This window comes from Aplidium turbinatum, chromosome 18 (genome assembly GCF_918807975.1).
Source record: "Aplidium turbinatum chromosome 18, kaAplTurb1.1, whole genome shotgun sequence".
Classification (NCBI taxonomy): Eukaryota; Metazoa; Chordata; class Ascidiacea; order Aplousobranchia; family Polyclinidae; genus Aplidium; species Aplidium turbinatum.
The window spans coordinates 5,408,002-5,552,180 of NC_137489.1; the positions used below are offsets into that span (position 1 = coordinate 5,408,002).

Here is a 144,179-nt window from a genome sequence, read left to right on the forward strand (position 1 = left end):
AAATTACGTGTAGCTGGGCGATCAAAACCTAGCGGCGCAGAAAACTGTGAAGGGGGCAAAGCATTACTGCTAATGGCGGCCCCGTGACCTGTACGCTCTGGGGTAGGAGCTCGGTTGTAATTCGCAGACCTTGGCTCTACAGCATTCGGAAGACCCTTAGCCGCGGCCCCGAGACCTCCTGAAACAGCTGGAAAACGTGTGGATTGCCCTGGTCCACTCAGAGGTTGAACGGGCGTTTGGAAAAGGTTATGTAAATTAAACTGTGATTGATGTTCATTTCTGGAATGCCTAGAAGAGCCCTTCTTAGAGCTACGCCGAGAGCCCACCTCTGATCGATATTCAGCTAAAACTACCTCTTTACGTTGTTCAGCCCTCAACTGAGCGTCTTTGAGTGCGAACTCAGCAGCTCTCGCGGCTGCCTCAGCTCGAATAGCCTCAGCTCTCGCGGCAGCCTCAGTTCGTATGGCCTCAGCTTTCGCGGCAGCCTCAGCAGCTCTCGCTTCGGCCTCAGCTTGTATCTGGAGCTCCTCTCGTCTTAGCTGCAGGTTAATTTGTGCCACTATCCGAGACGAAGTCCTAGACATCCCAGTGCTTACATTTGAGGCGCTATCCTCAGGATGTATGTCAGCATCCAACCTATCTGAGAACACACTTTCTTTTTGTTCAAAGTTATTTTTTAACGAGTTAAATTCGGGATCTACCCTATCACGAAGTTCTGCCAAGATTGCAGAGTTAAAAATTTTACTCAAGAGAGCATGGAAATGCCGTAATTCCTCTTCAAAAGTAGATAACTTAGATCTAAAAATTAACAGTTCCTGCTTATCACTCAAAGAACCTAGGGCTACAGAAAGTTTCCCAATTTGAGTCAAAATATCCCGTCTAAGATGCCGGGCCTCTCGAACTGACTTAGCCTCATCGTTAATGGGTCCCTCCCCAGAATGGCCTGCCCGACCGCAAAGAACATCATCAGGCTTAAACTCAGTCGAGTCGACGGCGGTCGAGTCCCTGTCATCACCGAGTGTAGACATATTAAATGTTGGGACTAAATTAACAATTAAAAAAATTAAGTTACACAAACACACAAATTTATTAGGCTACAGTAGTTATAAAAAACTTAACTGCAAAGACCGTAAAAAATACAAAAAAGAATTTAAATGCACGATACCGTAGCTGTACGGGTATGAAGTCCTAAAGTCCACAAAACTTGCTTGGATTCTTCCACTTGAATCTACAAGCACAGATGGATTGTCTTTAATCTTCTTTCTTGCCAATGAATGTCAAAGTTATTTTTCTTCTGTACCAAACTGAGAAGAATTGTCTTTACTTTTCTTTGCTTCTGTAAGAGTGTAGACTACCAACCAACAAATCTTCTTTTATTATTTCTTGTACTTCTAAGTAGTTCTTCTGCACTAGCTGACAACAAACACGTCGTTTATTTTTATGCCTTCAAGTGCTTCTTGGCCTACCAGCTAACAAATTCGTTTTTTATTTTTCTTGCTTTAATTTCTTCTTGACCTACCAACTGACAAGAACTCGTCTTTTATTTTTTATGGTCACAGCGGTAAACCATAATTCTTCGTGGGAAAATTGTAACATAAAGTTCCCGGATCCGTTTGTCTGTACGTAATGACCGAAAAATAAACACACCTTCGAAACGTCTATTCAAAGTGTATTCCAGTAAAATTAGCCCGCGGCTATCGAAATCGAAATGCAATGCCTACACCTCTAAAACTGTCACTACGATACAGATTACTTGGATAAAAGACGGAGAATTTGTCCAGCTAGCAAGCACCAAATAAACCAGTTAAATGTGCGACCGACTTCCAACAAACAACTTCGAGAATGAATCAGAAAAATTTGTGATAACTCAAAGGCACGAGAGCAGTTCGTGACGCAATATTTCATGTCCAAACAGGTCTCAAACTGAAACAGGTTTAAACCGGTCTGACACGAGTCTTACGGACGATGGTGCAATTTTGGCTCATGTTTTAGGAATTTCCATGACGTAATATTCAGTAGACCTGAACGGTTTCTACATGACGTTTGACCAGGCGAACAACCGTCTGTAACACCAGCTGCACTGCAAACTTTCTGCAATTTTGAAAAGAACGGCATGTTTCACGTGCTACAAACTACCGCCTTGGTAGTTTCATAAGAATAAGGCAATCGCTATGAGCCTTCACATCCCCTTCTCTAGATATCCCTGGTATCTTTTTCGTGCCTGGACGCGTTAATGACGAAAAATAAAATCCGAAATTATTTACAAAAGATTAGGCTAACCTAACAATAATATCGATTGCTTGTGCTGTACTTTTATGTTTGTAGATATTAACAGCAAACGCAATACTCCATAATCAACACGACACGTCGCAAAAGGGGATGAGAGCTTCATCAACACCATCAGGACATCATCATCTACCAGCTCATCCATTCCATCACCCACCAGGACAAGAAACAATAACTTACACTGGATATCAAACCTCAATCGTCTTAGGCTACTGTGTGATGTGCAGTCTAACCATAGAAAGAGCTCAACACCTGCTCTCCTGGGCCACATTGAAACGGGCTTTTGCCTGAGGATGGGTTTCTTTTATGTCCGGTTTTCTTTCTCCATCCTTTTATTATTATTATTATGACTGCTCATCCACATCAATATTGGAACTGGCAAATTCAATCCACAACACTTTTCATTAGGCTGTCATTCAATACTACATGTGTGCTTCTCTGTTTTTGTTTTATTTTTTGCTATTTGTTTTTTTGGGTTTTGTGGCCATGCTAACTACTGATATATAGCCTACTAAATAATTTTTCATTCAGGCACGTTTTAAACCTTTCAAGGTTTTGCCATCTTTTCCCGTTCGTTAACGTGCTGGTAGGTTTATATCGATTTTTGTAGTTAGTATCTTTTTCGTCCCGGACGCGTTAATGACGAAAAATAAAATGATTGATTGATTGAATAACTTCTTGACTAAAAAAAGTAAAAATTTGGCAACTCTTTGACTGCTTTTGCACAATGACGTCATGACTCATGACCATTGGCAATGGCTGGAGCGAAGAAATTCCATTTCTTTTCTCTCGTTTTCAGCAAATAGGCCTGGTGCTGTGTAGAGTGGATACTTGCTTGCTGCTTTTTATCTACCGAAATCATATTCAATCTACTGCGAACGCACGTGGCATCAATTCAAAAGATCATCTAGTCTAGTGTGAAGATACAATAAAAAGTACAAAACATGTGCGATCAAACTTGCTTTCCTTGCGTGAAACATTGGAGAAATGTTGAACATGACGTGCTGTTCTGTACCACAACGTTTCATGGACTTGCTGTTATGAATAGTGAGTATGTAGGCATGCTACAAATGTTTTTGGGTAGCGGTATGAGAACTGCAGTGAAACCACAAATGTACAGACCATCTTAGTGTCACTTACTGAGTTCAATATTGTTGTAATTGGATACAAACTAGCTGCTGTATCAACACATTGATTTTAGGTTCAGAAATATCACTTTTTCTGCATTTATAACTTTACAAAATAAGCAGATCAAAGACTGGAGTCAAAAGAAGGTTTCCAATGCAACTTGAATGATGTTTTGCGTTAGACTTCTGAAAACTGATGAAGCATTTTACTGACTTGTTGCTAAGAATAGTTTGCTGCTGTTCACCACATGGTTTGTGTGGGCTAATGAATATTTTCATGACAGATCGCCTTCAACAAGAAATTGGTGGATATCAAAGAGAGGAAAATTTCTATTGGAATCATTCTGCAGTGAGTGGAAGATAAACTTTTCAACTGTTTGTGTCTAGCTCTGCTTTGTTATTTATTTGTTGAAAAACTTATATAGGCTATATAATTATGTTAAAGGTGGTTGATACCATTTGTTCATGTTTTGTATTGGTACCGTATTTCTTTTGCAACAGGAATGATGTTACTATGCGTTATTCTTCTGAATATTATAAAGCTTCTTTGATAACTGACCCTGTTGCTGCTTTTAGAAAAAATCTTGATTTTTTATTTACAGGTTTTTCAATTTTCATATCAGATTAGTCGCACTGAGCTAGTTGAGCACTCTCTTTTGATACCGTACTGCGATTCAGTTATTATGAATCTGGAAAAGATTAATTTTGGTTTTTCTTTGAAAAACATTGCAATTCCAAGTAAAGATCAGTACTTGAAGATGATTATAATATTTAGGCAGTGGCTATTTGACCGGCGCCGGTCTTTGAATCTGAAACACTATTTGACCGGTCATGACGTCACAATACAGTCACTTTTTTCCTTTTCTCTTTCAAAGCAAAAGAAAAGAAGCACCTATATAAATTCTAATTCGATCATTTTATTCAACTCGTTACGTGGCGCGTGCGTTACGTCGCAGGCTCATATACTAGAGGGACTGAGTTCGATACTACCCGGAAGCGTTCCTTATTCTATTATTTTTTTTTTTTTAACTAAATTTTGACCCGAAGTGCATTTTTGTAGTTAATTTTTAATTTGAGTTGTCTACAGCCCAATTTTTTATGTCTTTTCAAATGTGAGTAATAAAGTTAGAGTTTTTTTAATTTGCTGGAATTTGAGAATTTCTCTGGGTAATTTTCCGTTTGGGGCCGTGCTAACGATAGCCTACTACATAATTTGGTGCTCTTCCACAAGACGCCCTGTTGGTCAACCAGACAAAATGATGACGTCACACATTGGAATGGACTATTATGAAGGAGGAAGTGCGGGGTGGAAACGGAACGAAATACACCAGAAGGAAATTGTCTCCCATTCATTCATTTCTTGTTCAATTTCAACAAATTTGCTATTGTTGGAAAGCACAAGCATAGATCTAACCAACTAAATTAGTACCAAGTCCCAAAATACTACTAGCTCCATCTGGTGGCCACCTAAACTTGACCAAATTCAAACCATCACCAAAACTTCATTTTAAATGATAAACAATCTAAATCAAATCTAATTAAAAGAACATGTTACTGTTTGTTGAAGTGCTAACTTTCATTGTTATATCTTATTCAATATGCGCGCAATCGTGGCCACCTAAACTTGACCAAATTCAAACCATTATCAAAAGTTTATTTGGAACGATAAGAACATTAAACGACAGCCAATTAAAAGAACATGTTACTGTTTATTGAAGTGCTAACTTTCATTGTTATATCTTATTCAATATGCGCGCAATCGTTGTTCGAAGACAGCCCCCCAACGAAGCTTTTGCCCAATGCATTTCAATGGCGAATCGATCGTCTTCCAGTTCACGCCCTGCATGTTCACGATAATTAATTGTCTCCCATTTATTCATTTCTTGCTCAATTTAAACAGATTTGCTATCGTTGAAAAGCACAAGCATAGATCTAACCAACTAAATTAATACCAAGTCCCAAAATACTACTAGCTCCATCTGGTGGCCACCTAAACTTGACCAAATTCAAACCATCACCAAAACTTCATTTTAAATGATAAACAATCTAAATCAAATCCAATTAAAAGAACATGTTACTGTTTATTAAAGTGGTAACTTTCATTGTTATATCTCATTCAATATGCGCGCAATCGTTGTTCGAAGACAGCTCCCCAACGAAGCTTTTGCCCAATGCATTTCAATGGCGAATCGATCGTCTTCCAGTTCACGCCCTGCATGTTCACGATAATTAATTGTCTCCCATTTATTCATTTCTTGCTCAATTTCAACAGATTTGCTATCGTTGAAAAGAACAAGCATAGATCTAACCAACTAAATTAATACCAAGTCCCAAAATACTACTAGCTCCATCTGGTGGCTACCTAAACTTGACCAAATTCAAACCATTATCAAAAGTTTATTTGCAATGATAAAAACATTAAACGACAACCAATTAAAAGAACTTGTTACTGTTTATTGAAGGGCTAACTTTCATTTTGACACCTTATTTAATATATGAGCAATCGTTGTTCGAAGACAGCCCCCCAACGAAGCTTTTGCCCAATGCATTTCAATGGCGAATCGATCCTCTTCCAGTTCACGCCCTGCATGTTCACGATAATTAATTGTCTCCCATTTATTCATTTCTTGCTCAATTTCAACAGATTTGCTATCGTTGAAAAGCACAAGCATAGATCTAACCAACTAAGTTAATACCAAGTCCCAAAATACTACTAGCTTCATCTGGTGGCCACCTAAACTTGACCAAATTCAAACCATTATCAAAAGTTTATTTGCAATGATAAAAACATTAAACGACAAACAATTAAAAGAACATGTTACTGTTTATTGAAGTGATAACTTTCATTTTTATACCTTATTTAATATATGAGCAATCGTTGTTCGAAGACAGCCCCCCAACGAAGCTTTTGCCCAATGCATTTCAATGGCGAATCGATCCTCTTCCAGTTCACGCCCTGCGTGATCAATGGTGAATCGATCGTCTTCCAGTTCACGCCCTGCATGTTCACGATAATTAATTGTCTCCCATTTATTCATTTCTAGCTCAATTTCAACAGATTTGCTATCGTTGAAAAGCACAAGCAGGGATCTAACCAACTAAGTTATAACCAAGTCCCAAAATACTACTAGCTCCATCTGGTGGCCACCTAAACTTGACCAAATTCAAACCATTATCAAAAGTTTATTTGGAATGATAAGAACATTAAACGACAGCCAATTAAAAGAACATGTTACTGTTTATTGAAGTGCTAACTTTCATTGTTATATCTTATTCAATATGCGCGCAATCGTTGTTCGAAGACAGCCCCCCAACGAAGCTTTTGCCCAATGCATTTCAATGGCGAATCGATCCTCTTCCAGTTCAAGCCCTGCATGTTCACGATAATTAATTGTCTCCCATTCATTCATTTCTTGCTCAATTTCAACAGATTTGCTATCGTTGAAAAGCACAAGCATAGATCTAACCAACTAAGTTAATACCAAGTCCCAAAATGCTAATAGCTCCATCTAGTGGCCACCTAAACTTGACCACATGCAAACCATCACCAAAACTTCATTTTAAATGATAAACAATTTAAATTAAATCCAATTAAAAGAACATGTTACTGTTTATTGAAGTGCTAACTTTCATTTTTGTATCTTATTCAATATGCGCGCAATCGTTGTTCGAAGACAGCCCCCCAACGAAGCTTTTGCCCAATGCATTTCAATGGCGAATCGATCGTCTTCCAGTTCACGCCCTGCATGTTCACGATAATTAATTGCCTCCCATTTATTCATTTTTTGCTCAATTTCAACAGATTTGCTATCGTTAAAAAGCACAAGCATAGATCTAACCAACTAAATTAATACCAAGTCCCAAAATACTACTAGCTCCATCTGGTGGCCACCTAAACTTGACCAAATTCAAACCATTATCAAAAGTTTATTTGGAAGGATAGGAACATTAAACGACAGCCATTTAAAAGAACATGTTACTGTTTATTGAAGTGCTAACTTTCATTTTTGTATCTTATTCAATATGCGCGCAATCGTTGTTCGAAGACAGCCCCCCAACGAAGCTTTTGCCCAATGCATTTCAATAGCGAATCGATCCTCTTCCAGTTCACGCCCTGCATGTTCACGATAATTAATTGTCTCCCATTTATTCATTTTTTGCTCAATTTCAACAGATTTGCTATCGTTAAAAAGCACAAGCATAGATCTAACCAACTAAATTAATACCAAGTCCCAAAATACTACTAGCTCTATCTGGTGGCCACCTAAACTTGACCAAATTTAAACCATCACCAAAACTTCATTTTAAATGATAAACAATCTAAATCAAATCCAGTTAAAAGAACATGTTACTGTTTATTAAAGTGGTAACTTTCATTGTTATATCTTATTTAATATGCGCGCAATCGTTGTTCGAAGACAGCCCCCCAACGAAGCTTTTGCCCAATGCATTTCAATGGCGAATCGATCCTCTTCCAGTTCACGCCCTGCATGTTCACGATAATTAATTGTCTCCCATTTATTCATTTCTTGCTCAATTTCAACAGATTTGCTATCGTTGAAAAGCACAAGCATAGATCTAACCAACTAAATTAATACCAAGTCCCAAAATACTACTAGCTCCATCTGGTGGCCACCTAAACTTGACCAAATTCAAACCATCACCAAAACTTCATTTTAAATGATAAACAATCTAAATTAAATCCAATTAAAAGAACATGTTACTGTTGATTGAAGTGCTAACTTTCATTGTTATATCTTATTTAATATGCGCGCAATCGTTGTTCGAAGACAGCCCCCCAACGAAGATTTTGCCCAATGCATTTCAATCGCGAATCGATCCTCTTCCAGTTCACGCCCTGCGTGTTCACGATAATTAATTGTCTCCCACTTATTCATTTCTTGCTCAATTTCAACAGATTTGCTATCGTTGAAAAGCACAAGAATAGATCTAACCAACTAAATTAATACTAAGTCCCAAAATACTACTAGCTCCATCTGGTGGCCACCTAAACTTGACCAAATTCAAACCATTATCAAAAGTTTATTTGCAATGATAAAAACATTAAACGACAAACAATTAAAAGAACATGTTACTGTTTATTGAAGTGCTAACTTTCATTTTTATACCTTATTTAATATATGAGCAATCGTTGTTCGAAGACAGCCCCCCAACGAAGCTTTTGCCCAATGCATTTCAATGGCGAATCGATCCTCTTCCAGTTCACGCCCTGCGTGATCAATGGTGAATCGATCGTCTTCCAGTTCACGCCCTGCATGTTCACGATAATTAATTGTCTCCCATTTATTCATTTCTAGCTCAATTTCAACAGATTTGCTATCGTTGAAAAGCACAAGCATAGATCTAACCAACTAAGTTATAACCAAGTCCCAAAATACTACTAGCTCCATCTGGTGGCCACCTAAACTTGACCAAAATCAAACCATTATCAAAAGTTTATTTGCAATGATAAAAACATTAAACGACAACCAATTAAAAGAACATGTTACTGTTTATTGAAGTGCTAACTTTCATTTTTATACCCTAATTAATATATGAGCAATCGTTGTTCGAAGACAGTCCCCCAACGAAGCTTTTGCCCAATGCATTTCAATGGCGAATCGTTCGTCTTCCAGTTCACGCCCTGCGTGATCAATAGCGAATCGATCGTCTTCCAGTTCAAGCCCTGCATGTTCACGATAATTAATTGTCTCCCATTCATTCATTTCTTGCTCAATTTCAACAGATTTGCTATCGTTGAAAAGCACAAGCATAGATCTAACCAACTAAGTTAATACCAAGTCCCAAAATGCTAATAGCTCCATCTAGTGGCCACCTAAACTTGACCACATGCAAACCATCACCAAAACTTCATTTTAAATGATAAACAATCTAAATTAAATCCAATTAAAAGAACATGTTACTGTTTATTGAAGGGCTAACTTTCATTTTTGTATCTTATTCAATATGCGCGCAATCGTTGTTCGAAGACAGCCCCCCAACGAAGCTTTTGCCCAATGCATTTCAATGGCGAATCGATCGTCTTCCAGTTCACGCCCTGCATGTTCACGATAATTAATTGTCTCCCATTTATTCATTTTTTGCTCAATTTCAACAGATTTGCTATCGTTAAAAAGCACAAGCATAGATCTAACCAACTAAATTAATACCAAGTCCCAAAATACTACTAGCTCCATCTGGTGGCCACCTAAACTTGACCAAATTCAAACCATTATCAAAAGTTTATTTGCAATGATAAAAACATTAAACGACAACCAATTAAAAGAACTTGTTACTGTTTATTGAAGGGCTAACTTTCATTTTGACACCTTATTTAATATATGAGCAATCGTTGTTCGAAGACAGCCCCCCAACGAAGCTTTTGCCCAATGCATTTCAATGGCGAATCGATCCTCTTCCAGTTCACGCCCTGCATGTTCACGATAATTAATTGTCTCCCATTTATTCATTTCTTGCTCAATTTCAACAGATTTGCTATCGTTGAAAAGCACAAGCATAGATCTAACCAACTAAGTTAATACCAAGTCCCAAAATACTACTAGCTTCATCTGGTGGCCACCTAAACTTGACCAAATTCAAACCATTATCAAAAGTTTATTTGCAATGATAAAAACATTAAACGACAAACAATTAAAAGAACATGTTACTGTTTATTGAAGTGATAACTTTCATTTTTATACCTTATTTAATATATGAGCAATCGTTGTTCGAAGACAGCCCCCCAACGAAGCTTTTGCCCAATGCATTTCAATGGCGAATCGATCCTCTTCCAGTTCACGCCCTGCGTGATCAATGGTGAATCGATCGTCTTCCAGTTCACGCCCTGCATGTTCACGATAATTAATTGTCTCCCATTTATTCATTTCTAGCTCAATTTCAACAGATTTGCTATCGTTGAAAAGCACAAGCAGGGATCTAACCAACTAAGTTATAACCAAGTCCCAAAATACTACTAGCTCCATCTGGTGGCCACCTAAACTTGACCAAATTCAAACCATTATCAAAAGTTTATTTGGAATGATAAGAACATTAAACGACAGCCAATTAAAAGAACATGTTACTGTTTATTGAAGTGCTAACTTTCATTGTTATATCTTATTCAATATGCGCGCAATCGTTGTTCGAAGACAGCCCCCCAACGAAGCTTTTGCCCAATGCATTTCAATGGCGAATCGATCCTCTTCCAGTTCAAGCCCTGCATGTTCACGATAATTAATTGTCTCCCATTCATTCATTTCTTGCTCAATTTCAACAGATTTGCTATCGTTGAAAAGCACAAGCATAGATCTAACCAACTAAGTTAATACCAAGTCCCAAAATGCTAATAGCTCCATCTAGTGGCCACCTAAACTTGACCACATGCAAACCATCACCAAAACTTCATTTTAAATGATAAACAATTTAAATTAAATCCAATTAAAAGAACATGTTACTGTTTATTGAAGTGCTAACTTTCATTTTTGTATCTTATTCAATATGCGCGCAATCGTTGTTCGAAGACAGCCCCCCAACGAAGCTTTTGCCCAATGCATTTCAATGGCGAATCGATCGTCTTCCAGTTCACGCCCTGCATGTTCACGATAATTAATTGCCTCCCATTTATTCATTTTTTGCTCAATTTCAACAGATTTGCTATCGTTAAAAAGCACAAGCATAGATCTAACCAACTAAATTAATACCAAGTCCCAAAATACTACTAGCTCCATCTGGTGGCCACCTAAACTTGACCAAATTCAAACCATTATCAAAAGTTTATTTGGAAGGATAGGAACATTAAACGACAGCCATTTAAAAGAACATGTTACTGTTTATTGAAGTGCTAACTTTCATTTTTGTATCTTATTCAATATGCGCGCAATCGTTGTTCGAAGACAGCCCCCCAACGAAGCTTTTGCCCAATGCATTTCAATAGCGAATCGATCCTCTTCCAGTTCACGCCCTGCATGTTCACGATAATTAATTGTCTCCCATTTATTCATTTTTTGCTCAATTTCAACAGATTTGCTATCGTTAAAAAGCACAAGCATAGATCTAACCAACTAAATTAATACCAAGTCCCAAAATACTACTAGCTCTATCTGGTGGCCACCTAAACTTGACCAAATTTAAACCATCACCAAAACTTCATTTTAAATGATAAACAATCTAAATCAAATCCAGTTAAAAGAACATGTTACTGTTTATTAAAGTGGTAACTTTCATTGTTATATCTTATTTAATATGCGCGCAATCGTTGTTCGAAGACAGCCCCCCAACGAAGCTTTTGCCCAATGCATTTCAATGGCGAATCGATCCTCTTCCAGTTCACGCCCTGCATGTTCACGATAATTAATTGTCTCCCATTTATTCATTTCTTGCTCAATTTCAACAGATTTGCTATCGTTGAAAAGCACAAGCATAGATCTAACCAACTAAATTAATACCAAGTCCCAAAATACTACTAGCTCCATCTGGTGGCCACCTAAACTTGACCAAATTCAAACCATCACCAAAACTTCATTTTAAATGATAAACAATCTAAATTAAATCCAATTAAAAGAACATGTTACTGTTGATTGAAGTGCTAACTTTCATTGTTATATCTTATTTAATATGCGCGCAATCGTTGTTTGAAGACAGCCCCCCAACGAAGATTTTGCCCAATGCATTTCAATCGCGAATCGATCCTCTTCCAGTTCACGCCCTGCGTGTTCACGATAATTAATTGTCTCCCACTTATTCATTTCTTGCTCAATTTCAACAGATTTGCTATCGTTGAAAAGCACAAGAATAGATCTAACCAACTAAATTAATACTAAGTCCCAAAATACTACTAGCTCCATCTGGTGGCCACCTAAACTTGACCAAATTCAAACCATTATCAAAAGTTTATTTGCAATGATAAAAACATTAAACGACAAACAATTAAAAGAACATGTTACTGTTTATTGAAGTGCTAACTTTCATTTTTATACCTTATTTAATATATGAGCAATCGTTGTTCGAAGACAGCCCCCCAACGAAGCTTTTGCCCAATGCATTTCAATGGCGAATCGATCCTCTTCCAGTTCACGCCCTGCGTGATCAATGGTGAATCGATCGTCTTCCAGTTCACGCCCTGCATGTTCACGATAATTAATTGTCTCCCATTTATTCATTTCTAGCTCAATTTCAACAGATTTGCTATCGTTGAAAAGCACAAGCATAGATCTAACCAACTAAGTTATAACCAAGTCCCAAAATACTACTAGCTCCATCTGGTGGCCACCTAAACTTGACCAAAATCAAACCATTATCAAAAGTTTATTTGCAATGATAAAAACATTAAACGACAACCAATTAAAAGAACATGTTACTGTTTATTGAAGTGCTAACTTTCATTTTTATACCCTAATTAATATATGAGCAATCGTTGTTCGAAGACAGTCCCCCAACGAAGCTTTTGCCCAATGCATTTCAATGGCGAATCGTTCGTCTTCCAGTTCACGCCCTGCGTGATCAATAGCGAATCGATCGTCTTCCAGTTCAAGCCCTGCATGTTCACGATAATTAATTGTCTCCCATTCATTCATTTCTTGCTCAATTTCAACAGATTTGCTATCGTTGAAAAGCACAAGCATAGATCTAACCAACTAAGTTAATACCAAGTCCCAAAATGCTAATAGCTCCATCTAGTGGCCACCTAAACTTGACCACATGCAAACCATCACCAAAACTTCATTTTAAATGATAAACAATCTAAATTAAATCCAATTAAAAGAACATGTTACTGTTTATTGAAGGGCTAACTTTCATTTTTGTATCTTATTCAATATGCGCGCAATCGTTGTTCGAAGACAGCCCCCCAACGAAGCTTTTGCCCAATGCATTTAAATGGCGAATCGATCGTCTTCCAGTTCACGCCCTGCATGTTCACGATAATTAATTGTCTCCCATTTATTCATTTTTTGCTCAATTTCAACAGATTTGCTATCGTTAAAAAGCACAAGCATAGATCTAACCAACTAAATTAATACCAAGTCCCAAAATACTACTAGCTCCATCTGGTGGCCACCTAAACTTGACCAAATTCAAACCATTATCAAAAGTTTATTTGGAAGGATAGGAACATTAAACGACAGCCATTTAAAAGAACATGTTACTGTTTATTGAAGTGATAACTTTCATTTTTGTATCTTATTCAATATGCGCGCAATCGTTGTTCGAAGACAGCCCCCCAACAAAGCTTTTGCCCAATGCATTTCAATAGCGAATCGATCCTCTTCCAGTTCACGCCCTGCATGTTCACGATAATTAATTGTCTCCCATTTATTCATTTTTTGCTCAATTTCAACAGATTTGCTATCGTTAAAAAGCACAAGCATAGATCTAACCAACTAAATTAATACCAAGTCCCAAAATACTACTAGCTCCATCTGGTGGCCACCTAAACTTGACCAAATTCAAACCATTATCAAAAGTTTATTTGGAAGGATAGGAACATTAAACGACAGCCATTTAAAAGAACATGTTACTGTTTATTGAAGTGCTAACTTTCATTTTTGTATCTTATTCAATATGCGCGCAATCGTTGTTCGAAGACAGCCCCCCAACGAAGCTTTTGCACAATGCATTTCAATTACGAATCGATCGTCTTTCTGGATTCACATTGCGTGATCGCGATAATTAATTGTGTCCCATTTATATTGAAAAAATGCTAAAGTCATAGAAAGTATTAGGATCAGGCACACAAATAGCCTAGTTGGTGGTGTGATGGCTTGTCCGAATCAAGTAATGTAACAAACACTGATCAATAGGAAAGCGATGTGTGCTCTAGAGCGGTGTAGAACTTTGATCCTTTGGGAGGTCGTGGAAGAATTCTTGTCACTCGGCCCTCAGTCGACATCTATTGGAAAAGCTCGGTTGAGGAAGCAAGTGATGTCAGCTCCAAGTGCAGGAGCCAGAAAATTGTTCCTATTTGGATGGAGAAACCTCTGCAAATAATAAAAAGCAACAACAACCAGCGAGACAGTGGGTGCGGATACTTATGTTTTGTTCAATGCTTAGCCAAGAAATTTTTTCGCAACACATAGGCTAAGCCTAATAAACCTAGGCTTAAATATGGATCAAAGGTAAGTAACGAAACCGTAATGAAATGACTTGGGCTTGCATTCTCGTGTTCTTTCATTACCACACGAAGTCTTTTTCCCAAAGGCATCCGTGTGTGTAAACAAAATGATTCATAGGTCCAAACCTTAAACGTTAACACACAAAAATCATGTTACAAACGTAAGTTAAAAAAATTATTTTGTTTCATGTGACATTGCACTTTTTTTAGCCTAGTTTGTTTGTTATAGAATAAATATCACAAAGTAGGCTATGTGGGCAGCAACTCTTTTTTATCATTAGTTAGCCCTGAAAAGGGCTGTTTTTTTTTTTTTTTGGCAAATGGACGATGTGGCGGCTACAGTAAGGGGTAGGACTCCCTTATGGCGCGGAGAACTTCCGGAAAATGTCGTCCCCGTGGAAACTGATGTCGCCACATAAATTCATCAAGATACTCAGGTATCATGGGCCTTGTGGTGCCACCCATTCTTTTAAATTTCCGTTTACAATTCAGCCACAGGTTTTCAATGTGGTTCGTATGAACCCCTGTGGCCGAAACATAATGATGGTGATGGTTGACCGTTTGGTGGCGATATCCAAGATCTAAAAAATACGAAAGCAACTTTAAATAAATTTCAGCCTAAAATGCTTGCTGCAACGGTTTCCAAATAGAAATAACAAAAACATGTTAAATTGTTAAATTTATTTTTAATGGATGCATAATTGTTTTGGCATGAGCCATCGTGCTTTTTGAAAAGGAGCTGTGCAGTTAAGTGGCGAGGTCAGTTGATTTTTTTTTCTGCTCCCAAAGTAACTTTAAATGGTTAATTGTTGTTAACAGTTTCTACACTATGAATAAGTTGTATCAAGTGGGACCTGGCATGACAGTTTAAGCCAAATGGTTGGGTCTGATGCTATCACAACAGAAAAGTACACATTGTACTGTGATATGTCTTCAGACAAGCTAAACACAAACTGGTGGTTGAATGACCAATGGGACTGTGCAAGCAATCACTTTTGGGACATATTCCTACGTTATTTTAAGGCTGAAAGAAATTTTTTTCACTTAAAAAGTATTTTTCACTAGGGATGTAGATAAGAGCTACTGCTTTATTTTGTACAATCTTGAAAAGCCTTATTACACTACACTTTGCTATAGATCATGGCAAAAGTATATACCTTTTTAGATTTCAATTCATTGAACCTTTAAAGTGTCTTATTTTATCATGTCTGAAAAGAAAAGCGGGTCTATTTATTGATGAAAACCAAGAAAACAAGTTCTGCTTCTTTTCTCTTGAGTCTCTTTCATTCCATCATACCCTTGACAATCAATTGATGTATCTAGAAAAGTGTCTCCTGGGACATAACCCCTTGTCCCATTGATCATGTATGTAAGCAACCTATGGGACAGTTGTCTGACACTTTTTAATGATGAAAAAAAAACAATAAAGAATATTAGCCTACAGTCATCACTGTTTTGATTTCATGTTAAGAAACAATGACTAAACTTTGCAATAAAATTGCTTTAGTTCATGATTTGCTTTAAAATAACGTTTTTTTAGAAATAATGTCATATTCGTCCCATAGGTGCCACATCTCCCCTACACATTTTTACTCTCAGTACACCTAGTCTACACAAATGTTTAATCTACATGCATTTTATGTACTTCATCCAATCCATTTAATGTTTAACATAATCTACGTTAAGTGTTTACATGTTAGTGTAGCCTATGTCATTTTAAAATAGAACTACAAGAAACACTCACTAGACAAGTTAGAGTATGCACCCCATTCATCGGAATGAATCTCTGTTCCTGGTGCGATGTGGCGTAGAATTTCTGCCTCCAGTGTAGCCCTGTCCCGCCGCGGTACCATTACAATGAAGCATTCTCTAATAGCACAATTTTACTAGGGATATCTACAGGCATTGAGGTGCAAAAGAACGTGCCCTAAGGAGGGTAGGTTAAATAAAAGTGTTGTCAAATATTCCTTCAAATCCCAAGCCCAAGTGATATTGCTCACCTGCTCGAACGTAGTTGACTAGGCGTAGGCCTAGTTGTAGGGGGTAAACATGCACATAATATATAACTTACTTTGTTGTGGTGTCAATCCCGCCGAAGATCCACTGCTGTGGCACTGGGCGCCCTTGTGAATCTCCTGGTTTTCGTCTGGCCACCAAGGACTCATCGATAGCGACGATGTGGCCAGGTCCACCGATTTGATGCTGATTCCTCAACAAATCCTCCGAACAGACCTGTACGTTATCAACAAATGGCAAATATTCGTGTTCATCAATAGTGATGGTGTGGCATGAAGCCACATAGTAGCCTATGCTTTTCGTACAAGCACGAATGTTTGTAGTTCCAAAAGCGTTTGTGTTTGAATGTTTTGCTTGGAGACCCAGGGCCTATGAGAGGGGGATACTGAGGGTACGGCGTACCCTTGAGGGCCCAGGCCTGTGATTGTTGGGAGGCCCAAAATTGTGATTTTATACTTTACGCGAAAACATGATGGTTAAAACCACCCTAAACGACTAAATTCAAGCATAAAAGTTGTTATCATTTAGTCCTGGGGGGCCCGTAATGTAGCAAAAAGGCCCGGAGAAGTAATTGAGTGCATTGCGCGCAAATTAGGGGCCCAAAGTGGTGATTTAATGCTTTACGTGCAAAAATGTTCCATTTTAAAGCACCCAAAATTAAATCGTAAAAGTTGGTTTTTCTCCTGTTCGGTTAGGACATAGGGAAGCAAAAGCAGGGTTGAGAAAAACTCGGGCTTTTCTTAAAAAGCTCGGGTGTTTTTGGGCTTTTTTGTGTTTTTTTAAAATTATTTGAAAAAGGTAGTTTCACGCTTATTTCACTTCAAAATGAATTTAGAAGTTGGAGCAAGAGCCGAAGTGAATACTTTCGGAGCAGGAACGGAACCGAGTCAAAAAAAAGTAACTTCGTTCACCTCTGCTAGGCATGTGGTGAATACAAAAGTTAATGAAGAAAGCTTATTGGTCAGACGATTAATTTGATGATGTTTTGACAAGATGTTACGTTTGAGCCTTGGTAGAGAGCTTGACTTGTTGTACCGCAGATACATATAACACTCAGTAACGTTAGTGGATTTAACATTTTTTATTAAACACACAAAAAAACAAGAAAAAACTACTAAATCCAACGTTTTCGACACCAAATCATAGTGTCCTCATCAGGACTAATTATAGGCTACATCTAAGAGAAATAAATGAATGAATTTGAAAATTTTGCATTAAAGCTGTAAGCTACAAGCGACACCTCTCAACAGCACCGGCATCAACAACTGACACACGAATTCAATGCAGGATAGCTTACGCAATTGGCGAGGAATAATTGGCGAGGAACAGATCACATGATAGGCTATGTACAACACAAAACACTAAATAATAGTTTTATTGCAGCCTGATGCTATTATTGCGCACAGATGACCAATTTTGCAGTAAAATGTTGAAATGCATTGGGCAAAAGCTTCGTTGGGGGGCTGTCTTCGAACAACGATTGCGCGCATATTGAATAAGATACAAAAATGAAAGTTAGCACTTCAATAAACAGTAACATGTTCTTTTAATTGGATTTAATTTAGATTGTTTATCATTTAAAATGAAGTTTTGGTGATGGTTTGCATGTGGTCAAGTTTAGGTGGCCACTAGATGGAGCTATTAGCATTTTGGGACTTGGTATTAACTTAGTTGGTTAGATCTATGCTTGTGCTTTTCAACGATAGCAAATCTGTTGAAATTGAGCAAGAAATGAATGAATGGGAGACAATTAATTATCGTGAACATGCAGGGCTTGAACTGGAAGACGATCGATTCGCTATTGATCACGCAGGGCGTGAACTGGAAGACGAACGATTCGCCATTGAAATGCATTGGGCAAAAGCTTCGTTGGGGGACTGTCTTCGAACAACGATTGCTCATATATTAATTAAGGTATAAAAATGAAAGTTAGCACTTCAATAAACAGTAACATGTTCTTTTAATTGGTTGTCGTTTAATGTTTTTATCATTGCAAATAAACTTTTGATAATGGTTTGATTTTGGTCAAGTTTAGGTGGCCACCAGATGGAGCTAGTAGTATTTTGGGACTTGGTTATAACTTAGTTGGTTAGATCCCTGCTTGTGCTTTTCAACGATAGCAAATCTGTTGAAATTGAGCAAGAAATGAATAAATGGGAGACAATTAATTATCGTGAACATGCAGGGCGTGAACTGGAAGACGATCGATTCACCATTGATCACGCAGGGCGTGAACTGGAAGAGGATCGATTCGCCATTGAAATGCATTGGGCAAAAGCTTCGTTGGGGGGCTGTCTTCGAACAACGATTGCTCATATATTAAATAAGGTATAAAAATGAAAGTTATCACTTCAATAAACAGTAACAAGTTCTTTTAATTGGTTGTCGTTTAATGTTTTTATCATTGCAAATAAACTTTTGATAATGGTTTGAATTTGGTCAAGTTTAGGTGGCCACCAGATGGAGCTAGTAGTATTTTGGGACTTGGTATTAATTTAGTTGGTTAGATCTATGCTTGTGCTTTTTAACGATAGCAAATCTGTTAAAATTGAGCAAGAAATGAATAAATGGGAGACAATTAATTATCGTGATCATGCAGGGCGTGAATTGGAAGACGATCGATTCGCCATTGAAATGCATTGGGCAAAAGCTTCGTTAGGGGGCTGTCTTCGAACAACGATTGCGCGCATATTGAATAAGATATAACAATGAAAGTTAGCACTTCAATAAACAGTAACATGTTCTTTTAATTAGATTTGATTTAGATTGTTTATCATTTAAAATGAAGTTTTGGTGATGGTTTGAATTTGGTCAAGTTTAGGTGGCCACCAGATGGAGCTAGTAGTATTTTGGGACTTGGTATTAATTTAGTTGGTTAGATCTATGCTTGTGCTTTCCAACAATAGCAAATTTGTTGAAATTGAACAAGAAATGAATGAATGGGAGACAATTTCCTTCTGGTGTATTTCGTTCCATTTCCACCCCGCACTTCCTCCTTCATAATAGTCCATTCCAATGTGTGACGTCATCATTTTGTCTGGTTGACCAACAGGGCGTCTTGTGGAAGAGCACCCATAATTTTTCATTCAGGCATGTTTTAAACCTTTCAAGGTTTTGCCACCTTTTCCCGTTCATTAACGTGCTGGTAGGTCTATATCGATTTTTGTAGTTAGTATCTTTTTCGTCCCGGACGCGTAAGTGACGAAAAATAAAATGTTTGATTGATTGATGTGACCGTGTTTGCCGAACGAAGCATTACATTTTTGCTCTCAACAACAAGTAGTTATATACAATGTTTCTTTTAAAAAAATGGTAATGGCATGTAAATGTAATGCAACTCAAATTAAAAATTGACTACAAAAGTGCACTTTGGGTCAAAATGTAGTTAAAAAATAAAAATAAATAAAAAAAAGAAACGCTGCCGGGTAGTATCGAACTCAGTCCCTCTAGTATAGGAGCCTGCGACGTAACGCACGCGCCACGTAACGAGTTGTATAAAATGATCGAATTAGAAGTTATATACGCGCTTCTCGTCTTTTGCTTTGAAAGAGAAAAAGAAAAAAAGTGACTGTATAATGACGTCATGACGGTCAAATAGTGTTTCAGATTCAAAGACCGGCGCCGGTCAAATAGCCACTGCCTAATATTTAGGCCAAATATCTTATCAGGAATTACCAATTTATTGCTTTTGCATGTTTTTCAGGGATGCAACCTAATTCGTACCATGAACAATTCGTACCGTCAGTTCGTACCTTGAAAAGATCGAGAGAAAAAAATTAAACAAAGTCGCTGATCGCAGTTTCCGCAAACATTTTAAAATTTTCCACAAACAAACATAAACTCTTAGGACCATTACCAGAAATTTTAAAATGTTTGCGGAAACTCCGATCAACCTTAACCCTTTTAAAATGTTTGCGGAAACTGTGATCAGCGACTTCGGCAAACTCTTAAGATCATTACTGGAAATTTTAAAATGTTTGCTGAAACTGCGGAAAAATGGAAACTGCGATCAGCGATGTTCTATTTTTTCTCTCGATCTTTTCAGTTTGTTTGTTAGCAGAAACACCCTAAACCCAAACCCTTTTAAAATGTTTGCGAAAACTCCGATCAACTTTAACCCTAACCCTTTTAAAATGTTTGCGGAAACTGCAATCAGCGACTTCAGCAAACTCTTAGGATCATTACCGGAAATTTTAAAATGTTTGCGGAAAAATGGAAACTGCGATCAGCGATGTTCTATTTTTTTCTCTCGATCTTTTCAGTTTGTTTGTTTGCGGATACCGATACCTAACCGATACTCTGATACCCTAACCCTTTTAAATGTTTGCGGAAACTGCGATCAGCGACTTCGGTTTTTTTTATTTTTTCTCTCGATCTTTTCAAGGTACGAACTGACGGTACGAATTGTTCATGGTACGAATTAGGTTGCACCCGTTTTTCAGTACCTTCTGATGATCCTTATTTACAGTCATGTCCATATTAATTAACTCAAGCAGGAAAAAGCATACAATTTCAGTTATTCAACGTTTTTATTTATTTTACACAATACATTTCAAAACCCGGTGTTAATAACTTGTGTGACCACCTCGAATTCTTAAGCACCTCTTTCACACGCTTTGGCATCGATTCAACAAGCCTTTTGCAGTTTTTTTGGATTTCTGGGTCTTTATACCATACTTGAATAATGGCCTCTATGAGTTTGGTTTTTGTGGTGCAATCGAGTTTTTGCAAACGAGGTTTCAAAATTGACCAAAGGTTTTCTATTGGGTTGAGATCAGGAGAATTTCCAGGCCAATCTAGAACGTTTATCTTAAGTTGATGAAAAACCCTCTTCATTTGCTTGGATGAATGGCATGAAGCAAGATTTTGCTGAAATACCCCCCACCTTCAGGAAATGCCCTTTGCATGTCATGAGTTAAGGTTCGTGTTATCAATTCAGAGTATCGAGCTGAGTTCATTATTACCTCAGTTCATCCTCATTGAGGGAATGATGAACTCAGCTCGATACCGTACTCTAAATTGATAACACGAACCTTAACTCATGACATGCAAAGGGCATTTCCTAAAGGTGGGGGGTATTTTGGCAAGATCTTGCTCCATGCCATACATCCAAGCAAATGAAGAGAGTTTTTCATCAACTTAAGATAAACGTTCTAGATTGGCCTGGAAACTGGATCCACATCTTTTTGGCGCTGACAGTTAGGCGCTGGTCTAATAGGCGCGCACACTGTGGCGTCTGGATATTTAGGTGCGGAGCACTGTGGCGCCCGGTAATTTAAGTGCTATTCCTAGTGAGGTCTGTAGATTGTATCAGCTTGGCAGGGAGGGGTGTAGGGCAATGCTTTTCACACAAAATATTATATTGAACAGAAAAATATATTGTTTTGTTAAATGTAGTTCACCTAACGGATCATCAGAAGGTCTTATTCAAATAGAATATTTAATTCGCTCTGCTTTGCCTTTTTGCAAGGCATTGAGCACTTTTTGTAGTATTAATAGTTTTCATTGTTTTATTGTTTTGTTAATGTGTGTGCGTTGTTGGTCATGGCTTCAGTGAGTGAAGTTGCTTAAACCGGCAATGCTTTTTCACACAAAATGTTTTTTTGAATGCTTTTTCCGAAACCGGCAATGCTTTTTCACACAAAATGTTATATTGAACAGAAAAATACGTTGTTTTGTTAATGCATGTGCGACTGTGCGTTGTTGGTCATGGCTTCAGTGAGCAAAGCTGCTTAAACCGCAATGCTTTTTCACACAAAACATTATATTTTTTAAGCAAAAAGTTTACGTAATTTAGTCTACAGTCTTTTTGCTCGAGAAATTCCAAAGTAAGGGGTTGCCTAGTCAGTTTTGACTGCCAATTCCAATGAGTAAAAGAAAAAAAAATTCACTGCGTCCCCATCTTTAAGAAGTCCTCATCTGATAACTGCACCGCCAAAATATATATTTTTTTAATTAGCCAAAAAAGGACCGGCAAATACTATGGATCTGCCATCATTTACATTTTTTTGCTTGAAATAGGCTACCTTTTAACCTTGGACGTAAGGATACTTCCTTGGTCATCATGGCAAAAATCCCAACGCGTGTGTATACGACTATACGTCCGTGGTCGCAAAAGAGTTAACTAAAAATAAACTCAATACTGTTCGGATGCTTGAATATTTTATTGATAAAGCTTTCACCAACGCAAACTTGGACTAACAACAAATAAAACAATAATAAATCAATAATACAACAATATATTTTTCTGTTCAATATAACATTTTGTGTGAAAAGCATTGTCGGTTTAAGCAGCTTCACTCATGGAAGCCATGATATAATTTTCTGGCAAGCTGCCATGCTGATACAATCTACAGACTTTACTAGGAATAGCACTTAAATGACCGGGCGCCACAGTGCTCCGCACCTAAATATCCAGACGCCACAGTGTGCGCGCCTATTAGACCAGTGCCTAAAAGACTTGCTCCCTGGAAACTCACCTGACCGCAACCCTATAGAAAACCTTTGGTCAATTTTGAAGTCTCGTTTGCAAAAACTCAATTGCACCAAAAAAACCAAACTCATAAAGGCCATTATTCAAGTATGGTATAGAGACCCAGAAATTCAAAAAAACTGCAAAAGGCTTGTTAAATCGATGCCAAAGCGTGTGAAAGAGGTGCTGAAGAATCGAGGTGGTCACACAAGTTATTAACACCGGGTTTTGAAATGTATTGTGTAAAATAAATAATAAAAACGTTGAATACTAACTGAAATTGTATGCTTTTTCCTGCTTGAGTCAATTAATATGGACACGACTGTAAGTGAAACAGGCTGTTAAGGGTTCTGATAGTAATTATTAATAACTATATTTGATTTAAGATTGGTCACACACACACAGGCCTCGAAATTCGTTTTTGTTGACGGCGGACAAACGTGTCCGGTCTGAGCAGCTATCTCGGCGGACAAATTAAGTTTCACGGCGGACACACCAGTTTTAACGTCGATCGTCATGCTTAGTCACTTTATCTTTATATTTCTTTGCCATTTGAGAAGTATAGCTGTAGCCTACGGTTTAGAAGGCTTTAGATTTCAGCGAAATCACTCTAAAAGGCTTTCATCAGACCAACGGCGTGCGCTTGAAGAGTCAAAGCGCCGTGTAGCTGCTTGATACACCGCATAACTGATTAACTTCCACTGAACGAGGTCGTGTGGCTTCTTGAGTACGAGTCGGAAAACTTCTACACTAACGCTACTATTTTCTGCTGTGCAAAGTAGCCTATCACTAGGCTTTTTTAGGTTTGTTTTTGCGTGTCATGTGAGCGAAAGTGAATTTTCCCTGGGCTTTTTCATACTGTAATACCACAACTTAACAAATTTTGCTGCATCTTGCCGTAATAGCCTACTCGCATTTCTAATTTTGTAACCAGGGTCATTCCATGTCAACTCAACAGGGTGTGCAAGCTCGACCCTCTTAGATTTTCTTGAAATTCACACTTAAGTTTCATATTGATGTATAATGAACACAAAAAAAATTTCAGCTCATTATCTCAAGACGTTTAGAAATTACAGCCCTTCAAAGTCACCAAGGTCCCTCAAAATGCGTTCGCATGTAAATTTTCCTCCATGTTTGGGTCTTCACAAGTTTTCATGTAAAGCATTTACAAATCTGAAATTTGGTATTCTGATTAAGAAGCAGCCCTAGTTTTCATATCTACCATCGAAATTGCTAATTTCAAATTAGTTTTAGATATAGAACCTTTCAAAAATTGAAATTTTTTACATTTGAAAAAATTACATCAATTTTTGATATCCGCTATCTCCCAAACCAATAGTCCCAGAACTACCATTTTGCATATTATTATTTTATACTAGTTGGTAATTAACCCCCATGAGACTTACACTAAAAAAATGTGAAATTATTGAAGTTTGGAGGGTGCAAAGATGAAGCGCGAGCAAAAAAGCGCAAAATGCGCCATCTTGTGGTTAATATTTGACCCTGTGGACAGTCATTCAGGAAGTTGAAACTTTCAGAAAAAAATCTTCTTTGCCTAAGCTATAAACAGTTCAAGTTTCAAATATGTAACCCAACTCCTTCAATAGTAAATGCAGCTGTGAAATCATGAGTTTGACCATCACATGCAAAAATCTTGGGGGTGTGAGGTAGTTACAGCTTACTTGGTAAACATAAAAATGTTTTGAATTTTGCTGAGGACACCCTTTTAAATTGTGAAGTTGTCAGAAAAAATAACTCCTTCAAAACATTTTTGACTTTGAAATTGATTTAGGGGTGACCCTCTCCCCCTGAAGTTCTGCGCCCTCCCCCAAAATACCAAATCTTTATATCTCAAAAACTGCTGGAGCTAGAGATACAGTTTTTGTGTCAAAAGATGCAGAAAACATGATTTCCTATCTGCTTTCTGAACAGTGATTGTGTCTATCTTGAGTAGAAAAGCAGTTATTTCAAAAAAAAATTGTTTTGGGTATTCTAGCACAAAACAGCTCTGAACAAGTATTGTGGTCCAAGCTATTCAATAGCTTTCTGAACAGTGATTGTGTCTATCTTGAGTAGAAAAGCAGTTATTTCAAAAAACCTGTTTCGGGTATTCCAGCACAAAGCAGCGCTGAAGAAGTATTTTGGTCCAAGTTATTCAATGCACAAAGTTCATAAACTAACTTGTATAGCTGGTTAGTTTCAAGGTAAAAATGAAACTAAACAAACAAGCAAGCAAACAAAGAAAAAAAAGTCAAATGAATCAGTAATAGGTCACAACTCGCAGCTATAACTAAGTCAAAACAGGAGAGTTGTATTGTTTCATGTTTTTGTGAATCTCTGCTATTTACTGTTGACTTTTTAAGATCATAGCATGCATAACCATCACAACGGGTAGATGGCTTTTCCGTGTTTCAGCATAATTATCTTTAAATGCCTTGCTCAATAGCACATTGAGCTGGTAACAGTAAAATAAAGCAGCACTAACACAACAAAGCAAGTATGGTACTGTAGTTAGCAAAGCACATTCAACAGTATGAGGCAAAGAATATTGCACAGCAAAATAATATAACTCCATAAGTGTACAGGATATATTTGTCACAGGACATCCCCAGCCAGGAATAAAAAAAAACAAATTAACACTGAGATTTGCAAGTCAGAACATCTTACATAAGATTTAAACACTGGAAGTAAAGTAACGGACACAAAAGATTGTGGCAAGTCATTACAATTCATTTGCAGTGTGATGGCAAAATAATCATAATTCGATCATAGTCCATTGTGTTTAATCTGTACTGTCTGCCACCATGCCCTTGCAACTGTAGAGGACTAATTATACACAAAATATCCAGGAATGGAACCCAGTACTCATTCGTGAGTTGTGAGAGCATCTTCTGATGTGATGCTGCTACTACCTATTCCTGATTCATTTGGTTTTTTTTCTTTGTTTGCTTGCTTGTTTGTTTAGTTTCATTTTTACCTTGAAACTAACCAGCTATACAAGTTAGTTTATGAACTTTGTGCATTGAATAACTTGGACCAAAATACTTCTTCAGCGCTGCTTTGTGCTGGAATACCCAAAACAGGCTTTTTGAAATAACTGCTTTTCTACTCAAGATAGACACAATCACTGTTCAGAAAGCAGATAGGAAATCATGTTTTCTGCATCTTTTGACACAAAACTGTATCTCTAGCTCCAGCAGTTTTTGAGATATGAAGATTTGGTATTTTGGGGGAGGGCGCAGAACTTCAGGGGGAGAGGGCCACCCCTAAATCAATTTCAAAGTCAAAAATGTTTTGAAGGAGTTATTTTTTCTGACAACTTCACAATTTAAAAGGGTGTCCTCAGCAAAATTCAAAACATTTTCATGTTTGCCAAGTATGCTGTAACTACCTCACACCCCCAAGACTTTTGCATGTGATGGTCAAACTCATGATTTCACAGCTGCATTTACTATTGAAGGAGTTGGGTTACATATTTGAAACTTGAACTGTTTATAGCTTAGGCAAAGAAGATTTTTTTCTGAAAGTTTCAACTTCCTGAATGACTGTCCACAGGGTCAAATATTAACCACAAGATGGCGCATTTTGCGCTTTTTTGCTCGCGCTTCATCTTTGCACCCTCCAAACTTCAATAATTTCACATTTTTTTAGTGTAAGTCTCATGGGGGTTAATTACCAACTAGTATAGAATAATAATATGCAAAATGGTAGTTTTGGGACTATTGGTTTGGGAGATAGCGGACATCAAAAATTGATGTAATTTTTTCAAATGTAAAAAATTTCAATTTTTGAAAGGTTCTATATCTAAAACTAATTTGAAATTAGCAATTTCGATGGTAGATATGAAAACTAGGGCTGCTTCTTAATCAGAATACCAAATTTCAGATTTGTAAATGCTTTACATGAAAACTTGTGAAGACCCAAACATGGAGGAAAATTTACATGCGAACGCATTTTGAGGGACCTTGGTGACTTTGAAGGGCTGTAATTTCTAAACGTCTTGAGATAATGAGCTGAAATTTTTTTTGTGTTCATTATACATCAATATGAAACTTTAGTGTGAATTTCAAGAAAATCTAAGAGGGTCGAGCTTGCACTTTTCCAAAATCCTGTTGAGTTGACATGGAATGACCCACCAACCTTTCCTTATCAATATTACTCGGAGATCAAAGCCAAATATTGTGACATAAGACTTGAACTAAGTTACGCGTGATTAGTGTAGAAGTACCGGTACTCTACCGGTAATCCCATTGATTCTTAGCGAAGAATTCATCTTTGTTACGATGATTCAATGTCATCAATCGTTGAAGCAACGTAAAAATCAAAAGTTTTCCTGCTTGAATGGAAGCTAAGGGATACAGTATGGTAGCCTATTTACATTTTCTAGATGCGCGCTAGAATGCGCGGGAAATTGTATTCTCGCAACAATTGTTCGTGCTATGCGATGACGATTAGAATCGCCAGTTTCTGTGTTATTTCTCGGCGGACAAATATGACCGATCTAAAGGGCACTTCCCGCGGACATCACATGCTTTGACGGCGGACATGTCCGAGTTGTCCGCCGTGACTTTTGAGGCCTGGTCACAGATATCAGTTTGCTTGCTAAAAAAACTTAACGATTTGGCTCGTCCTACTTTTTGCTTTGTACTTCAGACAAAGTTAAATACCTACTGGCATTTTTAAAAAAAATGGATCTCTGTTACATCAACAATTCACAATTGCTGTAGCAAAGAATTTTAATTTTTCATTTTCTGCAAAATGTGTGATACTGTGCAGGGTGGATTGCTTGCTGCTTTTTAATCGACCGAAACCATATTCAATCTACTGCGAAGGTATGTGGCATCAATTCAAAAGATTATCCAGTGTGAAGATAGAATGAAAAGTGGGAAACATGTGCGATCAAACTTGCTCATTAGATACCTTGCATGGTAAATCGAAAAAATGCAGATTGCAGAGCACGGCATTTTATGGACTTTTTGGTATAAATAGTGAGTATTCCTGGTTATTAGAACTGCATAGACCATCTTAGTGGTGCCATTCGATACAAACTAGCTGCTGTATCAACACATTGACTTGGCTTCTTTTAGCTTCGGAAATATCACTTTTCTGCATTTATATATAACTTTACAAAGTAAGCAGATTAAAGACTGGTATCAAAAATGTGTTTTCATTGCAACTTGAATGATGTTTTGCGTTAGACTTCTGAAAAACCTGATGAAGTTTTTTGCTGACTTGTTGCCAACAATAGATTGATGCTGTCCACCCATGTTTTGTGTGGGCTGATGAATCTTTTTATTACTACAGGTCGGTTGTCGCATTCGACAAGAAATTGAACTTTTTACAGTGAGTGGAAGATAAACTTTTCAACTGTCCATGTTTAGCTATGCTTTGTGTTATGCTATCGAAAAACTTTTGTTAACAGTGGTTGGAAGAATATTTTCAAGTTTTATGTTGGTTGATCTTTTGCAACAGGAATGATGTTACTATGCGTTATTCTTCTGAATATTATGAAGCTTCTTTGATAACTGACCTTGTTGCTGCTTTTAGAAACAATCTTAATCTGTTTACTTTCAATTTTCAACTGTTTGAGTTTTGTCTTCAATATTATTTTGGCTTTATACAAATTTTTTTAAAGATTTGGTTTGTTTCACTTTTTGCCTTGTGCTTTAGATAAAGTTCAGTGTAGGCTATTTTAGTTTCTTGCTTTGAAGTTGAATAATTTTTTGCTTTTGAAATGAAAAAATTGTTTGGCAACTCTGTCAAAGCAACAATGTCATCATGACAATTTGCAATTACTGTAGCAAAGATTTTGCATTTTCTTGTAAAATGTGATGCTGTGCAGGGTGGATTGCTTGCTACGTTTAAATCGACTAAAGGCATATTCAATCTAGGGTTATCACATCTGGGATCAATTCAGAAAATCATCTAGTGTGAAAATGAAAGGAAAAGTTTCAAAACTCGCTCATGCCTTGTGTGGAACATTGGAGAAATACAGAGAATGGCATTTTATGGTCCTTTTGGTATAAATAGTGAGTATTTATGGTTATTAGAACTACACAGACCACCTTAGTGGTGCCCATTGAGTTCAATATTATTTCAATTGGATACAAACTAGCTGCTGTATCAACACGTTGACTTGGCTTGTTTTAGCTTAAATAGTAACATCACTTTTTCTTCACTTATATATAACTGTACAAAATAAGCAGATCAAAAACAGGAATAAAAAGTATGTTTTCAATGCAACTTGAATGATGTTTTGCGTTAGACTTCTGAAAACTGATGAAGCTTTTTACTGACTTGTTGCCAACAATAGATTGCTGCTGTTCGATGTCCACCCATGTTTTGTGTGGACTGATGAATATTTTCATGACAGGTCGCATTCGACAAGAAATTGATGGATATCAAGAAAAGGACAATTTTTTATTTGAATCATTTTACAGTGAGTGGAAAATTAACTTTTCAATTGTTGGTGTCTGGCTCTGCTTAAGTTGATAGCATTCGTTCAAGTTTTATATTGGTAGATTTTTGCAACAGGAATGATGTTACTATGCGTTATTCTTCTGAATGTTATGAAGCTTCTTTGATAACTGACCTTGTTGCTGCTTTTAGAAACAATCTTGATTTTTTTATATACGGGTTTTTCAATTTTTGTATAAGATTTGTCACAGCTATCAGTTTGGGTTACTAAAAAAATTAACGATTCATTTAGTTCGTCCCACTTTTTACTTCGTACTTCAGACAAAGTTAAATATTTTCTGGCATTTAAAAAAATGGAACTCTGTTATAGCAACAATTCACAATTGCTGTAGCTAAGAATTTCAATTTCTCACTTTCTGCAAAATGTTGTGATACTGTGCAGGGTGAATACTTGCTTGCTGCTTTCTAATCGACCGAAACCCTATTCAATTTACTGCGAACGCACGTGGCATCAATTGAAAAGATCATCCCGTGTGAAGATAGAATGAAAAGTGCGAAACACATGCGATCAAACTTGCTCATTAGATACCTTGCGTGGGAGATCGGAGAAATGCAGAGCACGGCATTTTATGGACGTTTTGGTATAAATAGTGAGTATTTATGGTTATTAGAACTTTACAAGCCATCTTATTGGTGCCCATTGAGTTCAATATTGTTTTAGTTGGATACAAATTAGCTGCTGTATCAATACATTGACTTGGCTTGTTTTAGCTTCAGAAATATCACTTTTTCTGCATGTATAACTTCACAAAATAAGCAGAACAAAGACAGAGATGAAAAGTATGTTTCCAATGCAACTTGAATGATGTTTTGCGTTAGACTTCTGAAAACTGATGAAGGTTTTTACTGACTTGTTGCCAACAATAGATTGATGTTGTCCAATGTCCACCCCATGTTTTGTGTTGACTGATGAATCTTTTTATGACAGGTCGCATTCCACAAAAAATTGATGGATATCAAGAAAATGACGATTTTCTATTTGAATCATTCTACAGTAAGTAGAAATTTACCTTTTCAACTGTCCATGTCTACTGTCTAGCTCTGCTTTGTTATATATTATTATCGAAAAACTTATGCTAAAAGAAGTTGATAGCATTTGTTCAAGTTTTATATTGTTAGATTTTTGCAACAGGAATGATGTTACTATGCGTTATTCTTCTGAATATTATGAAGCTTCTTTGATAATTGACCCTGTTGCTGTGTTTAGAAACAATCTTGATGTGTTTACATACAGTTCTTTCAATTTTCATACTGTTTGAGATTTGTCTTCAATATTACTTTGGCTTTCTAAAAAAACTTTTTTAAAGATTTGGTTTGTCTCATTTTTTGCCTTGTGCTTTAGATGAAGATCAGTGTAGGCATAGGCGCCGACTTTTCAAAAAACCTTGGGGGGCGAGAAAGGTGATGACGTCATAACCATATTACTCAATTAAAATAGTCTTTGTTTAAGCTTACTGTCTTGTCTATATTGACACCTAGGTCGCAAACCGAATTTATTAGAGCCGCTGCTTGAAACGATTCAAAGTTTTACGCATGCAGTACGCCTTATCGTAAACATTTTGATATTGTTAGCTCATAATTGGAACAGTTGGAAAACAAGCCGATTCATTTCCTTTTCGTGCGAGTGAATAACAACGATCAAGACAGTGAAGTTATCGAAATAAAACGCAAAAAATCATGATTTCAAGCAGAGTGGAAACCCGCTATCGGTTTTATTTACCTCGTTTCGCTCGTTCTGCTAATTACTTACCTTCAAAGCGTTAACAACGGCGAACTATTTTCTCTTCTGTTATTTTATCGTATGTCTTAATAGTCTATTATTGAATACCGGTAGTGCAGTTCTCTCATAGTTGTTGATGTATATGAAAATATATACATCAATACAGTGCTTATTGAAGCAAAACACGGATGACAGTTTTGAAAAATGCATTTTTTCTTCAAGCTGTATTCACGTAATTGTTCGTTGTGTCGTAGTTTCAACTCGATAAAGTTTGCTAACATCAATTTCATGTTTGAAGTCACAGAAAATCTCACGGACGTTTGGATAACTCGTGAAATGAGAATGAACATTCAACCTCGCATTCGCTTTTTCGCTACCACGCATTTTGACTTTAAAGTTGCTCCTCACGCGCGGGAAGATAAGCACTGTGACTGTGAGCATTGAGCATGCGCAATTTGCGCATCTCAGTAGTAATTCACGTTCCAGAGAAAGCCATGCGATCAGCTGCTGTTTTGCGGGCAAGAGCAACGTAGGCTGTTTTTCGCTTTTGGTATTCTTTTGTCCGTTTAAAATAAATGATGTAAATCTACTTCGCCAAGTATTTTATCTTTGAAACACCACTTGTAATTGCCATTTTTGTTGCCCCTCAACCATAAATTTACTGGGGGCGCCGCCCCCCGGCCCCCCCGGAAGTCGGCGCGTATGAGTGTAGGCTATTTTAGTTTCTTACTTTGAAGTTAAATAATTTTTTGCTTTTGAAATGAAAAAATTGATTGGCAACTCTGTCAAAGCAACAATGTCATCATGGCAATTAGCAATTATTGTAGCAAAGGTTTTTCATTTTCTTGTAAAATGTTGTGATGCTGTGCAGAATGGTTTGCTAGCTACGTTTAAATCGGCTAAAGATATATTCAATCTACGGTTATCACACCTGGGATCAATTGTGAAGATGAAAGGAAAAGTGTAAAAAATGTGCAATCAAACTCGCTCATACCTTGCGTGGGACATTGGAGAAATACAGAGAACGGCATTCTGTGGACTTTTTGGTATAAATAGTGAGTATTTATTATTTATGGTTATTAGAACTACACAGATCGTTTTAGTGGTGCCCATTGAGTTCAATGTTGTTTTAATTGGATACAAACTAGCTGCTACATCAACATTCAACACATTGACTTGGCTTGTTTTAGCTTAAATAGTAATTTCACTTTGTCTTCACTTATAACTTTACAAAATAAGCAGAACAAAGACAGGGATGAAAAGTATGTTTTCAATGCAACTTGAATGATGTTTTGCGTTAGACTTCTGAAAACTGATGAAGGTTTTTACTGACTTGTTGCCAACAATAGATTGCTGCTGTCCAGTGCCCACCCATTTTTTGTGTGGACCGATGAATATTTTCATGACAGGTCGCATTCGACAAGAAATTGATGGATATCAAGAAAAGGACAATTTCTATTTGAATCATTTTACAGTGAGTGGAAAATTAACTTTTCAACTGTTGGTGTCTGGCTCTGCTTAAGTTGATAGCATTCGTTCAAGTTTTATATTGGTAGATTTTTGCAACAGGAATGATGTTACTATGCGTTATTCTTCTGAATGTTATGAAGCTTCTTTGATAACTGACCTTGTTGCTGCTTTTAGAAACAATCTTGATTTTTTTATATACGGGTTTTTCAATTTTTGTATAAGATTTGTCACAGCTATCAGTTTGGGTTACTAGAAAAACTTAATGATTCATTTACTTCGTCCCGCTTTTTGCCTCGTACTTCAGACAAAGTTAAATATTTTCTGGCATTTAAAAAAATGGAACTCTGTTATAGCAACAATTCACAATTGCTGTAGCTAAGAATTTCTCATTTTCTGCAAAATGTTGTGATACTGTGCAGGGTGGATAATTGCTTGCTGCTTTCTAATCGACCGAAACCCTATTCAATTTACTGCGAACGCACGTGGCATCAATTGAAAAGGTCATCCCGTGTGAAAATAGAATGAAAAGTGCGAAACATGTGCGATCAAACTTGCTCATTAGATACCTTGCGTGGGAGATCGGAGAAATGCAGAGCACGGCATTTTATGGACGTTTTGGTATAAATAGTGAGTATTTATGGTTATTAGAACTCTACAAGCCATCTTATTGGTGCCCATTGAGTTCAATATTGTTTTAATTGGATACAAACTAGCTGCTGTATCAATACATTGACTTGGCTTGTTTTAGCTTCAGAAATATCTGCATTTATAACTTTACAAAATAAGCAGATCAAAGACAGAGATGAGAAGTATGTTTTCAATGCAACTTGAATGATGTTTTGCGTTAGACTTCTGAAAATTGATGAAGCATATTACTGACTTGTTGCCAACAACAGATTGATGCTGTCCAATGCCCACCCCATGTTTTGTGTGGGCTGATGAATCTTTTCAATACAGATGGTATACCACAAGAATTGCATGATTATCAAGAAAATGACGATTTCTAGTTGAAACTTTCTACAATGGGTGGAAGATAAACTTTTTAACTGTCCATGTGTGCTTTGTGTTATATTATCGAAAAACGTACCGTATGTTAAAAGTGGTTGAAATCAAATTAGTTGATTTTTTGCAACAAGAATGATGTTATTATGCGTTATTTTTCTGAATTAACTACTGTACTATTTTTGATGTAGATAGCGTCTGCATGCGCGAAAAGTCCCTGGAAATAATGATTCTATCTTCTGGTTGATTAAAATGTGTTGAAAGACGTGTGCCTTTGATACGACTCACGCAATAAATTTCGCCAAACCCCCAACGACATGTTAGTGTTATATTACTTTTCTCGTGTTAGAATCAGTTGAACATTTTAGCATTTGTAGAATGATGATTCCAGCCTCGTTATTTACTTAATTCTAACCTGCTTTGAACCTGGATTCGATATCGGTACCTGCTGAACTACACTGCTGCAACTACACTCTTGCCACATTAATAAGTGTTTTATTTTGGTCAAAATAGTTCTGCACTAGAGTCGTTTGGGACTTTGCCCAAATTAATATCGCTCAGTGGATTAATTAAAATTACAGTATTCGAATAAATTTAATAAAAACACATGACGACGTTTTAATGAAATTACCTGTACTCAAACTAAGGTGTTGGTAACTTTAAGGAATTAATTATTACATTGCAACCGGGACGCAAGTTTCAAAAATGTACCATTAAAAAATCCGTAATTACCAAGCAAAGTTCGAAGGGGAAGAAAAAGAGCATAGCAGTGGTGGGAATCAAACCCACGTCAATGCAGTGACTATCATCGCCCTAACCCTCTGCACCAAGTGAGGCAGTGGTAACCGATGAATTAATTTAGCTATTTGCTATTTTCCTTTGTTGCTCAAAGGGGATTTTTTAATGGTACCTTTTAAAAAGTTGCAACCGGGACTGCCACACTTTTAATTTTTATGGAGATTAAAAATATTTACACCAATTTAGAGTCTTAATCAGCGGTTCCCAACCTGGGGTCTATGAAAAAGCATCTGGGGGTCCATGATTACCTTGATGAATTTTGAAAAAAAAAAAAAAAGCGATCTGTTTACTTTCATTTCTCTCATTAAATTTGCTTACGTTGAAAAAGTTTCGGCATGGCACTTTGGGTCACCTTAATATTCAAATACTGCTGACAGTTCTTGAACAATTCATTCATTTTCTTATTTGAGCATTGAGCAACTGTTTAACGTGATATTTGCCGCAGGAGTCATAGCGGCAATGCAGAATGAAACAGTACAGTAGTTGAGTAGCATAATTATTACAATAGTACAGTATGTTAATTTCGAGTTGCAGGCAAAATTTAGGTAGGGGTCCGCCGAATTGAGAATAATTTGTCTACAGGGGTCCGTGACAACAAAAAGGTTGGGAACCACTGGTCTAAATCATTAAAAGTTTTATATCGCACGGTGAAAATAACTAACAAAATACAACAACTAATGCAGCGGCGAAAATCATGACATGTCATTTAGTATCAAGGCGCCACCACTGTTCAAGGCCTATTCTAAATCTTGTAGAGTTTCAGTTTTGTGAAGTTTATTTAAAACAATTTGTGCCGTGAAAAGTTTCTCTTTGGGTGTGGCGTTCAAGTCACGTGCGGAATAAAAGTTTATTACCAACGCAGCCGATCTTGAACGCATTCTCGTTAGCAGAAAGATAAACTCGTATTTCAATTCAACTCACAGGCCAACCAGCCAGTAAATTCTACTTTCAATTGGTTTAACATTTAAAGACGTATACGCACAGAAAAAAGAATCGGTGTGTTGGTTCCCAGGCAGCAAAATGAGTCGTTTTTAAATACGTTGAATCAATGTGAGCCCGTTTGTCAAAAATTACTATTTTGTCAGCTAGTTACTTCATAGAAGTAATACTGAAAGAATTCCTTTCCACTGGATTATTACTGCAGCCTGTTTTATCACAAAAGTATATTGTCGATATCAATTCCTTCAAAATAACATTGCTCCTCCACTGGCCAAGAAAGTTCAGTAGCAATTGGTACGGCTTTGAGACTACAATAATTTTTTATCTACATTATCAACAGTGAAGCGTGATTATGCATGCCATCTAGAGGAAGTAATCTGGTGTACGCCTGGTCACATGCGGCTCTCCACGGCGAGGAGCAGGGTCGAATTGTAAGCTGGAAAGACAACAAATTGATTAGTTGACCCTTTACTTCAATATAAACCAAAAACATCCTAGCTGTGGCTAGTGAGTAGTGATACAACGCTATATACAGGAAATACTTGAATTTCGCCCGACTGAATTCCTAAGTTGCAATCAATAAATCGAAGCAGATTGGTAAGAAAAAGCACCTCAAGATAAATCACGGTTGTGGAAAGGATTTAGCAAGCGCAAATATTTTTTGCTAAACTGTTATGGTTTAGGAACATGGTTGAAAGCCATACGATAAACAATAAACGTAGGCTTCATGTTCTCTCACATCGGACATATTAAATATCAACAGAAACCAAATACCGTACGGAACCTCACTTTGACAACATGAATCCAGCCAAATCGGCTTCAGTTATTTTAAACCAGTAAGATTACAATCGTAAAAAGAGGAGTTACGCCTGCTAACTTCAATCGGTTGTTAGTAATGATATTTCTTTTATTTATATATTAAATATATTTTTAAAGGCAATTTCTGGACCATGACATGAACAGCACAGTCTATAACTGCCCGTTTACCATGGCAGAGGCACACAAGTGTTTGTGTCGGTGTCTCACCATACAGCCTTGCAAAGCAACCTACATACGATTCAAGCAGCGCAACTTACAAAGAATATCTCAGTGTATCGTCCAACTCCATTAGAGCCGCCTGGTTCCCGCATCGATAGCAGTAGTTGGGTGCGCTGAATATGGTTACCACGTTACGATCGTGACTCCAGTTGTATCCCTAAACAAAGTTCCAACATGTAATCACAATCCAGCTCCAGAAACAACTGCGTTGAATGTCAATAAATAACGTTTGCAATGTAAGAAAAAAACTATGATACATTGTCTTTGAGATATCTGCAAGCACTGCAGATATTTTTAACACATGACAATTCGTAGTCATGGGGCTGTGAAGTTTGTACAGAACTGCCGACGAAGGATACGCGACAAACCATAGCACGAGTACGATTTGATTGCCATGGTGTCCAACAATATGCGGAAAGACCAAGTAGGATCATGCGTTCGAAGAGGGCTACATTGTTCAACAAATCATTTTCAGTTTAAAATAAGCTGTCAGCTACATAGCCGTGTGGTGGGAACCCTGGAACGGCACTCGAAAGCGCACCAGTTAGACACCGCTTATGAGCACGCGGCTGTGTCTTTGGCAGGACACTTAAAGGGAAACATGAAGGTGGACACAAAGATTGGCTTCCTTGCCTTTCCGTACACTAATCTTCAAACACTGAACTTACGCCTGGATACGACAAAAAAGAGCTTGAAATAAACACCTTTACATTTTTGCAGCAACCAGTAGTTTTTGTGTCGGATAAATGATGAATTTTCCTTTACAAGAATGACAATGATAAAGCTAGTAACTCTCACTTCGGGTGAGGAAAAAAATTCAAAATTAAAAACACTTGGGACAAGGCGCCAGGGAAATTTCAGGATAGGGTCAAAGCGGAAATTTAAAGAACCATGACGCACCAGCATAAAAAACCGCCGTAACTCGAAAAGAATTGGTTGTTAACGTGTATATTTAATATATGACACAAAAGTCAATATTAATACATATATATAGATTAAACTTCCAAAGACCCATTTCCGCTAGCAGATCTTGCCAGTGTAAAGGAGGCTGGGATTACTCCTACTTCCGTGATAGTAGAGCTTGCAGAATTGAAGTAACGTATTTATGGATCGTCTTACAACAAGTACAATAGTACATGATTATTGATTATACAATAAGTACACTCATAAACCAAGCTTGTGTCAAGAATCCCACGCAATCAATGTCACACCACGGCTTCTCATGAATCAGCATTTCAGCTGATGCAATATATTGGCAATCGACACGCACCTTTCTAACTGACGCAATCTACAATCAATATCTATTCTTTGCTTGCTGCTCAATGTCAGGAAGTACGACTTAACAAGCAAAAAAAAGAATTTAAAATTTGTCGTCTTCAGGGCAACACACCTTGGAGTATGAGGTCACCGCACTGGAATACTATGCTTCGAATTATTTTGAAAAAGGCTGACGCAAAAACTACGTTGATACAATGAAGGAAACAGTCGTTTCTTCACAACAACTACTTGCTAACTAGTGAGTTGTGACGCCTTTCCGGTTTCTATGGCACAAGTTCACTTGTCCATGGGACAAGTGGTGATATGATACGTAGTTTATCCGGTTGGTTGTGCTGAGAAGTTAATTTGAAGAGTTGATTGGTGGTAAAAATTTGATTATTGCGAGTAGAATGTTGCACATAGCTCGAAGCTGCATGATGTTTTCGTCTGACTCCCACCTCTGACGTCATTACATTTAGGTTTATTTTATTCTGACGTTAGCTCCTGAAGAGAGTCAGACAAAGACCTGCAGCTTCGAGCTATGTCCAGTGCAACATTCTACTCGCAAGAAAACTTGTTAGAAAAGTCCCTGCCTCGAGCCAAGAGGATACGGTAGCTTGTTGGTTGTTAATTATACGGTAGGTTGTTAATTATACGTCATCGTACCAATCGTTATGGCGAAGCTGAAGATTTTGAGTTCAGTACAAACCAAGTGACTACAACATACAGTGCCGATACGATGTTGTATGAATACAATAGTAGATTCTGCAGCAAACAAATTCGATATTCAGCTTATTAGATTGATGTATGTTGGTTACTTGAAAAGGGCATGAACATGAGTAATGAGTATGGCCGAAAACGTTTGTAATTTTTAGTTGATTTTCATGTTATTATGTTAAATGCCGTCTGGTTGTTAGGTTTTATTTGTCTATGGTTAAAAAAATCACCTCTCTACAAAAATTGTATTATTAGATTGGACTGGAAATACCTGACGTCTTCCACAATTAGTAAAAAGCAGTTCAGTTATGTTAAAAAGAAAACAGCCTTAATTCTTACCAGCTTTCATAGTTTTTGTTTTATAGAAAAAAACAAAAAAAACGCCATCAGCCTCACCTCCATAACCAGCTGATGGGCTCGAGATATGAGAGTCAGACTGTTGTGGTGGTTGAACGTCTCAGAAATGTCCTGGCCAAAAGTGTATCCAGCCCCACGGGGAGAAATGCCCCAACCGCCTCTGTCGTCTGGGTCGGACCAAAGAAGGTCGCACATTGGGCCCTGGGTGTAACAAAATCAATAAGCTTTAATTCATCACAAACTTATAATATTTCGATTTGGTTCTGCAGACTGAACATGTTTTTAGTAAAGTTGCATTTTTGTGTTGATGTGCGCTGCAAAACAGAAGTACACAAAAAGTACACGTTTTCACTGGCAGAAAAACACGCATTAGAAAAACATCACATAAAAGAGCAAGCTTTTAAAAGGACGCACTGAAAACACTTTCAGGTTCTGTCCTCGTGCTACTTACTTCATGTGGGACTTCTTGGAGCCGGTCAAGAGCCCGAATGTGATCAAGAGTGTCAATAGAAGGTGACAGCCCTCCATGCAAGCAGAAGATCTGGAGATGCAATTGCAAAGGTCATAATACTAGTCTACAGTTCATACTATGGATGATGATGATGCATATGATTCACATAAACGAAGACATGGAACATTCTACACGCTAAAAATTGAGCAACGCACACAAGACGATTCATCGACTTATATCGCTTGAACAAAAATATATCGATAGTTACGGTTTACCCGGAACACTGACATGTCAAACTTAGGATCTAGAGACAATCAAGCTTGTAACAGCACGTACAAGAAAAGTAAAAACCTTGGCTTCAAAAACCCTTTTTTTACTTGCAAGAGCTAAAAAACAGAAGCGTGAAGTTGGCAATTGAAAACTATGTTCAATGAAGACAACTCATAAACATCATACAAATTCGGAATGTATATTATTCACCAACGTCTGCAGACGTTAAATCAATGTAAAACCGGTTGATTTGATGTCTGGTAACATGCGTGCACACCTGGCTGTCCACAAGAGCAGTCAAAGGAAGATAGTCGAATAAATCAGTGAAGTATTTCCACACGTTGGCGTTTCCATATTTTCTGAGACACTCGTCATAAAAGCCATAAACTTGTGTGATTTGACGTGACTCGTGGTTGCCTCTCAGGATTGTAATTCTGTGTCTGTAGCGCACCTACAAAGATGGAATGCACAATTAAATATTTGCTTAATTGCTAGGCACAGCACACATTGAGCAAAGGTTTATTCTACCGGATTTCTGACAAATAATTTTTTTAGTTTCGGTGAGCAAAATGTAGTAAGACATGTTTCGTTTCAAGCTGCGATTCTTGAAGTTGCAATATTCAAATCTGAATCAAAAACATCGCGTATGAATCATCATAAAATTAAAGTCATGGCAACTACTACGGCCTGAAAAAGTCGTTGTGGATTTTGTGGCATAACCAATGCATGTATTTATAACTTTTATACACAAACAAAAGTACACAAAGAATTTTATTAATATTTTACATTTAATTGAATTCTCTATCGCAGATAGCAAACATGGCACCAATAACAGACTGTGCAAACTCAATGTAGATGTGCAATGCAAGTTACATTATCACTTCAATGAAAACTTTATTTGAAGTGTATAAGTGATAAGCTGATAAATCAAACAAGATAGTGTCACCTTCAATGCTACAAGAAGAGTAACTGTTTCAACTGAATAATATCCACGATCAACATAATCTCCCATAAACAAGTAGTTAGTGTCAGGAGATTTTCCACCAATTCGAAATAATTCCATTAAATCGTGAAACTGTCCGTGAACATCTCCACAAACTGTCACTGGGCATTTGACTTCTTGTACATTTGATTCTCCTTGAAGAATTTCTCGTGCCTAAAACACATGCAGTAATATCATCACACTACAGCAAATGAATTGACAGTAATACACAGATGATACAATTCAATACTTTGAACCATCAGTTAACAATTTAGATTAAACAAAAACATACAGAAAATAGAAGAATAAAAGACAGAAACATGGTTGTTTTGCAAAATGTGAAGATAAACTTGCCAGTCAGTAACATGCATGGCAATATGAACCAATTACATCAACTAGTAATTGAGGAAAAGATTGAGAAGAGAACATAAAATGGTCACCTAATTTAAAAACTAGAATGAACACTTATGGAGTTTACTTATAAATCTAAACTAACTACAGTATATAAGGCTGCCCATTCCTCAATTTAAGAATGACACCATTTAATTGATTACAATTGTGTCTTGCAAAAAATTTCACACTTGTTAAATGTCAAATTTCACACACAAAAGTTTACTTTTGACTGACCACATAATTTTAAAAATGCAGACAAAAATCTCTTGATTCTTAAAAGATTTAAAAAAATATAATGCTGACCTTATCACAAACGGTCTTTACTTGGCTTTCTGTGAGTTGTTTACAATCAAACAGCTGTTCAACCCATTCATCCAAATCTTTGTTTGTTGGTTGAGGAGTTGTGTTTGTAACTTCCATTTTAGTATATTGCCTACAATTAAAACAACCTTGAAGAAAATATGAGAACAATGATTAGGCATTGCAGACAAGCAAGAGCAGATACAATGCTTGGCATTCAATCAAGTTACTCTGGTTGTGTTTAGCTGTTAAAACTGTACTTTTCTTGACAGAGTAGGCTATATGGTAATAACTTGGACAATTGGACATGTTTGCAACAATTTGAAAAGAACTGGTCATACTACGCTCAGCAGCAGCAACTCAACAAGAAACTTATCTTCTCATAAATATGTGGTACCATTCAAATTTTTTCAAATGTCTGGCGTCTGCTTTCATGTACTATAACAGGAGTGTGCAATGTGCGGCCCGTGGGCCAAATGCGACCCGCAAAGATGTGCCAATTTTGAATTGTGTGCGGCCCGCAAAACGTGTTTATAATTCAGTTTAGTCTAGTTAGGGGTGTTCAATTTCGATTATTTGAATATTCGAAATTAAATTTGTTTTCGATTTCCGAATTTCGATTTCGAATATCACAACTATTCACCAAACTGCAAAATGAGATTTTATCGAAAAAAGAACACAAAATAATGTCTACAGCTCCAGGCCCATGTTAGTGTTTATGAACACAAGCTGATCGACATGGTCACCCGTCAGTCGGGATCTCAGCTTCGTGACGGTCAGGTTTGAAAACGATCGCTCCGCTGGAGCCGAGGTCGCTGGGATCCCAAACACTTCGAGTTCATTTTCACAGCGAGCGATTCAATGCAGAGTGCGGAGGTTTCGACCGAAAGCGACATCGAGTAGCTAAACGCTAAACGCACGCTCCGTCTACGTAGCAAATTATGTTGTTTTTGGGTGTATTCAACATCTGATGACATTGAATCGACACAAAATGGTAGATTTTTGCTATGTCCCAGGCAACAAAATCAGTCATTTTTACATTGATTCAACGTCTGCAGACATTAAATCAATGTAAAAATGACAGATTTTGTTGTCTGGTGTTAGATTGTAGCATCGCAACTCGTTCATAGTGATTATTTATCGCGAAGCTGTTGCGGTTTGCATTCAAAAAGTGTTTTTCTGCTGCCGATCGCTAGTTCATCTATTGTTTTATGTATCAATATTCAATACAGCATAAAAAGTTGCCCCCACACAGAAATATGCGCGGAGGCCTGGCACCCACGCAGGCCTGTAGCCAGCCGGGGGCTAGAGGGGCCTCGCCCCCCCTGAAAAAAATGTTGCCCCCCTTGGCAAAATCTCAACATTCTCAAGCAACAGCTACAATTATAATGATTTTGCCCATTTAAATTTTTTCGGCCCCCTCCCTAAAAAAAAGTTGCCCCCCTGCTCTGCGGTCTGGCTACGGCCCTGCCCCACGACTTAGGCGCCTATGGATTCGGTAAAAAATGGATAAAACTGCGACAAAGCTCAGCCTACACTTTCTGCTATTGCACAACCTAGCTATCTTCATTCTTGAGAGAAATTTGTGAAATTTGGCATTAAAAATGCCAACCTAGCATCCCTGGTGCAGGACTGGCCGTTGGACCCGCGGGAACGTGTGATAGTCACGTGATCGACGATGCGCATGCGTCGAAGTCTTTTTTCGCTTGCAAAATGCGACAAGACAAATTTCGCGCCACTCGCGTTACTTTCAATCGCGTTCAGCCGAAAGGGCTGCTATAATTTCGAATATGTCCAATACGAAAAACGAATTTCGAATATCACCTTAATCGAAATCGAATCGAAAGTCGAAATTGAACACCCCTAAGTCTAGTACGTGTGAACAATTCATTGTGGAGTGGATTATTGTAGATTTCGCACCTTCTGTTAACCATTTTAGAAGTCTCCCACCAGCCACCGCTAATCCATTGTATTTAATTATTTGGAACGTAAAAATGTATGGTCACATAAAAGGCATTATGAACAAAGTACGACTTTGGAAAGCTCACGTACAGACAGGAAATCTTTTCCACTTTCCAACTTTAAGAGACTATGGAATGCATCCTGAGAAGAAAACTGAATTTGCTGACCAACTTGAAAAATTGTTGTATGAATTTTTGGCTCGTTTCAAGGACTTCAAATCTCATGAACATTTGTTTGGTATATTCGCTTCGCCATTCAACACAGACATTAACAAAGCACCAGAAGATATAACTTGAACTGATTGATCTTCAAGAGAAAACGGATTTGAACTATTTAGAAATGAATCTTGGCGATTTTTACCGAAAACATTTCAACTAAGATGACTTTCCACATTTGAAAAATCCATGGCTTTAAAAATGGCACTTTTTGGCTCAACGTATTTGTGCGAACATTTTTTTCTAAAACCGGCGTCATGAAATCTCCCTATTGATCGGTTCTGACAGACGAACACTTGGAAAATAGACTTCGAATTGCGATCACTTCCATTGATGTAAATTTGGAAAAAGCCGTCGAAAAAAGAAGCCAGCTGCAAACGTCTCACTGAGCTCGTTTAAAGACGGTGTGACAATAAATTTGAATAGCAGTTTTCTTCAGAAATTTATGCGTCCTAACTTATTATTTCTGGAAGGAAATAACCCCTAGTATAAGAATAATATGAATCACAAAAACTACTCTTTTGTGCCTGCAACTACTAGAAATCATATGTTAAATAAATGTGCGGCCCGCGGTTTCACCCAGTTATTCATATCTGGCCCTCTTGTAACAAAGGTTGCACACCCCTGTACTATAAGGTTCAGAAGAAATCATTTTATACATGGCACAATGTTTTCCTACACAACATGGTGGAAAATTTAGAATGAAATCACATTAAACCAAACTGTTTAAAAAGAGACCAAGGGATAAAATGCAACCAGTAGATAATAGCAATAGATGTGAGCAATTCATTAGTCAAATAATCTAACAACTTGCAATCATGAATTTAGGCGAAAACGTTTACTTAAACAATTATGTATCTTGACCGGTTTTCCACATAGGCCATCGCTCTCAGTTTGTTTGAAACTAGAAATTATCTCTGCTGTATGGAAACTTATACCAACGATGGCCCAGTGGATAAATCATTAACAACAATTTTGACGTAAAATTTTATATACTAAGTCAACAGTGGTCCACAAAATAGACTGTTGTAACAAAGAATTTACACAGTGAGGATACTGGTTGGTTAATCAAACATGCAATTGGCTGAACAAACTTTCCTTGTTCAGCAGAGTAGTGTTCTACTGATTATCAACAAACTTATCAACAATCTTCACACACTATCTGTAGTAAGTCCAACAAAACTGGGTTGTTAACTAAGTTTGGTTTACCTTGACTGGATGCTAACTACTAAAGTTGTTTACATCAACTCTTCTAAACGCAAAGGAACATTGGTCCAGTCTGTGCTGGACTGCTGGGGCTCAAAATCTAATGTACAATAGTTTGGATGCCATTTCAGAAATAACCGGTTTGCAGACAACCGTTTCAACACGGACGTTCTCAAAAATCCTGTTTCTGTGCTGCTTCTGTTTATCTACCATTTACCCTCTGTTATTTACTATGTTTAGGCTGCCATATGGCGAATGACATAAATGCCATTAATTACCTAATCTGTAATAAAGCTGCTAGAATTTCTTCTAAGATAACAGCTAATGTTCACTCCCAACACTAAATCACCCCAACAATCTTTTGTAAATAAACAGAAGCACTATCGAAACAAAGTGTTTGAGAACGTCCACACTAAAATCATCTCCAATACAAGTTATCCCTGAAACAGCGATCACTAAATCGGCTGCGTTGAATCAGACCATTCTACAAAATCTATTTCATTAAATGAGCCGTATCATAACCCAAAACTGACATCAGAATACTCTTTGATAGAACTTTATTGAGAAATGTTGTGAAAGTCTCAATCTAAAACAATCCTGCAAGACTTGAAAAATTTTGCACAAATAAGTAGTCACATGCAGCTTAACTCAATAGGCTATTAGACGAGTCAATATACGGAAAAAAGGCACCTAACCCCAAAAAAATTGATACAAAAGGTTTTTCAACGGATTCTGTTACCAATGGGCATTGGGCATACTAAATAACATACTAAAAGTCTACCAAAATCGGACCCCCAGAAAGGGGTCATTTTCAAGGAAATGTACGGCATATTTCTAAATAATTTTGCGTATTGGGTAAATGGTGGTATTCAAGTTTTTATTGTTCTTGTGTTTGTGACATCATAATCACATGAATGCGTGCATAGTCGCATCACAATGCAAGCAAAGTTATCGTTGTTAAAGTCGAAAAGATTTATTCCACCAGCACTTATAAAAGAAGTACCGGTACTAGGGACTCTGAGGGTCTGTTCAATACCAAGACTGATTGCCTTTTCTGCGGAAATAATGTTCATGATGGAAGTGAAGACTATAGTTATGTGAAAACTGATATCTTCGTAAAGGCAATTTTGGATTGCAGTGAAAACCGCCATAATGAGTGGTCTTTGAAAGTCAAAGGTAGAATTGAATACTATTGTGGTGATCTACATGCTGCAGACTGCGTATATCACAAAATATGTAGCCGCCATTTCAGGTGTAGCCGTGATGTCCCCTTGCAGTTTCAGACTAATCGCGATTCAAAGCGTAGGAAAGCTGGAAGGCCAAAGAATGAGGATCAAAAGCAAGCCTTCACAAAGATGTGTGCGTACCTAGCCATGAATGATGAAGAACAGCTGACTGTTTCTGATCTAAGGTGTAAAATGACAGAGTATTTATCTGAGGACGGTTCCCTCCCTTATGGCAATCAATACCTAAAAAGTCACCTGAAGAAACGGTATGGAAACTCCATAATTATTGCAGAAGGAAAAGGTTTAGAGGACATAGTGACGCTGAGAGAGAAAACGGGAAGCATTCTCAGGTCATACTTCGCAAGCACAAACCAAGAAGGTGATGAAGAGTCACAGAAGAGAGCATTACTTGAAGCAGCTGCCAGGCTCATAAAGAGTGACATCAAGACAAATGTGCCATCCGTTAACGACCAGTACCCAACTACAGAGACACTTAAAATCCAGGCGGCTCTCGATTATATTCCAAAATCACTCTACGTTGTGTTCAATGCCTTGTTTGTAGGTAAAGGCACACAGCGAAAAGTTGCTATTATTGGTCATGCAATCATACAGGCAGTCCGACCACGAGCTGTTATTACCCCTTTGCAAATTGGCCTTTCAGTGCAACTGCACCATCTAAATCGATCGCGGTTTCTTTTGGATAGCTTGTGTCAGATGGGGTTCTGCTCTTCGTATGGCGAAATGCAGAGGTTTGAAATGAATGCCGCAAATTGTTCTGCACCAAACATGCTTGGTAAGGATATTGATGTGTTGGACGACAACTTGCTATTCGCAGCAGACAATGTAGATCATAACATTCTCACAATTGATGGGAAAGGAACGTTTCGCGGGATGGGCATGATAGCCGCCTTGACACCAGGACAGGAAACAGGCCAGATTATCCCAAGGCACGAAACGTTAAAACTGAACATTGTAGAGACGTCCAAGGTTGCGATAATTGAGCATCGTTTTGCAAAACATATTCGACAAGACATCACATTCAGAGAACTTCCGATTCTCACTGCATGTGCCAACATGGTTGATCTGCTTTGGGAGTTGTCATTCAACTTCAAGCAGGCCACGCCAGGCTGGCAGGGGGTGATGCACACTATTTATCAGGGAAAGGAACACCCAGGCCAGTCTTTAGTAAGGTATCTGCCAATGATAGACATGTACTCCGGGGACAAGACAGTATAAGCAGGCCTCGAAATTCACGGCGGACACGGCGGTCATGTCCGCCGTCACAGCATGTGATGTCCGCGGGAAGTACCATCTAGATCGGTCATATTTGTCCGCGGGGAAATAGCACATGAACTAGCGATACAAATCGTCGTTGCATAGCACGAACAATTGTTGCGAGGATATAATTTCCCGCGCGGCGCGCATCTAGAAAATGTGAATACTGTATCCCTTAGCTTCCATTCAAGCAGGAAAACTTTCGATTTTTACGTTGTTTCAACGATTGATGACATTGAATTAGCGTAACAAAGATAGGCTAAATTCTTCGCTAAGAATCGATGGGAGTACCGCTACTTCTACACTAATCAGCGCAACTTAGTTCAAGTTTTACGTCACAATGTCTGGTTTTGATCTCCGAGTAATATTGATAAGGCAAGGTTGGTTACAAAATTAGATTCCGGTTATACGAGTAATCTATTGCAGCAAGATGCAGCAAATTTGTCAAGTTTTGGTATTACAGCAAGAAAGAAATGGCCCAGGGAAAATTCACTTTCGCTCACATAACACGCAAAAATAAACTTAGCAGAAAATAGAAGCGTTAGTGTAGAAGTTTTCCGACTAGTGCCAAGAGCATTGTGACGCAAGAATCCACACGACCTCGCAGGTGGAAGTTAATCAGTTATGTAGCGTATTGAGCAGCTACACGGCGCTTTGACTGTTCAAGCGCACGTCGTTGCTCTAATGAAAGCTTTTCAGAGTGACTTCACTGAAATTTTAAAAAGCCTTCTAAACCGCAGCTACAGTTCTCAAATGGTGAAGAATTATGAAGATAAAGTGATTAAGCACAACGATCGACGCTAAACTGGTGTGTCCGCCGTGAGACTTAATTTGTCCGCCGAGATAGCTGCTCAGACCGGACACGTTTGTCCGCCGTCAACAAAAACGAATTTCGAGGCCTGATAAGGGCCTTTATTTCAGGTCAGACAAGTCCAAAGCTGATGGCAGTACCAAAGTATACAACATCAACCGTTTGAAAAAAATCTTTGGACATGACATGTGTTCTGAGTTGATATTTATCCATGCCATGACTGGTTGTGACACTACGTCTCGGATATTCGGTGTTTGCAAAAATACTGCTTTTCGGAAACTTGTGCATGGAGATCCTGTTCTTCGGTCTTGTGCTAAAGCATTCACTGCCCCAAACCAGACCACAGAGATAATCGATGACCTTGGGTGCCAAGTTTCAAGTTTCAATAAGTAATGGCTGTCTTCTTTGATGGCCAGAGCACAGATTCCCTTGCGACAATGCGATACAACACCTTCAGCAAGAAAGTTGTCTCTGCTTCATCATTTGTACCGCCCGAGAGTCTGCCACCAACTGAATCTGCTACCCAATTTCACTGTCGTCGAGTTTACTACCAGATAATGGTCTGGATGGGAAAAGCAGAGAGTATGGATGTCATGAATTGGGGGTGGAACCTGCAAAAGAATCGGCTCATCCCACTTATGTCAAAAATGAGGGCTGCTCCAGACAGTCTCTTGAAGGTCATTCATTGCAACTGCTCCACTGCCTGTAAGACACTCCGCTGCTCCTGTAGAGGATACGGATTACCATGTACCGCTGCATGTGGACCATGCAAACTGCAAGAATGTGACAATCCACATAACAAGTTTCTTCTAGACGAGTCGGAAGATGATGAATAGAGACAGACAGCCGTAGGCAATAAGACAACAAACCGGTAGATCACCCTGGTTTACGATTTACCTTTGTAGCCTACTGTTGTAATTCCTATAATTTTCTGAATGTGTCTGTGTCCAGACTTTAATGGTACGCCATTCTTTTGAACAGATTAATTCCCTGTATTCATCTGCTGTAGGAGGCCAAGTATGAGCCTCCTGTTGGTTGCAGTTTTTCTTAGATGCTTGTATTGATAGTACCTGTGATGCCGCATGTAATATGCTGTTATGATAATTCCATCTTATTAGGCGAGATTGGAGATACTACGGACGGATTTTCGAGTGTTTTGTTTTCGAAAAAACGTTTTATTTTAAACTTTACTGGAAACCGTTTTGCACCAATACATATGGAATTTATTCAGATGAAAAGTGAGGAGTTGTCTCTGAAAATTTTACCACTATTCAGCTTATCAAGCTGCCAAAAGTATAGAAACTGGAATGTTGGAAAACCACTTTTCTCAAGCTTGTGTTACATAATGGAAGTCAAGATGACTTTGTTTGCGGTTTATCTCAAGCCTCAAGTGAATTTGCTAATATTGTGCTCTGCTCTGTCTGATGTTGGCCTATCGCTGCGTCCGAAATGTCCCCGGGCTCCTCCAGGTCGTATATTATATACAAATCATACGATTCTCAGTAGATAATCAGTCTATCGTAATTTAACCTACTTAATTCGATTGATTGACCCCGAAAACCTAGGGATAGACACCTAAACCGCCTTTCTAGCTTAAATAGCAATTGAGATATAGGCAATATAACATCTCGGCGGCCATCTTGGACGCCATCTTGAAAATGACCCCTTTCTGGAGGTCTGATATTGGTAGACTTTTAGTATGTTATTTAGTAGGCCCATAGGTAACAGAATCCGTTGAAAAACCTTTTGTATCAATTTTTTTGGGGTTCAACCTTATATTGACTCGTCTATATTGAGTATTGATGTTTGGTGTTTTGTATCCAAAAATTACAAGTTTACTTTGTCAATATGAGTATAAGATACACAACATTCTAATTGAGTGCGAGACGATTCACTGCGACCAACCTGTTCCAGGGAGGTCTCACTACAGGGTATATTTCCCCGTAAGAATATTAAACCGAATAGCGCATTGACCTCTGTGCCAAGCAAAAAATCATATTTTTTTAAAAATGTAGAATACTAACTACTAACACCTGTTTTACCCTGATGCTGCGAGTTTGCTGTGGTAATAGTGATTTGTACTAGCTTTTGGAACACAGTTCCATAGCACAAGCTACAGCAGACAGTTGTGTGGTAAAGAATCAGATCCAAGTTTGTTCGGTTTATATGGCCACATCCCTTTTTTGTCAACAAAATTTCGTTTAGACACATTCTCAAATCTTAAAACATTTGACAAACTTATTGTAAATAAACTTTATTCACAATTAAAATTACATAGATAAAAATCAAGTTGAATGACATCAAACCAAGGTTCTATCGATCTCCTCAAACAAGTTCTGTTTCAACATGCTTAGCATGATCATCAGAGGATATGGCAACAATATACGACAATTATAGCCACTGCAAAAATTTATTCCCATACTAGTTGTTCATTTATAGCTGGCAATTCTTTGTTTACGAACATAACATAACTTCTGATTTGGCATAACTTTTAAATTGCATACACGAAAAGTGACTGCAAGAGTAAGGTTTAGTTGGGTGAAGTTCAGAGAACGTCGAGAGTTGTTACATGGTAGAAGATTTCTGTTGAAAATGAAAGGAAAAACTTATATAGTTGTACTAGTTGCGTGAGATCTGCAATGCTGTATGGAAGTGAGACATGGTGCTCACGGGAAAACGAATTGGCAATTTTAAGAAGAACTGAGAGAGCGATGGTGAGGGCAATTGTGGTGTGAACTGTGAAGCTGATGGACAAAAGGAATACCAAAGAACTTATGAACTTGCTTGGGTTGAATGAGAATGTTGATAGTTAGCGAAGGCGAATGAAGTGAGGTGGTATGGGCAATTGGGCATGTTTTGAGAAGGGATGAAGATGGGTGCAACCTATTCCATCCTCTGAACACTTTGTCTCCCGAAAAGATCAAGAAAAAAAATACAATGGAGCCGAAGCTGCTGATCAGAGTTGCCACAAACATTTCAAAATTTTTGACCACTGAAATAATAGTTGATATGTGGACTGATACTCTTTGAGCATTTTTATTATTGTTTCAAATGTTTTCAATATTAAATGTTTCTCATTGACTTGGCTAAGAGTGGCTGCTTGACTTAAAGACCGACATGGTCAATTGGTCACTTTGCAGTTCCCTTTTGTGGTTTACTTACTTGAACGATAAGGTGTACATGTACATTAATTGTTTTTCATTGTGTTTGTCATGCACACGCATGCTGTATGATTTAATGTTTCCCAGAGATGTACGTATACACTGCAAATTCTACGCCGCAGACTTGCGGCCACATTTTTTTGGATAGTTGTCGCTTGAGCCTACGCCGTAAAGTTTTTGCGGTTTTTTAGCGCATAGCATCAATGCATACTTTTTAATGTCTTAGTTGTTGTTTGCATTTTTTTTATCAAACTTTCCAAATTTTGAATAAGTTGAAAAAATGTTTTCAATGGGCAAAGACCTATTGAAACCAAAATGCAGCAAAATGTCAGATGCACACTTTCAGATGCTTGTGTTTCTTCGTGGAAATTCAAAATAAAACTTGTTTGTTTCGAATGGTTCATACCGTGTGAATGTTTGGCACCTAGCAAACAAAATTAGTTTACGCTTGTGTATGCGCTGACGCCGCCAATTTTTTTACAAGTTACGCTGACGCATACGGCGTATGGTTTTTCGAACGTTTGCGTTTGCGCTGACGGCGTCAATATTTTTTGTATGTGCGTACATCACTGATGTTTCCTGAGATTGAGATATCAGGTCTATTACATTTAAATTTTCTGAGCATTGTAACAAATTCCAGGAGGTGTAAAGCTCACAGATAAGTCACGCTGTTAGGCTATGTGTTGTAAGATGCAAAATAATCGAATTGTGGAAGCAATAAACAGTGGTCTTAATCCGAATTAACTACTAAACTGCACATTGTTTTAGTTAGTTTTCTAAAATCCTGTTTTGCCAGTTGGTTAAAAACTGGACATTGGCTTACTGTTTATGTTTTTGTTCTTTCGCTATTCGCTATATTGCATGACAGCCCCTATGAATGACTTTTGCTTATTGTGACGTAGCCTACCGTAACAGGAAAGAAGCAAGACAGTGCGAGCAATTGCATTGGAATTTTCTAGCTGTAGTAGCATTGACAACACAACGTAGGCTAATGACAGTGTTTTATACCTAAACTAGAGGCTATGTAACAGTTCACCGATTTTTCTTGCATATATTTTAAAACTTTAAGGATCATCACCGGTCAATACACAAACCGAATTAAGATTCCATTACAAATGATCATAAACTGCCACGTACTGGAATGATCTAATTCACTTCCAACTATCAAATTCAATGATGAAATCAAGGTGAAAATTTAAAAATGTTTGCGCAAACTCCGATCAGCAACTTAGGCTTTGTTCCTGGGGTTTTTTTTCGATCATTCATCGGTCATTGACCAATTTTTTAGCAAAATGTCCGAAAAAAATATAGTTAATTTGGTCAAAATGTCCGAAAAAAATATATAGTCAATTGACTATATATGACCAAAAATGACCGAATTTTTTCAAGTCATTTCGGACAAATGACTGAAAAGTCTCAGCAAAAAAAAACCCAGCTTTGTTCCATTTTTTCTCTTGATCTTTTCAGGGGATGAAATTCAGGGGCGAAGTGTTCAGGGGACAGAATAGGTTGCATCCGATGAAGATGATGTTTTGAGAAGAATGCTGGAGTTGAGAATCGTAGAAAACAAGTAAGACCCAAGAAAACATGGAAAAGGCAAGCCGAGGAGGAAAGCAGCCTCACAAGAGAGGACGCGTTAAACAGATCGATGTGGAGGCAGGATGTGAAGACAATTGTGGCACTTGGAAGTGAATCTGGCCACCCTTGGTAACGGGAAGATCACCGAATTAAAACTGGACTACTACTACTACACGCAATCCAGACATTATAGTAACTTCTGAACTGATGTAAATTTGCTACATCATCATGTGCCATCTCCAAGACAAAGGTTGGTAGTCTATTGTTTCAACATGTTAAGTTCTTCCGCTACTCTTTTTGCTTTTCCGATGCTTAACAAGTCAGCTCACTGTTTTACATTATCTCCTAAACTTTGTCTCGTTTTCCCTTGAACCTCTTTCCTTCCACCATACCTTCAACAACCAATTGATATATAACTGTCCTGCTGATCCTCTTAAAATATGTCCCGCGAATTTTATCAGATGTTTTGCTGAATCGTTTGCCCATCTATCCTGCACTCCAATTCTTTTTCTATAATTTTTTTAATATTTTTCTGTAGCATTGGAGCTGAAAAGCATTACGTTTTTTGGTTAATTTCTTCGTTGTTGGTCCAACTTTCACATCCAGATGATATAACTGGAATGATATAGGCTATACTGTAACAAGATAATAGTGAACGGTAAGTTTTAAATGTAAATCTATTGCATGTATTTTTTTTAAAATTCTTTACATTTCTAAAATGAAAAAAAAATTCGCAAAGCAAGCGTTTACAATAAAAACATTTTTTTAATACTTTTGCAATATCACACAAAACTAAAAGTAAAAACATATTCAAAAAATAATAATTTGCTATATGACTAAAACTTGTAAGCATGTTAATTGACAGCTGCCCACACTTTTTTCTTATCTACAAGTAAACAACAACATAACACACTGTTGTAGTCATTGTGCTACATGTAAAAATAATAAAATCACCATAGATATAAAAACTTTGAAATGGAATGGCTAGCCTACGATATTTCAATGTAGACATAACCATTTTCTCATAATTGATATTGAAAACCAGTATCGTACCGGTACCGTAGCCAACATCTAAGCTATTTTACTGGTACATCTATAAAAATTGCTAGAAATTAGAATGTAAATTAGCAACATAATCGATGTGTAAAGTTACTTCTGGACTTTTCATGGTAAGAAATTTCAATCCAAGGCAAATCACATTTCTGACTTTCAAATTTTGACTATTTTAAACTTTGAATCTGTTTAAATTTGTTAATTTGTAAAATTCAAAATACAGTAATATACTTCCTGCCGAAGACGTTCGTGTGTCAAAAGATTAAACTCAATCTCACAACTTCAAAATCGAAAACAGCAAACAGGATATAATCATGTAACTTTTAATCCGCACTTCAATTCGCTCAAATGTCACAGCCAAATGAAACAACGAAAATAGGAGAGACGCCTTTCATATTAGCTATTTTCACATCCATTCAAGTGCTCTCTTTGACGTCATGATTTCTATTTTACAAAATATTGTACACAAAATCAGTTATTTGTCAAAATTCTGCTGCATAATTTGCTGCTGCAAAATTCAACCAGTTATTTGCAAAAAGGTGCTGCACTTGTCGCCAGCAGTGGCCGAGTGGTTAGCGCGTTGGGCTCGCAGTCGAGTTGTTTCTCTGGGCAAGAAACTTTACGATAATTGCCTCTACCCAGTGATCGATTTCGAGTAATGGGTAGTACCAAAGTTAAGTCGTAAGTAGAGTAGACAACCGGAAACAGACATTACAGTCGGCTGCAGCGTGGGTCAGGTGTACGTCGGAAGGCGTACACCGATGCATAGCGCTCAAGTCCGCTTTCCCGCAATGCAGGATAAAGATAATAAAACGAAACAAAAAACTTGTCAGAAGGAGAGGTCAGAAGAGTGATTAAATCGTGCCTTCAGGCAGACTAATATTTCAGAAATTGAAAAAGTAACTGCTTTGTAAAACCTTAAACTTTGAAGGTTTAGCAACAAAAACACCGTAATACAGTAGAATTCGCCTATAACGGCTTCGTTTATAACGTCAATTCGCCTATTACGTCACATTTCGCTCGGTCCCGGCAGAATTCCTATCTTTTACGTACATTGTAGTTCGGCTATAACAGCATCGCCCATAACGTCAATTCACATGTAACAGCATCCTTTATTGGTCCCCAGACGTCTTTTGTTCGTTTATAACGTTACTTTAAGCCATCACCTTTACCATGAACGGTCAGTCTTTTAATCCAACTAGCGCTGCTGCTTGCAAAATGTCTTCCCTTTATTTTTCCACGTCGTTCGCAGCAGGGACTTTAATTAACTGAATTAACTTTTTTCCAGCGTGAAAAACTATCACATGTAAAAAGCAGCTCTATAGCTGACCTTTAAACAACTCAAAGCAACAGTTGTACGTGCAGTAGGCTACTGTATAGCCTATAAACTAATTAACTGAATTAACTTTTTTTTCCAATTTCTTTGTTTACTGTACTTTCTGCGTGACTTTTGTCAGTTTGGTGGTACACAGTAAACCTGACTGGATTATAGGCTACACCTTTTTCTTTAATCAAAATACAGTTTTGGAATAGTTTGCGGTACCGGTAGTTCGTGTATAACGTCAATTCGGCTATAACGTCAGTTTTTGCAATCCCCTAGAGGTGCCGTTATAGGCGAATTCTACTGTAAAACAATGATTCAATAACTTTTTATAAATTATACCATACACTCAAAATTTGCATATCGAAAGGAATAAAAAAAAGGAGGCGAAAGATCTCACGAAGACACCAAGTCAACTTCCATTTATTAAAATAGATATTAAACGTTCGTATTCTCAGAGCTGAAACTTTTGGTTTGCGAAATAAATGATAAAGCTTCAAAATCGTTCAGTTCATTCATTCATAGCTTGTCACGCCAGTGTCGGAGCCAGGTAAGAGCATTGTTTGTGATGTTTTTGAGGTCGTTGTCATCACATGAAGGGCTAATAAGGGGGCAGTTGGTGAGGATGTGCATCGTCTGATTGTGTAGGCCACAATCACACGTTGGATCAGGAGTCATCTTCCATCGGAAAAGGTTGCTTTTATTTCTCCCGACTCCGCAGCGGGCTCTATTTAGGCAGAACCACTCTCTTATCTCAAGGGTGGAAGTTTGTTGAAGATTTTCGGGAGGACTTGGGGTGGCAGGATGTTGTGTCCTATCGGGCTCAGAAGTCCACATTTCTAATCGTGCAGCTGCCGCGCTTGTGCGTTCCAATGGACTGACTTTGATAAAGCTCTTGCGTGACTTGAGTATCGTTCAGTGATCATAAGCTAATTTCGGCAGTTTGCACAATGCTACAATAATAGCATGCACCAATACTTGACACACTAGATAGATGGATGGTCATTTATTTTTGTTTGGATGCGAAACAAAACGAACATAAAACAAAAACGAACAGTGTGCATCCAACAAAGAGTGCGAAACATCGTAGCCCTAAAAAGGGGGAGGAATTAGTCGTCGAGTCTGCACTCTCTCATTCAAACAGTCATATGAAAGCAAGTAGGCCTATTGCATTTTTAAATAGCAAATTGACACAAAAAAGAAGAACAGAATAAAAACAAATACACACACGAACGCAAGAAATGCAAAAAAAAATAATAATAATGATATTGGACATGAAGTCTGGTAGTTGATGTCGCTGCTATAGCTCTTGATTCTTGAAGTGTTTTTTGCAAGCTTTACTTAGCCCACATTTTAAACTTTTTTGGTAGGCTATAATTGGGTATTTGTCTGTTGAGTGTTAAGTATAAAGCGAATTGGAGCTTGAGCGTTGGATGCAGGGTTAGTTGTACCTAAACTAGTACCTACGGGATGCGCAACTACGCCCCTAATGATCATTTTTGACGCCAACTGACGGACGGTACACTTACACATGGCAGTGATGGCACATTTGACAGCACTCAGCTCTGTCATCGCTTGTCAATCGTTTCACGTACAACCAGTGGCGGCTCGTGGCCTTTGGTGATGGGGGTGCTGCAAATGTTGACGGTAAGTATGACGTCATAATATGGCACGAACAGTCGAGCGCCGAAGGCGCGAGCTTCCTAGGGGGGTCTGGGGGCATGCCCCCCCAGAAAATTTTGCACTTTTATATGCTCTAAAATGCCATTGCTGGTGTTTTCAGGACAAAAAATAAAAATTTAGAGCAGTTGAAAATGTGGACTTTTAAAACTTTGAAACAAAAAAATTGCTTTTTCTGAAAGGTTGGTACAAAATAGGAAATCTGAAGTAGGCCTAATAGATGGGAACATTTTGCTCATAATATGAATATCAATCAATCATTTTATTGTTTGTCATTAACACGTCCGGGACGAAAAAGATACTACTAACTACAATAGTCGATATAGACCTACCAGCACGTTAACGAACGGGAAAAGATGGCAAAACCTTGAAAGGTTTAAAACGTGCCTGAATGAAAAATTATGTAGTAGGCTATATATCAGTAGTTAGCACGGCCACAAAACCCAAAAAACAAATAGCAAAAAATAAAACAAAAACAGAGAGAAGCACACATGTAGTAACAACGTAATGAAAAGTGTTGTGGATTGAATTTGTCAGTTCCAAGATTGATGTGGATGAGCAATGAGCAGTAATCATAATAATAATAGGATGGAGAAAGAAAACCGAACATAAAAGAAACCCATCCTCACTCCTCAGGCAAAAGCTCATTTCGATGTGGCCCAGGAGAGCAGGTGTTGAGCTCTTTCTATGGTCAGACTGCACTATGGTGATTAAGGTTTGAGATCCAGTTTAAGTTATTGTTTCTTGTCCTGGTGGGTGAAGATGGAATGGATGAGCTGCTGGTAGATAAGATGATGATGTCCTGATGGTGTTGATGAAGCTCTCATCCCCTTTTGCGACGTGTCGTGTTGATTATGGAGTGTTGCGTTTGCTGTTAATATCTACAAACATAAAAGTGCAGCACAAGCAGTCGACGTTATTGTTAGGTAGGCCTAATCTTTTGTAAATTATTTCGGATTTCCACTAAAATCTTCACAAGAATGCAAGAAAGTCTTTCTACATTGTCTTTCTATTGCGTATCCGTTTTGTTTGCTTAAATTTTGTTTTAGATTGTGGACAAAAAGTGACTTTGTATCAGTCTTTCTAATTGAAGAAGGAAATTCGTTCCATGTTTTCGCACCTGTGAATTCTATTGAATGTTGAGTTACAAGCGTTTTTGAGAAGTATGGAATGTTTAGAGAATCATTATCATGGTTTCTTGTACACAGGCAGTGAACCTCTTTGACACATTTAAAACGATTGGAGAAGCAATCTGGTAGTAAATTGTTGTGAAATTTAAACACGAAAACACTAATTTCCAGTTTGAACAATTGCTCAATTGATATCGGATCTTGCTACAACTACCATTGTTGGGACAAAAAATACGATGAATTCAAAACAGATTTTTTCTCCTAATTTACAAGTAAAAAGGAAGTGTCCAACAGGAGAGTGACAATCTAGCCTATATAATATACATTGGTTAAAATTATTTGCAATATCATATATATAATATGCATATAAGCACTGTTTTGTAAATAGTTACCAGTTTTAACAAATTAGATAGGCATAGGCTATTATAGGCCTAACCCAAAACATAAAAAGATTAATTAATCAGTACGATACTTAACTTTAGGATGGCTTCTGAAGATTTGATTATGTGTGTCTGTGAATAAATAAATACAAAACTGTTGCCATTGATTGTTCAGACATTTCTTTTCCCAAATTGGTGTTTTGCATCGTTGACGAGTTGAACACTCCGTTTAGTGAGGGACTCAGTCAAGGCCATGGATGATCCAGCAAAGTTTTTCTTTCGCTGAAATACAAGATTTCTTGTGGTTTGTCTGACAAATTATTTTATGATGGGTTATTTTATTACTATGAATAACAAATAAACAAAAGACACAAAGTTCCTACAGTGCATGCTGCACATGCACTATGCAGGCTATAATTAGGGTGCATACAAAGGTAAACAGTGGGATAAACTACAAAACATAAGTTACTTACAAATAAACTGCTCCATGTCAACTGGAACCAAGCTTATTTATAGACAAAATCCATTCTTCTTGCTTACTTTTGAGCAAAATGATGACTTTGTCGTTAATGTCTGGGTAACGAAGAATTTTTTCTCTGTTGAAATGACGGCAAGAGCATTTAATGATTGGAGCCTTTCTTGATTGATGGTACTCAGAAAAGTTTTGATTCTTTTTAATGTCGAAAAGCAGCGTTCAGGCTCTGCTGTGGTCATAGGAATAATTAGGAGGATTTTTAACAGTTTGGAAATTTCACTGAGAGCATCTCTGAATAAATGTCAACAATTCAAATAACGCGGAATATTCATGCATGTCCAATCTGCTGTAGAATACTGCAAGTTCAGTTTCAAACTTTTCTTTTTCTATGATGGAATATGCTTCCACAGTTACTGCCACCTCATGTATGGGCAGTTTATTTTTAAAGCTATTGAAGCTTCTCTTGTTGAACAATTTTGCAGTTACTAATTGTTTGGTGAACCAATATCTAGCCATTATGTCAACACATATGCAGTCACACACCTCCTTCGCTTCAGCCATAAGTGTTTTTGAAGAATTCTCACAGTACGGTACTTTTGAGTTTCTTATCACGAAAATTGCACTTTTGAAATTGCTTATATATTCATGTACTTTGAACACATCAATATCTCGAGATTGCATTTGGTTGAAAATCACTTCAACATGAGACATTATTTGATAAAAAAGCTGCAACCAAAAGAGGAATTTTTTGTTGGTAAGGTAATGCAAAATACCTGTTGCTTCTGAAATGGTATGATCAGTAGTTGATGTAGACTGTAGTGTATTTCATCAAGGCAGGATTTTAAGGGTTCCAAATGTTCATGAACTTTATTAACTGTTCGTAGGATGAAAGTTCACATTGACAGCACCACGTTGCAGCCTCCCATGTCATAACCTATCCTTCTACCAGTCTACAGCTTGCTGCACAACTAGACTAGCACTTATAAACCATCAACACACAGCCTGAAAATAACAACGCTATGTGGAATTAATGTAAATATGGCAGACCCTGCTCAGCAAAAAGCTGATAAAAATCTAGCCAATTTAGAAGTTGCGTTGTTCTTACAGTTACACCCCTAGATCTTTGACCTTAACTTATTATCGCAAGTAAACAAAGAACCTAGCTTAAATTCAATTTAGGAAGAACAATAATGATAACCTAACTGTGACTAGGTCCTAGTCTAAGCTCAATCAAGATAATCTAGTCTAAGCTTTATCTTTTTGTGCAGAAAGCAAAGCATATCAGTCTAACCATGTAACAGCATCAGTCACAGCCACCTAACATTGTGCTTGAAAACGATGAAGTATACTTGCAACAATAGTTAGCCTGACCAGCAACTGCAAAATTTGCAGTTCGGTATCGTCGAGTTTTAAAGCAACCTCAGCTAAAAATGACGTCACGACTCCTGTTTGTTCTTCTTTTATAAAATCACAACTGCAGAGCTTGCAGTTCAGAGCTTCCAAATATAAAACTTGAAAAATCATAATACTTTTTAAAATCCAGAAATTATGAAACTTCTAGTCGATAGGATCTATAGAGAAAATGAAAAAAAACGTGAAATTAATAAAAAAAATAAAATTCTGAAATGTGCAGGGGGTGCTGCAGTTTTGCAGTTTCTATAGACGAGCCGCCACTGCGTACAACGACTTTGAGCACTTCACAAAGACTTTTTAGGTCAAAACAGGAACTCAATTGCAGCAATTATGGGATTTATGTAGCAACATGTTTACTTTGCCATGAACAATATGTTGGACAAACTGTTAATAAATTTTTAGTTCGCTGGTCAGGCCATCGTGCAACTTGGAACACTTTCGATTTTTCGTCTAATAATGGCAGGGCCGCGTTATTAAAACATTTTGCTGTATTTCATGATCTAAGAACTGAACCACAACTTTCCCAATGCTACAATGTCACATTTGTTGAACAACCCAATATTGATAATCTAGATGCTTGTGAAGATAAATGGATTCATGCCAAAATAAATATCCAAAAATTAATTTTGCTACAAGTTTAACTTTTTGACGCTCCACTAGGCTATATTTTTTCAATATTTTACTGCCTTAATATTCACTGCCGTCTTTGTCTACTCTTGTTTTCCACAACGCTACATTTAATTATTTATCGCTCTGCTTAGTTTGTTTATCGCTGTCTTTGACTGCCGTGTTTCGCATATAATTTATTTTCTTAGCTGTAATTTACCACGACGCTACATTTGCAGGCTTTGCTCACCGCTCTTTCATCAATTCTCGTTGATCTATTTGATAAGTAGGCCTACTTTACCGCCGGTGTAGCAGTCCAAGAGTTACTGCATGCCAAAAGTTACAAGAGTTGCCAAATATTTCATTTAAATTTTGTCTTGAAAAATAATTAAATGTTTAACCTCTCAAAAGGTCAGATCAGGGATATCTATAACTACGGGATTGGAAACTCTATCCAGTGCTATACATCAGTAGGGTCATCACATTACTACGATTACAGAAAGATTAACAAAATAAAATACTGACTAAAAGATATGCAAAATTCGATTTTACAATAATAATACAAAATGTACACTCACATTAAAACTTAATCGATTGTAAAAGTACATTTACGCTGCTAGAAAAAAAATGATGAATCCAAAAATGAAAGAATGCAACGAGTCCAAAAACCGCCTACTGTCGTTCTTTAGCATTTTGGTAAGGCCTACTGCAAATCGGATCAGAAGTAAATGAGGAGTGTTCAGCAATCAGTGAAATATGCTGTTGTATCATCAACTTGTTCACAGACCAATCCAGTACGAAACCAATTCGTTTACGATGTCATCAGAACTTAAACCAATAGCCATTCTGGAAATTTTTTAAGCACCAAACAAAATAAGCTTACATCATGACTGCACTAATGGAATACAAACAAATGAACAAACCAGGCAAGCGTAGTCCTTACAATTTACAGCAGGTGACTTGATTGTTACACTTTTGGTTGTTCGTTAACCTACTACTTGCTGCCCTTTGAGGTGATCAATTTATGTGATTATTTATCAAAGCAGCGCCCAAAGAAAAGTGACCCTACTGGTGTATAAAATGGTTTTGAGTTCCACATAGTTTCCAATCCCGTAGTTATAGATATGCCTGGGTCAGATTAATAATTATAAGTATTTTGTAATGTTAACAGAAAAGCTTGCATTCGTTTGAGAGCAATGAATTCATTACACTTAGGTGAAACAATTTTCGCTTTTCTATCGATTGTGAAAACGCCGGGCACCGCTGGTAACTTTTGGACTGACAGTAACTTCCAGAGTGCAAGTCTGCAACGTCGCAGAAGCAGTCCAAAAGTTACTGCTATTGTAAGTGGGTGTGCTTTTTCGAAATTCTTTTGGGAAAACTTGTAAATGGACTGAAACTTCACTTGGTCAGTAGATTAAACCCTCTGCAAGTATGCGAAAGATGAATCTCAAGGATAAATATTCTCACCACGAAACCATAATTCTAGACTTTAAGTTTCGTGCCACGTGTTTTCGATGAGAGTCCAACGGAAATTCATTGGAATCTCAAAGTGTTCAACACTTTCGTAAAAGCTAAAGCCTTCCCCTCGTGTGAGACTGTGATAGCCTACTCACTGAAGGTTGATGGCGTTTTGACTACCGGTTGGCCTACATGTAGCCTAAGTTACATTATATTTCTTCAAAACGGTAGTTATGAGAAACCAGACCAAAAATTGGCTCAGTGCTTCATTCACTGGAAAACTTTGGTTTTAACTTTTATGAAATAGGCCTACATAAAATATAGTCAAAGACTATGTTCGTCAACTACAACTCAAGACCAGCAGTTAACAAGTCATCAGCCTTCAAATGCAAACTTTGCACGATGTATTAAGGCCTGTAGCCTATTAAATGCCACCGATTCACGTAGGCCTATAGCCACGATTTAGGGTCGAATGTACCAACAGTGATTAAACTGTATTTAACTTAACTTTGAAATGTTTGTAGCGATGATCAATTAAATTATTTGTTTCAACAGAGCCATATAGCCTACAACGAGTCAATAAAACACTCATAATACTACATTGTGAATCGTAGGTTGCATTATAGCACAATCAGGATGACAGCAAAAGACTATAGGCTAAGTGGTCATCTAGTCAATCACCTCCCCATGCAAATTTATTTGCCAACGCACGTTAGGCACGGACACAACTTCAAATGGTATAATACAAACAAATCAGGTTAAAATGATAGCCTACGTAAATTGTTAGGTTACAAATTAAAATTTCATTCCAAAACAGCAACAATTTCTGGTACAAAACTCATCTTTCAACTTATTTTTACTTCATTCCCAATTACGTTTCTGCTGTAAATCATGTTGTTAAGATGCAATGGTAGATAAGTCTTTAAGTTCAACATGTTTCCAATGTTGAAATCATTTATACAAATCTGAAAACCCTGTTTTAGTAACTTCTGGACTGGCAGTAACTTTCAGACTGCGTATACGCGGTCCAGAAGTTACGGTAACTTTCAGACCGCAGTAACTCCTGGACCGTTACACCGGCTTGGTTTAGGTTTTAGACATGGCGATCTGTGTACATAAAATTGTATATAGGTCGCCATGGTTTTAGGTATTCAGCATTTTTTCAGTATTTACGCTCATGTTTTGACATTATTGCGTCACTGTAGGCGGTAGGCCTATTGTTATTTAAGATATTATAACTTGTAGCGTGAACGATGCTATTATGGCGACGTCCACGCTTGTAGGCTTTAACTGCCCTTTATGAGAACTGACGATGCACTATAGCAAGTGCGAAATATATTTTCTGTTATATCTACTTGACAACTGATCCAAGGTTGTGAAAAATCATATGTTTATGGGTTTTTTACAACAATGATTTCAATACATTTCAAAGGTAAATGGTGTCAAATTTTTTTAAACATCCTGTCACGTATTATAAACTGGTTTTATGATATCTAAAACAAATTGCAAAAACATTGGACTGCATATGGTTAAAATGTAATAATTTTTATACAAACAATTGCTGTACTAAAGTCCCAATATGGAGAAAAGAATTTACAAGTTTATTGCAAAGTGTTTTTTGCCAGTTTTTTTTTTGGCTGGTAGCCTAAAACTGAAACAACCTTGATTGAAAGAAATGGTGTCACGCAGTAGCGCACCCAAAAAAAAATTAGGGGGGGGGGCTAATTCAGAAATGTCGGCCATGTGATTAGTGACAGTGACAATAGGCCAATGCCCATCCCTTTGATTAATAATTAGGCACTCACGGCCCACAACCCACCGGCTGGGGGTTATTTTATCGTAGAACTTTACATATTTCTTGATTTTACAATTGTTTTTTAATAACGTAACTGAAGATGCAAGTCATTTACACATGCAAAATGTTGGAAATAAAAACAGAGAAGATGTCAGTCACTTGTATATTGCAAAACGTTAATCATCATTGTGCTTATATGGTAACTGCAGGCTTTGTAAATAGCTTAGAAAAGCAATGGCTTTTATCGCGACAACGTCGTATCTTCAGTTGGCGCCTCGTATTTGTAGCTTCGCATCTTGGTTGGATGTTATACGTAGGCTATGTATAGATGATAGCCTACTGCTACTGTACATGTGTGAAGAAAGTTTTGAAGTTTCCCGGTAGTTTGTTAATAAAAAATTTGAACATAAATTTGCCTATTTCTAGTTTATAAGTGGAATTTACATTAATTACCGTATAGCATTATCTTGATAAGGTATATCTGTATTTTATGTGTTCGGCAAAAAATTACGTCAACCAAGAGCATGTCCTTTTGTTTGGCGTTTGTAAGTTAGTTTATGTTTTCTTTGGTAAAAATTTTATCATGGTCATAGATTTAACCAAGAAAAACGTAGCCTAAGAGGTAAAGAAAAAACTAATGTAGGCTAGTTCACGAAAACGAGAGAATAAAAAGAGTAAGGGAACGTTCAAATATTACGTAACGCTTTTTTTCCGAATTTTTGACCCCCCCCCCCTCCCCCATGTAACGCCAACGTAACGCTTTTTTCAATCCCCCCCTCCCCCATGTAACGCTTTTTCACTACGAATTCAGCACAAAAAACTACCATTTCGTACTCGAAAGCGTTACGTAACGTTTTGCTTGAACCCCCTCCCCCCCGATGTGACGCTAACGTAACGCTTAGCATAAACCCCCCTCCCCCTCGAAGGCGTTACGTAATATTTGAACGTTCCCTAACTAACAATTAAGAAAGTGGCATTTTTATTCTCTCATTTGTTGCAACCACTTTATGTTTTCCCTACTGTTTACGTTTTTCTTTGTTAAACCGATGAGCATTGAGCATGTCAAAATTTTACACAAGAGTTCAGTCATGGAAGTTCCATGCATCAAATTTCCGCTTGGAGGTGTTGTATGCAAAAACGCAAATAGTAGCCTACTGTAAATGTAAAATGGTAAATACGGTACCAAATGAATCAACAATTTTAATTCAAGTCCCCTTATTTACCAATTTTTAAATAGCAATAGGTAGGATTTTTTCATTTACCTTATTTTATATCACTAAAAATTTATCAACAGCTAGCCTAATTGTTGTACTGTAATCTATAGGCTATCGGCTGCACAAGACAAATAAAGGAAAGTTTACTGGTATATGAGTGCGCAAAAACTGCAAATGTACGGTACTGTAGGCTACCATAGAGTGTAAACAAATGTGAAATGCACAGCATACCACAGACATGTAAAACGTACACACAAACAATTGTAAATGAGAGCAACAAGCATTGTTGACATTCAAGCATTAAATTAATGTAAATCAATGCAGTAAATCGTATACTAGACAGGAATCCCTTATTAGGCTACTATAAAGGTAAAGCAACGTGGTGATTTTTTCTACTTGTGGTAGGCAAGGCACCACATTAGGGTACTTTCATCCATCTTGCCAAAGTGCTCAAACTGCCGGAGCGGTGAGCTATGCGCAATTCAACGGCAAGATGTCCGCTAGCAAAATGCTCAATTAGCGAACCAAGAGTATTACATTACTGCAGACAGAATGCCTCTGTTTCAACCTTAAGGTCTCCTCAGTTCAGTTTATTTTTTGTTTTGTTGGCAAAAAAGAAGAAAAAATATACAAAAACACATTAAACACAAATAATTCGCACAACAAGGATAGCAGCGAAAGACCTAAAGGTCACCAAAGTCAGCTGCCACCCAAACATTTAAACAAAAGACCCAAAATTAAGAACATTAACACATATAGCACAATACCAGCACTTTACATAATACATTAACAGTGGAATAATAACACAGGGCAACATAAAAAAAAAACTGTGCAGAGAAATAAGCAGATGATATGTAATCATTGTAAAAATTCTTTAATAAACATTTAAATTTAAAAGCATTATAAGTGCAGTACACTAAACAGGAATGCCTTATTGCAACAGAAAGTTGTAAGTAAAGAAAAGTTGTAGTTGTAAGTACCACAGTGTGATGATTTTTTTATTTGTGGTAGGAAAGGTACCACATTTGGGTACTTTCACCCATCTTGCTAAAGTGCTCAAACTGCCGGAGCGGTGATTTAGCCTATTTGTAATGCAGCGGCAAGATGTCTTCTCGATTGGTAAACCAAGAGCATTACATAATTGCAAGCAGTACGTAACGCTTATAAAAACAATCTCTTTTTTGTTGTGGTTGCAACGACAAAACATACACTGCTTGTCATAGTACTGTTATTTTGCATTCATCAAATGCTGGCATCTGCACAACAATCTAACCTCTTAGTCTAATTTATTAAGTTAAGAATCGATTTCGCTATAGTAATAGCATCTTCAGCTAGCACATGTAAAAAAGAAAATTTAAAAATAGTTATAGTTAAGAATTTTAAGGCAGTGGCTATTTGACCGGCTCCGGTCTTTTAATCTGAAACACTATTTTGCCGGTCATGACGTATTCCTTTTCAAAGCAAAGACGAGAGAAGAAAAAAGTGCCTAGCCTATATAACTTCTAAATTCAATTGTTATTCAACTGAGTCAGTGGCGCGTGCGATGTTTCTCGGGCTGGTATCCCCAAGGGTATGAGTTAGATACTACCCAGAAGCGTTTCATTTCAAACTAAAATTGCCTGCAAAAAAAACACTGCCTAAAAGTTAACTGAACATTGATGAAACCATTTTTTAAAGAAGTATTGTAACTTTTTACAGCCACCAAACTAACTTGTTGAAAGCAAAAATGTAATGCGTCGTTCGGCAAACACGGTCACATCCTCTTATGACAAACGGAAAGTTACCCAGAGAAATTCTCAAATTCCAGCAAAATAAAACTTCTAATTTTACGTTTAAAAAATAACAAATCTTTTTCCAGTTACCAGTGGTACCGTACCTGATGTTTTTTGGATTTTCAGCACAAGTGCCAAAGTCTACTCCATTATTTAAATGGTAACAACAGTAACTGAAAATATACACAAAGACTATAATTATTTATTAATTAATACACAAACTATCAACTTGTACCAAACTAGCGATTTTGGCTACCAACAGATCGGCCTTCAATCAAATTTTAAACTGAACATTGTCATGGCCTCTGTATAAAAGTCACCATGGTCTATTCCTTTAATTTTATATTGTAACATCAATTTTATTGGCATTTATTTCTGTACAATATTTTCCACCGCCAACTGGTGGACACTGGACAGGTGAGATGACACTTAAACTTTAAAAATACATCCTGCAGAGTTTATTGAGTAGCTGTGAAATGTCGCAGCTGGAAAAAATTGCACATTGTTTCAAATTACGAAGTAGGAAAGCGATATTTCTATTTTAAAAAGAGAAGTGCCATAGTGTTGGCTGAGCGAGATGTCTGTTGAAAGCGATTCCACCAGATCACGCGACTCAGATGATGCTTTAAAACACCAAGACCTTTTCTATGACCAAGCATCACCAGAGGTGCAGTACCAAACATAATGTTGATTGGTTAAATATATTTCGCATAAAGTGTCATTTGATGTAGTTGATACGTAATAATACATTGATTTATGTTGATTGTTACATGAGGCTCTTAACTGGTATAGAGTCTTAACTTTTTGTAATTTATTTACAAACTTCAGCATTGGTTACAAGAGTTTGACAGCAATCCTACAATCATGATCTTCAAATGTTTATTGAAATGTGATATTAAAATATATTCAGCTTTAAAAGTTGGGCTTGTTGATGTGCAGTAATACAACATTTGGTGAAAGGAAAGCAGCCAGTATTATCACAAAAGTATATTGTCGATATCAATTCCTTCAAAATAACATTGTTTCACCACTGGCCCCAAAAAGTTCAGTAGCAATTGGTACGGCTTTGAGACTACAATAATTTTTTATCTACATTATCAACAGTGAAGCGTGATTATGCATGCCATCTAGAGGAAGTAATCTGGTGTACGTCTGGTCACATCCGGCTCTCCACGGCGAGGAGCAGGGTCAAATAACAAGCTGAAAAGACAACAAATTGATTAGTTGACCCTTTACTTCAATATAAATTATAAACCAAAAACATCCTAGCTATGGCTAGTGATACAAGGCTCTATATAAGTACTGTAATGCTTGAATTTTGCCCAACGGAATTCTTAAGTTGCAATCAATAAATCGAAGCGGATTGATAAGAAAAAGCACCTCAAGATATGGTATTATTTAGCACAGTTATGGAAAGGATTTAGCAAGCGCAAATATTTTTTGCTAAACTGTTATGGTTTAGGAACATGGTTGAAAGCCATACGATAAACAATAAACATAGGCTTTATGTTCTCTCACATTAGACATATTAAATATCAACAGAAACCAAATACCTCACTTTGACAACACGAATCAGCCAAATCGGCTCCAGCTATTTTAAACCAGTAAGAATACAATCGTAAAAAGAGGAACTGCGCTTGCAAACTTCAATCGGTTGTTCCATTATAAGCAAATGGAAATTATATTAAGCTATTATATTCATTATAACATGCAAATAAACAACAAACTTACACTTAAGGCTACTAATGTTTCTTTTATTTATATATTAAATATATTTTTAAAGGCAATTTCTGGTCTATAAGATCAGCAGCACAGTCTATAATTGCCCGTTTACCATGGCAGCAGCACACAAGTGTCGGCGTCTCACCATACAGCCTTGCAAAGCAACCTACATACGATTCAAGCAGCGCAACTTACAAAGAATATCTCAGTGTATCGTCCAACTCCATTAGAGCCGCCTGGTTCCCGCACCGATAGCAGTAGTTGGGTGCGCTGAATATGGTTACCACGTTACGATCGTGACTCCAGTTGTATCCCTAAACAAAGTTCAAACATGTCATCACAATCCAGCTCCAGAAACAACTGGGTGGAGTGTCAATAAACAACGTTTGCAGTGTAAGAAAAAAACTATGATGCAATATCTTTGAGATATCTGCAAGCACTGCAGATATTTTTAACACATGACAATTCGTATTCACGGGTTTGTGCAGAACTGCCGACGCAGGATACGCGATAAACCATTGCACGAGTACGATGCGGAAAGACCAAGTAGGATCATTCGTTCGGTGAGGGCTACATTGCTCAACGGATCACTTTTAGATTAAAATAAGCTGTCAGCTGCATAGCCGTGTGGTGAGAGCCCTGAAACGGCACTCGAAAAGAGCGCCAGTTAGACACCGCTCATGAGCACGCGGCTGTGTCTTTGGAAGGACACTTAAAGGGATACATGAATAATGAAGGTGGACACGAAGAATGGCTTCTTTGCCTTTCCGTACACTAATCTTCAAACACTGAACTTACGCCTGGATACGACAAAAAAGAGCTTGAAATAAACACCTTTGAAGCTTTGCAATAGTCTCAGTTACATTTTTACAGCAACCAGTAGTTTTTGTGTCGGATAAATGATGAATTTGCCTTTATAAGAATGATAAAGATAAAACAAGTAACTCTCACTTCGGGTAAGGAAAAAAAATCAAAATTAAAAAAAAGTTGGGACAAGTCACCAATGAAATTTCAGGACAGGGTCAAAGTGGAAATTTAAAGAACGATTACGCGCCAGTATAAAAACAGTCGTAAATCGAAAAGAATTGGTTGTTAACGTGTATATATGACACACAAGTCAATATTAAAACATATACATATAATAGAATAAACTTTCCAAAGACCCATTTCCGCTAGCAGATCTTGGCAGTGTAAAGGAGGCTGGGATTACTCCTACTTCTGTGATAGCAGAGCTTGCAGAATTGAAGTAACGTATTTATGAATCATCTTAACAAGTACATGATTACACACTAAGTACACTCGTAAACCAAGCTTGTATCAAGAATCCCACGCAATCGAAGTCACGCCACGGCTTCTCATGAATCAGCATTTCAGCTGATGCAATATATTGGCAATCGACACGCACCTTTCTAACTGACCCAATCTACAACCAATATCTATTCTTTGCTTGCTGCTCAATGTCAGGAAGTATGACTTGTTGAGCAAAAAAAAGGATTTAAAATTTGTCGTCTTCAGGGCAACACACCTTGTTGTATGAGGTCACCGCACTGGAATACTATGCTTCGAATTATTTTGAAAACGGCTGATGCAAAAACTACATTGATACAATGAAGGAAACAGTCGCTTCTTCACAACAACTACTTGCTAACTAGTGAGTTGTGACGCCTTTCCGGTTTCTGCGGAGCAAGTTCACTTGTCCAGGGGACAAGTGGTGATATGATACGTAGTTTATCCGGTTGGTTGTGCTGAGGAGTTAATTTGAAGAAATGATTGGTGGTAAAAATATGATTACTGCGAGTAGAATGTTGCACATAGCTCGAAGTTGCATGATGTTTTCGTCTGACTCCCACCTCTGACGTCATTACATTTAGGTTTATTCTGATGTTAGCTCCTAAAGAGAGTCAAACAAAGACCTGCAGCTTCGAGCTATGTCCAGTAGGGTGCGGCTGGTGCCCTATGATTTTCAAAACTGGAATCGATTGACCCCTACTTTTTTGGTGGGGAGGTTAGGGGTATAAAACAATCTGTTAAAATTTCAGGAAAAATAAACAATGTTTAGGGGTAGCAGGTCACCCCCAAACTTTTTAACCCCCTCGATGGCCCCGATAATCACGATTTTACAGTATCTACAGTTATACTTGGGCTAGAGAGTTGATTTATAGCTCAAAATGACCAGAAACCTCATATTTATATTAGTCTTTCTAACATTATATAGGTCTATATCCTTGAGAAATAAAGATAATGAGAAAAAACTACTTTTCTCTTGTACGACAAGAATTATTTGGCATTAATGGTATATAATATACATAAAATTTATTTAAAAAACTTGTTCTATAACCGTGTAAGTGTGTAACTAATACCTACTTTTAAAATAATTGCTAACTATTGTAATTTGCATATTTAATTTCAACAGAAACAAACATTCCACACATTGCAAGGTAAAGCAGTAAGGTAGTATTGCATTAATTTATAATGCTAGAAACCACGATGCTGATTTCAGATTTTTCTTTCTTTGATTTGGTAGCTGATATCTGGCATTCTCAACCTCTTGCAGGATATCTTGATGACGATCTTCTCTCTCTGCTGCCCCAAAAAATCATGGCATAGCATTACCCCTCTCTCGGCGGCATCGTTGACCACATGAAGACTTTGTACAATAGTATTAGCTTTCTTGTACTGCTCATCTTTTGTTACACTGGACATTGTCCAGTGTAACATTCTAGTCGTAAGAAAACTTGTTAGGAAAGTCCCTGCCTCGAGCCAAAAGAATACGGTAGCTGGTTGTTAATTATTATAAGTCGTCGTACCAATCGTTATGGCGAAGCTCAAGATCTTGAGTTCAGTACAAACTAAGCGATTACAACATACAGTACAATTAGATGATTCCCCAGCAAACCAACTCGACAGCTTATTAGATTGGACTGCAAATACCTGACGTCTTCCACAGTTAGTAAAAAGCAGTTCAGTTGTGTTAAAAAGAAAACAGCTGTAATTGTTATTGTTTTACAGAAGAAAAAAAAACGCCATCAGCTCACCTCCATAATCAGCTGATGGGCTCGAGATATGAGAGTCAGACTGTTGTGGTGGTTGAACGCCTCAGAAATGTCCTGGCCAAAGGTGTATCCAGCCCCACGGGGAGAGATGCCCCAACCGCCCCTGTCGTCTGGGTCAGACCAAAGAAGGTCGCACATTGGACCCTGGGTGTATAAGCAAGTCCATAAGCTTTAATTTATAACAAACTTAAAATATTCCGATTTGGTTCTGTAGACTGAACAGAGAACGTGTTTAGTAAAGTTGCATTTTTGTTTTGATGTAGGCCTACGTTGCAAAACAGAGGTACACGCAGTGCTGTATTCGAGGGTATACGCAGCATACTCTGTTTTTTCGAGCAACTAATAGTATACCCTCTGGTTTTCCAAAGAGAGTGCCTAATTGCCTATGCTATCCTTACTGATTCCTAATGTATGAATTATCCATGTTATCCATTGAACTTCAGTCTCGAAGGGGGAGACTCAGGTAAGTTGGCTCTCTCTAAATAATTTTTTAAGTACAATCGTTATTGTGACGTATCATACGCATACCGAGAAAATGCCGTGGAAACTACCTTATCACCAGGTTGGGAGGCTCTAGCAAGCAGTATGAACATGTGAGCACGATTTTTGTATGAAAAATTAGGATTTAAAATTTTTGGATTTTAGAATTTTTTAGATGTCGTGTGGGTTTTTTCTTACTATATAAGAAAGGTTATTATTTTGTGAGTGCAACGCTAGGGTAGTTATTCAGGCTCACTTAGACGGTGAAGCCGTTGTTAGAAGCTCGATAGTTTGACATCAATTTTTGTTTTTACATTTTTTTATTTTTTACAATATGGCTGCCATGCAGGGAAATTGGCCCATTTCATGGGTGGGTAGTAGTGGGTACGTTGGCCAACTTGCCTTCATGAGGTATTACATAGAATGATAATGGACTAATTAATACGATGACTTATTTTTTCAAGATTGAAGTATCAAGTATCCAAAGTAAGTAAATCGCGGCTTTACATCAGCATTAAGCGATCACCCTAATTCATTTCCTAACATCGTTTTTATGCCACAGATTGCGACAACTTATTCCTAACCCATATTGTAATAATAGAATAATGGTAAGTAATTAAATCAAGAAAACCAATCGCGGAAATGTATCTCAGCAGGTGTATGAAGAGGGCTAAAGATGTTGAGGAATGGTGTGAGTCAAAGAAAAAAATGCAACCACTTCTCAAGCGACGGTCTAAAACGTACCCCGCTTCGGAGATACATTAAAAACTGTTCCGACATTGGTACCCATGCAAAATGGGGTTTGTACTGCAAACAAGGTCCTACCAATCAGTATCGTTAGGAATATGAAGACATGCCGTTTTGACTACATGGCATTTGATACAGCCTTCATTATTTTCGAAAGTTTATTTGATGTAGGGGAGATGTGGGACCAATGCACCAATTTCTACTTTTTTTGGTCTGTATGATATAATTTATTTTAGCATGCATTGCATTGAAAGTTTCACAGTATGTACAGTTTACCGATATGCATCACATACGCAAAGAACAATCACATTGATATATTTTTTCAACATTTTTTAAGCATTTGAAATTTTCTGTGAAAGTGGTGCATTGGTCCCACAATACACTACCTCAAGGGACCTATGCACCAGTTACTCAAAAGAAAATAAAATTACTAAAAACAAATCTAGTGCACCTCCCCATGACCCACATTTGATTTTCACTGTTTTTGTAAATTTACAACAAAAATTATGTATAAAAAAGCAACTACTTTCGCCTCTCTCTTGGACTATTTTCTGGTCAGTGGGCACACCTTTAAATGCACAATTAAATATCATAAAACGACAAATCAATAGAAAAATTCCAGATTCCAGATAGACGTTTGGTCTGTGCCACAGGTGAAGGTGGTAGCAGCACACAAACAAAGTGTTTGTAAGCTACAGACGCTAAGTCTTCTTGTTGGGGATACACAAAACAGTTTTTAACTTTTTCAGACCTTTTCAAAACTTCACATCATAGTCATTATCAGAAGCAGCCCCAGCAATAACTTTAGCTATAAAGTTCTTAAATTTGTTTGGCGATCCATATACCCACGCAACGGCAAAGGCGTCAATTTCAATTGTGTTAGGAACAGTGCTATTTGTTTCTGGCGCCGTATTTTCCTCAGATTCTGAGGTAAAAGCCTCAGAAACATCGCCATCTAACTACAATGGTATTTCAATATCACTCTTAGAGCTCGATAGAGTGTGGGACTTTAAATGTTGGCATTTTCTATGAAACAACATGACAATTTCAATAGTGGGACCTGTGCACCACTGGTGCATAAGTTCCGGCAAGCACTGGTGCATAGGTCCCTTCTCGGTCATTTTTGTAATTTTTACATGGCACAAAACAATCTGTCAAGTCCGATTTGACTGAAAACAATACATTCACTGAAACAATACAAGTTGTATTTGGCTGTATCTGTACGAAATTGTGAAATACAAGTTTGTACTATCAGTGCAAATTCATTGAAATTAGCTTTCTCGTTGAATGTTGCCATGTTTAGCCCTATGTAATGAAAAAGGTTTTACTAATGTTAAAACAAATGGATGTATTACCAGGTGTACATGTTCCTGTTGTGTGACGGATGACAGTGGAAGTGCAAACTGAAGCTGTATGCTGCCATGAGGTGGAAGCAGAGCGCATGCAAGCCTTGCTCAACGAGAATGGAAGCATGAATTGTGTTACCCAACATCCAGGGTTTGAAGCAGTGTGTCTCAACCCATGGATACTCGAGACTGCCCATAGCGCTTACATGCAACAGTATAGACCAGGAGCACAGCGAGGACCCCGATGCAGGTTCGCTACCTAAATGGAGCCTATCAACATTATTAGCATACTATTAAAAAGCAATGCTGTTTTGAATGTGAACGAGTTACTGTAGCAACTAGCAAGAGTAAATATAACCAAAAGTTGTTTTTACAGATGCTATAAGCACATTTCCTACAGACAGTTTGTTCGGTGGATCTGGGGTTATCTTGGTAGATCAAGCCGTGCGCCTCCTGACGTCATTTCGGCCATTAGATCGAAGTTTCCAAGTGACAAAAACGAATACGTTGGGTTTAAGTAGGCTATACAGAAAAGTTTGGGTGTTCATCAGGACAATTATCGTTTCTAGCACTAGTTGCTACGTTCATCTGATGAAATTGAAAGTAAAATTAACAACAAACAAGATGGTTAAGTATCCTGATTTAAAATAAAGTCACAATACAAAGTCTGCTTTGAGAAAAGCTTAACGCGAATCAATTCATTCAGAGCATTGTTAGAAGAATGCAAATGAGACTTTGCACTAATGCCGACATAAGCTAATGGTCAGCTACTGATTGATATTGCTAACTTGCAACCTGCAAAAATGATAGAAGGAAATTTGCGTCATGGAGAAGCAGAGGTGAGAAGAATTTGTAAACGCTTTGACATTGATGAAATACATTCAATCCAAGGGAGACTTTAATGAAAAAGTTGAAATTGTGCCCAATAATTTGAAGTCTGTTTTGACAGCTATTTCAACTTTACCTTGTTCGACAGCAGAATGTGAACGTGGTTTCAGTTTAATGAACAATATTATCACAGGTATAAGAGCATCCTTGCTCATTGATAATGTGAGCTGATTGATGTTTATTAATTGCTGTGGACCACCTGTGGCTCAATTTACCGCTAAAAATATGTAAGATCCTGGCCGCTAAACCACCGATCAGCTAAGGATACTAGATCCCAAATTTGTAAAGAGGGTAAAGATGTAGATTCCTCTCGGCAGGCTGTTTGGAATGTGTTCATAAAAAAATAAAGAATTTGGTACCTCTCGTCCAATTTTGATGTTGATAATTTAAGTTATGGTAGAATAAAGATGAGTATTTTGCAAGTTGTGTAGGCTATTATTTATCATTTTAGCAAATCTGACAGTATACTCTGTGCTTTTTTTACGAATACAGCACTGGGTACACGTTTCCACAAACAGAAAAACACGCCTTAGAAAAACATCACATAAAGGGGCAAGCTTTTAAAAGGACGCACTGAAAGCACCTTCAGGTCCTGTCCTCTTGCTACTTACTTCATGTGGAATTTCTTGGAGCCGGTCAAGAGCCCGAATGTGATCAAGAGTGTCAATAGAAGGTGACAGCCCTCCATGCAAGCAGAAGATCTGGAGATGCAATTGCAAAGGTCATAATACTGGCCTACAGTTCATGCTATGGATGATGATGATGCATATTATGATTCACATAAACAGAGACATGGAACATTCTACACGCTAAAAATTGAGCAACGCACACAAGACGATTGACCAACTTATATCGCTTGAACAAAAATATATTGATCGTAACGGTTTTCCAACAGGGCCTATGAGAGGGGGTACGGAGGGTACGGCGTACCCTTGAAGGCCCAGGCCTGTGTTTGTTGAGGGGCCCAAAAATGTGGTTTTATAGTTTACGCGCAAAAATGTTTGGTGAAAACCATCTTAAACGACTGATTTCAAGCATAAAAGTTGTTATTCTTTAGTCCTGCGGGCCCGTAATCTAGCAAACGGGCCCAGAAAGGTAATCGAGTGCCTTTCGAGCATATTAGGGGCCCAAAGTGGTAATTTGAAGCTTTACGCGCAAAAATGTTCTGTTAAAAGCACCCTAAATTAAATCATAAAAGTTAGTTATTCTCCTATCCTGGAGGGGGGGGGAGGGGCATAGTGTAGCAAAAGCAGGTTTGAGAAAAACCCAGGCAAAAAGCCCAGGTGTTTTTTTATTGTGTTTTTTAAAAACTATTTGACAGAGGTAGTTTCACGCTTATTTCACTTCAAAATGAATTTCGGAGTTAGAGCAGGAGCCGGAGAATACTTTCGGAGCAGGACCGGAGTCAAAAAAAGTGACTTCTCTCGTTCACCTCTGCTAGTGCTAGGCATGTGGTGAATGCAAAAGTTAATGAAGAAAGGTTAGGATTGGTCAGATGATTAACTTGATTATGTTTTAACAGGATGTTATGTTTGAGCCTTGGTAGAGAGCTTGGCTTGTACCGTACTACTGTAGATACATATAACTCAGTAACGTTAATGGATTTAACATTAAACACACAAAAAACTAGCCTACTAAATCCAACGTTTTTGACATGACATACCGGTAGTGACCTCTTCAGAAATAATTATAAGCTACATCTAAGAGAAATATAAAATGAATTTAAAAATTTTACATTAAAGATGTACAATAAGCGACCCCTCTCAACAGCACCATAAACAACTGACACACGAATTCAATGCAGGATACACAAATTGGCGAGGGAGTAGAGACAGATCACATGATATGCACAACACAAAATAATAGTTTTATTGCAGCCTGATACTATTATTGCGCACAGATGTCCAATTTTGCAGTAAAATGTTGTGTGGTGTGCAATACGCCTAAGCAAACATTACACTTTTTGCCCAAGACAAAGGGGGCCAGGAATGACTCTACGTACCCATTGTGAAAATTTCTCTCAGAGGCCCTGTTTTCCAAGAACACCGACGTCTGGCATGCCAAACTTAGGATAGAGACAATCAGGCTTGTAACAGCACGAACAAGAAAAGTAAAAACCTTGGCTTCAAAAACCCTTTTTTTACTTGCAAGAGCTAAAAAAACAGTAGCGTGAAGTTGGCAATTGAAAACTATGTTCAATGAAGACAACTAACTCAGCATACACATCATACAAATTTGGAATGTATATTATTATTCACCAATGTCTGCAGACATTAAATCAATGTAAAACCGGTTGATTTGAGGTCTGGTAACATGCGTGCACACCTGGCTGTCCACTAGAGCAGTCAAAGGAAAATAGTCGAATAAATCAGTGAAGTATTTCCACACGTTGGCGTTTCCATATTTTCTGAGACACTCGTCATAAAAGCCATAAACTTGTGTTTGTTGACGTGCCTCGTGGTTGCCTCTAAGGATTGTAATTCTGTGTCTGTAGCGCACCTACCAAGGTGGAATGCAAAGATAATATTTCCTTAATTGCCAGGCACAGCACACATTGAGCAAAGGTTTACTCTACTGAATATGTGACAAATAATTTTAGTTTCTGTGAGCAAAATGTAGTAAGACATGTTGTTGCGATTCTTCAAGTTGCAATATTAAAAAAGGTAAAGGGGGGTCCCATACTTGATTCAAGTGTCGGGTATGAGAAGATAAGGTTTTCATTGTACTAAGCCTTCGGCACTAAGGAGAGTAGGGTGGCCAGTTCCTTTCTCTCGGCCGCCTTTACTTCAGCAACTACGCCCACCCAATTTATTACACCCTGGGTAGAGGTGAGCGGTGTTTTCAACAACCAGCTGAAGCCGGGAGTCGAACCAGGTTTGCATAATTGGAAAGCCAACGCCTTATCCGTTGCGCCATCCCACCGCAGTTGCAATATTACCTGAATCAAAAACTTCTCATATATATAAATCATCATAGAATTAAAGTCATGGCAACTATTATGGCCTGAAAAAGTCATTGTGGATTTTGTGGCATAACCAATGTACGTTTTTATAACTTTTATATATACGGTACACAAACAAAGTAGCCTACACAAAGAATTTTATTAATATTTTACATTTGATTGAATTGTCCATCGCAAATAACAAACATGGCACCAATAACAGGTGCAAACTCAATGTAGATGTGCAATGCAAATTACATTAGGCTACTACTTCAATAAAAATAAAAACCGTATTTTAAGTGTAACAAGTGATAAGCTGATAAATCAAACAAGATAGCGGCACCTTCAATGCTACAAGAAGAGTAACTGTTTCAACTGAATAATATCCGCGATCAACATAATCTCCCATAAACAAGTAGTTGGTATCAGGAGGTTTTCCACCAATTCGAAATAATTCCATTAAATCGTGAAACTGTCCGTGAACATCTCCACAAACTGTCACTGGGCATTTGACTTCTTGTACATTTGATTCTCCTTGAAGAATTTCTCGTGCCTAAACCACATGCAGTAATGTCACGCGATAGCAAATGAATTGACAGTAATACACAGATGATAGTGGCGGCTGCTGGTGAGTCCTAGAAATGGGGATGCTGTGGCGGTGAGTCCTAGAAATGGGGATGCTGCTGGTGAGTCCTAGAAATGGGGATGCTGCGGCCGGGCTTCGCCCGTCCGCCAAAGGCAAATACAACAGCAAGGGGGAGTCTCCTTCAGAAAATTACATTTGATTTTGTGCATCCTGAGCATATTTTAGCTCTAAATTGTGATAAAAGTTTAATGTAAAACTTGGCTTATAAGTTTTGCAAATGTTTAATATTCTGAAAGATACGATCAACAAACATATATGTGAATAACACATTCTTAATAATTAAAAGAGAAAATGCTTGTTTTTTGTTTTTTTTTCATTACCTACTCGACAAAAAGTTCTCCCGTGGCCTGTTTCTAAACAGCACAAGCACATATTTCCTAGCACGCAGAGTTTCCAAATATAATTTACACTTATAACAGTCAGCAATTATATATATATAATAAACAGAGAACATAAAATACATTTTGGGCAGAAGAAACGCTAAGATATTTGAGAAACTATTTGTGAAAGCCTTTATGGGAGTGCTGCAGCACCGCAGCACATATTATAGTTAGCGAGCCGCCTCTGATAGGCCTACAATTCAATACTTTGAACCATCAGTTAACAATTTAGATTAAAGTGCCTCTGACAGAAAAATAAATTTGCGAAATTTACCTAAGATACCAAAAAGGTGACACTAACAAACTTCCCTGACCAGAAAATTGTAAAAAATATCAACAGGCTACTAAGTTACACGCTTGCAAACTTTCGTTGACATCGGCGAATCTGACACTCATTCTATTGCGAAAATAAAAACGGCAACATCGCTGTGACGTCACCGTAAGCTGGAAGGATACAATCTGTGGTGACTGGTGACTTTGTTAGGTATAGTACGGCTACTGCAAAACGTGAATGTGTGGCGCTCTGTTGGTCTAAAGCATGTGCAAATTAAGAATTACCGAAATAGAAAAGTTAACTTACTATTACTACCAGGTTTTGATCAAATAGGTTGAGTTTATTTTTATCAAACAGCATCTCAATTCAATTGAAATTGCAGTTTCATAGGGCTACAATTTTGATACTTTTTTATTTGTCCTAATCTGTCTATAGCCATTTGCAGTGTAACAACAGTATCTCACAAACAGTAGGCTACCTTTAATTTATGGTTGAGGCAATGCTTAAAAATTGTTGTTCATGTGTATTGTTGTATTTAAAAATATCTATCCCAAATTTCCTTGCCAACTGAAAGTATTAAATGCAATAATTCTCATTGTTCAGATGCTTCTCATGTTGCCTCAATAGACTCTTTCTATAATATTATAACTGATGCTCTCAAAGCAGCTTCTGATAAAATCTTTGTTGGTGTAAAGAAGAAATGTAACATATTTTCTGTTCCTGGTTGGAATAATCATGTTAAGCAAGCTCATGCTACTGCCAGAGAAAGTTACATCATGTAGGTGAAAAATGGGAAACAGTGAAATGGTTAACTATATGAGTTGATGCAGAGCAAACGAAAGGAGTTTAAAAAAGCCTTTTGCCGTTGTAATCATGCCTCTGAACAACATAGAGCAAATGTGCTTGCCTCAGCACTCAACTTGGACAGCTCACATAAGTCATTTTGGCAGGAAGTAAAAAAGTCTACTTGCAAAAAAAGTTTTCTTCCTGTAAATGTTGGTGGAGCACAAAGGTCCTGAAGCAATTGCTGAGATGTGAAAACATCATTACAGCTCCTTGCTAAATTCTAGCAAAACCAACACTGAAAAAGAATTTGTTAACTCATGTATTTCTTCTAGGGATAAATATTACAACTTTTGTTGCAACATGGACACAATTGGTTCCTTGCTTGTCAAACTGCCATAAACCGCGCTGCTGGTGCTGACAAAATTTCAGCTGAACATATTATGCTGATTATTTGTTTTTATATTAGTGTACTTTTTAATATATATGTGTCTTAGTCATGGCAATGTACCAAATTCTTGCTTGAACACTGTGTTAGTCCCGATTGTAAAGAATTTGAATGGCGACATTCAAGATTCAGGTAACTATAGACTTATTGCTCTAGCCACAGTAATCTCAAAACTGTTTGAACGTTTTATGTGAATCATCTATTGCCTTTCTGGAATACCAGTGACAATCAATTTGGGTTTAAGTCTGGTCATAGTACTGAAATGAGTGTTTTTTAATAAAACAACCAGTGTCCTCTTATATCAGTCATGACACTCCTGTATATTCTGTCTTTTTGGATGCTTCAAAAGCCTTCGACAAAGTCAATCATCATTTATTGTTTAAAACGCTTATCACACGTAACGTGCCTACTGCCTATCTATTTTGTTCGCTTATTGGAATACTGGTGACCTTTGTGCCTTTATAGTAAAAAAACTATGCAAGTGAGGTGGGATGGTCACCTGTGCCAATCATTTACTGTGTCCAGCGGAGTCTGACAAGGTGGGGTGTTAAGCCCCTATCTTTTTGCCGTATATATATATTGATCAGCTTTCTTATCTCAATAAAACAAAAGTTGGTTGCTATGTTGGCAACTCTTGTCTAAATCATATTATGTTTCCTGATGACATTTGCTGCATCTCGCCTAGTTTGTGTGGCTTACAAAATTTGTTAGATGTTTGCCACAAGTATGCTGTTGAACATGAAATTACTTTCAATTCTAAAAAGTTATTTGGTATGTCATTCTACCCAAAAAACTTTTATCTTTTACGTGCTCCTCTGCTACATCTAGGTAAATCTGAAATTGTGTTCACAGACTTTGTAAAATATCTGGGTGTATTTATTGATAGTTCTCAGATGAAAATTATATTTCAAGGCAAGTACGCTCTCAGTACTGTGCTGCAAATAATGCAAAATCTCAATTTTTCTAAATGCTCACCCGCTGTAAAAAACAGTTTATTTCGTTCTTATTGTATGTCGTTTTACTTATCCCAGTTGTGGAACAAGTTTAGATCTTCTAGTATAAAACGATTACGTGTTGCTTACAATGACTCTTTCAGAATATTGCACAATTTGCCTCGTTAGGTCAGTGCCCGTGAATATCAAGTAATGAATAATGTAACTACGTTTGATGCTTTATTGAGGAAAAAACATGTTTTTGTTTATTAACCGATTGCATACACTCCTCAAATCGCTTTATATCAGACATGATGTCATCTGATTATTTTTATCGTTCTGAATGCTTTCAATTCTTCCAACGCTCATTATATGTAAATTTGTGACAGTAGATAGCCTATTTAGTGAGCTTTTAAACCGACGGCATCCAAGGTGGCTCTCTGTGATCTTTGTGCATTTTCAGTTTGTGTATTACAGTATTTCGTTGTTTTGTTTTCGATGTGGACAGCTTTGTCTGACGCAAATAAATTATAAATAAATATGTGACAGTGTCAGTGACAAAGACCGTGTGGTTTCTTTTTACGCTTTCCCACAAAACAAGGTGCTGAGAAGAAAATGGTAGAAGTTTTCTTCAAGTGTTCGACAGTAGGATGGGCCATACAAAACTAGTCATATATGTTCTCTTCACTTCACTGAAGATGATTTTGTTAATACCACTCAAGTAAAAATGGGCTTGAGTAAACTTTACATTTTGAAGGAATCTGCCATAGGCTACCATCTATAACAGCAAAGATGCAACCAGTTGCTGATGATGATTTCAGCACTTCTAAACAACAACGTTTACAAAAACGTACCCTTGTACAGGTAAACTAGGCTTTTACATGTATAGACTCTGCTATGTACGTACTGAGGGCACATTATGAGAGAGAGAGAGAGAGAGAACTTTTATTTATTATGAATAGTGATGATGAATTAAATATGAATGATGATTCGTACAATTTCTTCATTTTTCACTTCAAGTATATTTTAGGTTTTGTAGGATCGTATCCAGTACAGTTTTATTAAACTGTAAAAACAACAGATCTTTGAAAAAAGCAACCGCTTGTACCAACTCCGACTAAACTGTGATCCAGCAATCACATCTAGGAAACGTATGTTTCAACCGTCGCTAAGAACGCCGACTTACAATGACGTAATACCACCAAAGTCGTCCCAGAGCAATGAAATATGGAGTTTCGCCTGTGGTGGCGCTGCGGAGCCGTCGTTTGATGTAAATTACGCCCTAACCAGTCGAGCTACGAGGTTAAGGTTAAAAAGTTTGCTAAGTATGATTCTGCGCAAGGAAATGCTTTAAAAAGTTACTATACTTGGATCCAACCTGTCAGGGGCACTTTAAACATACAGGAAATTGCTGAATAAAAGACAGAAAGGTGGTTGTTTTGCAAAATGTAAGGAAAAACTTGCCAGTCAGTAACTTGGATGGCAATAAGAACCTATTACATCAACTTGTAATTAAGGAACAGATTAAGAGAACATAAAATGGTCACCTAATTTAAAAACTGGACAAGAACACTTATGGAATTTACTCATAAATCTAAACTAACTATATAAGGCTGCCAATCCCCAATTTAAGAATGACACCATTTAATTGATTACAATTGTGTCTTGAAAAATTTTTACACTTGTCAAAAGTTTAATTTTGACTGACCACATAATTTTAAAAATGCAGACAAAAATCTCTTGATTCTTAAAAGATTTAAAAAATATAATGCTGACCTTATCACAAACGGTCTTTACTTGACTTTCTGTGAGTTGTTTACAATCAAACAGCTGTTCAACCCATTCATCCAAATCTTTGTTTGCTGGTTGAGGAGTTGTGTTTGTAACTTCCATTTTAATATATTGCCTACAATTAAAATAACCTTGAAGAAAATATGAGAACAATGATTAGGCATTGTAGACAAACAAGAGCAGATACAATGCTGGGCATTCAATCAAGTTACTCTGGTTGTGTTAATTTAGCTGTTAAACTGTACTTTCCTTGACAGAGTAGGCTATGGTAATAACTTGGACATGTTTGCAACAATTTGAAATGAACTGGTGATACTACGCTCAGCAACAACTCTAGTGATAAGAAACTTATGTTCTCATAACTTAAATATGCCATTCAAATTTTTTCAAATGTCTGCTTTCCTGTTTAAGTTTCAGAAGAAATCATTTTATACATGGCACAAAATGTTTTCCTACGCAAAATGGTGGAAAATTTAGGAAGAAATCACATTTCAAAAAAATGTTTAAAAACATGCCAAGGGATAAAATGCAACCAGTAGATAGAGCAAGAGATGTGAGCAATTCATTAGTCAAATAATCTAACAACTTGTAATCATGAATTTAGGCAAAAACGTTTACTTTCACAATTATGTTTCTTGACCGGTTTTCCACATAGGCCATCGCTCTCAGTTTGTTTGAAACTAGAAATTATCTCTGCTGTATGGAAACTTATACCAACGATGGCCCAGTGGATAAATCATTAACAACAATTTTGACGTAAAATTTTATATACTAAGTCAACAGTGGTCCACAAACTAGACTGTTGTAACAAAGAATTTACACAGTGACGATACTGGTTGGTTAATCAAACATGAAATTGGTTGAACAAACTTTCCTTGTTCAGCAAAGTAGTGTTCTAGCATGGACTTCTTAATAGTAGGATCTGGACTGGAAACCGAATTTCTGATGTGACCAAACAGAGGCCAAAGGTTCATCGCACACATAGCCGTACGAGACCAAACCATTTGGGGAGGGGGGGGCAGAACATAAATTTGCCCAAATCTGCACGCTTTTATAGAAATTGCCCAAATATAATGTACCGTATGCGGTGCATGATAACAGTGAAAAACTAACATAACAAGATCACCAGCTAGCTAGAATTTCTTACCAAAGTAATCAAGATAGAACAACTGAATTCATCTTTGAAGATACCTTGCTTGTGCATTGCTCGATGATTCTGCACTTTGGCATGGTAGGTAGGAGTAACAAATATTGTTTTACACACCACAAATAAAAAACAACCCCACTTAAATATTCTGTATAAAAAGTATAAGGTAGGCCACTGGTTAAAATTAGACCTATATAGACCAAGTGCACTGATTAATAGACCTTGAAGTTGAAACAATGGAGCCTGTCTGCAGTTATATGATTGCACAAATCATATCAGAAAAATCAGCAACAGGAAATATATTAGTACTTACCAAAATGTATTATACAGCTACCGCAAAATGACTTCGGACCTTTTTACCAAAATTTACGCCAGGTTGGTAGCTGTGCGTTTTACATCAGATCATACCACTAACAATAAGGATTGTGACTAACAATGCAAAGATTGTGAAAAATGTGAAGAAGGTTATATTATAATAATGCAATATGACAAATTATTAAGAAAGGTCGATAGTTTTTATTAAAAAATTTTCATTGTATACAAAATGCTTGTTTTTCTTGAAAATTTAGAAAGGTCCGAAGTCATTTTGCGGTAGCTGTATTGTTGTTTGTACTTACTGCAGGAATACGTACAAGAATCCTTTAATGAGAATTACAGGCAAGAAAATATACCCACCTAATTTTCTAATATTACACCCAGCATTTTCGGAAAGGAAATTTTGAAATTGAGTATGTATATTTGTAATTGGACAATATAAATGCACTCATGATAATATAATAAACCCAAGTTTGCACATTTTACTTTTGATTCTAGGATGTCTCACCCTGATTAAGCATCTTTTTAAATGAAACCACAATCTGAAAGCAGAGCGCTCGGCTTGAGACTTGGCTAAATTCAACAACAGAGTAGCCTAACCCTTGTGTGATGCTTAAGGCAACCGCCTTGAGACACACAAAGAGACTGGCTATCTTGCTGATGACTAATTGTACAATTTTTGAATTTTTATAGACCGCTACACAGTACACACATAAATAATCCTCCAACTGGTGTGATGGACCTCAGACAGCAATGCAAAAACATAAGGTGTGGCCATGAAATTAGTAAACATTGATCAAAAGAAATATGCACTGTAATTTACCACTTTACTGTACTGTACAGAATAATAATGCAAATCACCACCTTGGTTTTGAGAACTACATCGTTGGTTTAAAAGCATATGTAATTATCTTTGTATTGATATGTAAAAAAACTGAAAGTAGCATAAACACTTCAAAATACAGTGGATCATCAAGTAATGCTTAACCTCAGCGCCTGGCAATACCAACACGAGTCTCCTACAAGTCAGCAGTTGTGAACTGAGCAAGTGACAACTGAGCAAGCGACAACTGAGCAAGCGACAACTGAGCAAGCGACAACTCAGCTAACAACATTTCAGCAAGAGGCTGAAGTTGGCTAATGAAGAAGCTGTGCATTGTGCAAGTAACAATTGAGCAAGCCAAAACTTGTCATGTCACAAGTCAGCAAATTCGGTTTGGCAAGCAATGACCAAGCAAATCCGCTGCTAGGTGAAAATCTTATTTGCCGACTTGAACAGTTGCTGAAATGTAATTGCTGAGTTGAAGCACTTGCTGAGTTGTTGCATGCTGAGTGGTACGACTACCTACCAACATTGCATAAACAATATCACATTGATACCAGGTGCACACTTCAAATGTATGTAGAGTTTAAACCTTGCACTAAAAAAAACTCAAAATGTGTTCTACTAGCTAAACAGTAGAATTACCCTAATCAGATACCAAAGGCTAACAGCAGGAGCAGAGTTCATATATATACCTAGTACAGAAGTACACACTTGGAGTATATGCTGTGGCTAGAGTGTACTGTGGCTACATCTATACTGCACAATAGTTTATCTAAGCACTTTTCACTGCCAATTTTACCTGCATACATGCTTGAATGAGCTTTGCTAACTACCAGAGCAACTGTTAAATATGAGCTTTTACATGCATATAGCTCTGTTGTTTAAAAGTCAACATCAAAAAGACAAAAATTATAGCTGAAAAGGCGAATAACACAAATATCAAGATCTGCAACAAAAACATTGAAACAGTGAAGGATTGAAAATTGAAATTAAAAAACATTGAAAGGTTTGAAATAAATGAATATATTATGATTGGTTTGAGATGATATATTTCAGCAGTAGCATTTTAAATGTTGGTGAAATTAACATGACACAGTTGCATAAACAAACTAAATATATTTTTTTTGGAGCGCAACTGCATCATTTTAATTTGGGTAGTTTTATAAAAGTAACCAAACAAAGCTAAGCAACACCACAACATTAACATTACATTTAACAGACCGTATAACATTCTTTTGTTAAATGTTGTGGTGTTGCTTAGCTATGTCCGTTTATGGTTGAAAAAGTACTGTAACCTCTCCACCCGAATTGTTTTATGAAAGTATTCACCAGATTTATATAAATTCATATGTTGTAGTTGCCCAAATCAAAATGATGCATTCATGGATTTTATGAAAAAAATTAAAGACTTTGTAAATTTTGATGCCGAGGCAACTGCATCATGCCAACTTGGGCAGTTTTATAAATAGACTATGATCAGGTAATTTCATATTTTTTTTGTTGCCCAAATCTAAACGATACAGTTATGTCAATGGAAAAAATTATTGAATTTGTTCATCTTGGGAAAACTGCCTCACGCTAATTTGGGCAGTTGCATAAACAGACTATATAATCAGTTTCATCAGATAATTTCATGTTTTCAGCAGCCCAAATCAACGCGATGCATTTATGAAAATTAATAAAATTAGCTATATAGCAAATTGTGCGTTTTGATTTGGGCAGTTTCACAAAAGTATTAGAAACATATTTTGGTGGCTGCCCAAATTGGCATGATGCAGTTGGTTAAATGCAATTCGTACTACAGTTTGATCACCATGCAATACAATACATCAGTACGGGTGTGCCAAATGAAAATTTTGTGGCACATTTCTTGTGCAAATAAGAGGCTGTATTATACTTAGTTTGATAGGTAAAAGATATTAATCTATAGTTTTTCTTAGTTCATGCAATTTTGTAGCTTATCATATAGCAATTTTTACCCTAATTATTGCAAGATTTTGCACGAATTCGCGATGTTTTGAAACAACAGGGGGGGCAGCTACACTCTCTGGCTTGTACGGCTATGATCGCACACTAAGTTGAAATGCAGAGTCAAATATTCATATCCAACAGAAATAATTTAATGTAAGAAAAGTAAGATGGCGTTCTGTGGATTATGGCGATTGTCGTGCTGCTGGTTTCAAATTTAGTGAATTAGGTTCGATTCTCTGGCAAGTCAAATAGTACAATGTTATGTTAATGGTAACTGTAAGCTGAAAATTGAATGAGGCTGTTCACCAGGCATTAAATTAAATGATATGAGATGTTCTACTGGTGCAAATTAAGCTAAACTATCACAAGATGTATACAGTGACAATCTGCTTTTATTTCGACGTTTCGTCAATCAGACACGACTGTAAGCTTACATAATTCAATAAATTTGGCATACAGATGTTTGCATTATAGTTTAAGACTTAAGAGGAAGAGAGTTTTTACATTAGCAGTAGCACTAGGTTTGATTCGAAGACAAGATGCATGAAAATAAACGTGGGCATGCAAAGTGCGGAAAAAATTTTACACTACAAATTGATAAAAAAAACTTTCAAGTCTGCTGCAAAATAACATTTTTTGGTACGGATTGTCATTTTTTGCTAAGCCGAATACTTTTTAATTTTTTTTTAGAAGTATTTGCATATTTTTCAGTGATTTTTCGACATAAATTTTTGCACATGCAATTATAAGCGTGCGGCGATTCCTTCAATAATGTTATGATTCCTGAATACTGTTGCACATAGCTGGAACTGAAAAAGGTGGCACAAAAGTTCCTTCATAAAAAGTTAATAAAACAAGCTTTTTAAATATTTCTCGTTGGTTTAAACCTCAGAGAGACTGTGACACCTCAGCAAAGATTTTCTAGCAAAGGACGCCAATGTTGTATATTTCTTTAGTTGGTCACCAGAGACCGTCTCGACTAACTTCTTGAAAAAGGGAGTTGATATGATGTGGAAGATCTGCTGTAAATTCTTCTACCATTTCAACATTTTGCTTCTTTGCAGGAATCGCATTTGTATGACTTTACTAGCGACCGACAGCAGTAGCCGGTAAAGTAATATAAGACAACTTGCTCCAAAGTAAATTTAAGCAATGCTTTTTCGTGATTGTCACACACTTCCAAATATTCTCCAATTAATTTAGTCAGGTTGGACTTGAACCCATCTGCAGTTTTAACCTTTCTCTGGGGCATGTTTTTGATAAAAACCATTACATTTTTCAGTTCAGAAAAACAGGATATCTTTTCAGAAGAAACAATGTGGCATTGTGGCTGTACTGATTTCGAGGTATAATTTGTTGCTGACTGTATGCATTACAGTTGAGGTTTGTATCTACAACAGTTGATGACAGGACCATCACGTGTAAATCTTCAGACAAATGAACCAGATTGATTCCAGGCATCAAACTTCAATTGTTGTATGACCAATTTGGTATCTGTCCGTTTCCGTCTCTGCTATTGATCGCGAGAATTTTCAACAAAATCTTTACTTGAAATGTAATAGATCTTTACTTGAAATGTAATAACATAGCCTTGAATATTGGCTTGGCTTAATGTATTTTCTGGCAATTTTCTGCAACCAAGCAGTGACAGTCTTCGAAATTAGCCTCGGCAATTGCCGACGAAGATGCATGAATGGCGCATTAGCGTCGGCAATAAAAATGCCGAAGCCACACGAGCACTTGTAAGGACCACAAGGTTACAAAAAAAACTAATTTTCTTAGACTACACCAGACTAGGATGTTGATTCAATCTTACTATTGCTGGATGTTTTCAGCTAGGACAGTGATTCTCAAACTGTGTGCCGCCACAGATTCTCAAGTGTGCCGCAAATCTTTTTGAAATTTTGGAAAAGAACTGTATAAACATTTAATAAAAAAGCCATTCAGACAAACATGCGACTTAAAAGCGCTTTAACTCCTTCAATAGATGATAAATAAGCACATGTAACGATGAAACCAATTATGGCATTGCCTATACAGCAGGGTAATTGCCACGTCACTATTGGGCTGCTATGTTAGCTATTGCTATTGCTAACATTACTTCCCACCATTTGGAAGCAATGAATCAAGCAATCTTTCTGCAGAAGAAGAACAGCTCATTGATTTACGAAACAACCCATTTTTTCAAACGCTGTTTCCACAAAAAAACTTGGATGCGTTTTGGCTGTCTGCTTCCAAATTCTATTTCATGATCCGTACAAAAGCAATCAAAATTACATTGCCATTTGCATCTTTATGGCTATGTGAACATGGCTTTTCTGTTTTGACTGAAATTAAAAGCTGTAAACGAGAGAGACTGCTTGAAATTGACGATGAAATTCGGGTGTATGTTTGTCTACAATGCAACCTCGTTTCAGTCGAAGCTTATATTGGTATAAACAAGCACATCCATCGCATTGACACGTGAAAATAATTTTTTTTAAAGCAACTTTTCTTCTTTTGTAAGTGTGCCGCGTGCGCCGTGCGTTTTATATTTTTTCTAATGTGCCACAAGCTGAAAAAGTTTGAGAACCACTGAGCTAGGAGAATTGAATCTTTTATAGAAATATCACGCTTTTGCATTGGTTTAACGCCAGTAGACGTCAAATTATTGCAAGCCTCAAACAGACTTTGTGTTGCTCGCAATGTCCCAATTGTGCCGAAATTATGTTAGTGTATACGTAAACCGAGGTAATCTTCTCGTAGGGAGCTACTAATTACCGGTTAAGCAATTAACATTATTTTATGATAATAATTCAATGTCGCTAGATGTCGAATTAATGTAAAACAAACGTAAATTTCTTATTGGGCATTATTGTTACGGTACGCAATATAACCTGCCGGGAAAACTAAATCGATTTGTGCTGACTCGAACGTTGAATCAACTCAAAATTAACTTACTTTCTCTCCACTAGAGTTATTCAACGTGAATTACCGTAACAGCATGCGTATCGCGTTGCTCGCTTTATCGCTACTTTTGGTGTAATGGATGTTTTGAGAAGAGCGCTGGAGTTGCGAGTGGAGGGTCGTAGAAAACAAGGAAGACCAAAGAAAACATGGAAAAAGCAAGTTGAGGAAGAAAGCAGCAAGGTGGGCTTGACAAGAGAGGACGCGCTAGACAGATCGATGTGGAGGCAGGGTGTGAAGACGATTGCGGCACTTGGAGGTGAATCCGGCCACCCTCGGTAACGGGGACATCACCGGATTAAAACTGGACTACTACTACTACTACTTGGTATTATTACATCACAACAAATCAAACAATGCGGTCGTGATAGACTACTCTAGTATATTTTTCGCTTCTTGTTTTACATGTTTTGGTACAATCTTTTCGTAATAAATGTTCACAGCAATTGCCGAGGTAATTTCAACTTTTGCCGTTTGGCCTCGCAACGTGTTTGCTGAAGTAAAAATATGCTAATTTTGAAGACTGAGTGAGAAGTTTCGGATCTTGATCTTTCAGGGGAAATGCATGAAAACTAACATTTGCATTTTTTTTTGACCACGATAGCCAAATTTGCAGTTAATAGCAGAACGTTTGTAAAGTTCATTTATTTATTTGTCACAAACACAAACATGAAAAGAATACAAAGTATACAATAATAATCGGTTGTGTGTCATATGACGAGGAGACTGCGAAAAGACCAAACGGTCATCTAGTCAGCAGTCAAACCATAATTCAATATAACATAAAACACTTTAACTTAATTTCAATGATGTTAACAATAGCCATGTGATTTCGCTTTGTCTGGAGTTTTATTGTCTTAATCTTTTGTCGAAACGAAAACTCTGCTAGGTTGGTACAGAAGATAACCTGTTTCATCAATGTTATAAATTACCTGAGGGTGTTCTTTAATGCTGTTGCTGGTGTAAATGTCATCCAGGTCACTGTAAAATACTGTCACTCTCTTTTTGTTGAAAGCATGTGCACGTGAAATGCTTAAACCTTCTGGTCTGCTAATTGAAAGAAATGGGTGCCTTTTTTTGAATGAGAACCACCAATCTCTAGAGCACATTTCGTTAGTTTGCCAGTTGTTTGGTACTTTCCCCGATAGTAATCCGCGTCGATTCAGTTTGCAAGCATATTCATAAGACAGCTGCAGAAACCTTTCAATAATTAAAGGGAAGCCTCGATTTTCCATGTGCTGCAACCGTAGTGTCATCTCGTCTTTTTGCATAGCTGAGAAAATAGTTGCTCCACCAGGAGGTCGTGATGTTCCAGGATTTCGGAGATGATTGGATAGCGTTTTTTTTGGAATTCCATACACCTTTGATGCAGAACTTGGAGTTTGATCTCCACATTGAATGGCCAAAATAGCAGCTTCAAGAGCACAGTCGAGAGCCTGCGTGTTCGACTCCAGCCACCCGCACTTGCTGTTGTTTCTCTGGGCAAGAAACTTTACGATAATTGCCTCTACCCAGTGATCGATTTCGAGTAATGGGTAGTACCAAATTTAAGTCATAAATAGAGTAGACAACCGGAAACAGACATTGCAGTCAGCTGCAGCGTGGCTCAGGTGTACGTCGGAAGGCGTACACCGATGCATAACGCTCAAGTCCGCTTTCCCGCAATGCAGGATAAAGATAATAAAACAAAAAGGGAAAAATCACTTTCTAAACTAAAGTTGATAAAAAATTACCTTCGCTCTACAATGGGCCAAGAACGCTTGATTGGACTAGCTATTGTTTCAATTCGCCCCGATAGCTCAATTGGTTAGCGCGTCACTTCTGGAACGAGGAAGCTTCAAGATCAATCGACGCTGGTTCGACTCTCGGAGTGTGCGCTTGAGCAACGCACGTTAAGGACTGCTCTCCATTCAGCGGCATCTAATGGATGGAATAGTTCCCAGGCACAAGACTTCAATAATCGGAAACTTCACTCTGTCAATCTCGGTGACCGGGCCATGCGTCAGTGATTCAAAGCCTCTACAAGTATGCGAAACTGCCAGGATTAAGCTCTGCAAGAAGCTTTCCCAGTCAGAGGGTAAAGATTCAATCAATCAATCAATTGAGCACAACGTGGGCTTTTCTTATTAAAGAGTTTGGCGCAATAAAAACTAGAAAGGTGAATTTTGTGTAAGTGCTAAAGATGAGTAGTATAGGACTCGGAGGGACAGCTCGTGTAATGGTGCTGTGGCGTTGCAGCTCCACCAATTTTTTTGGGCTCATTCTGCCCGTAAAACACGTTGTGATCTTTCATTATTTTTGTTAAATTTGTTTAAGTTTGCAGACCTTTCAAACTTTTTCGCTTTGTTGACTGGAAATTCCTTCTCAGAGAGGGAAACTACCTCGTTGTCACATGACTTCCACTCAAGCTTGACCGCTATGATTTCGCTCTGTGAGGCGCTACGATTTTGGTTGGTTGGTTGCGATTTTGGTATGGTTAGTGTTCCACAAGGAATGAGTTTAATACTACCCAGAAGCGGTCTTTTTTATAAACTCGACTTTGACCCGAAGTGACTCAATTGTTAGACTGCTGCAATTTTGTGGTCAAGGTTTAATTTGAGTAGCCTACAGCCCAATTTTTTATGTCTTTTCAAATATGTACAGTTTTTTTAATTTGCTGGAATTTGAGAATTTCTCTGGGTAATTTTTCGTTCGTCATAAGAGGATGTGACCATGTTTGCCAATCAACGCATTACATTTTTGCTCTCGGCTGAAGTAAAAGTTTTGAATATGTTTATTTACAGTGATTCAAACTTAATTTTCAAATTTAATGATTTCTTGTCAATTCTAAACTTTATGCACTTGTTGAGCAAAATGCATAGCTTACGAGACAAAACAGCAGAAAGAGCAGTTTTAAGCAATCGATTTTCTTATTTATGCGTGTGGGATATAATCGTTTTTATTACTGTACGGTACGTAACATTCCATGGTTGATGTCAAACCTTAGCGGCCGCATAAAACAATGATGTCAGGTTGGCTAGGTAATAATAGCAGTAAGGATCGTCGTTAATGCAGGCAATATCTGCGACCAAGACCATTAAACACCTTTTCTTTTATCGATTTTCGATTTAATTCTCACACATTGTAAAGAAAACAATGCGTTCTGTTGAATCATAATTGATTTCACAGGGGAAGACCTCATTGAAAATAGTGCGTCTAATTTAGCTGGTTTACTTTTTCTTGCCATGAATAGTTATGTGACTATTCCAGCAGCGTAAGTTACTCTTCGTTCTACTTTAAAATTTCCATACCATATGTCAATGCCAATACTTAGATGAACCATCCAATGGTAGAGTCGGGAATTAAGCTATTCCGCTTATACACAGGACAAAGAGATATCACCGATTTTCAGCTAAAAAGTTAAAACGTTCGACTTACACACAAAATAGTATCGAACTCATTCCCTCTGGAATAGCAACCGGAGAAATATCATACGATCCACGGATCGAGTTGAATAAAGTTGTCAAATTTAGAACTTATATCGGTGCTTCTTTTCTTTTGCTTTGAAAGAGAAAAAGGAAAAAAGTGCCTATATAGTGACGTCATGACTGGTTAAATAGTGTTTCAGATTCAAAGACCGGCGCCGGTCAAATAGCCACTGCCAAAATAAAACATTCAACCTCGCATTCGCTTTTTCGCTACCATGCGTTTGCCTTTGAAGTTGCTCCTCGCGCGCGGGAAGATCAGCAGTGTGTGACTGTGAGCGTGCGTGCTGTGTGCATCTCTTTAGTAATTCACGTTCCACAGAAAGCCACGCGATCAGCTGCTGTTTTGTGGGCAAGAGCAACGTAGGCTGTTTTTTGCTTGAAATCGTTATTCTTTGGCAGTGGCTATTTGACCGGCTCCGGTCTTTGAATCTGAAACACTATTTGACCGGTCATGACGTCACTACATAAGCACTTTTTTCTTTTTCTCTTTCAAAGCAAAAGACGATAAGTGCATTAAGTTTTAAATTCAACACGTTTTCTTCAACTGAGTCCGTGGCGCATGCCGCATACGTAACGTCTCGGGCTGCCATTCTAGAGGGAAAGAGTTCGCTACTATCCGGAAGCGTTCTTTTTTTTTTATTTAACTAAATTTTGACCCAAAGTGCATTTTTGTCGTCAATTTTTAATTTGAGTAGCCTACAGCCTATTTTTTTAAATCTTTCCAAATGTGAGTAATAAAGTTAAGTTTTTTTAATTTGTGAATAAAACAATAACAGTTAACCTCTCAAGTACATGTAGCTCCACACAGAGTGAAATGCCTTTTGACTCCTTTTTATTTCTTTAAAAGTAATATCTAAAAAGACATTATTGACCCAAAAAGAATGTCTAAAAAGACATTATGAAAAGCAACTACGGACAAAGGCCAGTGTTTCGATCTCCCGACCTCTTCAGCGTAGCGTAGTAAAGTGAAAGTGGAAAGTTGTCTTGAAGGGTTGGTTGAGATGATGATTTGAAACTTGACTGATTGTTGTGCGACAATGAGACTGGATTTAATTTTTAACTTCGGACTTCAGCGAAACGTAATCTTACAGCCTATTAGAAGGAGTGATTTTTTCAGAGAATTTGTGCTAAGAAATGAAAGGAATTTGTTAAAAATAAAGACTAGAAAAAACTTTTTTAATTCGTTTTGAAACTTTTTTATTCACCTGTTGATTCATTCATATCAGTTTGTATCCTTTTGTAGTTAAAAAAAAAAAAAAAAAAAAGAACACTTCCGGATAGTATCGAACTCATTCTCTCTAGAATGGCAGCCGAGACGTTACGAATGCGCCACGGACTCAGTTGAAGAAAACGTGTTGAATTTAAAACTTAAGGCGCTTATCGTCTTTTGCTTTGAAAGAAAAAAGTGCTTATGTAGTGACGTCATGACCGGTCAAATAGTGTTTCAGATTCAAAGACCGGAGCCGGTCAAATAGCCACTGCCTTATTCTTTTGGTCCGTTTACAATAAATGATCTAAATCTCTTTCGCAAAGTATTTTATCTTTGAAACACCACTTGTAATAGCCATTTTTGTTGCTCTTCAATCATAAATTTACAGGGGTTTCTGCCCCCCTGGAAGTCGGCGCGTATGGCTGAAGGTTAGGGTTTAGAGTGAGAAAATAACAGGAAATGTGAACCAGTGAAGGCATAAGACAGCTTTAGTCAGGCTTACTTAATAAAAAAATTGTAAACCTTTCAGTAGGTCATGTAGCCCCACAGGATTTCATGGGCCACCCCTGGCCTCAAAAGTGCTTAAATTACCGTATTTATCCATGTATATATAAGTCGCAAAATTTTGCATCAAATCCTAACCCTAACCCAAAAAGGTTGGGGTGCGACTTATACACAAGGTTCTGAACTTCTGACAAACAAATGCTACAGATCGCGCGTTAGCGGTGCTATTTAGCGTTTGTATTTTGCGTGGCAAAGGTGGCAGTTTGAAGAAACCAGGCCTTGCACTTGTTACTTCATGGGTAAAGAGTGCTTGGGATGATATTCCACAGGATATGGTTGCCAGAAGCTTTTTAAAAACTGGCCTTTCCAATAATCTCGATGGGAGTGAAGATGATTATCTGTGGGATCACCAGGATGATGATGAGGGTGAAGAAGAAAGTAACGAAGAAGACATCCCACCTTCATGGGATGCAGATGAAGAAAGGCCCCAAGAACAATGGGAGAAACTATTTGGCATCAGTAAAGATGAAAACGAGTTTGAAGTCTTTTAAAATTTTGATTGTTGTTTTTCAATAAAATTTGCTAAAAAAAATTTTGTACCAATATTTGAGCCAAATTTTGGGGTGCGACTTATACACAAATGCGATTTATACACGGATAAATACGGTAACTATGATTGCTTGTAGGTAGACTGTGTGTGTTCCATAGCAATCAATATACACAGGCCTTGATAACATGCGAACTGGAAGTCTGACTGAAGGTCAATGTAGTTATTAACTTAAGCTAAATTTACTTTATATTTCTTTGAAGTAATAGTTTTGAGAATACAAATTGCCAAAGTGTGGTCACTGAATTTAACATAACTGCAAAACTCCAAACTTTACGTTTAAAAACAATATTATAAATCTTTTCCCAGCTACCAGTGTTACCTGATATTTTTTTGAATTTTCAGCACAAGTTCCAAAATCTACTCCACTATTTAAATGGAATATAACAAAAGTAACTCAAAATATACACAAATATATAACACAAATATATCATCATCATTAAGTTCCTTCCTCTCGTCGAGGGTTGGAGGCAATGAGACGCCAAGTTTCTCTGTTGTATGATTTTTCTACTGCAGTTTTGTAGTTAAGTCCTGACCAGTCTTCAATATCATTACTCCAAATTCTTGGTGGTCTGCCCCTATTTCGTTTGCCGTTCATTTTTCCTTCTAGTAGTTGTCTTTGAATAGAATTATTGTGAATCCTGTGGCCAAAATATTTCAATTTTCTTGATTTAATTGTTTGTAGAACTTCCATGTTGGTTTGTATTCTGGATAGTACATCTTTGTGATTTTATCCTTCCATGAAATTTTAAGCATATATACTTCTATAAACCCACATTTCAAATGCCTCAAGTCGTTTAACCATCTGTGATGACAGTGTCCATGTTTCTGCATTGTAGAGTAACGTAGTCCATATGATATATAGCATTTCGCAATTCATTTTCGAGTGTTGATGTTAATTTTGCGTGTTGTTAATGTCTTTTTCATTTTTACGAAGTTGTTTCTTGCTATTTCTATTCGTCTCAATATTTCCGTATCGCATCTGCCATTTTCAGTTATTGTGTGTCCCAGATAGGTAAAGCTTTTGACTTGCTCGACCAGCATTCCGTCAACAGGGCTGGAAAAAATGTTTAGCTTCCCGGGAATCTGTTTTTTAGCGAAAAAATTTCCCGCGGCTTACAATCACGATAATGACGTCATAATTACACCGTTTACAGTTTTCCGGCGAAAAGCCTCAAGCAAAAAATATAGACGGCCATTTGTAGCTTCATAGTTCCAATAAAGAATCTTGGTATCGTATTCGTAAGCAGGCATGGCGCACTGTTTGTGCCTGATGTGCCCGCTTTGATCGGAATACATTGGCCAACAACAATAGCTTAATAAATTAGACGCCGCATGCTTACAAATTAGATTCACTTACTCACCGACCACCGTGTGAATGTCATGAAACAATGCGACATCACGAGCCGCTTGTTACGTACTTGACAAGTTAACAATATGCTTCATGCTCGAACGGGTTGATAGTATATATGTGCAATGTGCATGAATAGCATAACTAATTATTAAGCGATATAGGCATATAGCACAAAAAAACGGCCAGACGGCTGAATGCACAACAAGTTTCGCTGAGTGAGAACACCAGACAGGCCTCGAAATTTGTATTTTTTTCCAGCGGTCAAGCATGTCCTACCGGACTGGCCCTTTCAGCGGACATTTAATATCTCAACCGGACATATTTTTTGCATGTAGATTTTGCACAAAATCACACTACAGTATTGTGTAGTCGTGTTTGTAGAAGAAGATTTTCTACAGCAGACAAATGTGTCTAACACCCTCCCTTCTGTGCAGAAATTCTATTTCTATCAGTATCAGCGTGAATAAGGTCGCCACATTCGCCTTAGCACGTGCGGAACCCAGCTAAGACTTGCTTCTCTGTGACGTTTCTTTTTAACAAACGATCAATGTAACGAAATAATCCTCATTGTTAAAATTAGAATACATATCCTGCTGAAAAGTTCAGACAACTTTATTTCAAGGCAACATTGCAAGGCGTTGAAATGATGTAAAAATGGCTACTTTTGCCATCAGCTCGTTAACCACGCCACTCTAATGTGATCTTTAAAACAATTGCCTATAGCCTCCTATTATTGTTTCAGCTCCGTATTTGTTCGGGTTAAACAAACAATTGTAACAATTTAAATTTAAAATATATTTTTGCTGTATTAGCTCTATTTTTGTCAGGAATTTTGCGGCGGTCAGTTATGACCGACCAATGAGTCGGCTTCGGCAGACATTCGAGGTCATTCCGGAGGTCATGACCGCCGGATATTTCGAGGCCTGCAAGACGTTGGGAAATTACTTCTGTAATCTACAAAACAACCAGTCGGTTACACGAAGAATAACGAAACGCATTAATTAATTTGACAACAAAATCAAAATTACGACGTTAAAACAGCTGTTTTTGTAAATCAAAGAAACCGCAAGCAAGTTTTGCCCATGCGAAATTACTACAAATACATTACCAGGACATAAAAAATGGTGACGATTTCTTGTTGTTTGATCTATCTACCACAGCAGACACTTTGTACATTTTCGAGCGAACGTCATTAGTACTAAAATGCCATAGTTTTCCTTTGAAATGTAGGTCAAGAGCTTGTTTCACGATGCTATTACACTTGCTTATGTGAGGCCCATTCCAGTGAAAGAGCAGCTCGTTGCTAATGTCTTTATTTTTTATTTGTGGATGTTTTTGTACCTCCGCAAACATTCGAATTTTTTCAATTACACTTCCTGTGCTTTTTACGACGCTTTCGGGCGGACTACTGCAAAATATTTGCGCAATTTTGCTAAGAACTTGTTCAGCTCGGAGGTACAAGTTGGAAATCGTAAATACGCACTACGCAGTGATACGAATCAGTGTCGGAACTGCAATGTGGTAGCAAATTACGATGACGGTTGACGGCGAACGAAAGACGTTAGTAACGTGATTCTTCCGGTAAAAATTTCCCGCGAACCGACAAATTTCCCGGGAATGTCATTCCCGGATTCCCCATTTTTTCCAGGCCTGTCCGTCAATAGTAATATTTAAACTTGGTACATTTTCTTTTGTAATAATCATCGTTTTCGTCTTGTTTGTGTTGATTATCATGTTATATTCCTTTCCAATATTGTTCACTTTTTCTATTATTGTTTGGAGAGCTTCTGCTGATTCCGCCAATAAAACAGTAACGTCTGCATATCGTAGGTTGGATATGTTCATACCTCCTATGCTGATACCCTCCATTCCATCATTCCAAAATCATTTCAGTATACAGGTTGAATAGACATGGAGATAGTATACATCCCTGGCGAACTCCACCTTTTATGTCCATTGCACCAGATAAACCATCTTCCATCTGAATAAATGCCTTTTGCGTCCAATATAGATTAGCTATCAGTCGCAGATCTTTTCCATTTAAACCTATATCAGCCAAACATTGCATCAATTTTTCGTGTTTAACTTGGTCAAAGGCCTTTTCATAGTCTATAAAGCAAGTATAAACATCTTTATTGATTTGGTTGTAACGTTCACATATATATAGTTCTCATATTGAAAATTCCTTCCCGTGTTCCCTTTCCAGGCATAAAACCACTTTGAGTTTCATTAATTTCATTTTCGATGATTTTTCTATTTCTTCTGAGAACAACTCTCAGCAAAATTTTTAGTATATGACTCATCAGACTAAGGGTTCTAAATTCTGTACACTGTGTGGCTTTTGGCTTCTTTGTCAGTTTGACAAGAATGGATTCATTCATTTCTAGTGGTATGTGGCCATTCATGTAGATGTTATTACGTAAGTTATAAATATGTTTTAGTCCTTCACAATCCAGAGCTCTTATCATTTCCGTTGTTATTTGATCTTTACCAGGAGCTTTATGGCTTTTCAATTCATTTATGGCTTCATCAAATTCAGATTCCAGTATTGGTTCACCTTCTTCATTATTAATAGCAGGAATATTTCCTCTTTCATCTCCAATCTCCATACAGGTCGCTAATATACTCTTCCCATCTTCGCGTCGCCAGATCTCGGTCGAAAATCATTTTTATGTCTTTATCCTTGATGCAATTGTTTTGTCTTGCTTTTGTTTTGACTTTCTATTACCAGTCATTTCTTTAACTTTTTGATGCATATCTCGTGACTTGTGCGTAGCTTCTAATTGTTCTATAGTTTCACACTGTTCATCCCACCACTTTTGTTTTGCTGTTTGGCACTTATGATTTATTTCTTTATGTAGCTTAAAATACTGGATGTTATTGTCTTTGTTTCTTTTTCTTTCTATCATCAAGTCTAGAATCTCTTGATTCATCCATGGTTGCTTAGAGGCTTTTTTCTTTTGTTTTAAAACTTTTTTGCTTGCATCATTCAAGTTCTTCTGCAGGCCTCGAAATTCACGGCGGTCATGTCCACCATCACAGCATGTGATGTCCGCGAGAAGTACCATCTAGATCGGTCATATTTGTCCGCCGAGAAATAACACAGGAACTAGCGATACAAATCATCGTTGCATAGCACGAACAATAGGGTGGCCAAAAAAAATGGAAATTTTTTATTTTTGTTTGCACACCCTCTCATTTGAGGAGGATTCATGAAAAAATGACACTGTGAAAATTTGAAGTGAATCCGACAAGAGGAAGTGCTCTCCCACCGACCTCAAAGTTTGCTTTCTTTGGCATAATTCGTCAAAATTCCTTGAATATGTGACGTAATTCTTTTTTGACTTATTTACATTGCAGTTGCAGCATTTTTGTGTAAACCATTGTTTTACTCTGAATTTATGATATAATAAGTGTTTCCACATGCAGAAAAACAGAAATAATACACAAAATAGATCACATTAACAAGCGTTTGGTATGAAATAAAATGCACTAAACTTTAGCTAAAACCGCATAAAAGTACGTTCACCAGTCACGATCGCAACACTTCATGTGACAACACATTGCCCAGAAATTGCAAGAGAAATGTTTGTAAAGAGTCAAGCCATTGGTTGACTTTATTGCACTTGTTGGAAGCAGCTTTCTGTGGTGCTTGACCACTTGATAGAGGAGCTGGCGCTGTTGTTCATTTTTTGTATGGACTTCATTGAAGTCAGTAGCTAATTTGACTGCCCGCTCTGCACAATCATTGACGGCTTTGAGATGACGCCAAACTTTGCATGCTTCTTTATAATCATCACGATCACGCCATGTGTCAACAGAAGCAGTGACTCGAAAAGGTTAAGTGAACGCTATGTTACAAACTGTGCCAAAGAGAGACGTTAAAACTTGACAATTTTGTTTGGGGCAACACGACGAACATCTTCGGGAAATGGGTCTTTCTTAAGAGCATTAACGATTGCCTTCTTTTCATCATCTGTGTTATTATCACTGAATAAAGGCAGTGCAGCAAGATCCTCACTGATGTACCACAAGCGCAACCTCAACTTTTTTTTGCCACTTGAGAAATTGCATTGTCAACCTCTTTCTAATCCTCTGTGAGCTGTAACATTGCTAGGTCATTTGTAGGGGCAGATATTGATGAAGGTGCTGCAAACCAAAAAGTGGCATAGATGGTAGTAGTTAATATTACTTCATCTGCAACTGTACTGCATGCAAGTGGCAGTGTAATCTTATTGACCTTCATCTCGTAGTAGACGGCGAAGAACCACACCCCATACAGGCAGCTGACATGGCCCTCAAGAGAGTCAACAAATGGACACCCACTCTCTTGTGTTGACTCCCTTGAGGGGCTATGTCAGCTGCCTGTATGGGGTGTGGTTCTACGAGATGAAGATCAATAAGGTTACACTGCCACTTGCTTGCAGTACAGTTCTTGTGAGTGAAAGCTAATATCGCTACCACTGCAAAGACTCACGTTGTTACCAAACTAAAACGCATCCGTCAAGAGCATATAAGAGAATCAAAGCACAAAGGGAGGCGAAATTCAGCTTCCCAGCTGACCTCAGAAGCTGACTTCACCCAGAGCTTAAGTGCATTATTTGATATTGCACATGCTAACTGGGAATGCCGCATAACAATACCAGAAGATTGCCAGTTTTTGATAGACCAAGGTGGTGCATGACAGATACTGATGACAACAGAGGACCCAATGCATCGGCAAGCTGCTGCAAAGTATAGAAAGCGCAAAGATGATGAACAGAGACGCAACGGAAATCGCATTGATCCAGTACCATCAAGTGCTGCTGCTTTCTCATCTGAAAATGATTAGCAAATGATGAAGATTCTTCCAGTGACCCACTGTTTGCACCGTAAATCCAAATAACACCAAAACAAAAGAAAACCCAGTAGGAGCAGCCATTACCAAAACGCTGCATTATCGATAATCCACTGTTTAATGCAGCACTGAACAGAACTATAACATCAAGTCGTCAAGCAATGATGATCGTCACTCCTGCTCTTGCTGCAGCTGGAATTGATATAAATGAATTGACAATGTCACATTCCTCTGTCATGAATGCTCGAAACACCTCATGTGAAAGCCTGGCAGCTGCAGTGCTGCAAAAATTTAAACCAACAGTTACAGTTCCACTTGTTGTTCATTTTCATGGTAAATATTTGACTAATGCCAATGGCACAAAGTGCGAATCTTTGGCCATTGTAGTTTCTGGTATGCATGTTGAGATACTGCTTGGCATTCCGAAGCTGCCTGTTGGAACGGGATCACTAATGGGCCAAAAAGTAGTGGAATTCATACACGAGTTGTAGCAGAGCACTTAGCTGCACTTTGTTTTGACACGACATCAAGCAATACGGGAATCCACACTGGAGCTATCACTGTCATGCAGCAGGCATTTAATCGAAGGCTGCTAGTTCTTGCATGCCATGATCTCAAAGTCGTCAATGATTGTGCAGAGCGGGCACTGGGCAGTCAAATTAGCTACTGACTTCAATGAAGTCCTTACGGAAAATGAACAACAGCGCCAGCTCCTCTATCAGGTGATCGAGCACCACAGAAAGCTGCTTCCAACAAGTGCAAGTAAACGCCAACATGCCAACAGCTCCATTAAATAAAATCAATGGCTTGACTCTTTACAAACATTTCTTTTGCTTTTTCTGGGCAATGTGTTATCACCTGAAGCGTTGCGATTGTGACTGGTGAACGTACTTTTATACGGTTTTCGCTAAAGTTCAGTGCATGTAATTTCATTCCAAACGCTTGTTAATGTGATCTATTTTGTGCATTATTTATGTTTTTCTGCATGTGGAAACACTTATTATATCATAAATTCAGAGTAAAACAATGGTTAACACAAAAATGCTGCAACTGCAATGTAGATAAGTCAAAAAAGAATTACGTCACATATTCAAGGAATTTTGATGAATTATGCCAAAGAAAGCAAATTTAGAGGTCGGTGGGAGAGCACTTCCTCTTGTCGGATTCACTTCAAATTTTCACAGTGTCATTTTTTCATGAATCCTCCTCAAATGAGAGGGTGTGCAAACAAAAATAAAAAATTTCCATTTTTTTTGGCCACCCTAACGAACAATTGCTGCGAGAATATAATTTCCCGCACATTCTAGCGCGCATCTAGAAAATGAAAATACTGTATGATATCCTTAGCTTCCATTCAAGCAGGAAAACGTTCGATTTTTACGTTGCTTCAACGATTGATGACATCGAATCAGCGTAACAAAGGTGAATTCTTCGCTAATAATCGATGGGAGTACGGTTTTTCTACAACAATCACGCGCAACTTAGTTGAAGTCTTACGTCACAATGTCTGGCTTTGATCTCCAAGTAATATTGATAAGGCAAGGTTGGTTACAAAATTAGATTATACGAGTAGGCCATTACAGCAAGATGCAGCAAAATTTGTTAAGTTTTGGTATTACAGTAAGAAAGAAAGGGTCCAGGGAAAATTCACTTTTGCTCACATGACACGCAAAAATGAAAAAAATCCTAGTGAAACTTTGAAAAGCAGAAAGTTGTAGCGTTAATGTAGAATTTTTCCGACTCGTGCCCAGAGCATTGTGACGCAAGAAGCTACACGACCTCGTTCGGTGGAAGTTAATCAGATATGCGCGTATTAAGCAGCTACACGGCGCTTTGACTCTTCAAATGCACGTTGTTGGTCTTCTCAAATGTCGAAGAATTATCAAGATAAACTGATTGAGCATGACGATCGATGCTAAAACTCGTGTGTCCGTCGTGAGACTTAATTTGTCTGCCGAGATAGCTGCTCAGACCGGACACGTTTGTCCGCCGTCAACAAAAACGAATTTCGAGGCCTGTTTCTGTATTTCATGCCATTGGTTTTCAATCATGTTCTCAGTGTCACCTTCTTGTGGTCCAGATTCCTTGTTCAGTAAGGCAAATTTGTTGTTTACCAAAAGATTGTACTGTCGTTTCGTTTCTTCAATTGTAAGTTGATTCATATCTAACTGTTTCAAAATGGGGTTTTGTTTCATTTTTTTCAGTTTTATTTGCACCTTTACAACAACTGGATTATGATCAGAGTTTATATCAGCTCCAGGATACGTTTTGGCTTGTTTTGTTGAGTTCTTGGATTTTGATTTATCATAATGAAGTCAATTTGGTTACGATATTGATCTCCAGGGCTATGCCATGCGGAATGGCCCGATTCGGTGAGTCCGATTCGGTGAGTCCGATTCGGTGAGTCCGATTCCTTAACGGGAGATTTTTTCAATTTTTTTTTTTAATTATCGGGTACCGTGGCCTAATTATCATTGCCGTTTTAGGGTTAGGGGTTAGAGGTTAGGAACTCACCGAATCAGACTCACCGAATCGGACTCACCGAATAGTAGCAGACCCATGCCATGTGTATAGTCGTCTAGGTGGTTGTTGAAATAAAGTGTTTGCTATTACCAGCTGATGGAGTTTGCAAAATTCCAATAGTCGTCTTCCTCGTTGGTTCATTTCTCCCAAACCATAATGTCCTGTTACTGGAAATTCATATTGGTTTCCAACTTTCGCATTCCAGTCTCCCATTATGAACGTAATTTCATTCCTTTTGGTGTATGATAAAACATTGTTTATATTGTCATAGAATTTTTCTGTTTCTTCATCTGTATGATCTTGTGTTGGTGCATATACCAGCATACCTGTATAATAGGGTGGCTCTTAAAATTGAGTTTTTGAATTTTGCTTGGGACACCCTTTCAAGTGGTGAGGTTGTCAGAAAAAATAACTCTTGCAAATTTTTTTTAAATTTGAAGTTGATTTAGAGGTGGCCCTCTCCCCCTAAAGTTCTGTGCCCTCCCTCAAAATACCAAATCTGCATATCTCGAAAACCACTTCAGCTAGAGATACAGTTTTTGTGTTAAAAGATGCAGAAAACATGGTTTTCTATCTGCTTTCTGAACATTGAATGCATCTACCTTGAGTAGAAAAGCAGTTATTTAGAAAAAACGCATTTGACCAAATCTTGATTTTACAACCTTTTTTGTGACCACAAAACCGTCTACAAAATTTCGTTTTTTTGTCTTAATTTTTGCACCTTAGAGGGAACACTGGTAACGATATTCATTTCAAAATGTAATTCTGGTCAGTACTGGAAGAAGCGATATTATCGACAATATTTTACATATTGCCTTGCGTATCGTGACAGGATGTCTGCGACCTACACCATCGGACAATTTCCCTGTCCTTGCAGGCAACCAACCAACTGAGTTTCGTCGCGAAGAAGCCATCCTGTCTCTTTCTCGCCGCACTACAAACCCCAACCACTTGCTCCACTCAAGTCTCTATGAGTCTATGAGCGAGCAATCGAGCATCCTCGGCAACTGAAATCGAGACAACCATTTGTATGTGACGCACAACTCCTGATGAAAACCGCTGAAGACCAATCCATCAGCGCGACTACCTGGGAGGACAACAAATGGAGCTCAGAGTGGAAGAAGAACTCCTCAAGACTCTAAAGTTGTATCTCCGACACCAGCCCCCATCCAACCGGAATGCATAATTTGCCAAGGAAGGCCTGGGTGCGGCTCAACCGCCTGCGTACTGGGCTAGCCTACAGGAGTCAGACTATTCCGCTCCAACATGCACAAATGGGGGATGGCTCCATCCGCAATCTGTGAGTGTGGCAAAGAGGAACAAACCACAGACCACACCATCTGTAACTGCGCCAAATGGTGTGCGTGGTCTGCTTGAACTGGATGACGAATCAATGGATAAATGGACGAATCAAAGGATTGCTGCTCGACACCTGCTCAAGCATCTAAACCGCATCGCCACTGCCCAAGAGCGGTAAAAGACAGAGCCCTTGACCCCTGGAGTAACAAAGAAGGTTTAAACGAAGAAGAATCGACAATATTGTTCTTGTTGGAATTTGGAAACAGTTTCCTGTGTTCAGTAACAACTTGCAAAAGAAACTGAAGTTGTGGCTCATCTTCAGTTAAGATTTTGTTAAAATCCTGGATTAGACTTAGAGCAACTCCTCTCTCTGCTCTGTCATTCACTACTGAAAGTCCCTTCGCCATGTGTAAAGCTTGAATAAATGCACCATCTTCAGTCCAATGAGCAAGATCCTTTGAAAGTATAATTATTGCTTCATCTTCACCCAACAGCTGAAGAAGCCATTTTGAATTAGAGGTGTAATACTGTTCTAGACCCTTATTGCTAAGAAACGCATCTACTTTGATGCTTGGTCTCCTTGGTGGACGTTCTCCTGTTTCATCTAACATGGTTGCCACCATTAGCTTTTTACTTTCCACAGACAATCAAGAGTCAAACAAGGCTAGTCCAACCATTTCTTCGGACAGATACCATGAATGCAAATCAAGCTTTTTGCATAAATCGCCTTCGCCATCCAACAAGTGCGATGCATAGCACCTGAAGCTGGAAAGCGGATTCCACGCTCAGGAGTTTCTCCAAGGAATATGATAAAAAACGGTTATTTTAGCTATGCATGAATGCATAAAAGTTAAAGAATACTTATTTCGTTTATTGCTTTACCAGTTTTACCAGTTAGTTTATGAACTTTGTTCATTGAATAGGTTGGGCCACAATACTTGTTTAGCACTGTTTTGTGCTAGAATACCGAAAACAGGTTTTTTTCTAAATAACTGCTTTTCTACTCAAGATAGACGCAATCACTGTTCAGAAAGCAGATAGGAAATCATGCTTTCTGCATCTTTTGACACAAAAACCGTATCTCTAGCTCAAGCAGTTTTTGAGATATGCAGGTTTTGTATTTTGGAGGAGGGCGCAAAACTTTAGGGGGGGAGGGCCACCTCTAAATCAATTTGAAATTCAAAAATTTTTTACAGGTGTTATTTTTTCTTACAACCTCACCTTTTAAAAGGGTGTCCCACACAAAATTCAATTTTTTTTCATTTTTTGCCAAATAAGAGCCACCCTACTGTATAACATTTATGTTGAAAGGGGTTCCTTGCAGTTTCATCATTATAATTCTGTTGGACATTGGCCAATATCCCATCATTGCAGATGCCACGCTTTTCTTCATTAGAATTCCCACTCCATGCATATGTTTACATCCGCCTGAATAGATCATTACGAAACCATCATCTGCTATTTTACCAATATCTTTCCACCGTGTTTCACTAACTCCCATAATGTCAATTTCCATTTCTTTCATCTCCTGTTTTAAATTGTCATAACGCCTATAGGCTAGCATGCAATATTCGTACATTCCATGTTGCTAGTTTGAGCATCTTTCCTCTAGTTTTCAGACAGCCAGCCTCTGTCAGGCTCATGCCGTCCATAGGGCTTTGGGCATGCGCCGTCATCATAGTTGTCCATACTGGTAGATGGAGATGCTCCTTCCCTGTAGCAATTGAAGGATGTCTCTGCAGGGGTCACAGATCGATCCTTATATCTCACTTCATTGTTACTGACGTTCATTGTAGACTACGGATAAAAATACTCGATGAGGCTTCAATCTCTTTCGAGGTGACTGGCGTTACTCACTTTGTCAAGAGTACGCCCTAGCATGCCACATCGCTTTGCTGTTACGCCTTTAGAGCCATTGACCCGATTAATGAGTTCATTTGCCTCTCCAGCCGATCCAGTCTTCATGCACTTCATGGGATTGACTTCCCAATAAAACATGCCAAACGCAAACCATTTAGACATGCGCCTCACTTAGTTTAGTCCGGCAGTCGAGCCGTTACCAGGGTCTGGCTGTTGGTGTGCATTACCAACTACGTGGAGCCATAAGTGAGACTTAGAATTTCAGTGGAGGACCAAACTTCTCTACCCACATCAGGGATGCGTGACTGGTAGGAACAGAGGTGCTACCTCTCATGAAAACCCCAACACCCCACATGAAAACCCCGACAACAAATATATAACTATTTAATAATTAATACACAAACTATCAACTTATATATACTAGCGATTTTGGCTTCTAACATATAGGCCTTCAGTCAAATTTTAAGCTGAACATTGTCATGGCCTGTGTGTAAAAGTCAGAATGGTCTATTCTTTTGATGTTGTGTTGTAATATCAATTTTGTTGGCATTTATTTTTGTACAATACTTTCCAGTTTCCACTGCCAATTGGTGGACAAGTGAGACGACACTTAAACCTTAAAAATACTTCCAGCAGAGTTTAATGAGTAGTGGTGAGATGTCGCAGCTGGAAAAAATTGCTCATTGTTTCAAATTATGAAGTAGGAAAGCGATATCTCTATTTCTAAAAAAGAGAAACTTGTGCCATATTGTTGGCTGGGCGAGATGTCTGTTGAAAGCGATTCCACCAGATCACGCGACTCAGATGATGCTTCAAAACACCAAGACCTTTTCTATGACCAAGCATCACCAGAGGTGCAGTACCAAACATAATGTTGATTGGTTAAATATATTTCGCATAAAGTGTCATTTGATGTAGTTGATACGTAATAATGATAGCCTACATTGATTTATTTTGATTGTCACATGAGGCTCTTAACTAGTATCGAGTCTTAACTTTTTGTAATTTATTTACAAACTTCAGCATTGGTTACAAGAGTGTGACAGCAATCCTACAATTATGATCTTCAAATGTTTATTGAAATGTGATATTAAAATATTTTCAGCTGTAAAAGTTGGGCTTGTCAATGCGCAATAATACAAAATTTATTCAGGATGGTAAAAGTCACAAGCCATGGTGGAAAACACAATTCTTTGTTGTTGAACCGGTTTTATTTGGAACATGGAATGGTGTTTTTACTTCTTGCTTGATTAATATATTTGGAGTGGTCTTATTTCTAAGAACTGGATGGATGGTTGTAAGTAATATTGAAAATTTTGTAACATATTTTCTTGAAAAACTTGTTTATTTAAATTTAAACTTGATAGTGAATGGTGATTGGTGATGTGATAGTGAGGAACTTCAATTTCAATATGTTTCACTTCAAAAATGGAATGACTAAAAAATATTTAAACAATAGACTATGATTTAAAGTTTTACAGTTAACAATGAATTACATATGTATAAGTTTGTTTAATTGCATTTCACTGTAGTTTGCTACCAGATTGCTACCAGATACTTAGGAATTGCTACCAGATAAAAGTTTCGCCCATTTATGGCTGGGATTATTTTCCAGGGTAATGTTGGCATTGGGCTGGCATTATTAATTGTTGTTATCACAATAACCGTTGCTTTGCTTGCTGCTTTGTCTGCTATTGGCATTTGTGAGCGACTTCGAGACATGGGTACTGGTGGTGTTTATTATGTTGTTTCTCAAGTTCTTGGAGGAAAGGTTGGAGGAGCTATTGGAGTGATGTACACATTCGGTTTGGTGAGTTTGCTCGTAAAGATATATTACACAACATCGCAGGAACATAATATGAATAGCCTAAGGTTACTATGATGTTAAAATAATAATAATGCAAGTGATATTTTTATATTTAGTTACCGGTATAGTAAAAGATAGATTTCTGAAAAAGTCACTTTACAAAGTTTTTGTTTATTGTAAAATTTTCTGGCTTAATTTGCAAACATTCATAATTTAAAGTTGCTGATAATTTTTATGAGTAGTATTACAATACAACAACATACCGATAAAAGTTTATTAAAATGATGATACAAAATTATGTCAAGGAAGTTGCACAGCCATAATATTGTTTTATATTCGATATTACTTGATTTCTTACAGTCTGTAGTTGCTGCTTTGTATTGCACTGGCTTTGCTGAGTCTGTGACACAAACCTTCAACTGGAACAATGTCTGGGCAGTACGGGGAGTCGCCATTGGGACTTTATTATTGCTTCTCGCGATAAATTTAGCAGGTACGATATAGCTAAACTTCTGATCATTGCCAATGTATCTACTAAAACATTGTCAAAGCTAGTTTCAGCATTACTTTTTTAGGCTATATCTTTGAGATTGAATGTAACATGACGGAATGGCCCGTTTCGGTGAGTCCGATTCGGTGAGTTCGATCCCTTAACGAGGGATTTTTTCAATTTTTTTTTTAAATTATTGGGTATCGTAGCCTAATTATCATTGCCGTTTTAGAGTTAGGGGTTAGAGGTTAGGAACTCACCGAATCGGACTCACCGAATAGTAGCAGACCCGTAACATGAAGACTTCAGTAATTGGTATTTAACTTTTTGTTACTGTAATTCGAAAGTTTCTACTTCTCTTCGGTTCCGACTTAAACAGCATGTCACGACATTCAATCTTCCTCCTTGTCCAACATTGTGTCTTTGTCAACTACTCTCTTTCAAGCATATCTTTACTTTTTATTCATGTGCTTAGATCTTTGAGAAATTCTTGCTGATTAATATTTTTCAATCTTTTTAAATTTGGTCATTGTTTAGTATTTCATAAGTCTATTTTGTGCCGGCTGAGCTGCAGCTCACTGCTTGAAAAGTAGTGCAGTCATTAGAAATCTGTGATTATTGTTTTTTTTTTAATGTAAAAGTGGAATAATTTTGTGTGTCCCTATTATGTAAACAAAAAGTTTGTACATTTTTTTTAAATAATAAAAGTGTGTTGATAGTACGATCAAGCCTGTTGCTACCGTATCTTGCATGGTTCTTAAGTGTTTCATTTAATGTTTTATGAAATCTATTTGGCACTTGATTGACACATGACAATGCACAGGTGTAAAGTGGGTTATCCGACTCCAGCTTCTTCTGCTTCTGGTTCTCGTCATATCTACAAGTGATTTCATCATTGGGACATTTGTCCACACCAATCCAGGTTTGTTTCCGAGTTGTTCACTATTGTCGCTCCACTTGTGTTTAATAAATAAAATCAACCCGGTTCGATAACATGTATTGTATTGTTGTTTGGTAAAGCTATCGCCATCTTGAAACCAGCTTAAACAAAAATCAAAATAATTGTATTTTCAATATTTGAACAACTGGAACAAAGGACGAGAGGCATTAGTGTGTGTACTTTCTACACTCATGTTTTTCTTGTTTTGCAATCATGGCTGCTTTACCACCTTCCTGCCTAGTTTCTTGAGCTACACCTTTGTATAAGAATTCCAGAAAACAAACTTTTTTCAAGAAGTTGTAAAAATGTTTGTACAGTGCTGGTAACTGCCACCAAGCGTACAAGAGAAGCACAAAGCATATTGCCTGGAATGAACTGATTTCTTATCCACTTGCATGTATGATAATACTAATAACAATGTGTTTTATATAGCGCTGTATTTATCGCTTTACAAAGCAAACAGTGTTTGCAAACTACTTTACATACATGGAAACAAATGAAAACGTTTTGCTTTTGTGTATTTTCAGAAGCTGGATTTGTCGGTTACTCATCTGAAGTTATGAGGAACAACACTTACATATCCCTGCAACCCGGGGAAACCTTTTTCACTGTATTTGGGGTCTTTTTCCCAACCGCCACCGGGGTAATGGCCGGAGTGAACATGTCTGGGGACCTTCGAAACCCATCTAAGAGCATACCAACCGGAACGCTTTCAGCCATTGGTATCAGGTAATTGAGCACATTCTCAACAATTGAAGCATGAAATTTGCGCTCAACCAACATTCCATTGAAGTCAAAGGATGATGCCTGTCCGTGTCGATTGCTACCTGCTATGTCAGTTTAAAATTTTTTGTTGAAAATTAAAACATTTAGTTTAATGTGTTTCGCGTTGCAGAGCTAACATCTTAATTGCGTCACTTTACCTGATACACAATTTCATTGTCAAGTATGTGCCTAATTGGTGACAAACATGTTATTATACTAAAGTTTTTGTGGTTTAGTCTTTAGTATCGGGCGTAACCATAATATACTCAGCTTTGAAACGATATTAATTGTTTTTCAGCTTTTGTTTATATATTGTGTTTGTGCTTCTGCTGGGGTCCACCTGCTTACGGAGTGCATTGCAAGCCGACTTTATGATAGCTGAGAAGGTACTGTGTACTGTATAGTCACTGTAGCATCCCAGACAGCAGATGTTGAATCAATGTAAAAATGACGGATTTTGCTGTCTGGGATATCACAGGCAAAGAGGAATTCTTGTTGGTGCTTAACTTGTATCCCAGATAGCAAACTTTTTATTTTCATTTCATTTTACCATCTCCTGACGTTAAAACGATGTAATGTACAAACAGCGACTTCTGCTTTATTTCTAGTTAGCACAGTCCGCTTGCATATGTTGAATATATGTAAAGCGGACTTTGCTAGCTAAAGCTTTCATCGATGCAAACAGAAGCTGTTATTTTTACATTTTATGTCTGAATACGTTAACAAGGTGTTAGAAGGAAAGCTTCTGTCTGCTTGTTTTGGCAAAGTTTTTACTTCATTTTTCTTATCCCAGATCGTAAACCGGATTGTCAAAATCGTAATTGTGAAGATATTTTAATAGTAATTACTAATTAGGCTACTGTGTTAGTGTGTTGTATACGCTTTTCAATCTGTATGACATTAATTTTTATACCACTTAAATTGGTTTAAATAGTTTATGTCAATAATTATAATTTTCCACCATTGCTTATTTAAAAACAGTATATATCTACGGTATTGGGCTGTGTTGACATTTCAGGCATTATCGTTTGTTCTAGCTTTATGTGGATGTCGTTTTATTTCAGGTTTCGGCTGTGGGATTTTTGTGGTTACTTGGTGTCTATATGTCCAGCACATCATCTTGCAGTACAGGTTTGTGTACTTTCTTCTACAAATCAATACATAAACGTTTCAACAATGAATTCAAATGCCACGCTCCTGTCCATACACCATTATAATCGATATCTCAAAATGGGATAGGTACTTTAAAACGGTCTCGTGATTGGGAAATACCGCTGAAGCCTCCTCTCAAAATTTTCAAAAACAAGATTCACATAAGGCATAATTTCACATCTAAAATGAAGTTGTTTTTCAGTAAAGTTTTTTTGTGTTTTTATGGAATATTCTTTTGAATGGAAATTTATAAAGATTGCAAACTTTATTACGTACGGTATGCCGTATAGTTCATTCCATTTTACCGCGACCATTTTTTACGATTATGCAATGTTTAGCAACGTTGTATAGTTGCGTGTGTTATGAATCTCTTTGATAGGTCAAATGGCACGTTAGTTTGCTTTGGTGCCGTACAATGTAAAGATCCTGCTCACAGTGTGTACAACTGTATATACTAAGCCTGGTGAAACAAATACGTACGTGAAGTGAAAAGTTTGACTGAATTCATTTTAATGGTTTAACTTGGGCGTTCTTGTTTGCACAAGACAAACATGGTTGGACCAACTTAAGATGCGTGGTCTAAGTACTTTAAGTCAGCCACTGATACGTATCTTTTGTAGTATTGTGAACGGCAAGGGCCCGCTTTTGTACAGAAACGCATCTGTCCCAGCTACTATTATCTGTCCTTTTTTACATTGATTCAACGTCTACAGACGTTGAGTCGTTGAATCAGTTGAGACGTTGAATCGTTGAGACGTTGAATCAATGTAACAAATACTAATTTTGTTGGCTGTTGTAACTTTGCCATCAACATGGTGAAGTAGATTAACTTGCCATAAAACAACAACACTTTCACTTTTATATTTGAGCCAGTAGCTAAAACTTGAGCTTGTTGTTTTGTGCGTTCATGTCCATCATGGTCCGCGTTCGAAATCTCAACTACAAAAAAGCGTCATTATCTCGACGATTGCAAAGCCAGTTTTTGTACCTCGCGCGATTTCACTGTATTTTTCTAGCACAAAACCTTGTTATATGTCCTTTTCTTATACTTGCAATTTATTTTGCTCTTCAATAACATATGAGTGGATTGTAAAAATACATTTAATGGTTTGGTAAGTAACGTTAAATCACAGCACAGTTTTTGCCTCTCATTGCCTTTGCCTCTGTGAGCTAACAGTCCGTTATTTTGCTTGTTTTAAGGTTTATATGGTGCGCCGCGGGTCCTACAGAGCATCGCCAATGAAAATGTCATCCCCGTTGTTAAATTTTTGGGAAAAGGAGTAAGTAAATCTAACCAAACATTAGGTTCAAATCCTATCAGTCTAATCGTGTTTGTTTAGCCTTTGAAATCGATTTCCATCTGTTACCCAGCCAGCAAAAACTGCCTGGCCAGTTTATTGGCAATAAGATCCTAAAAGGGAACGGATTAGATTCAGATTATTTTTATTTTTTGTCTTTATTTGTTTTTAATTTTCAAATACTTGCTATCGCTTCGTTCGTTGATTGGTGTGTTGGTTTTCGCTGAAGTTAAATCATTCCTAAAGATGACATCACCGTAAACCTCTACTCTTTTCCTTATCAGTTTTTTTTAAATATTTTTTGTAGTTCGGTGCCAACAAGACGCCAGTCATCGCCATTTGCGTGGTGGGAACCGTGTCACTCATCTTCATATTAATCGGCAACCTGAACGTCATATCACCTGTCATAACGTGCAACTTCATGCTTGTGTACGCCGTCATCGACTACTCGTATTTTGCTCTAGCGATGAGTTATGACTTGCGGATCAAGAATTTTAGTAAATTTCAGGTATGCATTGAAAGTTATAACTTGGGTAGAGAGCTTATTTTTTTCAACCATAAACAAGCATAGCTCAGCAACAATACGACATTTATCATTATAACACAAAAATAAAATAAAGCGAACGTTTTCAACTATACATATAGTCTATTTCAAAAAGTCTATAAAACAAAAATAATTAGGCTTGAAAATGACTATGTATAGCCGAAAACGTTTGCTTTATTTTATTTTGTGTTACAATGTTAAATGTCGTATAGTTGCTGAGCTATGTCTGTTTATGCATTGAAAGTTAGACAATATTTCTTTTGTATGTACCACATAGATTTTAAATTATGTGACAATGTTATAGCTATGTCGTTGACTTTCGCTCTTAATCTGTGTTGAAATACGAAAAGTATTATTCTTTATTTCATGTAACATCTGCTCTGTTAGCCATTCCGTCACCGGTTTCTTTTTGCTTGTTGAAATGCAGACTTCCCCATTTTCTCTATTTCAATCTGTCCAACTCGTCTTCCTCCTTTATTCCGATCTTTCTACCTCATCATCTTTATCAGACTATGCTATTAGTATATTTATTCCTACAATTAGTGGTGAATGAGAAGAATTTCACAAAGCGAGTTTGAAATAAGGTAGTGGCAGGAAAAAGGAGAACAGGAAGACCAAAGATGACACCGTGAAAGATGACATGACGAAAAGAATCCTAAAAATTGAAGACGCTAACAATAAAGAGAGATGGAGGAGTCGCTGCAGACAACTGGTTGACCTTGATGTTTCGGGATAAAGACTCAATAACAGCAGTTCCTAAGGCAACCCAACAACTGAATGTGGCACCTTTACGTGGAATGACACCGTGAAAGATGACATGACGAAATACATCCTAAAAATTAAAGATGCTAGCTACTTATAAGCTTATTCCATTTTGTGTCCTATCCTCAGACTCCAAAGAACCAACGCAAGCAATCCAGCGTCATCAAGAGTTACCACGTCGACTACGGCTCCATTCAGGATCGCGGTACCATGGATGAGTTCACCAAAGATCTTGACAATTTGTTCAAACATTCCAGTGTAAGAGATAAAAATGTTAAGCCGTGTCAAGACATATAGTTGTGCTTATAAAACTAGACTTATTGCAACGTTTTTTTCAAACCATTTGTACACCAAACCATGTAACAAACACATGGTAATGTATGTTAACGTTATTTAGTCTGCTACTAAACGCATGTCAAATTTCCCTTTCTATATTGTTGATTTTTAAAGCGTCAGCTTTCGCTAAGAAAGGTTGTTCATGTTTTCGTCAATCTCATTCAATCCGACGGGATATATTTTCAACGATATAACTTGAGGTCCATTCTAGCCTGCTTAATAGACAACGTTGGGATAAACTTGCTTCAATTGGCCAAAGAAATACGAGCAATAAACTTTGCTCTCAAATAATTGAGAACGTATTATATTTTGACAACCTTTTCTTTTGAAATTAGAACTTGGAAAGTATTAAGAAGTCGTCTTCAAAAAAGACTTCACCGAAGCAGAAAAATGAAGCCATGAAAACAGGTTGGTTTGGTTTTGGTTTCATGTCATATTTGGCATTAAGCCGAAAATAAATCCAGTAGCTCAAGTACTTTTGCATTACCCTTTCCTGCTGTGAAGTTCTCATGGCAACCATTGCATTTTGTATAAACCTCCTTTTCAATAGTGTAAGCGTGTCTTTAAGTGCCTTGTTCAAGCAAATCACTAGTTACTTTTGCGGTTGGTATTAAATAATGAAAAGCTTAAAAAGTACAGTGCTCCAACATACAATGATGACATGTCAAAGTAATAAAATATGAGAACGTGTCTATCAAGGACGAGCTGCCCATCCCTTTGGTAAGCGAAATATAGAACCTGTTTCCCTCACCTTGCTTCAAAAGTCTTGTATCATAAAAATAACAAGTGGAGACCCCCTTCAGCCTTGTCCCTTTGACACAAGCCTTAACTTACGCCACTGCCAGTGCGTAGCATTTATTCTTTAGCATTGCTTTTACGTTTAGGAAAGGAGTGCTTGACAGAAAGTTTCACTTTACGAGAAGAGGAATATCATGTAAGTAGTGAAACATGTGATTGCGTTATGATTAAATCCATTGTCTTCATTCTCACCTTTGTTTTATACGCTTGCTGCTGTGATCTTCATTTTTCTAAATATTTTCGTTCTGCGAATTTTTTGCTTTTGCAGTTCCGTGTTTTTCGAGATGTTGCTTTCTCGTATACTTTCTTCCATAACAGACTACGGTTCTCAACTTGGGCTACACAGACCATTTGAGATTCTGGAAAGTTTTAAAGGGACGCATCATCAACGCATTGATTTTAGAAACAACTATCAAAGTTTAAGCTCTAAAATTTACGTAATTTTGCAAAACTTTGACTCAGTATCGTGCTTACAAGTTCAGAAGTGCGCAGGATTGACTCTGTGATAGGGCACGTGGTCATGTGGTCATTGCAACCAGACATTACTCTGCTTGCAACAATTGGGAGATGTTGCCTGAATTGCTGCCTCATAAACAAGAAGGGCACGTGGTCATAAAAAAGTTGAATACCTCTGTTTTATGAGAAGTGTTTGTGTTATGCCACTTGACAGAAAGCATTACCCCAGCAATCTTTTATGTAACGAAAAGCCCCATTCCAACCCTGAATTGTTTAACCATGTTCAAAAGCAGCTGCTTTGCGCTTCAGAAACTATTCAGCTCCATAATCGTACGTCCCATTTGCATTAACACTTTCATAGAAATGGTTGGTTGGCCTACTGTTTATAAAAATTTTATAATTTTTTTTAGGGGAATGGCAAGATTCCGTCGGATCGCACTGCTGATGTTGAACCGATAGAAACTGCTACAAAAGTCATTGAAGAACCTCCCAACACTGAAAAGGATATGCAAGATTTTCAATTAATGGAGGTCGAAACTGTTTTACTTTTTATATGAACGTTGAACTCGAATCTCAACGAAATTCTGCTTGATTAAGCTATATCTTACATGTCTTACCGTTCTAAAGTTAAGAACTTTTGAGTAACGATGAAAATTAACTCGAGTTTCCGTGTTTTTCAACGTTACTGCAACAACTCTATGATGAATCATCTTCATCAACAGCCTCAATTATTCATCTGAGGCCGTCGATGCCTTTGTTCAGGCAATGCAATTGAAGAAGTGATACTCACACTGATTTAGTATCAAAACTAAAGCCACTGCTTGCGCTTGAGTGAATTCTCATACATCGTTTTGATTTTACAGACGTCATCAAAGATCTCTTCAAGCGTGACGGCCGATGACGCTCGTTTGATCGACGACAACGATGACGCTGAGGTGAGCCAAAGCAACTGCATCTAAATAGAAAAACCCGTGATTTTTACATTAATTTAACGTCTGCACACGTTGAATTAATGTCAAGATGACGGATTTTGCTGTCTAAAATTCAACCATCCCAACTAGAAAAAGTTGCCAAGTTTACATCGTTTCTACATCGTAAAAATGGCAAATTTGCTGCATGGATATGTTTTGTTCGCTGAGTCACACACATGCAAGATGTTTGTTTGTTTAATGCAGTGGTTCCCAACCTTTTTGACCTTGCGGCACCCTATCAAAGAGATAAATAGTTGCGGGCACCCTGGCAAAACTGATCAATTTTATGAGGTTTCTGTATTTCAAATAACTGTATGAAATAACACAGAATGAGTTCTACAGTATAGCCTGCATAAACAAATGTATTTATTCAAAAGTCAGTGTGAAATTTGGGCTTGACTGCTTGCACAAAGTCCTTTAATATCTGGAGGCACAATTTAGGGTGGCTCATTTTCCTTGATGGTCTTTAAAATTTTTGTCAGTTTGGAATAATGTTCCATTTTGCTCACTGATATTTGCAAACCAAAAATTTTTGTTGGGTTTTGACCTTTGACCCTGGTTCACCCAAGGAGAAATTCTGAATTTTTCTGAAAAATTAGTAAATTTCGAAGTGGTTTAGCAGTGTGTGAAGACGGGATTTCTCAAAATTTGACCACGTGATTTTGACGTCATTTCCTCTGTTAACTTCCACGTGGAACATCTTCACCCTACTCCAAGTCTGAGAGTCACTAATAGTGCATGCTTTTAGTGTCATTTTAATTGATTTTACAGATTTTTCGCAGTCAGTGAATAACATATAGATAGACCAACAAAAACTTTTGGCACAAAAGATGAGAGTCATTTTAGAGTATTTCAGGGTCCCTGATTCCGAAAATGCACTTAGTCTTTTCGAATTGGCTCTAGTTTTCGAGATATTCGACAATGAAGATATTTTTGAAATCGTTACTCAAAAACTTTCAATTAGCAAATTACTTATTTTCAGCCCTGTTTACCATTATGATGTCATAACTGCACTTGTCTAGTTCAATTGGTTCATATTGCACGAAAGTTCAAAACGCAAGCAAAGGTTGAAATGAACTGTGTTTAACGTATAGGGGACATAAATGTTCAATGAAAACAGTTGTGAATCAGTAAGCCTACATCACAAGAAAAATATCCCGAAAGTCATGTGTTTATGAATGCAGCTTTATATTAAAAAGGTAGGCCTACTGAAATGGATACTGTACAAATTTTATTTTATTCTAAGCCTTTGCTAAAGCCAAGTCTTTGCTGCAAGAAATTTTTTCTGGTCTATAGGCTAAATAAATGGCATATAGGCTAATAAAATATGCCTTTGACAAGTAAGATGCAGTGGCGTAGCCAGAAAAAATTTTTGGGGGGGCCAAATATTTGATGAACTGAAGAGAACAAGTATTTGATTTAAGCCATCGCCACTTGATGTGCAGTGGCATATCCTGGTGGGTTGATCAAGGGAAGCAATGAAAGTGGTGGGGGTTAGAGCGTGCCGAAGGCACGCGTATTCTAGGGGGGTCCGGGGGCATGCTCCCCCGGAAATTTTTTGAAAAATTGCACTCAAATAATGGATTATAGCGCTTTCTGGAAACACTTTTAGGGTAATATTTGTATGAAGTTTATAAGCAGATAAACAGCTATTAACATATTAAAGGTAGCTCTTACACACGAACGGGCAAAAAATGCGGCTAAAATTAGAGAACACCAAAAACTCAGCTAGACAAAAACTCAAAAACTACACAAAAACCAAGAGAGTAAGCCATTCTGGAATTGCTTCCACAAATTAGTTCAAAGAAACGTAAATCGCGTCAAGTTTGTGCGATTTACGATTTGCAAAATTTATTGGTGCCTTTCTGTGTGTCTAAAACAAGTCCTGGGGGGTGTTAATAGCCAGATGTCTTGGAAAACGTTATAAATTTCTGCAAATTTTATTACATTTTCAACAAAGGGCTCAACTTCGGAATCCAAACTTGGAAATTTGGGGGTGGCCATGGCCCCTTTCGCCCCCCCTGGCTACGCCTATGGTAAGATGCTGTACAAACAACCCAGATATATTTTACTGCATGAGGCAACGCATTCTGCGATAGACACAGCGCTATATAAAAACAAGCATTGTTATTACTTTGACATGAAGCTGGGTGATCAAGATAAGTCCTGGATTCCTCCTAAAGTATGCAAACATTGCACTCAGTCAAACCCGTTTCTGGGCTCAAGGCTAAGAAGTTCAGAGTGCCATGGCATAAAGAGAGCCGTGGAATCACCATAAAAATTGATAATTCTGTTCGGTGAGCATGTTCGAAGGAAGTTGGAACAACATGTTTCCATGGAGTGTGCAAGGCAGTCATTGCGTGGACGTTGCTATTTCTGTTTTTTGTTTGCCCTCTCTTGTTTCAAGTGGTGATTTGCTTGAAACAATAGGAAAACGGGCATGACTGAGAGTAACCTCAATACCTTCAGTAATGTTTTGGAGCAAGGTCAAGCTTTTTTCTCAAAACCATTTCTACCACCTACTGTAGCCTAGTAGTTAAAGATTTAGTTATCAAAAGTGGTAGCTGGAATCTTGGCTAACTCAAAAACTAGAGCCAATTCGATAAAACGTAGTGCATTTTCAGAAACAGGGGCCTCGAAATACCTTAAAATGACTCTCACATGTCCTGCCTTTATATAAAAAAATTTTTGTTGGCCTGTGAAAATCGATAAATATCGTCAAATGATTCAAGAAACTGAAAGCAGTAGACATTTACTACAGTGAACGGTGCACAAAGAAAATCATGTCTGAAATGTGGTAGAATTCGACATTTTGAGAGTAATACACGTGTCAGTGTTCATGGAGCTGCTAATTAAACCACTTTGCTTGTGTTACTGCCTCTTATTGTGTCCATTAAGATGCTAGAGTACATTAGAAGATAGCGAGTGAGCAGTTTCAGGGATAAGCGAAAATTCAATATTTAAAAAAAAATTCAAACCAGGTGAACCAGGGTCAAACGTTAATATTTTTTTGTGAAATTTGGTATAGGAGATACAATTACCAAAAGGAACAATATTACAAACTGACGAAAAATTTAAAAGAAAAAAACATTTTTTTCGAGATTTTGCGCCAGCCTAAGGCACATTCGATAAAGCCACCCACATTTCTTCCTCGACTATAAGCAGTCGTTCTCGTTTTTTAGTTTTTATGTTCGTTAATACGGAAAATCCACTTTCACATAGGTATGACGTGGAAAACTGCAGCAAAAGCACAATAGCTTTTTTTCCAACGCAAGGATATTCGTTGTGAATTTTTATACAGAACTCGTCGAGGGGCATCTGCTTGTGCATAAGCTTAAAATTCCCATTGTTACAAATGTCAATTAAATCTTCTTCTTCTTTCAGATTCAAAACAATATGAGAGTCCAGTAAAAATGGATTTCTTGATTTCTTCGCAAAATAAAATCATGAAACCTGGCAATAATGATGCGTTTCAAACGTTTTTGTGGAAAGAACAGCAACGAGTCAAAATCTCTTTCACGCTGTTTTCCTGGGCGAGAAAACAAGGCTTACCGCGAATTATCTGCTTACCGCCAGCGACTTTCCCACTAAGCGACCCTCCAGAAAGGAGCTGGGAATAACTACGAGACGCGAAACTTAATACGCACTGAAACTCGGTTAGAAATAAATAAATTCCGCACTTAACCGGTTAAAGTTAAAATAAAGAATGGGGCCGCAGTATTGCAATATTTCAATTATCTCGCGGCACCCTTGAGCATTGCAATTGGCACCCCAGGGCTCCGCGGCACCCTCAGTTGGGAACCACTGGTTTAGTGCATTGAGTTTGTAACGTTTCGTAGCAAAAGTTTTTTTTCACTGGCTATTCTTTAAACACGAATGTGCATTACTTTTTCCTCAACTCAAGCGGAAAATCCGTCTGTTTAACGTTACATTAATAACTTGCTGTGTTGTCAAGTTTACTGAGTGACTGGCAAAAAAACGAACAAAAGACTGAAAAGTAAAATCCATGTAAAGAAGACCAGCATTACCCGTTTATTGACCTTTTTCTCGATGTTGTAATATTTTGACTGATATTCCATGTACTGTACAAAGTTTGTACATTTTTCTTTCAATATTTTGTAGGTAGCGGAAGCTGCCACCCCTCCTCTGTGCGACATAGACGAGATTTTGAAGCAGCCCAAATCATGCTACTCTGTTTTTTGCAACAGATGGTCCTCACTCTTTGGTGTGAGTGCATGTGCTTGAATGCATTGGTCATTTATCAGTTATCTTTTTTTACTATCATGTGTTTGTCAAGCCATTTTGTTCAGTTCAAACCCAAAGTTTCTTTTGATGAAGTATTTGATGGAAAGCAACTTCGTTAGCGGCGCATCTGCAGTAAAATCATGCTCCAGATCAATGAATGGGGTACACTACTACAGCTATCATCAGTAACTGCATTAAAAAGTCTTGGAGTTTCTGTTTTTTTGCCACAGTTTGTGCACCATTGATGTAGAGCATGTGTGCGTGGTGTTATGCGTGTGGACTTGTAGCAGCATAGACAATGTGTGTTTCAAATGAAACCGATGTAACATATGATGGATAAATAATGTTATAAAACTGTGTGGAACTAGAATAGTTCACTGGCAACTTAGACCTATGCAATGTTTCCATCCTTTTTTTGTAAATTCAGGCTGCAATGAGCATCATTGTTATGTTCCTCATCAACTGGATCTATGCGCTCTGCAACATCCTTGCTTTCATCCTCCTTTTCATGTACACTTCCTTGAGCAATCCGGGATTGAATCCAGGAGCCTCTTCATCGTTCAGCTTCGTGGACTGGATAAAAGACATCGCAAAGAGCGTTTGCACATGCAGGTGCGTACGGGGTAGATGAATTTTGACAAAGAAAGGTACCAGAAAAAGATTTGATACGGATATGTCTCCCAACAGTTCAGTCCACTGGCGTGGCCAGGAGTTTATAGTCAAATCCCCACGCCATGAAATGTATGTGACGTCACGACAATTGGATGAATGATAATGAACTGTAAAGCTTGTAAGGCGTTGAGATCAACGCGTATCTTGGACACAGGGTGCATAAAACAATGCATATTGTTATTATTGATCCGATCTTTGTGTGGTGTCTGCCATGTTTCAAAACGCCTTCACACACTTCACACAAGGTGTAATTTTTTTCTGCAGTAAAAAGGACACGGTTCCTGAGCAGTATGTCATCTTTCCGGCAGCGACCACCACTTATTCCGTTGTCCCGACAACCCTGACAAAAGACAACGAGGATTTTGCCAACAGGAGCAGATTTCATCAGTCGGCTGTTGGAGATTACGACTATGCTTCACTGGTGGCGGGGAAAAGAACTGAAAGTTCGCACTCTGAGTCAAGCACTTGATGTTCAATTTTTTTTTGTCGAGCAAATCTTGCAATTTTGTTCCTTACTTATTTATCATTCTTATCATATCGATGAGATGGAAATCTCATCTGTAACAACTCTAGCTGGTGGTGGTTCATCACTGCAGAAGAAGACGGTGTCGTGCGCTGTGTTTAAGTTTGATATGATGCAGAGGTTCACGTCTAAAGTTCCATCAGCTTACTTTTCATAACTATATCCTTATTGACTTGACATTTGCATTCCAACCTGTTACTTATATTTCAAGCGTTCTATCCATGAAGTTCTTTCGTTTGGTTTTGCAATTCAAAGATATCTTGGTTACATTTAGTATTCCCGTACAATCCACCTCCAATGGCATATCGAGAGATGTCTTCCTTATTCTTTCAAGTGATTGTTATGAATTTTAATAGTTCTGCTATTTAAGAAAATGTTGAAGCCGCTGTATTTTAATCTCCTTGCATACGCTGCAGTTTAGATCATAATTTGTATCATTATCTTTAATAATCAAGTGATATCTGACTTTTTTGGTGCGATAGTAATTCATATATTGTATTATTGGTTGTGGTTTTCATGTTGTATCAATGTCATGGTACAGTTGTTTTCTATTTGCACTGTTAAATGTTTTTGTTTTCATCACACAACAATATTTAAACTTGCTATGTTATCTTCCGTCATGACATCCATTCTAACTTAGCCGTTCATACTCACCCGACTTTTTGAAGGCGGGACACATTGTTAGAAGGTGGCTAGAAGGTCACACATTAGAGAAAGTTAACTTGTTGTATCTACACAAATTAGCTTGAAATTGATAAAGGTGTTTCCAAATTTAAATTTTTTTGCAATGACGTGTGACTCGACTTGTGTAAGTTCAGACCAGTTTGCCTGATTTCGACCTTCGTTACTTGACAGAGATGTGATATATACTAGCTGAGACTCCTTTGTGTTTTCTCGTTGTAGAGTTCATATGATACTTGTGGTTTTATTGTCTATGTTTTTGTAACCAATTTGTTGCCCGTATATTTGCACACTACTCTTCATGCAGTCTATCACCCGAACACCCCTGCTTGCTGTGTTCAGGTGTGAACCATTTGTGACAAATGACTTTTTTTTTCGTTCAAAGCCCGCAAACTTCAATATCATGCAGAGGTTCTACTGTTATCATTCGTGCACTACTTGTGGTTATCTTCTTGATACTACTTTTGCAATACTATTCATCATGTTTCATTTTGTCGAAGTTGCTGCATATCCTCCTTTATTTGTGCTTTAGCCAAGAAATTGCTCACTATTCTGATACTAACGGCATAGACTGAAACTTTTTACGTCCTGTTTGGTTTCAATGTGTATAGCCTACCATAGGTCCCAAACCACTTTGTGTCTAAAAAGTTCACTAGGCCTACCAGTGACCCTAGAAAAGAAAAGTTTCTTGAAACCTTGGCGTTTCTTTATTAGTGTAAATCCCGTCTTTGCCTCCTCAGAAAATTCCGGGAGAAAATGATTCTTTGATTTCTTTCAAAACAGATTTGCTGGCTAAATAAGCGGTGGGCTGCTGTATTGCAGCCAGTGATGGTGTTTACTCAAAGCATTTTATTTGACTTTGCACTTTCAGTTGATTTAATTTCTTTCATATTTAATTTTCATCATACTTTCTTCATACAGTTGTATTTCCAACAAAAATATGCATTGCTAGCCAATCCACGTCTTCAGTTGTCAGCAATCCCAACATATGTGTAGTGCAATACCACTTGTGCTATTGAGTTGGTTGGGAAAGCAAGATATCGAAACATTCCCCAAGCTTGAGTGATTGAGTTCAATTTTTTGTTGGTGGCTATTTGTTTTGTAGGCTAATTTATCTGTCATGTTTTGTGATGATGTAAATAGTTAAACTTGTTAGAAAATATATTCTTTCAAATGATTTTGTTGTTTGAATTTTAATGCAGAAAGTAGACCGTTAATGTTCTGGAAGGTATGCTTAATGTCAAACGGGAAAACACATCTGAAGCGTTACACTAGTTTCGTATACTCAAATCACATGAAGAAAAAAGTGAGCCGTGAGAGTTAGAACATGAGAAAAAATGTGCTTAACCAATCTATACACAAACCATTAGGTTGTGCTGTACTGTAGGCCAGTGTTTTTCAACCTTGTTTGAGCCACAGAACACTTTAGGGCAGGCGATGCAATTATCATGCGCAACACCAAACAAAATTTTATAATGATGCAATAAAATAAACAACTACTGGTAGGCTATTCATTTTCAGTGCGATATCATGCCTGTTTGGATGAGCACTAAGTAAATTGATATTCGAGCTAGAATTTCAGAAAGACAAAACGCGCAGCTCTTGATTTTCCACCTCTGTTCCATGGAACACCAGTTGAAAATCACTGGTATTGTTTGTGCCTCAGTTTAAACTGCAACCGCCCCTACAGCTCAGTTGATAAGCGCCTGACTTCATAAACGAAGGAGCTTCAAGATCAAGCTGCGCTGGTTCAACTCTCGGGGTTTGCGCACTACAAGTATGCGAAACTACCAGGAATAAGCTTAACCTATCAAGGCGTTGTCAGTCCGAGGATAAAGATTCAAAACCATCCATCAGAAGAGTGGAATGGTAATGGTGTTTTTAAGTAAAGTTGTGTTTATTCCGTGAAAGTCGGTTTAAAATAAAAGATACCACAGCTGCAAATGGTAAGCAAAACTAGCTCAATTTCGCGAGCGAAAACCTGGAATCCGGTAACCGTTGAAAATAATTGCTAGTCATCTTCAGGGGTACACAAACATTTTCAAGGGTTGTCAGATCTTAACCCTCACCGTACTTCGCAAAGTTGTAACAATGGGTCTTTAGAGGTACCGGATGAGTAGGGCTATAGAGAGGTCGCGCAGCACACCACACAACCAGTGTCAAAAAAGTAATAATATTCATACATAAGCTATGCCACCCTGTAAATGTACCGGATGAGTAGAGACTTTGGAGAGGAACCAGTGTCAAAAAGTGGCGTCAAAAAGTAACTCATGAGTTACCTGAGTAATAGAAAACAAAGAGTGGTTTTCAATGGCACACTATCTTCTAATGTTAACAACATATCTTTGGGTGTCCCACAAGGGTCTATCTTAGACCCTCTTCTATTCCTGATTTATGTAAATGACTTTCCTAACTGCCTTCAACACGGAACTGCAATTATGTTTGCAGATGACACCACCATTATATATAAAAATAAAACCGTTTCTACTGTATATGATATGGCAAATCAAGAGCTTGTATGCATAGATCAATGGCTATCAACAAATCGATTGTCTCTAAATGTCACCAAAACCAAACATATATTATTTTCAAGCCAAGGAAGCAAGACACTATCATGCAACCCACCCTTAAATATTCGAAAAAACAACATAGAACAAGTTGCCTCAATAAAGTTTCTGGGAATAATTGTAAACGAGCATTTGTCATGGAAATCTTGCTTCAAAAAATAAGATCAACACTCTGCGTGACAAAAAAAATTAAGCCTTTCCTAAACAAACAAGCACTTCTCTCCATTTACCATTCTCTAGTTGAGAGTCAGATATTATATTGTATCTCAACATGGTGTCATGAAAACAAAACTTCATTGCAAAAGCTGCAACGTACATGTAATAACTTTCTTCGTATTGTATTTGACATTGACCGCAGAGAAAGCATAAAAGTTGTAATGGAACTCAATAATTTAAAATCAATTAACCACATGAAAAATACAGAGATTGCAACTTTCATGTTTAAATATTCAAAAAACCTACTTCCCACAACATTTAATGATATAATTATGTGTAAACAATCAAATAGCCTAACAACAAGAAGTAATTCTCCTTATATTCCGATATATTGCAGAATTAACACTTGCAAACAATCAATACGGTACATGGGGCCAACAGTTTGGAACAAGCTCCCCCCTACTATAAGAAATGAATGCAAAACTGTAAAAAGCTTTAAATCAAAAATAAACAAGCTAAATCTTCCTTGAAATAATCCTATCTAAGAATAACATACACCAAACTTACTAATATATATATATTTTTTTTTTGCCCAGAAATGATAGGCCAATGTGTGTAGATTTATTAGCAAAATAGTAAGGTTGTAAGTACTCCTATTGGCCTTCTGGTTCTTGTGTTTTTTTGTCCACAGAAGTTCTACAGAGTCTGCAGAAGTTTTTCCATCCTCTTCGACCAATCACCATCTTTCGATGAAGCGGTGGCCATGTGCTCCAACCAGTTGTTTTATATCAATATCTTGGACTGGATCGTCATGCTATTGTCTGATTGTTTATCTATTTTTCTAACATGCCGAATTGGATTTTTTTTTTCTTTTTTTTTTTTTTTCTTTCACTTTTGTTATGGTTTAACGTGTAAAACATACGGTAGCCTAACCCAAATTTATCATAATAGTGTGACATGCCACTACTACATCCCAGCTGGCGATGCCTGTCGTTTTTGCATTAATTCAACGTTTGCTAACGTTGGATCAGTGTGGAGGTGACGAGTTTAGCTGACTGGGGTCCAAAATTATCGCTTTATCAACGCAAGTTTTATCAAAGCACGCTTGATATCTTCAAGATATAACTTCCCTGGGTATAATTGAATTTCCGCAAGATGATGATGTTGTTTTTGCTAGTTTGTTTTATTTGTTTTTGTCATTGTTTTCCTGTCGTCAAGTTATAGCCTATCTATTTTGTGAGTCGTGCAAGCCCTATGGTGCGTTGCGCTTGAAATGGTTTTGCCCGTGGTAGGATTTCTTTGTGGGGTTTTCTTTGCCTGCCTTGCTGCCTTTGCCTGCCTTTGCCTGCCTTGCTCTTCTTTGCTATGAGCTAAACGCATCAAGACGTGTTCCCCTTACGACCATCAGCACTCTTGATAACGCACCATGGCCGATCTTCATAGCAACTGTCCATACAAATCTTAAATATATCAGGTAAAGCTATGTGGGCTAATAAAGCTATAGCCTAAATATATGTTTTCTTTTTTTATTTTCCCTTTATATCTTAAATTTTTCTGAAGGTGTTGCGACCGTGCCAAATTTCTTTCAAATCAATAACTTACTTCGGTCTCAAGCACGTTTTAACGTTCGCGTTTTGTCGCTTCTACCCTTTTCTCGACCTTTGGTATGTTGACGTGTATTGTTTTGATATGATGGTCAGAAATAAAAACAACTGAACTGAACTGAAGTAATAATGTTCATACATTTTGTCTGTTTGTTTGTTTATCTTTATCCTGCATTGCGGGAAAGCGGACTTGAGCGCTATGCATCGGTGTACGCCTTCCGACGTACACCTGACCCACGTTGCAGCCGACGGCAATGTCTGTTTCCGGTTGTCTACTTTACTTATGACTTAAATTTGGTAGCCTACTACCCATTACTCGAAATCGATCACTGGGTAGAGGCAATTACCGTTAAGTTTCTTGCCAAGAGAAACAACAACAAGTGCGGGTGGCTGGAGTCGAAGATAGCTCAATTGGTTAGCGCCCCGATAGCTCAATTGGTTAGCGCGTCACTTCTGGAACGAAGAAGCTTCAAGATCAAGCGGCGCTGGTTCGACTCTCGGGGTGTGCGCTTGAGCAACGCACGTTAAGGACTGCTTTCCATTCAGCGGCATCTAATGGATGGAATAGTTCCCCGGCAACAAGCCTTCAACAATCGGAAACTTCACTCTGTCAATCTCGGTGACCGGGCCTGCGTCAGTGATTCAAAGCCTCTACAAGTATGCGAAACTGCCAGGATTAAGCTCTGCAAGAAGCTTTCCCAGTCCGAGGATAAAGATTCAATCAATCAACATGCAGGCTTTCGACTGTGAGCCCAACGCGCTAACCACTCGCCATTGCTATGCCTCCCTGCAAAGCTATTACTTTTTAGCGAGACCTGAGGTAATGAGAGCTAATGGGTTTCAAAATTTGAAGTACGGTACCGTGTATAAATGCACAAACATTCCATAATGTTTGTTTGTGTAAATTTATAATGTTTGTTTGAGTATAAATATATAAATGCAGACCACAAATATTGTGTTGTGTATTGTGTATAAATGTACAAACAAAAATTATAAATTCCAGTGAGTAAATAAACTTGATGGATAAAATACTCAACTCAGCCTTGTGCTGACTGCCAGGATGAACGTTCTTTCTACATAAATTCTAAGTTGAAGTCCGAAAAACTTTCATTTGTTGTCTGGCAACAGTGCTTTTCCAGCCAATTCAGGAAATAACAATAACCACATTAACCAGTGCCTGGTAATCTACTGTATTACTGTCTACACTGTATGTGTTTGTGGTGTGTAGGTGGACTGAGTGCACCAGTGCTTGTGTGGTCATTTTTAACGCAAGTTTGAATAGTATTATTTGTTTTGTTGATAAGAGCTGGACCACTGGAAAAATAAGACAGTAGTTTCATTTTATATACGGTACAGAAGCAATTTTTCTGATTGAGTACCGGTAAACTCGTTACCGTACAAAGATCATTAATAGAAGGGAAGATAAACGGAAAGAGAAACAAAGGCAGACCAAGAATGATTTGGACCTCAAACATCACTAAACGAACAAAATGAAGTTATGAAAATGCAGTACAAACAATGGCGCATTGTATCCAACTCTCAATACGACGAAGGAACATATTGATGATGATGATGATACCGGTATTTTAGGCTACTGTAGACCCAGATAAAATGTAGGCTAACATCTCATTTTATCCAGAATTCTAGGTTATTTGATGTAATGGAAATGGCATCTGACAGGTGATAATGTTTTGGACTATTAGTCTACCATTCTGCTCAGGGTATTGTATATATATATACTTTTGTTTGTTTTATTATCTTTATCCTGCATTGCGAGAAAGCGGACTTGAGCGCTATGCATCGGTGTACACCTTCTGACGTACACCTGACCCACGCTGCAGCCGACTGCAATGTCTGTTTTCGGTTGTCTACTCTACTTATGAGTCCTATAATTTGGTACTACCCATTACTTGAAATCGATCACTGGGTAGAGGCAATTATCGTTAAGTTTCTTGCCCAGAGAAACAACAGCAAGTGCGGGTGGCTGGAGTCGAACATGCAGGCTCTCGACTACGAGCCCAACGCGCTAACCACTCGGCCACTGCCGCCGACTTAAAGCATCCAACAACATTGCAGGATGGAACAAGGTTGCACATTAGATTATTGGCTGGTGGTGAAGTTACCAAGTGTGCTATAGATAGGGGTGTTCAATTTCGATTTTCGATTTGATTTCGGTTAAGGTGATATTCGAAATTCGTTTTCGTATAGGACATATTCGAAATTATAGCCGCCCTTTCGGCTGAACGCGGTTGAAAGTAACGCGAGTGACGCGAAATCTGTCTTGTCGCATTTTGCAACCGAAAAAAACTTTGACGCATGCGCATCGTCGATCACGTGACTATCACACACTCTCGCGGGTCCAACGGCCAGTCCTGCACACGTGCATTGAAGAAAGTCGTGCGCAACGTCGTTGTCTTCCACGCGCGTGCAGCCAACGGGAGGTGTCAGTTCTTCCGATTCCGATAGCCCCGACGTTGAACCAACACAGGCGACGCCATCAGGCGATGAGCGAAGACGCCAGACCACTCTGACGGAACTCTTCTCCATGGGCAGGGTCCAGACGGAAGACTCCAACAACAGTGATGATGATGAAATCAGCTCAATCTTTGTAAAAGCTAGCCGAGAAGGTGTTTGTGATCCCAGTGACCTCGGCTCCAGCGGAGCGATCGTTTTCAAAAGCTGGCCTGACCGTCACGAAGCTGAGATCCTGACTGACGGGTGACCATGTCGATCAGCTTGTGTTCTTAAACACCAACATGGGCCTGGAGCTGTAGACGTTATTTTGTGTTCTTTTTTCGCAAATTTTCATGGCGTATTTTTGTGTTTTCTAGCGAATTTTCATGGCGTTTCTTTCAATAAAATCACATTTTGCAGTGTGGTGAATAGTTGTGATATTCGAAAATCGAAAATAATTTAAATTTCGAATTTCAAATATTAAAGTAATCGAAATTGAACACCCTTAGCTATAGATTACAGGAACTTGAAAGGATACTACTTTTCAATGAAACATGAAATTTGAATATATAAAGGAATTTTTTTACAGTTTATGTATGTAGGTAGGGCAATGTTAGACTAATTTTAAAGTATGTATAATACGCTAAAAACAGTGTAACAATGCAAATGTCATATTATTAGGTAAAAATATGTGCAGTATCAGGCGGATTTTAAATCGCAGAGGTTATTTTTTTCTTTTCATTTGTGTTCCTGACTATATGATGAGCTGTTGAAATCTTTATCTTGGATAGATATATACGGTACATATTAGGTCTATAGCCTAAAATTATTGAATGCTAATTAAATGTGTATACCTATATATTAGTTTTCATTTGACATTACTCAAATTTTCTTGCAGACATTTTAGTTTTTATGTTGTCTTATAATAAGCTTGGCATTAAAAATGTTTAAATCATTTTGTGGAATTTTTGTTGTATGTATATTTATTTTACCCTATGCAACTTGTGAGTGGTTCTCTTCACTTGGTCAAATGGAAGATTTAATTAACGATGAATTTGATTTGCTTTCATCTTTAAATGAATACATACAAGCTGAGGAAGCTAAAATAAAAAAGATAAAAAGGTTTGCGTTTACAATTTATCAGTTGTTTCTTGTCTATCAATTTGGATATCAGCACTGCATAGTATTTTGGTAATACATAACTGAGGTAGTGGGTTGCCAAAAGTTTTTGGAATAAAATAATGTTTTTGATGTTGTTTGGCTTTAAACGTTTGTTGCATGTTAGCCTATCTGATTCAGGTGAGGTACATATCATATTCTATAAAACAATGAAAACTATTAATACTACAAAAAGTGCTCAATGCCAAGCAAAAAGGCAAAGCAGAGCGAATTAAATCATTCTATTTGAATAAGACCTTCTGATGATCCGTTAGGTGAAACAATTTGTAAAGGCTTCAGATAGTAATAACTATATTTGATTATCATATTCTAGTCAAGTGGGGTAATTACTGGACATTTAAAATGACGGGGTAATTAGTGGACACCCTGCTTACTTTTTTCCTGTGTGCAATGTGACCTTGCAATTTAGTCATCTATTTAGACAAAGCTTTGAACTAAATGAATCAGTTGCAACTCTTATTTTATTTGACTTTACATTTTTTTGGCAAGACTTGGAATGCATGGTGTCAAATTTTGCATTAATTTGAAGCTAAGTGATAAAAGTAATATTTTAATATAGGCAACATTATTAGGTATTTGGATTTTCAAACTGGCAATACTAACTAGAAAAGCATAAAACCTTCTAAAAATGCCAGAGTGTGAGCAGCAGCTGTATTCACTTTTCCACAAAATGTGTCCAATATTTACCCCATAACAATTTCTCAGTTTTGAGGTAATTATTGGACACTTGAAGGTTGTAATTTCACCAGAAACACTGAATGATAGCTCACGAAATATTGCCTCTGCAGACTTATTTTGAATAGCGTATTTTTAGTAGCTAGCTTTTTAACAATGCCCAGAACCAGTGGCGTAGCCAAGGGGAGGTTTTGGGGGTTACAACCCCCTTTTAGCATGCGTGTGACCTCACGATATTGAGAATGATGCTTTCAGTCTCTATGTCTCTGAAGCAAGGTTTTTCTAATTTTAAAGGAAACTGCATTAAAAGAGCGAGTTTTGCCAATACCAAACATTCAAATATCTCAGCCAGGAATTAGCAACAAGAAAACATAGAGACTTAGCTTTATTACCGAAAAATGCCCAAGAAAACATGATCTTATCCTTTTAATATGCCACTGGACAGCACCATTTTACAGGAATATTTATACCCACATTTTTGTTGAAAATGCTCTCAGAATGCACCAAATTCAAAGTAATTTTTCAAAATTTTCTGGGGGAGGCCCTCCGGACCCCCCACCGCTGGGTGCCAACAAAAAACCCCTTTCACAATTCCTGGCTACGCCTCTGTCCAGAACATAAATTAAATGGGGGTAGCATGGCCAATAGAGGGTGCAAAACTCCCTGAAACTAGTTTTGTTGTTGTTTTTTTTGCCAATTTTTCAGTTGGATACCCCCTTTTTTTAATTTGAAAAAACAGTTTTTTTCACTCCACCCTCTTGTCAAGCCAACAAGGGGATACGGGCGATTGGAATGTGGAGCACCTAAACCTTGACTAAATCCTTTGAAAATTTGTAATTTTGCTGTTTTAGTCAAGCCTCACCCACAAAAAATAAGTTTGTTTTCAATCATTTTTTAATTTTTGGGGGCATGCGACGCACCCTAATGCTTAGTAGATAGAACCTTAGGCTTGTATTTTAAACAAAATTTCATTTATTGTAATAGATAAACAAAACATAAAACTACATTACATCTAATTTCACTACAGAAAGGTCAAGGAATTCAAATTATAATAACTTCCTAGTACTTTTTTACATAAGGGGTAAATACTGGACAGTGTCCAGCAATTACCCCTACTCTGTCCAATAATTCCCTCATTTGATGGGGTAATTATTGGACAAAGAAAACTTGTGATTTCTGCTAAAATGCACATGCTAGAGAATCAGGTTAATTTGTAATGTAAAGATGAAGGCCAACCCTTGCAATTAAGATACTTTACATATAAATAGCTTGAGTCCTTGTACAAAATATTACAACGTTTTCACAAAATGTCCAGTAATTACCCCACTTGACTAATATACATCTCATTAAGGTTGCAATATTTTATAACTACGAGAATAGGCTGAAAATCTCCAGTTATAGAGACTTTTTAATGCTATTTTGCATTCAACTGGTGTAAAATAAATTGTTATTATTATGCTTAGACTTGCTGGTCATTATCAGCTAATTTCTGAAAATGCTCGATCCAATGTGGACAAATATCTTGGTCACCCCATCAACCAGTACAGACTTGTTAAGCGGCTTGCATCAGAATGGCCTGAAGTAGAAGATCTCATAAAGGAGGATGTAACCTCAGGTTGATACTCCCTTTTGTCATTATACATATAATAAAAGTAAAGCAAATGCTTTATCATTGATTCGTTATCCAAAAAAAGCTTTGTGCCGGATTCATTCCATGCAGCGATTGTGTTCACTCTTTTATATGTCATTTTGTCCAATGCATTTTCTTCAGTCCTACCTTGTCTGCCTTATCCTATTCTTCCATGATTTTTTTTGGACCATCCTTATTTCCTTTTCCTATCTGCTTTCAAGTCCAGTTCCTTCTGAAGAAGACTTCCTCCCTCCTTAACACATGCCCTTGTCCATACCCAGGCCTTGAAATTCACGGCGGACATGTCCGCCGTCACAGCATGTGATGTCCGCGGGAAGTACCCTCTAGATCGGTTATATTTGTCCGCCGAGAAATAACGCAGGAACTAGCGATACAAATCGTCATTCATAGCACGAGCAACTGTTGCAAGAATATAATTTGCGCTGGGAAATTATGAATGAATATGAATGCGAAATTATCGCATTCCCAGCGCGCATCTAGAAAAAGTTAATACTGTATCCCTAAGCTTCCATTCAAGCAGAAAAACTTTCGAATTTTACGTTGCTTCTACGATTGATGACATTGAATCAGCGTAACAAAGGTGAATTCTTCACTAAGAATCGATGGGAGTACAGGTACTTCTACACAAATCACGCCCAACTTAGCTCAAGTCTTATGTCACAATGTCTGGCTTTGATCTCCGAGTAATATTGATAAGGCAAGGTTGGTTACAAAGTTAGATAATACGAGTAGGTTAGGCTACTACAGCAAGATGCAGCAAAACTAAAGTTTTGGTATTACAGTAAGAAAGAAAAGGCCCAGGAAAAATTCTGAAAGTGAGAATGAGGGCGATGAACCTACTACTGTACTAGGAAATTTAGTGGTGATAGACGGCTAGACGCATATATTAAAGGAACAACGAATGTAAGGATAAGCTCTGTCAAAGATCACAACACATCGTTACCTCATATGGCTGCAGCTTCAGCATATCTGGCCGACAATACCCCAAGCCATCAATTTCCAATCATCAAGGCCCTCGACAATATGAGTGACAACAAAAATAATCAAAATTAAGAGGTTGTTTGAAATCGCATATTTTTCGCTAAACAAGAGCGCGCATTTACGCTATTCCCTCAATTAGCCAGTCTAGAGAGAAGACACGGAGTAGATCTCGGTATTACGTATCTTAACGACAAGCAGTGATCGCTTGGAGATTGGCGCACGTCTTTGAAGATCGATACTATTGAAGCTCTCATGCGCATATGCCTGGACGGCCCTGACTGCGCTGATTATAACCCCGAGCCTGCCGTGATCTCGTGGAATACATGTACTGATACTATTTTGGAGAGGCGACCGCATTACGGAGAGAGCAAAAAATAATTGCGATTTTTCTCATGTTTTGTTTATTCTTTTCGTCCCTTTCGCTCACATGACACGCAAAAGTAAACCTAAAGAAAAAAGCCTAGTGAAGCTTTGCACAGCAGAAAATAGCGTTAGTGTAGAAGCTCTGGTAGAAGTTTTCCGACTCGTGCCCAGAGCATTGTGATGCAAGAAGCCATACGACCTCGGAGGTGGAAGTTAATCAGTTATGCGGCGTAATATTTTTTTATTAATTATTTGCATCAGACAGAAAGTCCATAGAATTCAAAATTTTAACAATCATCATATTATCATCATATTTAGCAGCTACACGGCGCTTTTCTTCAAGCGCACCTCGTTGGTTTGATGAAAGCCTTTTAGAGTGACTTCGCTGAAATTTTAAAAAGCCTAAATCGTAACTATGGTTCTCAAATGGTGAAGAATTATCAAGATAAAGTGATTAAGTATGACGATCGACGTTAAAACTGGTGTGTCCGCCGTGAGACTTAATTTGTCCGCCGAGATAGCTGCTCAGACCGGACACGTTTGTCCGCCGTCAACAAAAACGAATTGCGAGGTCTGCATACCATCTTACTCCATTTGTCATTGCAAATTTTACTTACTATACTGCTATTGTATTTTGCAAATTTCCATCATCTGTTGCACTGTGTTTGTTATTGCAATCTTGTTACTGTTTTTACTTGAACATCTCAATTTCGAGCTGTCTACCACAAGAACACTAATACTATTATATTCATCTGATTAATGGAGATTTTGTTAACCAGATTACTTTTTTGTATCACAAACGAAGTGTATAAGATCAACTAACGTTGCAGGATTCAACATTTGAAAATTTGAACTACCGTACTGTAACAAAACCATGGAAACAAATAGATAAAATATTTTCAGCTGCATGGAAGAAATATGATACTGTGTAATTTGAATAAAGTTATGTAGCATGTTTAATGTTTATATATCTTTGCAAAGTTATGTTAAGTTGAATATCTATATCTGTTATTTTAGAATTTCTGTCAAGTTTGTCGACAAAACAAAGCCACTTCCCAGATGAGACCGATGTAACAGGATCAGCACAAGCTATTATGCGACTGCAAGACACTTATATGCTTGACACTCATGAGATAGCACAAGGAATTATAAAAGGTAAATATATGATTGCGCAAGTACCAGTTCTCAACATCTCAACTAAGGTGTTAACTATGGTTAGCACACAACAATAATGAATCTAAACAATAACACAACACAACAATAATGCAGTCAGCAGGTATCTGCGCACTTAGTTCTATGGAACTGTGTTTTATTTTTATGGCTAAGGGCAGCTTGAACTTACATGCAATGAGTATGGAAAACCTGCAAAGAAATAACTTACTCTCTGCAAGGATGTTAACCTCAACTTGTGGGCTGAATAACTGATATGTTGGTCTAACCATATGAATAGTGAGTGGTTCCTACTTTTGTTGAGAGCAATTGACACATTTATATCAATGCTGTTGATTCATATGTAAATTCGGAATGGCCCGTTTCGGTGAGTCCGACCACTATTTGATGATTTTTTCAATTTTTTTTTCAAAATTATCGGGTACCATAGCCTAATTATCATTGCCGTTTTAGGGTTAGAGGTTAGGAACTCACCAAATCGGACTCACTGAATAGTAGCAGACCCTGTAAATTGGCTTGCACCTTAGCGCTCACGTTTGAAACACTAAATTTGCCCTAACTAGTGGTTAAAAATATAGGCAGAGAATAGGATGAAACCCAAAGGTCTAAAGCAATCATTTTCACAAAATCCGGTACAGATTTGTTTTAACAAAGATTAAATCAGAGTTAAATGAAGTTATTAGTTTATTGGCTATTTTATTACTTATTGTTTTAATATCAATTGCTTATATTGCTAGATTTACAAGCCAACCAATCTCTCACTGCAGAAGATTGCTACCATATCGGAAGAACCGCTTATTTAGAGAAGAGTTACTATTATTGTGTATTATGGATGACTGAAGTTTCACACATGAATGAGAATGAATATGAGTCATTTTCACGATTTGATGTGCTGGATCATTTATCATATTGTGTGGCACAGGTGGGTTTAAATGATGTGGTGTATCTTTGTTTAAGTTGATCGGATCTTGTTTTTAAGATATCGGTTCTTGACTTTTCAACATGTGGTCTGTGATATGCTGGTGGAAACTTGCTAAATTAAGCTTTGAGAAGCAAGTTCAAATTCAACTTAGTTTTGTATAATTTATCACTCCACCATTATCATCCCAATAGGGACAAAACCGAATTTAGATGATGATGATCACAAAACCAAGCAATTTATCTTGAAATTAAGCATTTTTTATCTATATATCTGTGTGATATGTAACACAGCAAAAATCAAACTTTCATTACTCAGATGGGAGACATTCAAAAAGCCTTCGATATCACAGCTGAGATGCTTGAAATAGACCCTTACCATGACAGAATAATAGGAAATCGTAACCATTACAGGTGAATTCAAGATTCGTATTTTGATGAAATTGTGTAAGCTGCAAAGCATGAGGTCAGGCAGAAAATCTGTTTGTAGACAATAAGACATGGAATCAATATAAAAAAAGATGGTTTTGGTGCCTGAAAAAGGTTCATTCCCAGGGGTTCGTGTGGCCGCCCACAACATTATCAAGCATTCTTTGTTAATTCTCAACTGTTATCATATACAATACATGCTATAAAAATCAAATTTCGTGTCTTTCTGGGATGGTCGTGTAGTGAGATATGTAAGCTGTAAGCCTTCAGTTTTTCTTTTCCCTTCACACATGAGCTTCCCCTAATAGGGATACAGTACCTCACTATTATTCTTTTTAATGTAGAACATAGATAAGACTGTAGGCTACTTGTACTGAATTTGAGTCATTACTTTTTTCATTGGATCGTTTGCTGTTTTAAACAAATCTTTTCTAACTTGGCACATAGACTATTACTTGATGGTCCTTATCAGGGTTGCATAAACTGTTGAAAATTGCTTTAAAAATTGTAGAAACTTATTGGGGGCGCAACGCAAGGGAGATGACGGGGATGATTTGAGCTCTGAAGACATCTCAAAGAGAGAATTCGACCGGCCTTCGTTTCCTGAGAGAGCTACTTATGAAAGGCTGTGTCGGCGAGAAAAAAACGTCATTGTAAGCATGTGCTTAATTAAAATTAAGAATGTTTTTGGATTTCAGATTTAAACATCACCGCCATAAATCTAGTGATTGTTTTAAGAAAATTAACTTCCTTAATTTCGTCGGGACATGTCTGGGATGGAAAATAAAATTATATTATAATAAAGCTACAATAAGTGTGATATTTCAGGAAACCAATACAACGAAAAACGTTAGAAAATGCTTAAAAGGTTTTAAGCGTGTGGCTAGATATTTGATGTCTTTGGCGAAGTACATATTTGTGACTAGCAAGGTGCATATCTGTGACTCTTGCGGTTACAAAATGCAACTTTTGTGCCTGTGGGCCAGGCACTAATGTATATGATGCATTTGTATCGCTTTCAGCCTGTTGAAGTGGAAAGGCGACTGAAGTGCTATTATTGGACAAACAACAATCACCCCCGTCTCGTTCTTCAGCCTGTCAAATTCGAAGAAATGTGGGATTCCCCGCACCTGATCCGATTTTATGACGTCATCTCTGATAAGGAGATTGAAGTCATCAAATCTATTGCTAAGCCTCGGGTAAGTGACTGGCTGCATTATCTGCCAAGATCATGCGTTTAATTTGTTTTTTAAGTTTTTTAAGTATTCACGTTATCGCAATGTGGATGAATTTGTTAATTATTATGTTCCAAATTTAATATTCGTTTAGTTTATCAATAATAGTTTTGCACCTGATAAAGAGAAAAAAGATTGATAGTTTGGCATCTAGGAATCTTCTGTATTTAATTTGTCATTTTGTGAATTGGAGGTAATATTCCGTAGAAATGTATTGCATTTTAATCAAACCTTTGTAGTTGCTGAATATACTAAAACCTTAATGGAATAGCTGTCAAGATTATAAAGCTTTGGTAGAGAGTTTGCTTTGTTGAACCATAGAGAAATAACATAGAGCTACATGTTAAACCCGCTGAAGTTACTTTATTTTATTTCTCTGTCAGTGTCAAGATTATTCTATGGCAAGAATGTAACAATAGCTTTTAAATCTTTTGTAGCTTCTTAATTTTATTCACAGCTTATTCAGTAATACTAGCATGCCGTAGAATCTATAGAAATTATTCGTTTCCATCTGCTTGGACATTTTCTTGCAGGTTGTGTTCTCTGAAATGGTCATAAAATTTTTATCTATTGCTCTTGATTTTTGTGTACATCTTGGACGTTATGTTGACATTAGCAGCAACAGAAAACACATTAAAAATGGCTGATAAAAAGTTTGTCCTTTCACATTGATTGTAATGGAAGTTCCCTGACAGTAAAATCCGTCATTTTTACATTGATGTCTGCAGACGTTGAATCAATGTAAAAATGACAGATTTTGTTGTCTGGGTGGTTAGATGCTGACACACATTAATAACGTGGCTGTGATGTACTTCTCTGTTTGTTTCTAGAATTCTTTCATTAATCTGATTGTAGGCCGACTTTGCTCGGTAATGTATATTCAAGGAATTAGCTCAATGTAAAGTGTACGTGCCAAGTGCAGACTGTTTAGTTTCAAGTACTTGCTGATTCATCGTATATTTAAAGACAAATAGGGAAACCGTCAATTCTCCTTGTCTTAATAATCGACTTTACGGATCATACTCTTTTTCTTCAGCTCAACAGGGCAACAGTACAAAATCCATTGACTGGCGTCCTTGAATATGCTGCTTACCGGGTTAGCAAGAGCGCTTGGCTGACTGATGACACCCATCCTGTCGTCGCCAGAGTGTGTCAAAGGATATCGGACATCACTGGCTTGTCAATGAAAACGGCAGAAGAATTGCAGGTAGAGTTTTAAATGTTAAAACGCCCGCTTGACGCTTTTCTCCGCTCATGGTCATTAGGGTGCATCAGCTGCCCCATATTTTTGAAAAATACTAACATCGCATTTCTTCTATTGCCTAAACTGTTAGACTGGGTGAGAAAATCAGTGTGTGAAAATGCTATTAAGTTTCGTGAACATTTAGGTATGCCTCATGACCCTAATGTTATTGAACAGTAACTCTTGTGCAATTTAACCTCTTTTAACTCAAAAAGTCACGTTCTAGTTAACAACTCTGAATTTAGTGCCACTATAGTATGCGTGTACGGAACAATATTTTACACTAATTGATATTTAGAACATCATAATGATTGGGTTCCATCTTGTATAGCAGGGTAGGATGCAAAATCATGCAATGCACAAACATTCGCGGTCTTGGGTAGCTAAATTAGGCTCTGTATAATCTGGTGTTCCAGTATGCTTAGTTTAAGAATATATATGATCTTGGCCATCCAATGTGCCTTTAAAGCACCCGGCCTCGTTTATTTGGATCAAGGTAACCCAAGCACAAATGAATAAATTCTTTATACATAGTTATCACGTTTAAACTTCTCCTGCGCTGTGCATAACCTGAGAACATCTTCTTTAAGCTGTAATACTAATACTTTCGCTTCTTCATCAAAATTAGATAGGTTCAATCTAGCTAGTTTTTCAGCCGAGCAATGTGGAATCATTCCCCAGTTTTTGCGTAGTCTTACAAACAACATCACATGAGGGGATTTTGATGTCTCTATTTTTAGCTCATTGAAAACATGATTGATCACCACTTCACCTATGTGGTGCCTGCATCCAGACCATAAAATCGGTCGATCCAACTGCTGCTGCAGGCTGATGCATGCTGCCAATACATGTCCAGACTTACTTGAAGTGGTATCAAACACTAAATTTACAACGCACTTCGAACAGTTCCATTGTTTAATCAAATCAGCTGAAACTTTTGCAACTATTTCACCCATTTTACGGTCTGTTTGAGGTTCATAACTAGGGATGCTCAGAATTTTCATTTCCTTTGTAGTGCCAGCTGCTATAACTACTCGCTCCTCTTTCTCATTTATATACAGTAAGTTAGTTTGCATTGCAGCTTCGAATCCCAATGGAGTTTTGGTGGATTCCATTTTTCTTTCACAGAACTTGCTATTTTTTTCCCACCTTTCGTCTGGTGAGATCCGCTGAAGAATATGATGTCACTACCTTTGATGTGTCACCTCCAATTTCTTCTATAAAAACTTCAAATGCAACCTGCTGAGCTGGGATCATTTTCATGTGTGTCGCAAGAGGTACTAGCTTTTGGGACTGTAAAATATAATGAGGTATAAATGTCTGTGTACCTGCTACCTTTGTGGCTTCGGCTAGCCTTTGCTTGATCGGACGAGGTACATGTATTTTAACTTTCACTATCGTCTAAGACTGCTGTACTGGTGTTAGCACTCATATCAGAAAGTGCTTTTTCATGACGTCGAGTCTCAGCCTCCTTGCGTGCTTGGCAGCGCTGAACCAAATAAGCTTGTTTCTTATCACACGACCCAAAAGTGGCTACTCTATCAGTTTGCATGGATTTTAGGAACTTTATGTCATCTTCATTTTTTATCAGTTTTTCAACATCTGTAGGCCACAGTCGAAAAGTCTTTGACAAACTCAAATTACTGGCTCCTAATTTCTTTATCACTAATGGAGTTTGTCTTCAGTTAGCTGGAATGTCACGAAGTTTCTTATTGCAGTCAAAAAGTTTAATGATTTTGTTACAGGCATAAAGTTCGGTGACCATTGGAATGTTGGCTTTATATTAAAATGGAATGATTTTTGATAGAACAATTTTAGAAGCCTGAAATTTAGTTCGATTGGTTTTGGCTCCATCTTCAATGTGATACAGCAGCAACGTAATACTTGCATAGACGATGGCAGTTTGCTCCCTGTAATTTCTGCAGCATTAACAGACAGTCCTTTACCTACACAAAAATGTTTGAACATTGTCGAGTTTTTAGTGTTTGGGTGGGTGATTTCACACCTGTTCCACTTGTCTTCAACAGAGTTAGTGGTGAAATTGACTCATTCAAAGACATATATATATATATTAAATTTACTTCAATCACTGTTAGTTATAAATTCACCTGATATAACAATAAAAGCAATTTTAAGCAACAGAAAATGCTGAAAGGATGTTGAAACTGGTATCTACCATACCTAAACCTATCCTATTTTGCACTAGCCTATATAATATAACAACGAAAATCAGCGATATTACCTTAGTACAGTTTATCTGAGCACCTAGCAATTTAATTGCACACAGTTACTGGATCAGCGTTGCCAGATAAAAATTTGATGTTCTGCCAAACAGTGTCCAAAAATCTTCCAAAATCATCTTTAATCTGCCAAACCAATTATGCTTAGTTTACTCCCAAAATAAACTGAAATGAAACCCACAAAAATGAACTAATATGCTTTCCATTCTTAGATTTCATAATTACTTTGTTAAAAGCAAATGATAACAACCAAAACATAATCACCATTTACTTCACAAACAACAAGATAGAACCACAATTTTGTCACAAATTCAATGAAATTCAACTAATCTTATGAGTTTTGTGAATCTGCCAAACTTAAAAATTCTGCCAACTCAAAATTTCGCATCAAAACAGTTAAAAATTTTGCAAAATTTCTCAAATTTTGCAATAAATCTGCTAAGTGGCAACCCTGTATGGCCTGTACTGGATCAATCTTTATGTTCTGTGTGGCATACCTAAACGTTGGAAAAATTAAATAATATTTTACCACACATTCTAATTCATATAGCCTAACAATTTAAACAATAGAAGAAATAAAAATTGCATGGTCGGGGCTCCTGATGCACCCTAATGGTCATATGTCGATTATTAGTTTTTTTTTCGCAGCATTAAACCCAGTTGG

General features: G+C 37.6%; 4 protein-coding genes and 2 long non-coding RNA genes across 13 annotated transcripts in view; 3 read left to right on the forward strand and 3 right to left on the reverse strand.

The window, feature by feature from the left end:
• The first annotated feature begins 3,058 nt into the window (after positions 1 to 3,058).
• Positions 3,059 to 34,802, forward strand: LOC145787809 (uncharacterized). Of its 7 annotated transcripts, none has more exons than XR_014291451.1 (12): positions 3,059 to 3,333; positions 3,698 to 3,762; positions 27,785 to 27,996; positions 28,313 to 28,351; positions 28,900 to 29,037; positions 29,382 to 29,447; positions 29,868 to 30,075; positions 30,414 to 30,479; positions 32,077 to 32,260; positions 32,555 to 32,679; positions 33,095 to 33,302; positions 33,572 to 34,802. It is a non-coding gene; the product is annotated as an uncharacterized LOC145787809 (long non-coding RNA). The 7 variants fall into 6 exon arrangements; XR_014291447.1 differs by having other exon boundaries at positions 32,111 to 32,260; XR_014291450.1 differs by having other exon boundaries at positions 32,111 to 32,260; positions 33,633 to 34,802.
• LOC145787808 (serine/threonine-protein phosphatase 2A catalytic subunit beta isoform-like) lies at positions 34,157 to 41,323 on the reverse strand. Its single transcript, XM_082599636.1, has 7 exons — positions 41,183 to 41,323; positions 40,451 to 40,660; positions 39,782 to 39,955; positions 39,235 to 39,324; positions 38,823 to 38,984; positions 36,491 to 36,609; positions 34,157 to 35,850 (listed from the first exon to the last, which is right to left on the reverse strand). Exons 1-7 carry the CDS (start codon positions 41,297 to 41,299, stop codon positions 35,778 to 35,780), a joined length of 945 nt encoding a protein of 314 aa, XP_082455762.1. The 5' UTR covers positions 41,300 to 41,323; the 3' UTR covers positions 34,157 to 35,777.
• A 14,655-nt stretch (positions 41,324 to 55,978) lies between these two features.
• On the reverse strand, positions 55,979 to 59,650 carry LOC145787782 (uncharacterized). The gene is made up of 2 exons (XR_014291442.1): positions 58,651 to 59,650; positions 55,979 to 58,459 (listed from the first exon to the last, which is right to left on the reverse strand). It is a non-coding gene; the product is annotated as an uncharacterized LOC145787782 (long non-coding RNA).
• A 5,612-nt stretch (positions 59,651 to 65,262) lies between these two features.
• LOC145787098 (serine/threonine-protein phosphatase 2A catalytic subunit beta isoform-like) lies at positions 65,263 to 84,635 on the reverse strand. Of its 2 annotated transcripts, none has more exons than XM_082598822.1 (8): positions 84,492 to 84,635; positions 83,330 to 83,459; positions 78,434 to 78,643; positions 77,475 to 77,648; positions 75,761 to 75,850; positions 71,671 to 71,832; positions 68,831 to 68,949; positions 65,263 to 68,113 (listed from the first exon to the last, which is right to left on the reverse strand). In XM_082598822.1, the coding sequence occupies exons 2-8, from the start codon at positions 83,444 to 83,446 to the stop codon at positions 68,041 to 68,043; spliced, it is 945 nt and encodes a 314-aa protein (XP_082454948.1). In that variant the 5' UTR covers positions 83,447 to 83,459; positions 84,492 to 84,635; the 3' UTR covers positions 65,263 to 68,040. The 2 variants fall into 2 exon arrangements, with proteins under 2 accessions (XP_082454948.1, XP_082454947.1); XM_082598821.1 differs by having other exon boundaries at positions 83,330 to 83,475.
• Positions 84,636 to 108,914: 24,279 nt separating this feature from the next.
• On the forward strand, positions 108,915 to 125,818 carry LOC145787311 (solute carrier family 12 member 8-like). The gene is made up of 18 exons (XM_082599030.1): positions 108,915 to 109,064; positions 109,364 to 109,507; positions 109,826 to 110,020; positions 110,378 to 110,510; positions 111,331 to 111,429; positions 111,975 to 112,176; positions 112,511 to 112,598; positions 113,277 to 113,343; positions 114,565 to 114,644; positions 114,970 to 115,170; positions 116,098 to 116,226; positions 116,640 to 116,712; positions 117,189 to 117,238; positions 117,969 to 118,088; positions 118,422 to 118,493; positions 122,652 to 122,756; positions 123,202 to 123,386; positions 123,711 to 125,818. The coding sequence occupies exons 1-18, from the start codon at positions 108,975 to 108,977 to the stop codon at positions 123,913 to 123,915; spliced, it is 2,238 nt and encodes a 745-aa protein (XP_082455156.1). The 5' UTR covers positions 108,915 to 108,974; the 3' UTR covers positions 123,916 to 125,818.
• Positions 125,819 to 132,338: 6,520 nt separating this feature from the next.
• Positions 132,339 to 144,179, forward strand: part of LOC145787298 (prolyl 4-hydroxylase subunit alpha-1-like) — a 16,182-nt gene continuing 4,341 nt past the window's right edge. The window contains exons 1-8 of the mRNA XM_082599019.1: positions 132,339 to 132,553; positions 134,749 to 134,900; positions 137,298 to 137,435; positions 138,188 to 138,372; positions 138,688 to 138,782; positions 139,309 to 139,450; positions 139,820 to 139,996; positions 141,069 to 141,239. Coding sequence (XP_082455145.1) covers positions 132,375 to 132,553; positions 134,749 to 134,900; positions 137,298 to 137,435; positions 138,188 to 138,372; positions 138,688 to 138,782; positions 139,309 to 139,450; positions 139,820 to 139,996; positions 141,069 to 141,239 — 1,239 coding nt within the window. The 5' untranslated portion in view covers positions 132,339 to 132,374. The remainder of the gene's footprint in view (positions 132,554 to 134,748; positions 134,901 to 137,297; positions 137,436 to 138,187; positions 138,373 to 138,687; positions 138,783 to 139,308; positions 139,451 to 139,819; positions 139,997 to 141,068; positions 141,240 to 144,179) is intronic.

Coding starts and splice junctions, on each gene's coding strand:
- LOC145787098 (XM_082598822.1), bottom strand. CDS start 83,446: ATGGAAGTTACAAACACAACTCCTCAACCAGCAAACAAAGATTTGGAT. Junction 77,649..78,433: donor CTCTTCTTGTAGCATTGAAG/GTGCCGCTATCT, acceptor CCACCTTGGTAG/GTGCGCTACAGACACAGAAT. Junction 68,114..68,830: donor GATACACTGAGATATTCTTT/GTAAGTTGCGCT, acceptor TTGTCTTTTCAG/CTTGTTATTTGACCCTGCTC.
- LOC145787808 (XM_082599636.1), bottom strand. CDS start 41,299: ATGGAAGTTACAAACACAACTCCTCAACCAACAAACAAAGATTTGGAT. Junction 38,985..39,234: donor TCCAAGAAGTCCCACATGAA/GTAAGTAGCACG, acceptor TGTTACACCCAG/GGCCCAATGTGCGACCTTCT. Junction 36,610..38,822: donor CCCATCAGCTGGTTATGGAG/GTGAGGCTGATG, acceptor AACTTTGTTTAG/GGATACAACTGGAGTCACGA.
- LOC145787311 (XM_082599030.1), top strand. CDS start 108,975: ATGTCTGTTGAAAGCGATTCCACCAGATCACGCGACTCAGATGATGCT. Junction 109,065..109,363: donor ATGACCAAGCATCACCAGAG/GTGCAGTACCAA, acceptor AAATTTATTCAG/GATGGTAAAAGTCACAAGCC. Junction 116,713..117,188: donor AAATGAAGCCATGAAAACAG/GTTGGTTTGGTT, acceptor TTTTACGTTTAG/GAAAGGAGTGCTTGACAGAA.